Consider the following 144,179-nt stretch of genomic DNA (forward strand, 5'->3'; position numbering starts at 1 on the left):
GGACTGTCCCTGCCAAATCAGGATAGTATGAGAGTGTGTGTGATAGTTTGTGAATGTGTGTATATAGACAGAGGGATACAATGAGGCTGCCAGCCATGAATCTCACTAGGTGATGTTGGGCCAGTCCCCATCTGTCACCTCAGCCTCATACCATATAAGAATGAAATGGGGCATGGATCAAGTACAAATCTTCAGGTCCTTGGGGAAGGCTTGATAAAAAATGTCAGAAAAATAATTATTTGAAAACTTTCCCCTATACTTACCCATTGATACCCCCAAGGTCCTGCTCTGGGTGTCTTTGGCAAATTAGGTGATGCAGGTGATTACAATATACAGAGACTTTTCAGTGATGGTCTCATGACTGTGGAATCTCTCTCCAAATAAATTCATCTTACTTGATAGTCTTTGTAATGCCCTTTTATTATTCCGATAATTTTAAGTACTTTTTTTTTTTTGCATTTTTCTATCCTCCTGGTGAAGTAATGTTTAATTTCATCTTGGTTTTCTATTCTGTTTCTTTAATCAGTGTTGTATTGTATAATAGCTGTATTTTATATTTTTAACAGACTGTACATCCACCAATGGCACTACCTTTCTGCTGCAGTGGGATTGGGTGCTTCTGTGAGTCAAGAGGCTATACTGACAGCAGCACTACAATTAGTAGGGCCTCCCATGTCAGACAGGCTTTTGCTGAGGAGCCAGACTAAATCTGCCAAACAGCTACTGGGTAGAGGCAATAGTGGAGGGTGACACTGGCAGAGGATCTCTCAGAGACAATGGCAATGGCATCATAGCTGACGCTTGTTAGTACTGTGCTGTAACACAACATTTTATTCTCCTGTTGCATAATCTGTACTCAGGACAAGAGGCTACTATTAGGACAGAATATGGAGAAATAGAACGGCTTCCAATTTGCAAAGGGGTCAGGCAAGGCTGCATTTAATCACCCTCTGTGACAGCATGTATGATGAACATATCATACGTAAAGCATGATTAGACTCGGAGGAAGGCAATGTGAAAATTGGAGGAAGGAACATCAACAATTTGAGATATTTAGATGACACCATACACCCAGCAGAAAATAGCAACGACTTGCTACAATTATTAAAGAAGGTCAGGGAAGAAAGGGAAAAGTCAGGTTTACAGCTGAACAAGAAGAAAACAGAAATGACAGCAAATGGTTTATATAACTTTAAAGCAGTTGATGAAGATACTGAACTAGTTCAAGATGTCTTTATTCAGCACCTAGTTGAGTACAAAGTGGGTGAAGCAAGATTTGAAAGATACTCTGTTAAGTAACAGTGATTATTCTTAAAAACAATTCCTTTATTTTTTAAAAAGACTTTTTAAATAAGAGACCACATATAAAATGACACCACATGGTTGTTCTCTTAAATGATTGCCCTCAAAATAAAATTCCTATCATTTCTCTATAGAAGTCCAGCTATCCTGCACAGAAAGGAAATTACCATCAGAACAGTGAGACAGTTGCTGGCCCTTATCACACAATATATTGTTGCCAAAGTGAAATGTAACCACCACACTACTTTGAATATCCCTCCCCTTGTCTGACTTTGAAAACTAAAAAGGGTTAGACCTGGTTAGCTCTTAGATGGGAGACCACAAGCCAAAACCAGGGGTGTCCAGGTAGAGCTATAAAGGAATTCGGCATGGAAACTTGCTCTCATTCTCAGAGTTGAAAAAATTGGACTATATAGACAATGATCTAACGCAATGTAAGGGAGTTTCATAAACTGTTAACTGTCCTCAAGTCAACCCCAACTCATGGCAACCCTGTAGATGAAATATTTCCAAGACGCCCTGTCCTCCCCTGCCTTGCTTACATCCTGTAAATTTATACTTGTGACCTTCCTAATTGAATCATAGGCCATTATCACACTTGAAACTGGAACTCCAATCCAGAGCCAATCTGAATTGAAGGGGAAGCAAAGTCAATTCGAATCCAAGGCAATTCACATGATGAATTATCACACGTGAAGAACGAAATTGTGGTCATTCCTGAGTCAAAGCGGAGCGAGTGCACATTAAATTATCACACTGGTACATACCATGCCAATTCAACAATTCTAATTGGCACCCATGCGCATGTTGGCATCCCTTCACTGGCTCCCCCTCCCTTTCCGCATTCAGTATAAACTCCTGCTGTCGGACGTTTAAAGCCCTCCATGGGCTAGCCCCTCCTTACTTATCAGACCTTATTTCTCCTCACCTTCCCACTAGGGCCCTCCGTTCTGGTAGTCAAGGTCTGCTGTCCCAGCCCAGGATTTCCTCTGCCCCATCTCGGATTCACCCCTTTTCACTCGCTGCCCCTCATTCCTGGAACCTTCTTCCCCCGTGGGCAAGAGCCATCACTTCTTTAACCAGCTTCAAAACGGAGTTGAAGACCATCTTGTTCAGGGCAGTGTTCCCAGGCATTGCATAATTGTCACTTGCTATTTGATGTTCTTTTGTTGTCTGTTTTATTGAATCATTTCCTGTATTGCTATGTATTTTATATGTATTATCCTACTAGAGAGGCCCCTTCCCCACCACCACTCCCTTCTCCTTTTGTGTTGTGTCTTTTTAGATTGTAAGCCTGAGGGCAGGGAACCACACAATTAAAAAGATTGTATGTACAGCGCTGTGTAAATTTACAGCACTTTATAAATAAAGGTTAATAATAATAATAATGATCAGTGGGGCTCTGAACACATCGAGACCTTTTATGCTTTTGGGGTGAAGAAGGGAGCCACTTCCTAGTTCCTGTTTCATGTGAATGCAACCTTCACGTGAATTGTTCCTGTCACCTCTCCTTCCAGCCCCAGATCGCCCCCTCCATTGCTCCCATCTCTCCCTCCAGTCTCCGTTGTCAGCTACATCCAGACATGCCCTCCATTCTTGAAGGAGCATCGAAAGCAAATGGAGCAAAATTGCAGCATCATGGGAAATTTGCCACCTTGGAGGTTTGGGGTGTATGTACCAGGACAGAAGCAAAGTTGCATTCCACACCAGACCAATTCGGATTGAAATCGAAGTGAGCATGGAAACAATTTTTGTAAATTCGCTTGTTACCAAATTCACAAAAATGAAGAGTCACTTTGGATTGACTGTGGATCCGCCTCGGAACGACCCCCCATAGAAAGCAATCATGTGTGATAATACATCGCATTTTAATGTGAATTTGCTGGTTGGACCAGCAGTGACTCCGGATCTGAGCTGCAAACCCCCTCGTGTGATAAGGGCAATAGAATCATAAACTTGGAAGAAACCACAAGGGCCATCTAGTCCAACCCCCTGCCAAGCAGGAACATCAATCAAAGTAACCCTGACAGATGGCCATCCAGCCTCTCTTTAAAAACCTCCAAAGGAGATTTTGCCTTGCTGTGAGGCAGCATATTCCATTGTTGAACAGCTCTGACTATCAGAAAGTTCCTCCTGTGGTTTAGATGGAATCTCTTTTCCTGTAGTTTGAATCCAACTCTTGATCCATGGAAAACAAGACTGTTTCCTCTTCGATATGACATCCCGTCAAATATTTAAACATGACTATCATATCACTCTTAATCTTCTTTTCATGAGGCTAAATCTTCCCAGCTCCCTAAGGTCTCTTCATAGGGCATGGGTTCCAGACCTTTCACCATTTTGGTTGCTTTTCTCTAGACACGTTCCAGCTTCTCAACATCCTTCTTGAATTCAAGTGCCAAGAACTGGACACAGTATTCCAGGTGAGGCCTGACCAAAGCAGAACAGAGTGGCACTATTACTTCCTTTGATCTAGACACTATACCCTTGTTGCTGCAACCAAAAACCAAGAATTGTTTTTTTTTGGCTACCACATCACACTGCTGACCTATGTTCAGCTTGTGGTCTACTTGGGGCCGGTATAGACCCACACAATATGGCAGCTTCACCGCAAGGTGGGGGCACGGCGTTCAGAAGGTGCACGCCCCCATGCTGCTGGGAAGCTGCATGGCTGACTGAACATGTGTTGGCTCCATGGCGCTGCGACATGGCATTTAGATGCCGCGTGACGCTGAAGCACCGTGAAGCCCCAGTGGGGCAGGAAAAGCTGCTTCAAAAAGGAGAAGCAATTTGACACTTCTTTTTTTGTGACGGCAAAATGCCGGAGTGAAAGCGCAACATGTGGTTGCAGTTCTTTCAAGGGCAGCATCACACTGCCCCTTTGGGGTGGTCTGTTTTACCTCTTAGACTCCTAGATCCCTTTCATATGAACTATTGTCTAGCCAGATGTTTCCCATTCTATATCTGTGCATTTCATTTTTTCTGCCCAAGTGTACTACATTACATTTCTCCCTGTTGAAATTCATCTTGTTAGCTTTAGCCCAGGCCTCTAATCTGTCAACATCATTCTGAATTTTAATTTTCTCCTCTGGGGAATTAGCAACTCCTCCCAGTTTGGTATCATCTGCATATTTAATCAGAATGCTCTCTATTCCTTCATCCTAGTCATTGATAAAGATGTTGAATAGCACAGGGCCCAGTACAGATCCCTGTGGCACTCCACTAGTCATCTCTCTCCAGGATGAAGATAAGTCATTGGTGAAACACCTATCTGATTAAGGTTTGATCCAAGGTGAAGGAATTCTTTAACTATTTTGATTTCCTCATTGTCTAGGTTTAGGTCCTCAGTGGTAGGTCTTCTGTGGTCATTATTGTTGTTTTCCTTGTGTTCACCATTCTTTTCTACAAAATAAATATTCCTTGTGATCATAATACTCAGTAGAGGGGTCATCTGAAGATTGAGATAAATGCAGTCAAACTGGAAATTCAGATAAATCTATTGCCCTTTAGTCTGCATTGATTTCCTCCCTTGCCCCCCAGGAGTCTGCTGTCATATATTTAATTAGGAATGACCCAATCACTGGGAAGTGTGAGAGGGTTGCCTTAGGCAACACACTTTGGGCATGATGTGGGTCCTCCCTCCTCAACTGTCATCTCGGCCTCAGAGGGAGCCATCAGGCAGACCCAGCAACATTAAGGACTGCCTGAAGGAAGAGGCCCCTCCCTCCTCAACTGTCATCTCGGCCTCAGAGGGAGCCATCAGGCAGACCCAGCAACATCAAGGACTGCCTGAAGGACGAGACTTCTCCCTCCTTTAACTGTCACCTTTTGTCACAATTTTTACTGTACACCGCTATGATCATTGCGGAATAGCGGTCTATAAATAAAACGTATTATTATTATTATTATTATTATTATGAGAGGGCAGGAAACTATTGGTCATTAGTTTATTTATTAATATAGTTTTAACAGCTAATGTAGGAGAGAGTTGCTTATTGGATGTCTCTACTTAAGATTCAACCAAATAACTTGACTCTGTACTACAAACTTTAGTTGGTGTGGGATGGGGACACCATTTAATTCAGAGAGCAAAATGTTTTATGCCAACACTTTGTACAAGCTACCTGAGATTCAGTTGCCTCAGTGAATTGGAACAGCAAAAAGTCAGTGAAAATTGGTTGTTTCTAAGGTCTGTATCCAGTGTTGGATTGTCATTGGTGCAATAGCAAAATGCAGCATAAATGGGTGGGAACAGATGCATGATGCTTTCTTTCAGCTACAAACCCCCTGAGCACCAGTAAAACTTGTTTAAGAGGATTGTGAAGCTCTCAGGAACCAGTTTTGGGACTGCTGTGGGAAGCGTAAGGGACAGAAGATCCATGACATGTACGAATGTCATATCGTATTTAGGCAACAGAAGTTATTTACTTAAGGGAAAAAAATAATAGTGAAAGAAGTTAGGGTAAGTTGACACGAACATTTGAAACAGACAGTCACTTTATGTGGCTGATCATTTAACATATTGCCCAGTTTGTCTGAGGAATATATTTATTCAGAGAGGGAAACCTTTACATGAATCACTTTCAGTTGTGCCGGAAAAAACATAAAGCAATCAGTTTAATTCTAACCTTTATGTGTTGCATAAAATTAAAGCACTTGATCTGTACATGCTGGATAGCTTTTCATTAAAACACATTTTGTCCAGATGGATGACTGTAAGCAGTTAAACATGGCAGTGGCAATCTGAGAAGTTTATATGCTGCCAAATTCCCAAATAAACCTCTACAATTCACACTGGATTGACTTGTTGAGATGTCATGACATTTGGTTTCCACACACCCTTGTCTCTTAGAAGTCCAGCTAACCAAAAACACAAACTAGAGAGAGAGACTGGGCTGCACTTTATTAGTAACTGAAAGTGCATTCCCAATACAAATATATTGTGGCTTTTTGTATCCCTCTATAGTAAGCTAAACATTTAGTGACTATTTCTGTAACTGCAGTACATTCTCCCCAGGAGCTGAAATGGGAATTAAATTTAAGGTTGCCATGAGTCAGAAAGGACTTGTAGGAACACAAGGACAACTCCACTGCTGCCACATTCTCTCAGCCTCAGAGGATGCCAATGGCAAACCCCTCTGAACAAAGCTTGCCATGATAGGGGCTGCCTTAGGGTCGCCATAAGTTGGAAACCGTCTTGAATGAACACAAGGGCAGCAACATAAAGAATAATAATAACAAAACAAAGAATAGTAATAACAACATCATCCCTCAGGGGAAGGAGTCACACTCTCTCAGCCTCAGAGGAAGGCCATGGCAAAAAAAACCCTCTCTGAAGAAGCCTGCCCAGAAAACCCCATGAACAGGGAGGCCTTGAAGGCACATAAGGACAGCCACAACAACCATAGAGACTGAGTGGCAGCCCACTTCCGGTCCTGAGGCGGTGACCCCGGAAGCGGAAATGGGTTTCTGGCGCTACTTCCGGTGGCGGTCCCTTTGTGCAGGGAAGCCTGGGCTGCTTCTCCTTTCCTTTCTCCCTCCCTCCCTCCTCTCTCCCTCGATGCTCCCTTCGCCGCCATCATGATGCCCGTTTTCAAGAGCAGCCGGCGGGACTTCACCTTCGGGCCCTGGAAGCTGACGGCCGCCCGGACCCACATCATCAAGTCCTCCGAGGCCGAGAGGTGAGAGGAGAGGGCAGGCCCTTTCTTTGTCTGCACTTCAGCTCCCAGAAGCCTCAGCCATGTCTGCCAATGGAGTGGGATTCTGGGAGCGGTTTGGGGGCCACTGTCCTGGAGGATAACCCCAGTGATCTTTTAAGACCACTTTAGCAAATAACAAGATAAAAACCGTAGCCTAAGCTTTCATAGACCTGGGTCCAAAGCAGACTGCAGAAATACTCCAGTTTGAGACTGCTTTAAGAGCCCTGGCTGAATGCTAGGGGATTCTGGGAACTGTAGTTTTGAGAGAGGTTTAGCCTTCTCTGTCAGAGAGAGCTCTGGTGCCACAATAAACTACAATTCCCAGGATTCTCTAGCACTGAGCCAGGGCAGTTAAAGCAGTCTCAAACTGGATTATTTCTCCAGTGTGGATGCAGCCAAAGCCTCTTTGACGTTGCATCTACACTGCAGAATTAATGCAGATTGGCATTGGTTAACTGCCATGGATCAGGGCTAGGGAATGCTGGGATGTATAGTTCATCGTGGCACTATTGCTTTCTGACAAAGAAGGCTGAAGATCATGCAAAACTACAGATCCAAGAAGATCTCTCTTCAAGGCTGCATCTGCACTGCAGAATTATTGCAGCATGACACTGCTTTAACTGTCATGGATCCTTCCTGTGGAATCCTGGGATTTATAGTTTGTTGCGGCACCAGAGAGCTCTGACAGAGAAGGCTAAATATCTCACACAACTACAAATCCCAGAATCCCACAGCATAGAACTATGGCCGCTAAAGCAGTGTCAGACTGCATTAATTCTGCCATGTAGATACAGCACATTAGTGGCAGCCAAGGCCTTTGGTTCCCCAGAGGTCTAATCCAACATTTAAATTACTACACCATTCTGATGTCCCTAAGTTTGAAACATTGATTTTGTGGCATGGCAGATAATTTGCCAAGTTAGAGGTGGAATAAAAATGCCAAATTTGAGTTGTCTCTTATCTGTATGATACTCTAAACTTTTGTACTTTACAATGATAACCTGTTTTCAGGGTTTTCCCCACAAAACATTGGTTTTCCTGTAGAGGAGGATGGTAGTTTGGGGTAGCTTACTCCTCTTGAAGTATAGCTTCACATGCTACTAGATTTGCAGTAGAGACTTTCAAGAAATCCTAATATACAACATACCATGCATTGAAAAAATGAAAATGTGGATCTTCATATTGTGGTCTAAATAAATAAAAGTTTTCATTATAGACATTTTGTAATCTACATGCCAGCCTTGAAAGGTGAGAGGAATGCATGAGTGAGAGGAGTACATAGCATCCCTTTTCTCAACTTCATATCGAATAGAACTAATGTCCTGTTAACATATTATATGTTAGATATAACACATTAGAGTGCTTTGTAGAACAAAAAGTAACATGTTTTATTTTGTTCTGCGATAAGTGAGAAATGGTTTCAAAATGAAGCACCCTCTTTGTTTCCATTCAGGATAGCCGAAGAACTGCACATGCCATGTGTTCCAGAAATGATGTTTGGAGACAACGTCTTAAGGATTCAGCATGAATCTCTTTTTGGAATAGAGTTCAATGCGACTGATGCTTTAAGATGTGTAAACAATTCTCAAGGAATGGTTAAAGTAGCCTGTGCAGATGAGTGGCAAGAAAGCAGGTAAGAATATACATTCATCTACCTAAATTTATCTAAAGTCAAAGGACTGAGTCCAGAACAGCTGAGGAGTGCTTTGACCTATAATTTGTGTTACTTATTTGGTATGTAATTTTGACAATTAACACTCCCCCTGTCCTTTCTCACTACATTAAATAAATTACAGTTGTACACTCCCTAAAGATACATGGTTTTTGAGATCACAGTACAAGTCTAAGTACGAAGTACTTGAACAGTTTTATACCAAATTCATTGTCTGAATGCACTGACTGCATAATTGTCTGCATAAGCAGAAGAATCAAATAATGTTTATGATAAAACAAAACTTATTCTATTCAGTCATACATCTGTTAGCTCTCTATACATCGTTTTGAAGAGCTACAGCCTGGACCTATCACTTCTGAATCCAACTAGTTTAAATTGGATTTACACTGAGGTCAATATGTGTAGAATTATAGGCTGAGATCCTGCCCCAGGATGTTGGCAATATGATTTCATTTGACCTTCAAAACCACCTCAAGATTCAGGCAGCAGCACTGAAGGATAGAATACTGTGGTACTGGTGAGCATGGCATTGAAGTATGACGCATCTGGTCTCCTCCCACCAGTGAGTGATGGTGCAACAAGGAGTTGAGAGAGAGCCCCGCAGAGGTCCCTGCGTCTGCTTGTCACACTGCTGCTGGCTATTGGGAAGAGGCTGAATTCCAAACACTGAGAAGGTCATAAACCTAGCATTAGCATAAAGTATCCAACAGGATGCCAGCCATAATCTTAGCCATAATTGAATAGCTCATGGAAAGTTAATACTCAGATTATATAAGTAAGATGTTTGAGTGTACAGTTGGTCCTTTGCATCTGCGGGTTTCGAATCCGCGAATACAAGATCTTGTACACTGATACGTTTGTGTCAGACTTAAGAATCTTTAGGTGTTTACAGATAACATGGGTATCACAGAGGCAACATTTCTTCAGCTTCTACATCAAAGTCTATCTGTTTGTGCATCTGACATGATATACAGTTTTCTTTGTTTTCTTGAGGTCTGAGCCTGAGCATACAAAGGAAGTTATTAAACCATATGATTGGACCTATACAACAGACTACAAAGGAACTCTACTAGGTGATACATTAAAGTTAAAGGTATATTTTTAACTTGGTGGTGGTGTACCTTGTAAATATGGATCTTAAATTGTTGCTGAAGAGCATTTTTATTAGAAAACATGACTTTTAAACTTCTCTCTTTTGTCTTCCTTAGCTTTCCCCCACAACAGAACATATAGATACAGAAAAACTGAAAGCCAGAGAACAGATTATGTTTTTTGAAGAAGTGTTATTATTTGAAGATGAACTTCATGATCATGGTGTTTCAAGCCTGAGTGTAAAAATAGTGAGTTCATTCATTTTGTATGTGTGGTATCCTAGGGTAAAAAAAGTTTTTTGTGTTTTAAAAATGCGGCTAATATACTCACCTTTTTTCAGTCAGCATAATTGAGTTCAACGGCAGAAATTTTTTTGATTTCTTTCAGGAATTCCATTAGCTGTATCCTAATTAGTTCCCTTTTGTGTTCCCTTTTTGTATTACACAGAAGCCTAGGATAAACACAAGATTATGTTGAAGCTGTGGAGACCTCTGTGTTTGTCATATGGCTTCAAGAGTTTGTTTACTTTGTTTAAGATACTGATGTAGAAAGGGTCTAATTTAAGGATTCTTTTGAATAATGAAAAATAATGAAAAATGTTAATTTTAGAAATTCTAATATTCTGTGAGATATAGAACCTGGCAGTGTTAATTTGTAGCCTGGGGCACTATTGTTGTTCTTGTACAGATCAAAATTTGACCTAGTGAGCATCATTGCATTGAAAAGAATGTGTGTTCGCTCACAAAACTTTTGTATCATGATTACTAAATGCTTTTTAAAATTGTACACAAAGTCAGTACAGTGCAGACTTGTTTGCTGTCAAGTTGACTTCTGTTTGGAGCGATCCTATGAATAAGAGACCTCCGGATCACCCTATCGTCAACAGCTCTGTTCAGATCTTGCAGACTCTGTGACTCCCTTGATTGAGTCTATCCATCTGGGATGTGGTTTTCCTCTTTTCCTACTGCTTTACCAAGCGTTATTGTCTTTTCTAGTGAGTCATGTCTTCTCATAATATGGCCAAAGTAGAACAGTCTCAATTTAATCATCTTGGCTTCTAGAGCGAGTTCAGGCTTGATTTGCTCTAGGACCCATTTATTTGTCTTTTTAGCAATTCACTATATCTGTAGAACTCTTTTCCAGTTACTTTTGTCTAAAATGTCTCATGTAGAGGCTTGTAAGACATTGGCCATGTTTCTAGTCTAAATAAAGTTTTTTAAATTAAAATTTGCAGTTAATGTGAAAATCTAAATTATTTTCTTTTTGACAGAGGGTAATGCCTTCAAGCTTCTTCGTACTATTGAGGTTTTTCCTTCGAGTGGATGGTGTGCTTATCAGAATGAATGATACAAGGCTTTATCATGAGGTAAGTAAATTCCATATGTATATTTTATTGTGTTTGCCATAAAAATGGGCTTTTTACTGGTTGAATGTGAAGTGCCATATGCTAATACTTATTTTTATGGATCATAGCATATTAATATCCTGATAGATGTAAATGGTTAGCTGTATTGTTGTAACACTCTAGTTAGTTTGCATAGCCTTCAGACAGTGCTAGGGGGACCATCTTTTTTTTTGTCAGAACGCTTTTGTCCCTATATCTCTATGAGGAGATGTATAGTGATCAGTATTCTAACTGCTACAGAGGTTTTGAGTAGAAGTTACTTTCAATTTCCACCCATACTATGTTAGAAAAATGTTTAAACTAGGTCTTAGTCTCAACTAAAGTAGATCCATTGGATCAATAGAGCTTGTATAACTATTGATTTACCAAGTTTCCATTGATTTAATGGGTCTATCCCATGTTGGACTAACAATTTCATTTAGGTCATAGTCTTTTAAACCAGGCAAAATAATTCTGTTTATCCATGAGCTGTAAGGAAACATTGTCTAAGTATTTCTATATTTGTCTCACAGGGTTGCATTTCTGTTATATGTTTTGCTTAATATTCAACACTTGTTTCTGTTAGAAGTAATACAGCTGACTTGTTATTTTTTAATATTTGTAGAGTTGTTGCAGTAGCTCAAACATCTTCACCAGAAATCATAGCAAGGTTTTTGAAAATGCCTGATGCAACAGATAACTGTTCAGAATAATTTCAATTTGAAGAATAGGGGAACTCTTCTCAAGTCTGGTCCTCTGCATTGAGCTGACAATTGTTATAATCTCTATTGTACATCCATGTGATTACATTCATATAATGAAATCTATACAAATACCAGTGAAAGGGCTCAAGCTTGACTCAGGCTTGCATTCTTCCGAAGTTGCTAAAATGAGTACCCAGATTGTTGGGGTCAATTAGCTTACAGTTGTAAACCGCTTAGACACTGTTAGTTCAGTGTGAAGCGGTATATAAATGAAGCGGTTTGTTTTTTGTTTGTTGTATAGCTGCATGTAGAATCTTGCATTATCCTATGAAATTATATTTTGGTTGTTCTCTTTCTTATTAGGCCAATAAATCCTACATGTTGCGGGAATATACATCTAGGGAAAGCAAAATATCAAGTTTAAAGGTATTAACACTTTAAGCATGGTTGATTTTTTTTTCTCCTATGAACTTTGTAACCACACAGCATAAATCACTTTGTAATCAGGCACTGTAAAGCGTTGCCTTTACTGAGAATGTACTGATTTATTTCAAAAGACAAACTTAGCAATTCTATAACTTTCCAGTAATGTAATGTCTACCCCAAAAAAAGCTTTTTAGTTACCTGTATTCTAAAATATCCAAGATAAAGTGTTGTTAAGCAAGTAAGAAACTACAAAAAATGTCTAGCTTACCAGTCCCCTCTTTATTACTGTAATACCTTGCACCTAAATAAAAGAGCACGTACATGCTATAAAAATAGATTTTTCCTTGTAACAGGGTGGAATAGGCTGGAATGTGTCTGCATTCTGTCTGATGACTTCAAACTGGGATTTGCTGCTTCACTGTTCAAATATTTAAATGACTATGGATTGCACTGCATGTCCCATTAGAATTCTTCCTTTCAGAAGCTAATAGAGCATATGGTATCTCATATAATAATACTTAGAATAATAATAGCAACAACTAAAGCTTGCTGAATTAAGGACAAATTCATTCTCCCATATATTGGCGCATATACTGGAAATACTCAATATACATTCCAGTCCCCAAGAAAGGAGACATCAGGGATTTCAGTAACCACAGGATCATTGCATTAATTTCCCATGTAGGCAAAGGGGTCAGGCAAGGTTGCATTTTATCAAATTATCTGTTTAACCTGCATGCTAAAGTAAGATTAAACTTGGAGGAAGAAATGTGAAAATCGGAGGAATTAATATCAACCATTTAAGATATGCAATTGACACCATACTACTAGAAAAAGTAGCAAAGGCTTGGAACAATTAATGAAGAATGTCAAAGAAGAAAGTGTAAAGCCAGGTTTACCGTTGAACATTAAGAAAACAAAAATGATCACAGATGATTTATATAACTAATGAAGCCATTGAAATAGTTCAAGATTCCCCATACAGTGTGATGTGGCAGCTAAAAAGGCCAATGCAATTTTAGGCTGCATCAATAAAAGTATAGTGTCTAGATCAAGAGAAGTAATAGTGCCACTGTATTCTGCTTTGGTCAGGCCCCACCTGGAATACTGTGTCCAGTTCTGGGCACCACAATTCAGAAAGGACATTGAGAAACTGGAGCGTGTCCAAAGGAGGGCGACAAAAATGGTGAAGGGTCTGGAAACCATGTCCTATGAGGAACGACTTAGGGAGCTGGGGATGTTTAGCCTGGAGAAAAGAAGGTTAAGAGGTGATATGATAGCGCTGTTTAAATATTTGAAGGGATGTCATATTGAGGAGGGAACAAGCTTGTATTCTGCTGCTCCAGAGAACAGAACCCGGAACAATGGATGCAAGCTGCAGGAAGAGAGATTCCACCTCAACATTAGGAGGAACTTCCTGACAGTAAGGGCTGTTCGACAGTGGAATGCACTCCCTCGGAGGGTGATAGAGTCTCCTTCTTTGGAGGTCTTTAAACAGAGGCTGGATGGCCATCTGTCAGGGATGCTTTGATTTGGATTTCCTGCATGGCAGGGGGTTGGACTGGATGGCCCTAGTGGTCTCTTCCAACTCTACGATTCTATGATACCTTGGCTCAGTCATTAATCAAAATGGAGACTGCTGTCAAGAAATCAGAAGATTAGGACTTGGAAGGGCAGCTATGAAGAAACTAGACAAGACTGTCGTACTTTGAACATCTCATGAGAAGACTCATTAGAAAAGACAATAATGCTTGGAAAGGTAAAAGACAGTAGGAAAAGGGGAAGATTGCATTACAGATAGATAGATTCCCTGAGTCTGCAGGGCTGTTGATGACAGGGTGACTTGTAAGCCTCTTTCATAGGGTTGCTATAAGTCAACGTTGGCAGCAGTTAAAAAAAAATGCAGTTACTCAGTTGCTTATGTCCTCACGCATGCATGACCTGAGCTAGTTAAATTCTTTAATAGAATACCTCATCTGCATTTGAAAACATTGCAGATAATGGCTGCAATCCAACATCCTCTCAGCATAATACATTTCTGCAAGTGGAGATACTGTTGCATCAGTAATATGTTGCAACCCCCATACAGTAAATAAAAATATAAATATAAATACAGAACAGCAGCATATGTTAATGATGGAGTGCAGTTGCAGTACATAACTGCAGTCCATAGCCACAGTACCCAGCATTGCTGTGTGCACAACTCCACTTTTGTTGTGGTCTGCAGACAATGTCTGTTACACATGGCAAATAATTTGTCATGCATGCATGGTGCAGTTTACTCCTGCATATCTCATTAACAGCCTAAATTCAATTTTTTGTCCCCAACTAAAGTAGACTCATTGAATCAAGTGTAGAAGCATTGAACTTCTATTCAGCAATTGATTCAGTGAGTCTGCACTGGTTGAGACTAGTAACTGGATTTAGGCCTTTGCCTTTCCACCTTTCAGTTGTCTTTGAACATCTTTCATGTTCCTCAACTTGCTTAGTTATGTGGAGGACAAGGAGGGGATCACTTAGAAGTAGAAATTATATCCAGCTATAATACATAATGAAAATATAAACATGATAATATAAGCTTAGAGAGCCAGCATGATGTAGTGGTATGAGTACTTATGGCTCAGGAGACCAGGATTCCATTCCCATGTCAGTCATGAAACCCACTGGGTGACCTTGGGCAAGTCACATGCTCTCATCCTTAGGGGAGGGCAATGACAAATCTCTGAACAAATCTTGCCAAGAAAACTCTATGATAGGGTTGCCTTAGGGTTGCCAAAAGCTGGAAACGACTTGAAGGTATACAGCGACAACAATGTAAGTCTAACTGTTTTTAATGATTAAATTAAGAATTACTCCCCAGTTCTGTTTTGCTTCATCTCCTCTCTTTTGATTTTAAGCATGTTCCTCCACCGCTGTTCACGGATCCTAATGAGATTGCTCAGTATTTGCCTGTCAAGGAGAGTATTTGTGAGAAGCTGGCGTTTCCAGAAGAAGTGTGTCTTGAATCTACAGCAGCTTCAGAAGGCACTTAAGTGGAATTTACATAATTGAATGGACTTGAAATACACTTTTTATCTGGAGTCTATATATTATATACCATTTGGCCATTACACTACTTGCTGGATACAGATCCATGTGGCTGTCTGTGTAATATTTCTCGAGCCTTGGTTGAGTTGAGTGGAGCTAATTTCAAAGTTCTGCCTATGTTTTGTTTGTCTCTGTATTTCAAAATTACTTGGGTCTAATGGCAAATGGGTTAATAATTGGAATTACTGGTAAAAAATAACCCCCCACTAAGCATCAGTACTTGAGGTGTGCAGCATTTCAATAACTTTTGGAAGATTTTGTAAAAAAAATAAGACATGTTTGAACTCAAACACTTCTTATGGAGTTTGTTTTAGCATTGTTTTTTGTTACAGAAGAACTCGGTTTCATATGATGGATGTCGACATCAAATCTGCTTACCTTGATCGCTTATACTTGATAAGATCACAAATCTCTAACATATCCTAGATGTTTTATCAATGCTGTGTTATCTTTGAGAAACATGTGACGTGCTGTTTGTTTTCTTTAAAAAGTGAAGAAATGCTCAAATCAAAACAATCAAGAGATGAATTATAAGTTTAGCGAAGAATGGATAACACAGTAGGATGCTATTCTGCCATTTGAAATGGTTCTAAAGTGGGATAGTTTGTAACAAGGGACTGCTCATTGAAATAATTTGCATAGTATCACAGTAATCTGAGAAAATTACCTCTAAAAACACTGATTGTCAGAACAGATAGATTTATGTGAAATTTTCTGTAGATATATTGTGATAGTGACTGAACCTGCTAAACTTTAAATTGGGTCACTGCAGGAATGTTACCCATCTGATTTTAAATTATTGCTGTTCTAACAAAATTGTCACATGTATACCTGCATACCTGTTTTCTGACAGCCTCAATCAATCTCCCTTGCCCTCCTAGTGAGTGATATACTCTGTAATATGAAAAAAATGTGTTTCATCTAGTTTGGCCCCATTCTTTATTTCTGATATGACATAAACCATAGTGTGGCAGTAGAGGGGAGCTTTTAAACTGAATTTTCCAACAGTCATTCTGAGATTGTACTATTCCTTTTATCTTCCTTTTCCTGCCCTGAAGTGAAAGCGATTTTAGGTTATGGTAATATTAAGAAAGCAGTAAAACATATCTTGCTTCAGTTTATTCTGACAGTGGGATCTTAGAATGGTTTTCTTTCTAGTAATAGCATGTATGTTTAAGCTGGGATGATTTTGTCTGAGGAACTAAGAGGAAAAAGTGAGAAGTAGTAACAGAGGTCCCATACAGACAGGCCAAAGTAAAGCTGTTTCAGGTCACTTTGGAGGTATGCTGTTTAAATGATGCATGCATCTTAAGAGGCCAAAAGCTGTGCCAAAGCCATGCTTCCATCCTAAGGACTGGAGCATAGCTTTGGTGCAGCTTCCGGACCTCATTTAAACAGTATACCTCCAAAGTGACCCAAAGCAGCTTTATTTTGGCCTGTCCGTATGGGCCCAGAGTTGCTTTTTCTGTGCCCTTCATTAATTTTGTAGTAGTGAGCAGATAATTTCATTTTGTGCCTTTGTTTTCATGCTTTGAAAAAAGGCCAAATCTCATAGAGAATTTTGATATACAATCCATTCTTATGTTCAATTACTATTTAGAAGTGACTTCCATAAAACACTGTTGGAATATGTCCTGAGTAAACATGCACAGGGCTGGGCTGCTAAGTGTTAAAACAGGGGTAGGCAACCTTTTTGAGCCGGGGGCCAGGTTGCTGTCCCTCAGACAACTCGGGGGGCCGAAGCTGGGGGGTGGAGCTTCCACCCTCCGGGGGCGGAGCCGCATGCCAGGGTGGAGCTTACACCCTCCGGGGGCGGAGCCTCCACCGAAGCCCTGCAAGGAGGAGGAGGCGTGTGCCCGCCCTCTCCTCCTCGGTCCCTTTCTGGCCAAACACCCCCAACCTGCATTCCAAAACACACACAACAGCACATTTGTGCATTTCACATGGCTTTACTTAACATGGCCTCTTGCATATTTCAAAGGCTTATTCCATAACCAAACCCCTTGGGTTTAACACTTAGCATGGTTTAACATGGCTATGCATATTGAACACGTCAAGGTGGTTTCACCGTTCTTGCACCAAGTGTACTTCTCAGAAGTGTGTACTTGGTCAAAGGACTTTGGTTTTTCTTCACTGCGCATGAGTTTGTAAAAATCACAGCAATTTACATTGGCCTTGCCTCAGAGGCTTTCTGATATCAATATCACCATTAAAGAACCAAAAACACACAGAAAAGGCACTTTGGAAAGTCACACTCTCTTGGCTTCTGAAACAGTGCGTCCATGCCTCTCAAGCTGACTCATATATTCATCATCACCACCACCACACTATCACTGTTAAAACAAGGGAGACTTGTTAGCGTTAAAAGTACCCAAAACACACTTTGGAAGGTGACACTCTTGGCTTAAGAAACAGTGCCTGCGTGCCTCAAGCTGACTCTCATCATCACCATCATCATCATCATCATCATCATCATCACACTATCATTGTCAAAGCAAGGGAGACTTGTTAGCATTAAAAGCACCCAAAACATACTTTGGAAGGTGACACTCTCTCGGCTTAAGAAACAGTGCCTGCATGCCTCTCAAGCTGACTCATCATCATCACCACACTATCACTGTTAAAACAAGGGAGACTTGTTAGCATTAAAAGCACCCAAAATAAAAATGTAAAAAACCTTGAGGCCTCTGGCCACTCACCCCTCTTCCTTCCTCCTCTTCCTCCTCCTTCTGCTCCCCCTCCTCCTCCTCTTCCATCTCCTCTTCCTCCTCTTCCTTCTTCTCTTCTCCCCTCCTTCTCTTCCTCCTTTTTCTCCTCCCCCTCCTCCTCTTCCTCCTCCTCTTCTTCTTCTCCTCCCCCCTCTTCTATCTCCTCTTCCTCCTTCTCTTCCTCCTCCTCCTCCTTTTTCTCCTCCCCCTCCTCCTCTCCCTCCTCCTCCTCTTCTTCTCCTCTTCCTCCTCTTCCTTCTTCTCTTCCCTACTCTTCCTCCTCCTCCTCCCCCTCCTCCATGCGCCGCGCGGCCTGGGGGCGGGTGGAGGAGGCAGAGGAGAAGGAGGTGGGCGGCGCAGGCCTGCGCAGGGAGGGCAGCGCGGGCCCGCGCAGGGAGGCAGGGAGGGTGGCGCGGACCCGTGCGGGGGGCAGGGAGGGCAGCACGTGGGCTTCCCCCTTTGCCTCCTCTGCCCCAGGCTGCGCAGCCCTCCTCTTCCTCCTCCGCGCGGTGGAGGAGGAGGTGGGCCGTGCAGCCTGGGGCAGAGGAGGAGGAGGCGGCAGCGGTGGCAGCGGCGGCAGGACCGGGCTCGGGCCAGTCCTGCTGCCTCTGCAGGCCGCATCCGGCCCGCAGGCCAGGGGTTGCCGACCCGTGTTAAAGTATAATAAGGTTAACCCCAAAGGAACAATGCTAAGGCAGTCAGTAGTCAACATACTTGTATAAGGAAGAGTGTGACTTTATGAAATCAATGATTATTTGAGTGATTCAACTGTACATGAAAATGATTCTTCTAAAGAATGAGTGTATTTATTAAATAGCTTATGTGCTGACACCAGAGATTTTTGAGGACGAATTTAGCTAAACTATCGGTGGAGAGCTTGTATATTTTTAATATAGCATGAATATATGCCTGCATAATTACACTAGATTCCACATTTGTTCTGCATGTGCCAAGGCATTAGCTCATTCCTTGTTCTTCACTGATGAACTTGAGAGAGAGAGAGAGAGAGAGAGAGAGAGAGAGAAGACTGTGTGTGCACTTGTAGAATGACATATACTTGACTAGCCTTTCTGAAAATGTTAACTGTTTGTGCAACTATTATGCTAGTATACTGCTTCTACACCATCCACTGTAGTTTTAGGAATTATTAATTTGTTCATTACTATATTCGGTATTGCTTGTGTTTTGTTGTTTTGATGCTTACTACTCATAAGTCAAACCAGAACAATGCTGATGGTAGTTCTTGAGACTGGAAGGAAAGAAACTAGGATGAAATAGGTGAAGTTCATTTTCAGAGTATTCAGTAAAAAAGAAAAACCCTGAAAGACATTTCCAGAGTATTCAGTAAAAAAAGAAAGACCCTGAAACTAGGAGCAAGCAGCTCTCTCTCTGTATAGTTTAATGCTTGTTTAATTTTTAAGTAGTGAACAAGTGATAAGATATTAGAACTGGTTTTTCCATACTGCCCTCTGCTAACTTACAAGTGTACCCAAGTCCATGAGTAGTGATATTTTCTATTCACGTGAGTAGATAGATATAGCTACCAGAGCCTACCAGAGATATGCTGGATTACTGTGCATTTTGTCCCCCTGATAGCTTGTAGCTGGTCAATATACAGTTGGCCTTCTGTATCCACAGATTCAACTACCCATGACTTAAAATATTCCAAAAAATATAAATTCCAAAAAGCAAAGCTTGAGTTTGCCATTTTATATAAGGAACATCATTTTAATACACCATTGTATTTAATGGGATTTGAGCACCAACATATTTTAGTCTCCAGCAGGACCAAAAGCCCACTGAATGATGAAGTGTAATGAGTCCAAGAAAGGTTATTATGCTAGAAATTTATTTGTCCCTGTTAGTCTCAAAGATTCTTTTGGATTCCTTTGTGTCTCTTATATCTCTTAAAATACATGTCAGATGAGAAAGTTACGTAGGTCTAATGGCAATCTGTCCATTTCACTGATCGTGTTGGATATCATACAACACACATAGCATGAGTGAGTGGGAGGGACAACTCTCTTCCTGTAAGAAGTGGCCACTAGCTCCTTATTGAATGTAATCGTGGGTACTGTATTTTACACAAGAGACTGTTTTTTTTAAGTTGGTCAAATGCATCATTGTTTATACTTATAAGCACTTCTTGTTAAATAAAATGGAACATCATCTTTTCCCTCTTATGAAACCTTGATCTTTACTTTCAAAGAGATGAACACTTTAGACAAAATAGCAACAGATTGCTTTAGGGCTTTGTTGCTTTCCCTCTGCACTCCCCGGCCTGAATCTTCTGTATGAGAAATAAATATAATCAACCCTCCATATCCATGGATTAAACCATCCATGGCTTGAAAATATTTTAAAAATATATAAATTCCAAAAGGGGAACCTTGATTTTTCCATTTTATATAAGCGGCACAATTTTATTATACCATAGTATTTCATGCGACTGGAGCATCCATGGATTTTGGTATCCCTGGGATGTGTGTGTGTGTCCTGGAACCAAAACCCACCAGATACCAGCACCCCCCCTGTACCTACATCTGTGGGACTGCCTTTGGCTATAAGGTGTAGAAGTTAGATTGTGAGCCATAATTAGCTCAAGTGCCCTTTTATATACTACGTATATACAAACTTGTAGTTTATTACAGTGGATGATGAAAACACTGAAACAGTTACCGTACCTTGGTTCAGTCATAAAGGAGAGACTTTATTTAAGACATCAGAAGATTAGGACTTTGAATGGCAGCTATAAATGAATTAGATAAAATACTCAACAGAAAGCTATATGATTAAATACCAAAAGATTGTCCATACCATAGTATTTCCAATTTGTAAGGCTGTGAAAGCTGGACAGTGAAGAAAGTTGATGGGAAGTTCAACTCAGTTGAAATGTGCTGGAGGAAAGTTCTATGGACAGCCAAAACAAATACATTGCTCCTAGAGGAAATCAAGCCTGAAGTCTCCCTAGAAGCCAAAATGACTAACTTGAGGGCATTGTACTTTGAACACATGATGAGATTGCATGTCTTATTAGAAAATACAATAATGCTTAGTTGAGAACCAGAGTACAGTTGTCCCTCCGTAATCGCTAGGGTTAGGGGAACAAGACCCCCATGAATATAGAAAAACTGCAAATAACAAAAACACCATGTTTTTACCTGAAGGACACCTCTCTAGGAATCTCTAGGTCCTCCAGTGCAACTCTGGTCAATGTCCAACATACACTGACCATAGAATGGCACTGGAGTAGCTACAAATGGTCTTTCAGTGCAACTTTTAAAATTGACCACAGAGTTGCACTGGAGGACCTAGACAGTCATAGAGAGAACATATTAATGAAATCTGTGAATAATCAAATCCTCAAATATCAAAGCCGCAAATATGGAGGGATGACTGTAATATAGTGGTTTCAGTGTTAGACTATAACTCTAGAGACCAGGTTTGATTCTCTGCTCAAGCATAAAAACTCACTGGGCGCCCTTGGGCAAGTCACAATTAATCAGCCTCAGAGGATGGCAATGGCAAACCCCCTCTGAAGAAAATTGCCCAGAAAACCCTATGATTGTCTTAGGATCCCCATAACTAAAAGATGTCTTGGAGGCACACAACAACGACAAAGACTGCATTCCAGAGGGATAGACTCAAAAGAGAAAGCCATGGTAAATCACGTGTAAGACCTTAACAGGGTATCTTGGAGGACCTTCATTTATGAGGTCCCCATAAGTCAAAGCTGACTTGACAGAAGTTAACAATAACAAATATTGTCACAGGACTCTGTGTGTAAATACACTTGAGGACACATGCACACACTGGTGCTCATGTAGGAGTATATTGGCATAAAGATGGGTCCCATTCACATAGGGTTGCCATAAGTGAGGACCTCCAAACCGGGACAAATGTAGGACAAATGCAGGACAACATTTTCAAATGTAGGACACATTTTTTAAAAAAATGGAGGACACGCAAAAAAATTGAGGCTTTTTTAGAAATGTTAATATAAATCCATGTTTCTTAGGCATGATCAAAATGAAGGACATTTTGACATTATTCGTAGACAGATCACGGAAATGTACTTCCCTTTCTGGCCACCCCCCTCTCCCCATTCCAAACAGCACATTTGAGCATTGAACATGGCTTTATTTTAACATTGCCTCTTGCATATTTCAGAGGCTTATTCCACAACCAAACCCTTTGGTCAAGAGACTTTGGTTTTTCTTCATTTTGACTTGTTTTGTCTGTATTCCTCCCCACTAAATAAAGGAGACATGAAATGGAGTTAATGGGTACAAGTTGTTCAACAAAAAAGTCTTGTGAGACTCTGTAGGCAAGAGGTGCACCATGTTAAGAACTGCATTAAGCATACTTAGGCTGCTGCCACACTGCTTTCACTCTCATCACTCCATCCTATGGAATCCTGGGATTTGTAGTTTGTTGTGGTGCCAAGGCTGGGCTTTGAAATCTCAGGCATAAGAGAGGCAAAAGGCTTGGGCTGCATCTACACTGGAGAAATAATCTGGTTTGAGACCACATTAACTGTCTTGGCTGAATGCTATGGAATTCTGAGAATGGTGGTTTGTTCCAGCACCACAGCAGAATGGCAGTTAACCCCTGGAAAGCTCTCTGACCAAGGTGACCAATGCCCTCACCCCAAAATGTAGGGCACCCAAGCAAAAAAATGTAGGACATGGCCAAAAATAAAAGCTAAAAACACCCATGTACTTATAAATCCATGCTTCTTAGCCATGATCCAAATGGAGGACCTTTTGAAATTTGACAGAAGAGGACATGTCCTGGAAAAGGAGGAGGATGCCTGGTCACCTTGTCTCTGGTCCAAAACACACTGCAGAAATAAAACAATGCTGGACTGAAATGCCCAGAGTTCCTCACCAAAGCTGCATCCACACTGAGGAAATAATCCAGTTTGAGAGTGACTTAACTGTCCTGGGTTAGTGCTGGGGAATGCTGGGAATTGTAGTACACTGTGGCCCCAGAGCTATCTCTGACAGGGAGTCCCATAACCCTCCAAATGTAGTTGAACTGCAGTGCCCAGAATGCCTCCCCAGGTGCATCCACACTGAGGAAATGGTCCAGTTTGAGACTGCTCAGTGCTGGGGAATCCTGGGAATTGTAGTCTATTGTGGCCTCAGAGCCATGACTGACAGAGAAGTCTCAATGTCTCCCAAACACTCGCATTCCCAGGATTCCCTAGCACTGAGTTAAAACAGTCTCAAAGTGGGTTATTATTATTCCTGCAGTGTGTGTGAGAGATATAAAAGCTAGGGACTGGATTCATTTGGAGGATCTCTGTGTCCAAAACACACTGCTTGGACTGCCAGGGCTCAGTGCTATGGAATCCTGGGAATTGTAGTTTATTGTGGCACCAGAGCTCTCTGACAGAGAAGGCCAAATGCCTCACAGACCCCACAATTCCAGAGCATTGAGCTTTGGCAGTTAAAGGGGTCTCAAAGTGCAGAGGGGGGGGGGGGAGAGAGAAAAGCCAGGGAGTGTGAATGAGCTCTGAGAGGAGGAGGAGGAGGAGGAGGAGGAGGAGGAGGAGGAGGAGGGAGGGAGCCAAGGGAAGTGGCCAGGACCACCAGAGGAGCCCCTGCTTTTCCTCATCATCGCAGCCTTCTCACTGCTGGCAAGAGGCTCTGCCCCCAGCCAGGCAACGCCTCCATTCAGTCTCCTTTTGTCAAAAGAGCTCTGCTGCCACAAGAAACTACAATTCCCAGAATCCCATAGCACTGAGCCATGGATGTTTAAGGGGGGGGGGGGGTCAAACTATTTCTGCAGCCTTTTGCAACCCCAAAGCCTTCTATTATTTACCAGCAACTTGCAAGGCAAAATCTCTTCCTTCCAAGCCATTGAAAACCAACCCAAGGGGAGGGGGGCTGATTGCTTCTTTCCCATTGGTCAGCTTCGGGAGAAATTTGCATATTACAAGTAAAGGTGTTTAGGGCCTCAAAAACAATCCTGTGATAAAGAATTACAACAATACTGAGTGGTAGACATTTAAAAGATGAGGCATTTAGACTCCCAGGGAAACAGGAACGATTGATGGCCTTTTTTTCTTTGCTCACTGTAACCTGAAAGTAATGCCTCTTGCAGGGTATATATACCAAGTGGGCTGGCAATAGCTCTGAGTGGCAGATGTCTTTAAGACCTGCTCTCTAGGCTAAGTCAGGCAGGGAGGTGGGGAGGGTGGCACACAGCCATGGGGAGGGCTGGAGCTGCCTCCAGGGCCTTGCTGGGGGGGAGGTCCTGGGGGAGGGGCCAAACTGGGGCAGGACTGTGTGGCCCCGCCCCAAACCGGGAAAGTCCCGCCCCCAGGCGGGATATGGCAAGCCTACATTCACACTACATTATAGCACTATTTTAAGTGCCACAATTCCATCTTGTGTAATCCTTAGGCCTGTAGTTTGGTGAGGCAGCTCCAAAACATGCTGCAGAAATATTCCAGTCTGAAACCCTGGCTTAGTGCTAGGGAATCCTGTGAATTGTAGCTTATTGTGGCACCATAGCTTTCTGACAGAAAAGGCTCAAAGTCTCACAAATGTACAGTTCCCAGAATTCTCTATCATTGAGCCAGGGCAGTGAAAGTGGTCTCAAACTGTATTATTTCTGCAGTGTGTTTTGGATCCCAGTAGAGTTACCTGGCTGGGAATGCTAAATGCTCCTTAACTAAACTACAGATCTCAGGATTTCTACAGGATGTGGCCATAGAAATTAAAGTTGAATCATAGAGCTATAATTATGGAGTGTAAATTGTTCCCTGGTTGAAGGGCCAACTAAGTACCCTCAGTGGTTTGAATCTTGGACTATGGCTGGAGAGCAGGATTCAGATCCCTGCTTGGCTATGAAACCCACAGGGTGACCTTAGGCATGTCACATTTTCTCAGCCTCAGAGAATGGCAACGGCAAAGGCAAACCCGCTCTGAAGAAACCTACCAAGAAACCCCTGTGATAGGTTCACCTTAAGTCAGAAACTACTTGAAAGCACACAACACACGCATGAAGGACCAACAACAACAAGGATATGGATCATACAGTTACTGCTAAACTGGAATGGAACTGCCTCCATTTTAAAAACCTGTCACCCAGCCTGCATACTGTATTATGTTCTGCCTCTGTACTTCTGAAAGAGAACAGAAGATGGCTGCATCTATAATGTAAGGAAGAGGATGGACTGCTTGTGTGAATTCTCATCCCATAAAAGGAAACTAGGAGGCTGAGCAGATGGACAGGAAAAACCAGGCTGATATCGGATTTATTTATTTACTTACTTACTTACTTACTTACTGTGGTTCTTCTTTCCCTCTGAGGCTTGGACCTTGGCAGATGGACTGTAGGGAGGGCTCTTCTTCTTACTTTAGGCCAGGTCTGATGGTGCTGGCTGGCCTTTCTCTCCCTCTGAGGCCAGAAGATGTCAGATCGCAGAGGGGCATCACATGGCATCAAGCTGCACCACTCTTGTTATTCCCCCCCCCCCCCACCATTCATGTGCAACATCGCATGAATACATTGCCTGTGACTGCTAATTATCTCCCTCCTCTCACCCAGCTGCCATCCCACTGGACACTGTGTGACCTAACACACAGTCACATGTGCAATACCCTGCCTGTTCAGTGCATTGGTGTGCCTAGTGACACACTGCCAAAGCACAATTCACCCTTTTTCACCCCATGCTCTGCTGTTGGACTGTCTGGTTTGTGACCTGCCCTATTTATCTTACTTCAGCTTTTTGCTTTCCCACATTCCTGAACTTTCATTACTCTGTTTATATGCTGGTATAATGATGCACAATTTCTGAGTTGAGGCGGAGTATCAGAGATTCTTTTTGCTCTGGTTTTTATACCTGGAGTGTGGCTATGTGTTGGTTTCCCCCCAGTTTTGCATCATACATTGTCTAAAGAACCTATTTTGTCAGTAGATAAAGTATAACAACAACAACAACAACAACAACCACTTGGTGTGATAAGATGTGCTTTTGTATGTAACATACTACTATAAAAAAAAATCCAAATAATCAGTGACTGCAAGGAAAGGAGAATAATCCTCCTACTTGCCAGGATTGTGTGGGAGGTGGAAGAAATAATTCCTCTGAAAATGTGATTTCTTCCCGCTTCATATTGGAACAAAAGCACCTGTTCGAAATAAAATGGCGCATTTCAGATAATGAAGTATTGGTCAAAAACCCTAAGAGTTTGTGTGCTAGAACTACAGAAATCTTTATTTTAGCTTCGTGCCGGAGACTCCTCACCACACCAAAACATACAATCTCACACTTCAGTCAACACGATTTGCTGATAAAGAGCTGAGAAATCCCATAAGGAAAACCTATTGCTATAATGTAAACAGAAATAATTTTATTGTGAGCATTAGTTTCTGTCTCCCCAACTGTCTGATAGCAACTGAACTAATAAACATAAAATAAACTGAACTAATAAACATAAAATAAAATAAAATAAAAGCAACCTATTGCTGTTGCCTCAAGAAATGCATCATAACAATCCTTTTAAATCAAAAGTGCCACAGAAATGGTAAACAGTAGGCTGGACGTTGCATCCCAATTTAATTGCCTTTTTATTAACCACAATATTGTTTTAATAGTGCTTTGTGGGTTTTTCGGGTTATGAGGCCATGTTCTAGAAGAGTTTATTCCTGACGTTTCACCAACAGCTGTGGCTGGCATCTTCAAAGAATGCTGGCACGGAAGTGAGTGGGGTATATATACTGTTGGTTGAGAGGAAGCCATTTGCATGTTAATCTGTGTACTGTTCTATTGTTGAATGGCAAACCCTAGAGTGTCTACTGCATATATTCATATATAAATCTAGAAATTTTAGTAAAAAAATTGACCCCAAAAACCTGTGTCAACTTATCCATGGGTCAATATAAGTACTATACTTTAATAAGTATTAAAGGAACCATGCCCTGACGAAAGGAAAGACCATAATCTATCCTGAATGCACTGACTCCCCTCTCTTATCTCCTTCATACAGCCTTTAGTATGAGCACAAACAGTTAATGTCTGCTGGAATTTTGTATGTTCTTTGACACTGTTTTCCTTTGCATCATCCCTTACATCCTTTGTTACATGCCTCCAACTTTTACCCTTGACTAGGGTTGCCATGATTCTCTACTAAAAACCAGGACAAAATGTAGGACAAAAATTTAGAACAAAATGTAGGACAATTGTAGGATAAATTTTAGCCCAAAATGTAGGACACTTAAGGTCCTCCATTTTCCTTAAATGTCCTACATTTTGGGCTAAATTTTATCCTACAATTGTCCTACATTTTGGTCTAAATTTTGTCCTACATTTTGTCCCAGTTTTTAGTAGAGAATCGTGGCAACCTTACACCTCAACATATCCAGGGGTCATATCAAAATCCCTAATTTTGATCACAAAACCTGCCCTCGAGTTATAGATGAGGTCAACTTATAGTTGAGTATATATAGTATTTAATTAATGATCCATTGCCTGCTGGGAATAATCCCCCTCACCCTGCGTGGTTTTTGCACTTTTTTCAGTATAGTATCTAAATCAAGGGGAGTAATAGTGCCACTCTATTTTGCTTTGGTCAGGGCTCACTTGGAATACTGCGTCCAGTTCTGGGCACCACAACTCAAAAAGGATGTTGACAAATTGGAGTGTGGTCCAAAGGAAGGCCACCAAAATGGTGAAGGGCCTGGAAACCATGCCTTATGAGGAAAGACTTAGGGAGCTGGGGATGTTTAGCCTGGAGAAAAGAAGGTTAAGAGATGATATGATAGCCCTGTTTAAATATTTGAAGGGATGTCATATTGAGGAGGGAGCAAGCTTGTTTTCTGCTGCTGCAGAGAACAGGATCTGGAACAATGGATGCAGGAAAAGAGATTCCACCTCAAGGAGGAATGACAGTAAGGGCTTTTTGATAGTGGAACATGTTCCTAGTGGAGTCTCTCCCTTTGGAGGTCTTTAAACAGAGGCTGGATGGCCATCTCTGGAGGGTGCTTTGATTGAGAGTTCCTGCATGGCAGAATGGGGTTGGAGTGGATGGCCCTTGCGATCTCTTCCAACTCTGTGATTCTATAGAGTTCTATAGCTATATATATACTCATCCCTCCATATTTGTGGCTTTGATACTTGTGGATTTGATTATTCACAGATTTGATGTTCTCTCTAGGAATATCTAGGTCCTCCAGTGCAACTCTATGGTCAATTTTAACTAGAGTTGCACTGAAAGCCCTAGAGATCCCTAGAGAGGACACTCCACTAGGCCTTTGTAGCTCCTCCAGTGCAGTTCTATAGTCAGTGTCTGTTGGATGTTGCCCTGGAGGACCTAGAGATCCCAGAGAGGTGTCCTCTCAGGGGAAAACATGGCGTTTTGGTTATTTGCGGCGGAGGGACAAGTGTATATCTTTGAATTTTCTCCCGCAGGTGCGTGTGTTTGTGTGAGGTAAAGCCTACACTTCCCAGCATGCCTTGCGTTTGAGAGGCGGGGCGTGGGGCGTTTAATGGACGCCTGATGCATGCTGGGAGTTGTGGTCTTGGGAAGGCGGAGGAGGGGCTGGCTGTTTTGTGGCTGTGATTGAGGCCAGGGAGCTGGGCCAGAGGAGGAGGAGGAGGAGGAGGAGGGCGACAGGTGCCTGAGATGGACAAGCTGAAGCGGGTTTTGAGCGGGCGGGACGCCGAGGACCCGGGCCCCTTGGCCGAGGTAAATGCGGGGAAGGGGAAGGGCAACAACGAGGCCCCTCTGCCTGGGGCCAGGCTGGACTTTCCCCTTGGCCTCGCCTCGGGCTCCTCGGCCTTCTTCCACACAAACTGCTCAGGAGGCGTCGGCGTCGGCGTCCCTGTGTGTCCCTTCAACTCGTTTCCTTTAAGTCCAAGGCTTCGTGAGGCTTTCTTCTTGGCATGTTTCTTCAGAGGGTTCTTTATTTAATAATAATAATAATAATAACAACAATCCATGGCCGTCCTCTGAGGCTGAGAGAGTGTGACTCGCCCAAGGTCTAACCAGTGAGTTTCCATGGCTGAACTGGGACTCGAACCCTGGTCTCCATAAATATATACATATGTTTACAGAGAAACCTTTCTAAAGATTAAGGGGATGGAATTAAAAGGTTAGGATTTAAATCTCCCCATTGCCTCCCTCTGAGGCTGAGAGAGTGTGACTCGCCCAAGGTCACCTGCTGGGTCTGTATGGCTGAACCCAGATTCAAACCTTGGTCTCCCAGAGTCCTAATCCAACACTCAAACCACTACACCACACTGGCCTCTCTATGAGGGTTCTCAACTGGGGATTATTGTTGTTGTTGTTGTTGTTGTTATTATTATTATTTTGGACCGTAGTTGGCAGAATCCCTGACAGGCGGAGAGTGGCTTTTGGGAGTTGAAGTCCAACAACATCAGGACCCTGCCCTCGATTTGAAAGCCACTGTTGGACTACCAAACACATCATCCACCCCTCAGGCTTCCTGTGCCACATTATAGAGCTGAAGGTTTGTTTGTACATAGAAATAATGTACTTTGACACCGCTTCAAGTGTCAGGGCTCCCTCCTACAGAATCCTGGGAGTTGTATTTTTGTGAGGCACCAGCACTCTTTGGCAGGGAAGGCTGAAGACCTTGTAAAACTACACATCCCAGGATTCCATAGGATGGAGCAAGAGCACTTAACTGCATGCACTGTTTCCTTTGACCATACCAGTATTTTAGTCCCAGAGATCATAGGCGGAGAGAAGGGCAGAATACTGTAGTTGTTAGAAAGCTTTTTCTGGTAATGAGCCTGAGAAAACTACTGGTTCAATTGTGGGGTTTAGGGGTGATGAAAAGGAGCACAAATGGAAGAACAAGTCTTGTTCTCGTTAGCTGTTTTATGTGATTAACTGTGACTCCGTATTACTTTGTCTATGCTATATTGAAAGATGAGCAAAGAACAGCAAAACGCCTCAAAGGACGAAAGCAGAAGAGAAAGCGTAAAAGTTGTTTACTACCAAAATCCTCCTGGGAAGAACTACCAAAGCATAGAGAAGGAGACAGAAAGCAAAATACCACTGTCTTAAAGGTGTACACTTGAGATAATTTAGTACTTTAGTTAAGCTTTGGCTGCAAGCCTTAATTGAATTAATATGTACACTGCTCCACTAATGCTCTGGTTAATCTGTTACTAGGGCCAATGTTAATTGGAGAAATCCATAAGTCAAGGCTATTTTATTTCTCATTATTACTTGGGAGCTCAAAAAGAAACCACTTCAAGCAATCTTTCCTTCTAATGAAGGGCAATATCTAAAACAAAACCAGTGCAGAGATGCAGCATCTGTCTTTGCACAGCAAAAATGTTAAATTGAATTTGTGGTGTTGTGCCTTCAGGTCATTTCCTACGTATGGCAACCCTAAGGTGAACCAACCAATCATGGGATTTTCATGGCAAGATTTGTTCAAAAGAGGTTTGCCCTTGCTTCTCCCTGAGGCTGAGACAGTGTGACTTAAAGGCTGTGCCCTAGGTTTCCAAGGATTTGAACATTGGTCTCTAGGGCTGTAGATCAGCATTCAGAAACCACTATACCACACTCATGATGTAATTTTAGCTATGGCTATATCCCATGGTGGCTTTGTGCTGGCAGAAAGCAACTGGGCCAGTGCATCTGATTTTCACTGATTTCCTTTTCCTGTTCAGTATTGCTCAACATATCTAACACTCTTTCAGAAGGGGGGGGGGATAATGTTGCCAGGTTTTCAAAGCAGCTCATAAGCAACAGCTGATGCAGGGTTGACAGTCAGGAAGTAGCTGTTAGCATAATTGCATTCTGTCTACATACTAAAGAATGTCTACATACTAAACCATGTATTTCTCTGTAAAATTAGCATATTTACATTAATAAATTACATGATGCACACATTTCTGTCCTTATTAAGGATCCACACCCAGAAATGAAGGATTCCCCCCCCTCATTCAGTCTGTATAAAAGGGAAAGCCTTCTGACCCTCAAATAGGGGACATAACATAATCAGGGTCACCTGCCAGCCCTATAAAGGACAGGGTTTTTTTGACCTCAAATAAGAGTTGTCCCTTATAAGAAGGGAGACATGTGTGAAAAGATTTGTCTTGCATGAATAGAATTGGTTTCTGTTAGCTTTCTGTAAACAGAATGGGTTCCAGTTAGGACCAGGCTACTGTTGAACACTTGGGTGCAACCCATTGACATTTACTGATTCCCCAAGCAATATAACCCTAATCAAATTATATATATATAGGTTTTGTTTTGTTGTTTTCGGAATGTTGGGATGGGAAATGAGAAAAGGCATAGATGGTCTATGGATTTCATCCGCACCATTATATATGCTAATCCAGTTTTGCACCAGTGGTGTGATATTCCATCCCCACAGAAAGAGTATGGATGCCGCTCTGTGTAAATAGTCATTTGTGTTCCAAGTGCATTGATTTTGTTTTGCAAACAGAACTAAAGGAATGTTGTTGGTTTTAAACTATGATGAAACACATTAACAGTAAGGGAAACCTCATTTAAATTTTAGAATACCTTAAAAAGGCTTTCTAAACATTGTAAAAGAGAGATACCTATATTGTGTGTGTTCATTTTTTAAAAACGCATAAGAGAAGTAACTGTAACATAAAGTTAGTAAAATGAGGTGGTCATGATTATTATTGCAGAGGGGATTGTCAGATCCCTACAGATATGTGATGCAACCAGAATGCTGTTGAGCATTTGTAATAGCAATAAATGCCTTGTTTGAAGGAGGAATTGCAAATGTGTGCTGGGAAAACTTCATATCCCTGCAGCACAAACTACCACCTTGAGTGAATATGTCGGGAAAGGCTGAGTTATTAACTTGGTATGCTTATGTGGCTGAGTCAGAGCTACTAAACCGATAAGCCATTGCCATGAAATCACAGGTGGCCATAGACAAACCTCAGCCCCTCCACCTGCAGTATGAATCATAACCATACTTTATAGAGCTGTTTGTAAGGATTGCAAGTGCTAAATCTGCAGTGCAGAAAAAATGCAGTTTGACGCTGCTTTAATTGCCATGGCTTCATGCTATGGAATCCTGGGATTAGTAGGTTGTTTTGGCACTAGAGCATTCTGACAGAGAAGGCTAAATATCACAAAACTACAAATCCCAGAATTGCATAGCTTGGAGCCATGGCAATAAGCAGTGTCAAAACTGCATTATTTCTGCAGTATCGATTCAGCCTAGATATATGAACTACCTTAATGACATGGAAGTGTTATACAAAGATATTAAGTATTATTATGAACTTTATAATAAAACAAGCATCAGAATATTACAGAATTTTGGTAGTTTAATTTTGTTATCTGGGTTTACACCTACAAGTTAATGGTATTGTAGAACAAAAATTGTAAGACATAACTAAATTGATGTAAGAAACACCAGTTTAAAACATATATAACATTCTTGTCAGATTGTATAATTTAGGAACTTTTATGTTGTTTTATTTTGTAATTCAAAATGATTTTTAGGTTATCCTTAGGATAAAACTCTCTCAAGGGTGTGTGCAAGATAGAAAATAAACAAAATATTTGCAAGGAATAGCATTCCAGAAATTGTACTTTTCCCATTATCTTGTGTTTTGAATCTTTAGTATAAATGAACTAATCTTGGCCATGAAGCAGATAGCTTTGCATGCGTTTTTCAATGCTCCTAACAGCCCCAACATAGTGGTAGAAATCAAAGACAGCTGTGTTAGTCTTGTAAAATTAACAGCACTGTTTTGTATTAAGATATGCCGATATACAAGTAATTTTGTTTCTCTGAAGAGTCAGACAGCCTGATAGGAATGCTAAAAAAATTTGGATGTGCCCTGCCTTCTTTTTTAAAGTCCCCACTCCCGCAATTTCCAAGTTATCATTGTTGAAATTTCAAATACAAAAACGATAGAAGTTTGTGCTAATCTTTAATTTTATAACATTGGCTAAACTGATACAAATCAGTTTTTATTAATTGATTATGATTTTTGAACTAAGTATTTGCACGAGAAGCTCACAAAGCTGTTTTCAAATGGAAATGGAAAATTCTCTTCTGTTCTGATTTGGTGTAATGGAGAACAGCTAATGGATTAGGAAACCTAACTGCTTTCTGTGAACATCTGAGTAGTGCATACTCAAGCATTGCTTTTATTGATGATCAGTAGAAAGTTTTTTGTTTTTAGAAAAGTGCAAAGTTTTGTTTTAATTTAACAGAGGCAGAGATGGTGGAAATAATTTCAAAGTGGTATTACAAGCATTGATTCAGAAAATATGTATGAGAAGCAAATCATTAATACTTTTAACTGTTTGTTAGTGATTTCAATTAGAAATCCAGTTATTCTTGTAATGATATTTTCAGATGTAGAGAACTCAGTGTTTTGTACATCACTTTCCTCTCACCAATTTCCTCTAACAGTTAGGTGACTCTAAAAGAAAGGACAAAAATCTTGAAAATTAAATTTTAATAAGTCTCTTTTAAAACATTTCCAGGTGGTGGATGCATCTTCCTTAAGCTGGAGCACAAGACTGAAAGGCTTCATTGCTTGTTTTGCTCTTGGAGTCCTGTGTTCTATCCTGGTAAGATGCTTCCCTCTTTTCTACCTCATCAAACTTCTGTAAAATAAAGTTTGGGTTTCTTCTATAATATGTCCCATGGTGCAAAACAACCTATTTGTAGTCATCTCATTCATTTTTCAAACTATTATATGTTTTATCTAGGAATATGCTAACCAAAGCAGTACATAAAATTTGAGTCCATATAGAAAAAAGATTTTGTCTCATCTATTCCTGTTACATTTTTACACCAGTTCAAACAAATGTAGATTAGAGGGTCTCTATTCCCACCTGTACCCATATGTTTGCAACCTTAGTTTAATTTTAATGCAAAATTATCCAATGGTGGGTTTCCCTTAGGTAAAAGTACTTCCACTGGTTTAAGTTTGTGTACACAGTATCTACTGATCTCTTCCTCTTCCACCTATTGCTGCTGTTCTGTTGCAGAGTGGCACTCAGAAGCAGTTTTTTTGGAGGGACAGGAGGCAGGGGGGAAGAAGTGGGTGGCTCCACTCATCCCTCCATATTTGTGGCTTTGATATTTGCGGATTTGATTATTCACGGATTTGATTAATATGTTCTCTCTAGGAATATCTATGTCCTCCTGTGCAATTCTATGGTCAACTTTAACTAAAGGTTGCACTGAAAGACCTAGAGATTCTTAGAGAGAATACTCTACTAGGCATTTGTAGCTCCTCCAGTGCAGTTCTATGGTCAGTGTCTATCGGACGTTGACCCCAGAGTTGCACTGGAGGACTTAAAGATTCCTAGAGAGGTGTCCTCTCAGGTAAAAACATGTTTTTGTTATTTGTGGTTTTTCCATATTCACGGGGGTCTTGTGCCCCTAAACCTAGCAAATATAGAGGGACAAATGTACTTTCTCTTAAGACAATGTCACGGACCCAACAACCTCTCAGATATTAGTGGACCCAGTACTCCTGTCATCCCTCACCATTAGCAGGGCTAGCTGAAATCAATGGCATTTAAAATCCAATCACATCTAGAGGGCCACAGCTTCCCAGCTTTTGCTAAGGCATGGCCCACTAATGGATGCAACACATTGTTTGTAAATTATGAGAAATCTTTAGTGTTCGAATTCAGTAAAAAAATGCAATGAAAGAGGACTTATCAGACTATAATAAACCTGAATGCTGAAGAACTAAGAATAACCATGTTTAGAGAAAGAGACACATATGCACCCTGATTCTGACCAAAGACCTGATTATACAGTGGGCCCTTGGTATTCCCTGGGCTTTGGTTCTAGGACCATCCTGTGGATATCAAAATCTGTAGATGTTCAAGATATTAAATACAGTGGCATAGCAAAATGGTGTCTCTTATATAAAATAGCATGAAGGCTTGCCTTTTGGAATTTATATTTTTTGAATATTTTCAATAAGTTGAATCCATGGATAAAGAATTTGTGGATTCAGAGGGCCAACTGTACTAGTATTCTTGTCACACAGTGACCACCAAACTAGAAATGAGTATAACTATACCCTCTGTCTCATGTTCCCCAGCAATGGAGACATAATGCCTGTGATAGTAGTGGGAGCCATCTTGACTAGTGATAGCTCCAGTATCCATGGATTTATCTAATTTCCTTCTAAAACCATCACAAAAGTTCTTATAGCAATTTCCATAGTTGAACTATGTGGTGTTAAGCATCATTTACTTTTATCTGCCATGAATGTTCTTGAGACAGAGGAAAAAAATCTCCATGTTATGCATAATTTATACAGCACCATGTTTCCCCTTACTCTTTCCCCCCCTTCTGAGCAGCCCCAAACACTGTAAATATGTTGCACAAGATTGCAGCCTCAGAGTGGCTGCAAAGATAGCTTTCAGATTCTTGAAGGAAATCACATTTATTAATTATGTTGTAGTAGTTGTAAGAAGTAGTTCTTGTACTGGAACAAAGTGTTGCAGCATGGAGCACTTTGCTTAAGATTTTAGTCATTCCATTCTCTCCACCTACCAAGAGTTTGATAGAATTATTTGTTTCCTGGGCATGGCCAGATCTCATTGGGTAGTTTCTTGAGGTGCAGGTTGGCCATATCTTATTGTTGTTCTCATATGCATAAACAAATTGTGACATTTCCCTGACCTACTGATATTTTCCTCTTGTTCATTGGTAGCTCTGTTTTATTTATCAACCAACATACGCAGAATTGAGTTTGTTTACAGTACCTATGATGTTTTGCCTCCCTCTTCTTTTAAACTGAAATTGTTCGGAAAATTAGCATTTTCACAGAATGTTCTAAATATGAAAGTATTATTTTTATTATTTTAAAAAAATAAATTGTTTGAAGGCCTAATGTTTCATTAGGGAGGTAAAACAAACTTCTTGTATAAGAATAAATTAGAGAATCTGGAATGTATTATTGTTAGCCTCTGTTGTTATTTCTATACCATTTACATAACATTTTTAATAGATTATTTAGTTTTGTTTGCTTCCCTTTTCAGGGTACTGGCTTGCTATGGGTTCCCAGAAAAGGACTACTCTTGTTTGCAGTATTTTACACATTGGGAAATATCTCATCCATTGGAAGGTAGTCCTTTTAAAGAAAATTTATAGATCATAGCAGATTGTGAGATGCACAATGTTTCTACATATTTTCCCTAACCAAGTCAAAATGTTTTGACTGATAAAATAATTGACAGGAGGATGAGGTCTTATGGTTGTCAATTTTATTTCATTTGGAGTGTGGGAAGCAATTTAACTATTCAAAGGTATAGCTGTTTTAGGCTGAAAAATCATACCAGTTTAACTATGGTCCAAAACACACTGCATAAGTAATCAAGACTGAAACCATTTTAACTGCCTAGCTCAGTGCTAGGGAATCCTGGAAATTGTAGTTTATTGTGGCACCAGAGCTCTCTGACAGAGAAGGCTATTTCTCACAAAACTACAGTTCCCAGAATTCCTTAGCACTGAGCCAGAGCAGTTAAAATGGTTTCAGTCTTGATTACTTATGCAGTGTGTTTTGGATCTTAGTTGGTCTATCTTCATGTCTCATAACTCATTTTCAGTAATTTTGTATTTTCTTCTTCAAGGACTAATGTTGTCTTACTTTATGAGAAATATCTTTGAGACAATATATGATATACCAATGACTTTTACAGTACAGCTGTGTTTCTGCTTTAAGCTTGTGAATGTCTTAAAAAGTGTGGGCTACTGCCTGCAGATATATTTAAGATTTTTAAATTTTATTTTGTAGCACAGTCTTTCTTATGGGGCCTATGAGGCAACTGAAAAGAATGCTTGAACCTACTCGTTTGATAGCTACTATTGTTATGCTCGTAAGTAATGAAGTTACTATATTTTTATGTATTGGCTAGTTGTGAGGAGATAGATAAGATGCTTTTTTTTAGTATTTTGGTCATTTGAATTAGGACTATAGAGGAGGACATAGACCAGGCATAAAGCTAGAAGCTTTTGTGATGTGTGACTCTAAGGTGTGTTTAGTTAATGTACTGGAATAGCAAGAGTGCTATCATGAATGACTGCAAATTCCTAAATGTGCAAGTTACTATTATTGACTACTCATAAGTTAGCAACTTCAGTACATTTTATTTGCATTAATGCTGGTATATTGCATGCACCATATGAACAGTTCAGTCTTAAATGAATTTTCTTGTTATAAGAGTTATCTTGTTAGACTAGCCAGCATTCTGTTTTCAACAATGGTTTATATACGGATGTCCTGTTCCAGCTGTGGCCATTATGTTCTGACTATTTGTAATATTTTTCTATTCTCTTTTAGTTGTGCCTCATATTAACTCTATGTGCAGCTTTCTGGGTAAGTGCTTGAATTTCAGTAATTTGTATGTAATTATACATTGACAAATAGTTTTATTTGCTTGATTTGTGATCCCTCCCCTTTTTTTTCCCAGTGGCACAATAAGGGACTTGCCCTGATCTTCTGTGTTCTGCAATTCTTTGCCTTAGCATGGTAGGTAACATCCCTGTTTCTGCATAGCCCTTAACATAAATAGGTAGCATTTTCTTGAGCCTTGTGCCCATTTATAATGGAAAGGCTTATTTTTACAGAAAATTATGGAGCTGAACATCCACAAATAGTTTCCTATGAAATTTTATCTAGATTGCTATTCCACCATTTGATGTATTGCCCCCCTGCATTGTCTTACTTTGCCTTTCATATATCTTTGATTCCTTGAATCTCTCTCACATAAATTCTAAGTCAATTTTATTGCTTTGTTTCTCTAGCTCCCTTCAACTACGGTCATTGAGGCTCAGATTAATTGTTGCAACTCTTGTCCATCTTGCGCATTTGTCTTTTTCCTTTTTGCTGAAATGGTCTACATGTATAGTGTCAGTCTAGAAAGCTGTCATTCACAGCCACCAATGAGTAATGAGCGTATGGTTTATGTTTGACATTTCTCCTCTAAATAAACAGTGCCTCTGAAAAAGTAGCACAAGCTTGCTCTGATTTTCTTGGACAGTTTGGAAATTAAATGTGGGGAAATTAACCTTAATTTTACAAACACCAATAGTTGTAGCCCAAAAGCCAGGTATGCCATTTGTCTATTGTTTGGCAGGCCACAATGTATGATAGATTGACTGTGGCTTGGACCACTTTTTACTGTGTGGGGAAAAGTACTGCTATCTGTCCTTGCTAACTATTGTATTTGTATTATCTATGCCTTAGGTACAGTATTTCCTACATTCCATTTGCAAGGTAATCTTGAATTCCTCATTTTCTTCAGAAAGCACTATTTATTTATTTATTTATTTATTTATTTATTTATTTATTTAACGTCTGTGCTGCATTTCTACCAAAAAGAGCCCCAAGGTGGCTCACAAGATACTTAGGCATGTTACAGACTGCCGGATTGCGGTGGTCTGCTGCCACCGCCGCTTGCAACGTCCGGGAGCCGCAGCGGCCAAACCGCAGGGCTCCCGGACGCTCCTAGGAAGGAACGCGGAAATCGCGCTCCTTCCTGGGCCCCGGAAGTGGCGCCGCAAAGCGCAAGGCGCGCTTTCGCGGCATCACTTCTGCTGCGACACGTCTGGATGCTATGCATCCAAGACAGCAAAATGGCGGAGGCCATGTGGAACGGCCGCCGCCATTTGTTATGGACAGAGTCCGTAACAGGAGTAGGGCGTCTAGAAGAGACGCCCCTTTTTTAAACTGGGACGTCCTGAGGACGTCCCAAATGGCGGTCTGTAACCCACCTTAGTTTATTAGACAGACACATTGCTTTGTGACTTATATGTTGATGATGAAATATCACTTAGTGTGCCTCAGAGCCAGAAGTTACTACAAAACTATGTAGTTAAAAGCTGACAGAGAGACTGAACTAATTCCCTTGCAGGATTGGAATGGCAATACATAATTGATAATGGACAACCCAGTGTGTTCTATTATTTCTGAGTTTCGATAATGTATATAGTGCTATCAATTTGCAAGTTGCTTTATAAAATAGAAGAGGACAGGTCCCTGTCTTGATAGCTAACAGTCTGTATTTAAACATACAGCAGAAGAAAGGAGGGATGTAAAGGCAGGAGTAATTAAGGAAAGACTGTGTGATTATTTCTAATATGCATAGTTAGGTTTTGCTACATTGGGGCTTGGGTATTTGGCTTTATACCAAGACTTCATGAAAGAAGTTGGTTCTGAGGAGGGATTTATAGAGGGAGATGGCACAATACAGATTGGTTGGTGGTACATCTACTCTCAGATGTTTCCTTTTCCCATTATCTGTACAGCTGGCAGACACTAATGTTAGGAGGGAGAATTCCAGCCCACATGCCTTATTGAGACAAGCCCCACCTCTGGAAATTAATATGAAGAAAATCCCTACTGTCTTGGATCACTGCTTAGAGTTTTTCCATTACTGGCTTTGCTTTTCCACTCTCACATGCCAGGAAGTGGAAGAAAGAACAAAGCTGGCAATATTGTCAGCTGGTATTTGCAACACCCATCTGATAGCACTTAACACCTTATCCCACTAGGAGAAGTGAAGTCATGTCGTAATTGAAGTACTCATGGAAAAGGTCCACACGTCAGCCCACAGAGGGCTTACAGGGGGAGGATCTAATCTTTATGTTAGCTAGATGACTTAGCAGTGGCCCACATCCTGTGGAATCATAGAATAAGAGTTGGTAGAGACCTCAAAGGCCATTCAGCCAACTGCCTGCTGTGCAGGAATACTGTGAAAATATTCTTGATAGTTGGCCATCCAGCCTCTGTTAAAAAAAAACCTCCAAAGAAGGAGAGTCCACCGCTTTCAGAGGCATGTTCCACTGTCAAACAGCTCTTACTGTCTGAAAGTTCTTCCTAAGGTTTAATTCTAAGAAATACATGGTTGGACATCTGTTTTTTTCCCTAATTAACTTTTTATGAAGTTTTTACAATAAAACACATGAAGTCTGTAGAACAACAACAACAATTAAGTACAAGGGCATGTATCTGATAAACAGTTATTCTGCAGCAGAATCAGAAAGTTAGTTCTCAGCAAGAGCCAGAGGGTCTGGCTTGTCGAGTTGTAGAGTGTCTGTCCAAAGATGCATCTGTGAGACATCTGTTGTTTTGAGAGGGTTTCTAAAAAGAGTTGTCTTCTTTAGATTTTAATGGAAATTTTTTTATTATATATGCTACTTTTTATTATATATGTAGTGATATGATAAGTCTTAAAGGGTGGCTATCCAATGCATGAATAAAATATGCAAAATATCAAAGTCCTTGGCTAATTTAAATGTTTAAGGAGGCAGTATCTTTGCTTCATTAATGTTTCTCTTTTTCCACAGGGATGCTGTGAAGAAATGTTTCACAGTATGTCTTACATAACAGGCAAATAAACAGCTTGGTAAGTGTTTGAATGTGTAATCATACTATGATAATATGGTTATATCCCCAACTCTTACTCAGCAATGTCCATCTAGGTTTACTGTAAAAAATATTTTACGTCTTTGTGGTATGAATCTAGCAATGTCGCTGGAAGGTCAGTTGCACTAGTAGACATTCATTGCCAGAATTGGCACAAGGGAGGGATCCAGGTCATATCATATTTTGCAATTGACTGATCATTATTTATTTATTTATTTATTTATTTATTTATTTAGCTCTGTAGATTTGCACTATCAAGAGATAGTATATGTGTGCTATCTCTTGTGCTACTCCTAGTGCACTGGTTAAATCTAGTACTAGTTGACTCTTTTGCTTAGATGGCGTAATAATTGGTCTAGGCCAGTGTGTTGCTTTCTGAGGAAGTGGTAAAGTAACAAAACAACTTCCAAATAATAATACTAAAATATTATCCAGAGGGATGCTCCATGGTATGCTGTGGATATTTAAATTGATCAGACATGCATACAAATCCAATGGTAAATTTCTAGGATAGCGTAAAGTAGGTAGAGAGCAAACATGGGGTAGTGGTTTCAATGCTGACTAGGCGTCTGGGAGACCAGGGTTCAACCTACTGGCTGATCTTGGGCAAGTCACACACACTCAACATCAGGGGAAGGCATTAGCAGCCCACCACTGAAAAATCTTGCCCCCTAAAGCCCCTAATAGGTTTGCCTTGAAGATGCCCTAAATCACAAATGACTTGAAGTCACACACCAATAACAACAACAACAGCAACAACAAATAAAGTGGGTAAAACTATAGTTGTAGTATATTTGGGGTTTCTTTTTAAGTGTATATGTTGTTGATTGTATGAAAGCCCAGGAATTTACTTGTATCTGTTTTTCTTCTTAAAGAGGTACAAGTTTTTACTATCTGTAAGCTTCAGCCTGAATCAAGATGTGTAGCTTGACTCTAAACTAAAGAGTAGCATTTGGGGGAGGTGATTTATCAAAAAAAAAATTAAGGATTAAGGGTTTTTGTGTGTGTGCATGCATGTGCGTGCGTGCACAGTGGCCTCCTTCTGCAACCAGTACCTTCTAAATACTTAAGTGTTTTCAGGTTCCTGATTTGAAACAAGAAACCATTCTGGCTAGTAGGAGTGACTGATTAAATTTAAGTTTTGCTTTTGAAAAGGAAAAGCATGTAAAGCATGAAAAGCATGAATATAAAATCAGCGGTAGTGACTTTAGTAATATAAAAAAGAATTTTGCTACTTTTCTATAGGCCAGCAAGATAAATTTCATCTCCTTACACTGAGGACTGGAAGACCTGCACAACCCTATGACCTTTGCGTCTGTACACACCTGGCTTGGAGCAAACTTATTAAGTTTGCTAATTAAATCTGTGAACTGGAGAATACCAAATATTGTTCTACCAAGGATAACAAATTTTGTGATGAACCCCAAAATCAACTACATATTTTTTTTTTGCTTGCTTGGTCAAGCTATTGTGTTGTCTGACACAAAGATGTATTTTTCAGATTATGCACTTTTGTTAATGTAAAATATATTATGACAATCCCAAATACACGGGAGTTGAAGTTCTTGCTTCAGTTTACATGTTTTTGATTTATGGGGTCCAAATGACAATTTAAAGGCTGGCTGCTGCTTTTAGCTAAGAACATGGTAGGTTTACTGGGGTTTTACAATTTGTATCTCTTTTTTGGTGAGATTTAAATGTTGGAGCCTGAAAACCTTTGTCTCCTACAACATATGTAGCTACAATCATTGAAAGGAAGTAAGTTAATATCTTGTAACAAAAACAGCAAGTTCAGTTTTTATTGTAAAATTACTGACTTTGATGTTGAATAATTGTCCAGCAAGCAACAGAAGCAGCAACAAGCAGATACACATGAGGAATCATAAAAGCAAACAAGTGCTCTTCCATTTCTAAAACTGGTATACTGTATTACATTTGTGGTCTCTTAAAATGCAGCCTCAGTTTGAAATAATGTTGGCAGCTCTGCCTTAATGCTATGTGTTGCCTTTTGAATTATTTCTTGCTGCTCCTGTTTCATTACATCCCTCACCACACCCCTCATTCCTCTTAATAGTTAGTGAAATATGACTTCACACAGCCTATAAACAGAATATGGTCCAAGTATGAAATGTAATTAAAGGAGATGTTTCCCTCCATTTTCTCCTCTTACCACCATGTACTTTTAATATGTGATTTCTGTTCTCATGGACAGCACAGCTTATTGTTGTTCTGATGCCTATGTCTTGTGCTTAATATTCTGCTTTCCCAATAGGACAATATCATGTAATGATTTGAATGGGTACCCCGAAGTTGCAAATTCCTTTTCTCTGTTGCAAATTTTGTCATAGTAATTTTTTCTCTGTAATAAGGATTGAAATAAGTGATGTGTATATACATGCAGACATACTAAGAAAGTGTTATTTGAGAGCTGTGTCCTAGAATAGTCTTTGGAGTATTTTGATAAATGTATACTTTGCAGGGTTTTTTTTAAAAGCTAAAAAATCCTAATCACATTCCCAGTACTAGTGGCTTGTAGTACATACTGTCTCTATTAATTATCCCTCCCACTCTGTTCTCTCCCATTATTTGAAAGGGACTAGTAGAGTGTATCTGAGCATGGAAATTTCCCTGAATAACTCAGGAGTACCAGGATTAAACCTAATTAAGTGCACACTGGCCTCAGTGTTTCTAGCTGCATAATTACCTAATTGCATCTTTTATTGGCTACTATCAGCTATTTTTAACCTGATGGTTTGGGAAGCTTAATTGTAATGCTCATTTTGCCATGCCAGCAAATCTAAAGATCAGAAAATTAGACATTTATGAATTATTTTTTTAAAGGTCAGGATTCAAGTTCTCCTGCCCTGATGTCAATAAGATACCATAATTAAAGTTTGTGAGGTTTCAGTTTGGTTTCAGTTCTCAGTGATTTTACAATAAGCAGTTAGAAAACTGAAGCCTTGACTTTATAATTATAAATTAATTGGTACACCAATTAAACTTAGGTGTACCGTTTCTGATCACTAATAGCATCCTGAAGACCAGTCTGTGAATACTCCGTGTATGGTTACTTCTCACATGGTGTGATCTTCAGGATCATTACTGTTATTGGTAGTTATGTGTTCGGCAGTGAAGATATGTATACAATAGTTTTAGAAATGGAGCGCACGTGTGTCTTTGAGAGTGTAAAAAATAGGATGCTGTTAGTGATCAGAAATGGTACAGTAGCCACCCTATGTCTTCAAGATGAGTTTTTAAAATCTAAAAAGATGAAGGCAAAAGTATAAATATTAATCAAAGAGCTATTGTGAATACTTATTAAAGTTGCTAACCAGGCCTTAAGAAGGTGATTATAGCAGAGAAAGTGTAATTTTGTCTGTCTGGTTTTCTTATCCTGCTGCTGTAGTGATGAAATAAGCTAGGTGGAGGCTGCTCAAAGGTACAGGTTTTTTTCAGGACCTGAGCCTGGTAAGCTAATTTCTATTGCAAAAATATTTAATGTATGAATTATTGCTGTAGGGAGAGTAAACTCTGTACACTTCTCAGAACTGTTGGAAGTTTCTGGGACACTAAATTATGAGAGGTAAAGTGTAAACTGTGGAAGTGGAGAGGGACCACAGGGGGTTTCTTCTGAAAATTGAAGTACTGAAATCATTCTGGGTCTCTAAAACACCAGCCTTAACCTTTCATACCAGCTTGCCTTTTACATCTGAGAAAATAGTTTCTTCAGAGAGTTTAAAGTAGTTTGAAAGAGGGGTAGTTGCTTGTGTTGTATACACTGCATATCCCATTTTCACTTCTGGCAAAATTATAACTTCTGTATGTTTTAAAAACTTGCATGTGTGTTTGGTTGGTAGAATAGAAAGAGTACAGTATAATATGCATGCTAATAATGAGAAGCAATGTCTATCTCAAATTGCTTTTAGCTCTCTTAAACTGTTGCCTGTCTTCACTGTTACTTGTTGAAGCTGCAGAACATTGAAGGTTAACAAACAACAACTACTGCAACAAAAGGCTTGGAATGCCATGCTAGTTTATTGATGAAACTTAAAGGTTTTTTTGGAAAAAGAACTGAAGCATCCTTGCCTAACTTTTTATCTAGGTCCTTACTTTAAGAGGAGCAAGATGCAGTTATTCCTTTTCACAAAGCCAGTTTTTAGGTTTGGGATAATCAGTGTACTCATTTACAGAATGTGAAGCTATAGGATCAGTAGTTAACTTTTGTACATTTAACACATTAAGGCACAGAAGGTAACAAATCTGTGTCTCTTCTAAAAGAGTGATTCTTCACTATATGCACTGCAAATACACCAATGCTTTCTAGTTGCTATTTTTCTATTCGAGATATGTCTCCAACTTGGATAGCTTTCAGATTTTGACACTGCTACATTATGGTAAGGTATAGTTTTTTCTTCAAAAATCATATTTTTGCTAAAGGCGTTGAATATTTGAAAAGTATTTTAAAAATGTTTTTGAATTATGACTTTATGATTATTTTTTGAGAAGTAGACTGCATTAAGGGAGCAAAGCAGAGAGAGGATCAGCATCTTAATACAGTTATATGACCAAGTTTTCCAAAGACCTTAATAATTTATTATCTGAATCTTAACACTAAACATTTGGTCAGCCTTGGTGTTCTGGGTTAAAACATTTTTGTATATTATAAAAAGGGCTTGTTTCCGATTCTCCGACTTTCTTGCCCTTTTGTCACTTTGTGACAATTAATCACACTATTTTTGCTACATTCTGTCACATAACACTGTTTCATTGAACTCACTGTTTGTCTTAACTTCATGTACTCTACTGTCATAACTTAAGAATTTTCAGCTGCTGAATATAAGGCAGTCTCTTTGAGATGTCCTTTTTTGAAGGGGAACACAAAAAGTGCCTAACTATGCTATGTAACAGTCACATTGACAGGGATTTTCATAGTACAGTTTTGTATTTTCAGACTGAATGAAGCTAAATTTTGTATGTATTTCTTTTGCCTATTGTATCTTTTTGTACATGCTTGTATCACCTGTTTTAAGTAAAACAGCTCTTTGAATAAACCTTTACAGCACTATCTGTTCTGTAATAAAGCTAATTTCTCAACATATGTGTATCTCATTGCTTTCAATAAAGTCAGCATTGCAGAAAAGTTCAAGAAATGGTGCCACTCAGTACTGAGGCTACAAAGTAATATTAGTACAAGGCTTTAATGATTTCACTTTATACCATAATGAGGGTTTTAATGTTTAACTCTTTAAATTTGTACTCATGCTCCTTTTCTAATAAAAATAAATAAAAAGGGATCTTTTCCGGCAAGGGTTCCCGAATTGACTTCCAATTTTTCCACTTACCTAATTGTTCCCATTGGATTGAATGATCTTGATTGATTTTATTGGCCATCGGTTGTTTTATTGTTTTATAGGGTGGGAGGGAGTTTGGGAAATTGAAATGTAATACGTCTTTTAACTATTGTTTCCATGGTTTTTTTTACTTGATTTTATTGTCTTTGATATCTTGTTACCCACCTCAATCCAAGACAGGGAGCGGCGGGATATTAATAATAATAATAATAATAATAATAATAATAATAATGTAACTTGGACTTGAGAATAGCTATCTTTCTTGGGGTGATAAGAGAGAATTCTAATTTTTGAGCAACTTGAAATTCTGCAGCGTATATTATGGAATAAAAAAAAATGCTTACCATGAGCACAAATTGCAAACAGGTCCAAAAAACCCAATTGACATCTTGGTAAACTCCAAATATTTTCATGCGTTGTGCCAAAAAGACATAGGCACATATAATGCCTTGAAATCTAAGGTAGACAATCATTTGGGAGCTTATTCCGCACTCTTCTTTTGGAGATCAGGGATTAGGGCCTGGAAAACCCACCCTCTACCCTTTTTGGGGTTCTGGGAGTCAGGGTAAACTTTTACAGCATTGTGCCAAAACACAGTGCAGAAATAATCCAGTTTGACACCATTTAAATTGTCCTGGCTCAATGCTATGGAATTTTGGGAATTGTAGTTTTGTGAGATATTTAGCTTTCTCTGTGGGAGAGCTCTGGCACCACAACAAACTACAATTCCCAGCATTCCTTAGATCTGAGCCAGGTCAGTTAAAGCAGTGTCAAACTGGATTATTTCTGCACTGTGTTTTGGATCATACTCTGCTTTGAACTAGCTGCTCCCCTTCATACACACATGGCTTATACCTATGGAACTCGGAGAGGGGCATTTGTGAATTTCATCCCTGTAAGATGTCTTTAGCCTCTGTACTCCTTTGAGAGAGAGAGAAAGAGAATATATGCTCTCCAATTACCTGATTAATTCTTTATTCCACTTTTTCAGCTGCATTAAAATGTCCCAGTTTCTTCTCGTCCACTTTTTCTCCTTAGCTTGCTTCAGTTGCTCCAAACTTCAGTTGTTCCTTAGCTTGCTTTAGTTAGTCAAAGTGTAAATGTGGTCAGCACTCATTTAAGGAGGAGAGGATGGAATCTTGTCCTTCCCGGTAGTCTTTGGCAAAATCAAACTGATGCAGCCTCTCTTCGCTTGTGTGCTCTTCATCATTAATAACTTTTGCCATCTTAGCCACATATATCTTGGTTTTCATGCATGAAATGCTGGAGGGTATGTAAATATAAATGAACGTTTGGAATCTACTGGGTCCTGACTTTGCAGTCTTAATTATGTTCATACTGATGCTCTTTATACTGGTCAAAGACCGAATAAATTTTATTACATTACTGATGCTCTTTTTCAAGGCACAGTCACCAACAGAGAGTTAAAAATGATACATTTATTATTCAGAAAAGAAAAATGCACAAATGTAATTTAGCCAGGTTCCTGAAAGTCTGGTACACAAACACATACTTCGTGGAGCATCAGTATAGCGGTACAATTGTGGAAGACATTTGTGTACAATAGGAGTCCCAAATGGAAATAAAGGCAATATTCAGATCACATAACTAGATATTCTGAACTTTTTAGACTGAGATTTTAGCCACTTCATCTTCCTGAAGTGAAGAGTGTATTGTTTTGTACTATATTTTAATGGTGTAATTATTTTAAATTTACATTTAAATATTATAATTTATTGTGCTTTTCAGTGAAACCTTTAAAATTTGGTTGCAATCTGCCTTGCATCTTCCTCCTGGGAGAGATATAGGATATAAATCAAGCTGAGTGGGTGTTGGCTCCATATTGCTGCTTCCCTACATTAGACTCTGAGCTATAGCAGCTCTGTATCCTCCATCTCACACTCTCCTGGCAATGGGCACCGGAAATTCACTTTTGTTTTACCATTTCCTCTGAAATCTTGTTGGTCCCTGTTCCTTTTCCTGGCTCAGCTCTGAGCAAAGATTTTGGCTAGCTGGCCATGATATTACCCTCTTATTTATATGTTGATTGTTTTAATATGTGTATATCTTATTTCACCTTTTAAATTGAGGTGCGTTTTAACTGATGTTGTTTGTCTGTTTATTATTATTGTTCCCCACTTTGATCCATGGGGAGAAATGGGTAGGCAATAATAATGATAACGATAATAATTACCATTTACACCAAAGCACCACTCTTATGCTCTTTCCGCCTTTTTTCTCTTCTCATCTGCACTGTTCTGTAGGGAAAAGATACATACCTGGAGACATAGCATCAATATTGGTGCATATTTATATATGTAATTCTTGGACCAGGAATGTTTCTGTGTTCCAGGCTTGAAGTGAAGGTTGTTGAGAATCACTAGTTAGAGTTGGCTTGCCACACTTTCTTTCATCCTTGGAAAAATAACCCAAAGTGTTAAGTCAAAAAACATGAAAAGAATAGGGATAGGTACATGTGAAATGAAAACAGCTTGCACAAGTAAACAAAAATATTCTGTGCTTGCTAGAGATCAGTTGAAAAGGTCTTCCATAATGTATTCAGAGATTATTTTTTTCTTTCACTGACTTCTTCTTTTTTCTTCTTCTTTCTATTTTGCTGTCCAAATCTATTGATCTATTCTTTTCAAATATCCTGTGGGTAGCAGGTGAGACAGGCTACTCTGTTTCTTCCCCTGTGCTTTGTTCTTCACATGTAGTTGGTAAGGGATTGTGGAGGCAGCTACTGTTTGTTGTAAGCAGGCACATGCAGCTACAATAGGATTGGGTACAGCAGATTCCTCTTCCTTCTAGCAAAATGTTCATTGCCTTGCTTTCTTCAGACAGACTGCTGCAACCCAGCACTGATGGTTGTTTTGCTACATCATCCTCCCACTGACAATACACTACTACTAAAAACTTCCAGCTAAGCAGAGCAACGGTGGGAGGGTGGGATTGTAGGTGGGCAGGCAGGAAAAGACTGTAAAAAAAAAGAGCTTCTTTGTTAGAGACTTCGTTAACTGAAGTATGCCTGTACAACTATTTTATCTATAGCTTCTTAATGGAAAACTTGTAGAAATAAAAGAGATGGATGAAGCAGTGGAAAAACATGGAAGCCTGACTAGTAGAAGATGCCTGTAGCCCCCTTGCCTCAGTAAAAATTGGGTGGATGAAGCAAGTCAAGTGCATTAAAAAACAATCAGAGACTGGAAAATTCACGACTGATCATGCTGTCAGGACTCCTTGGAGCTGTAGTCCAAACATGTGTTCCAAGTTCTGGAAAGCCTTGCCTAGAAGCACCCACAGATAAGATCAGTTCTTTAAAACCCTCTGAAATAGTTAACAGAGTAAATTCAGTCGTCTACTTCAGTCCTCAAGCCTTTCAGCCATGGGTTATTTACAAAACGTAAATATGCACTGCCCATAAGCAACAGCTGAAAGATGGGAATCCTTAATCTTAATTTCAGTAAAGGAAAGGCTAGTAACTGAATGGTATAGCAGTGGCCTTGCATACAGAAAGCCTCAGCTCTGGTTCCCAGTGGTATGAGGAAATCTCCAGTCTGAAATCCCAGAGAACCACTACCAGCTATTGTAAATAACTGCTAAATGGTTCACTGTTTTGACTCAGTGGCTTACTATGTTCCATGGATTGTTACAATAGGGTAAATGAATTCATATGTATAATATGGGGCTAAATCTACTTTAGAAATATATATGGGAATGAGAAATGCTATAATCTGAAATGTATCTCCAATTAGGCCTAAATCATAGAACCATAGAGTTGGAAGAGACCACAAGGGCCATCCAATCCAACCCCCTGCCATGCAGGAAACCTCAAAGCATTCCTGACAGATGGCCATCCGGTTTGGTTAGTAAATTGAATTGCTATAATGCAACTACTTCATTCACTATCCTATTTTTAATACATATGCTGCCATAATTCTAGCAATACAATTAAATTAAGAGAGTACAGTTAAAATAATACCATCAAATGCAATCAAAATAATACAGTTAAATATGTTTGAAATGCTGCTATTAAATCCAATTAAAAACAATAAGCTGAAACATACTTTTGATATCATACAATTGAAATAATAGGCTAAGACAATTTGATATGAAGGAGCTTTATGAATAGAGTACAAGCGGAGATCATGATTCTGTTAAATGTGTTATAGATTAACATGTCCTTGCTCACGTTTATCAGTTAGCATGCTTGTCTAGAAGTGGTTTAGATCATTTCTTGGTTGAATAGCTAAAAAAATACCAACCCCTCAGTCTAAACTCTCAGGCCAACAGGTGTTCACACAGAACAAGAAAAATGGAAAGGTCTTTTCCCTCTTTACCTGATATCTGATAGTTGTCCCCCCGACACACAGACGTTTCTAATGACTTTTTTTTTTTAAAAAAAGAGGAAATTCTTGATCAAATGAAATCCATGAGACACAAACTCATTCTTTCCATTTCCCTTGCATCCCATGTGAATGCACTCTCTTCCCTGTACGTTCAGTTCCAGAAGCTCAGAGAAACCAAATATCCGTCTAGCATGACATCCAATGCCAAGTCATAATTAGGAAGGACAAAAAGACAGCTGCTTTGCTTATTTTTTTTAATCAGGGTTTGACACCATCAGTGATTACTGGACTTTAAACGATTTAGCAAAGATTAGGCTTTTCATTACTTTTGCAGGGATCAGTGCAGATAAAGGGCCAATTACTTACATTTCTAAAGGCTGAGGCAGGCATAGTGCAGGATTTATGCACTGCCATGAGTAATAGCTAAGAAGATCATTGGTAACAGCACAAGAAGAGAGTTCAGTTTTCATGAACTTCAGTGAAGCCAAGAGACATATGGATCAACAGTTGAATGTCTTTTCTGAAGCATGGAAGCATGTGGTTTTGCTTTGATTAAATGGCTTGTTCTCTTCCATTTAGCTGATAGGAGGTACCTGTTACATTGGACTATGGAAACCAGTGGTTATGAGGTGTGGGTATGGATACATTCTCTCACTCCTGTACTATCCATTTCTTAATTATGAAAATTGGAACAAATGGAGTAATGCAGAACAATATTTAGAAATATACCAATAATTGTTAGTTAAATCAAATGAATGACACAATCAATACTGATGCTAAATAACTCATATTTATCCTCCATAAAGATTATGAAGCTTATGAATTCTATTATTATTATGAATCTCCAGCATTCTATATCAACTTACATACAAGGATTGTTGTGGAAAAATGGAGTCCCACTTATATAAACCAGCAAAATCAAGATTTCCTTTTTGTAGTGTGTGTGTGTGTGAATATTTTCGAACTGTGGTTGGTTGAATCCATGGATGCAGAATCCATGGATACAGAGGACTGACTGTAAAATAGTCATAGAATCATAGAATCATAGAGTTGGAAGAGACCGCACGGGCCATCCAGTCCAACCCCCTGCCATGCAGGAAATCCAAATCAAAGCATCCCCAGCAGATGGCCATCTAGCCTCTGCTTAAAGGCCTCCACTTTAGTCACTTTAATTCATTTACAATACACATACCAGAATGCTTAAATCTGTTGTTCTATAATGCAAACACACAGTACTAGCACTCAACCCCTTTAACCATAAAATTGACTAAAACCAATTACCTTTATGTGGCAAAAGATATGATGCTATCCTTTACTATATTACAGTGTTAATGAATTATGCCTTAGTTATAGGCATAATTGTAGAATGTCTTGCCAATAGTCCAGACCTGGCTGTTCTTTCTGCCTCTTGTTACTGTTTGTCACTTTCATCACTGTACAGTTCACAGATAGTTTACAATAAAGAGCCATGCACAATTGCAGTTTGTGGTTGCAACAAACATAAAAATTGTAAGAAAAGCCTTTCTAAGGGTTCATCAGTATTCTGTTTGCTACAGAATACTTATGTATTAAACCTTTTCCTAAAGTTGTTGCTTAGAAGCTGACATTCAAAGTACAGTACATGTATGTACTACATAGATATAGGTGTTTGCTACCACCTTTATTGCTTTGGTTCCATTATGTGAAATATGGAATATTGAAATGTGCAGTTTTGTGAGGCGCTTGGCATTCTCTGTTGTTGTTGTTGTTGTTGTTGTTGTTGTTGTTGTTGTTGTTGTGTGCCTTTAAGTCATTTCTGACTTATGGACCCTAAAGCAAAGCTATCATGGGGGTTTCTAGGCAGATTTGAGAGAGCTCTGTATATGTAATTCTAGCAGAGCATCTGGAATATCTCAATCCAGAACATCTCATTTTGGCAGCCAAAATAGTACCATACTGTTGTAAATGTGTATTGCAGATACATTCTCACTGACAGATTTCTTCTGAACCATGGAGACTCATTGTGTTGTGGAACTGGCTGAATTAGGTTACCATTGATAGATCTCTTCTGCATAAAATGCTTCTAAAGCCAGAATCTGGAGAGAGAGAGAGAGAGAGAGAGAGAGAGAGAGAGAGAGAACACCTTTCCTCCATTCTTGGCCATACATAATTCTATAAAATCTCAACCATGTACCCTCTTCTTAATTTTTCTACTCTCCACAAAGTGGATTGTATTGGATTGTAAAAAAAAAAATCGGTATACATGTAAATATTTTCTCAAAAGATTCAAACAATCTGTTGCCAGACTGAGCTTTGGGTTCATGATGAATTTTTCAAACAACCCTTCTGTGGTCTCCAAGTGTATTTTGGAGCAAGCAATGATGGCCAGGATGGATGTGTAAACAAGTCCTTAAACAAACAAGCTTCATTTATATACCGCTTCATAGTGCCTAAGCAGTGTCTAAGCCAGGGGTAGGCAACCTTTTTGAGCCGGGGGCCGGGTTGCTGTCCCTCAGACAACTGGGGGGCCGAAGCCAAAAAATAAATAATTAAATAATTTTTTAAAAAATTAAATATATAAATAAACCAGGACAAATGTAGGACAACATTTTCAAATAGAAGACACTTTTTTTAAAAAAATGGAGGACACGTGAAAAAATTTGCTGATTTTTAAAAAGATGTTAATATAAATGCATGTTTCTGAGGCTTCTATAGACAATTGCCCCCCAAAGGCCCCGGTGGCAATTGGCGGCGGGACCAGGCTGGAGCCGGTCCCAAGGCCTTGCCGGGCCGCATCCGGCCCACGGGCCGCAGGTTGCCTACCCCTGGTCTAAGCGGTTTACAATTGTAAGCTAATTTGCCCCCAACAATCTGGGTACTCATTTTAGCGACCTCGGAAGGATGCAAGCCTGAGTCGAGCTTGAGCTCTTTTGCTGGTCTTGAACTCGCAACCTTATGGTTTTTGAGTGAGTGGCTGCAGTATAGGCATTTAACCACAGCACCACCAGGTTCTGAGTGTAAGGTAAACAGAAAGTATTGGAACAGATTTAAGAAAACAAGATCACATAGAAGTTTTCTTTTCTTTGCCCTCTCAGAACTAGTTAATTAGGTTCAAACACTTGAAACTTTCACAAATTGTTTTCTGTTGTTACACAGTCACAAAAGTAGGGTTTGACGATGACGACGTTGAGACTTATACAGCAAAACCTAAGTAAATGGGAAAATGTGTTCTTGCATCCGGAAAGACCCATATATCCCCACAAATGGCTTTTGCATGTGCTTCTCTCTCTGCCTTTCAGGAGGAATTTGCATTTGGACAGACCAGCTTTCCAGCCATTGTTTCAGTGGAGACATTAAACCATTTTCATTAATGGAGATATAGTTCTTGAGCGGAATAATTAGACCCTCCTCAAAAAGATAAAAGCGTAGTGATTTGAATGGAAGATTCGTCTCCTGAGATAACCAATTGCCTAATCAGGCTGCCTCCCACCTGACAGTCAGTAATTAGGAAATGGTTGTGTGTATATGTTAAAACCTTGACACACAGGTGTCATCATCTTATTGGGACAGAGCAGAGGAAAGAACAAGTCTGTGGCAAAAGGCTGTGAGGAGCACGTTGGCTCCATTGTAACTAATTAATTGGTTTAGGTTTAGACCTGTGTGAGTTGTTGTTGCTTTCTTTTTTCTAAAAGTCACCTGAGAAGTTCCTGACATTAAAGCCACCATGACCGATTTGAGCTGCAAGAAACATAGTGACTGCAGTGTCTCCCGGCTGCTCAACGTGGTGGAGAATGAGCTCCAGGCTGGGCGAGACAAAGGAGACCCCACTGAGAAACAGCTCCAGGTGGTCTTGGAGGATGCTGCTCTCTGGCAGAGGTTCAGAGAAGTTACTAATGAGATGATTGTCACAAAGAATGGCCGGTAAGTATGACCTTCTCATTCCAGGAAGCAAGGGATGAAGAGAACTGTGCGTGGGACAGTTAAGTAGAACTGCATTTAAGTTAGTCAGTAATCCATGCGAGATATTTGCCTGCTCAAGCACCATTGAAGTGAATGGGGGATGCACATAGAGGTGTTGCACTACTCCCAGCCATTTGAGCGGAGCATGTGCAAGATGCCTTCTCAGGAGATTGTGCCCATATACTTTGTTTCTGTGTGCATGTGCAAATAGTTTTATCCTTTCCAATATTAAGAATTTCTGTAGGCTTAGGAAGAAATAAAATATCTGAGTGATGTCTATGCAGTTGTGGATATGAATGCGGTACATGTGCTCAAAAAGTAAATAGCTAAAGCAAGACAATATTTTTCCTTTTGGCCAATGTTTGCTGATAAGAATGCACAGGTTTGACACATGCATAGAGCTTTTTCTGAAAGAGTCTTAGGAGGGCTTAACTGAGGATGATGAATTTTCTTAACATTATCTCTGCATACTCTATGGGTTAACTTGATGAATGTACAGAGATCACTTAACTTTTTATTTCAATTTGTATTCTGCTTTCCAGATCAAAACAGACCCCACCTTGAGACACTTACTGCGTAATTAACATCAAAATACAAATTACCAAGCCTAATAGTGCGAATAAAATAAAATAAAAAGTACTTAATATGACATAGCTTGGTGTATTCCAGTCATTTTGTGAGCAACCCTGATCAGTGATAGGTTCTTAAGGTATTATACAGGGATGGGTGTTCTTTTATCACACATGTCAGGATATGCACATCACATCATGTACAGACATATATCAATTTGCAAATATTTTGAGTAAAGTGCACAACTCTTCCATTTTGAATGTCAAGATATTTGTACAAACACTTTCAACCTGTATTGGATAGATTTGGGATAACCTAGGTTAGTTCTGCCATATGCAATGTATGAATATATTGCCTGTTTTCTCTCAGTACAGTGAGACACAGCACCATGTCTATAGCTTATAACGTCAGTCATTAGTTTCATATCGTTTATTATTACATGACAAATGGGGCAAAGGGAGGGTGAATGTTAATTGTGTGAATTTAAAGTGTGTGTTCTTTATTATATAAATAGCTGAGCCTAGGAAAGTTTCTTTTGGGGACTACATTTCCTAGAATCTTCCAGTGAAAGTGGCCTACTTTTGGGAGTTATAATTTCCCAAAAAAGTAACATTCCCATGCTTTGCATTCAGCTATGTGTTTGATATATGACCTTCTGCTTTGATAAACATTTGCCATAGGGATCTCTGAGCCACCTTAGGAATTGTGGTATAGGTTTTTTTTTGGGGGGGGGGGCATATTAACTCTCTTTCTCCTTGCTACAACCTGGACAGAAAACAACTTCTCCAAATTTATTTGCCTTCCAAGGGAAGTCTCCACAAGCACCAATGAGGACTTTACTTGAAATGCAGGTTTCTGGGGACTAGAGAGGAAAAACTCCCTGCTTCCCGCCATTCCCAAGTCTAGAGGGTACTTAGGTTTCCATTGAGAGAACAGAAAGATGTGCTTTCGGTTGAAAACTAATTATACTACCCACCCCTGACATCAAAGTTCAAGGAATTGTGGTTTGTTTAGTCAATGATTTTAAGACAAGGTAAAGTTCCAAATGGAGAGCCAGTGTTGTGTAGTTGTTTAAGTGTTGGACTCTGGAAATCAGGGTTCGAATTCTCACTGAAATCTTGCAAAAACAAAAACAAACCACAAACAAACCCTGTGATGAGTTCATTTTAGAGTTGACATATGTTGGAAATTACCTGAAAGCACACCACAACAAGGTTCAAACCAGGATTGGACATCATGTGGCCCAGGTGGTACATGCACACCAGGACTTTCTTTGTACCACTCATCACTCAGTTTTTTTTAAATTGGAAGAATCACATCCTAGAAATGTCAGAGGAACATAGTTCTCTACTAGAACAAGGTGTGCAGGTATCCCCCTTTCACGTCTAGTTTTAGCAAAAGAAGATCTCTTTTAATATAAGTGTTATTTAAAATAAAAGTAAAAGTAACATTCTGGTCACTTTCATCCTCATTAGGAGAGGCTGGTTTGGTCTGCAGTAGGTATAGGATGTGTGGAAAATGCTCCCTGGATCCTCCAGAGTTGTAGATCCTTAAGTACCTATGCATACCCTGTGATGTATTTTGGGGTCCTCATATTTTCATATGTCATGTCTGGGTATAGCATGTTTTTGAGAGATTGGTGACCTTTCAGCAACACTAGGCCAGGTTCGCAGGAAAAAAAGGATTGTTTCCCAAGACATACATACATCCTGGTAAACAAAACCATCAGATCTAAAGTGCTCCTCCCCCCCATGTAATTTGCATTTCCTCTCAAAACTTTAAACAAAGGATCTGTTCACACATAAAGCAGTAAGCCAGTCTCCCTCTCCTATCCCATGTTGCGTCCCCAGCCAAACTTCTGCATCCATCCATGTCAGGGATATCTTGATCACTGTTTTTGTTACAGTAAAGTTAAAGAGATCAACCAATCTGGAATCCCATTGTTGATTCCTGGAACAAGTCATTCAATTTTTGTTACCTGGCTAGATAGCCCATCACCTAGGGCTAGTTTTAAGATATAAATATGGCTTCAAAACCTAACCTCTGTGCACACAGCCCAACTTCACACACCAGCACTCTGCATGTTCTGTGTTGCCCTTGGACCTCCCAGTTTTAGGCACTTGAGCTTCTTCTGAGCCACAGTCTTCTCATTGGATAGGTAATATAACTCCACTGCCATTCTGAAAACTCTGCTATTCCCTTTCCATATTTACATTTTAGTTAGCTCTGAGTGCTGTATTTGTGAGAATTGCTATTTTGTGTGTGTGATTGCACTCTGCATATTTTCTAAATAAATAAAACCATCTTACTTCACTCCAAAACTGGAGTCCTCCCACGTAGCTTTATATTGTGTGTGTGTGTGTGTGTGTATGCTGTCCAAAGGATATCCAAGCCTCGTGCAAAGCTAATTTCTCCAACATTTGAAGTATCGCTGACAATTGGTGGGAGTACCCTGTCCCACCCCATAAATATCCATAAGTTGGAAATGACCTGAAGGTACACAACAACAACAACAACAACAACAACAACTGTTCTTTGGGTAACACTGCCACCATTTAAACAAACCACAGTTGTTTGTGCTCAGATATCACAGAGCAGTGTTGTCTGATCCATTTTGATTACTTATTTCTTTGGTGAAGACATGGAGAAGATGAACGAAATATACTTCAGCTTGTTCTTGTAGCTGAAAACCTTGTTTCCCATAATTTCCAAACCAGGGCTGGGATTTTTTCTCACCTTCATCAGCTACTGATATGGAGCAAGGATGGGAAAATGCATACAATGATGATGTCATATGGTTGGAGTACTAAAACAGAATGGGAAGAGGGTTAAACCAGAGTGTGGAAAGGTTACTTTTTTGGGCTACAGTTCTCAGAATACAGTCTGTGAATTCTGGAAGTTCTAACCAAGCAAACCCTGTCAGAACTCACAATATGGTGGACATATTTCATAGAATCTCTGTGACAACATTTTCTTTTGCTTTCATTTGTTCTCTCAGTTGACAAAGCTCTAGAGGATGTGGTATCTGTATATGGATGTTTGTTGTTTTTGTGTACCTTCAAGTAATTTCCAACTTATACCTGGAACAATGGATGCAAGCTCCAGGAAAAGAGATTCCACCTCAACATTAGGACGAACTTCTTGACAGTAAGGGCTGTTCGACAGTGGAACACACTCCCTCAGAGTGTGGTGGAGTCTCCTTCCTTGGAGGTCTTTAAGCAGAGGCTGGATGGCCATCTGTCGGGGATGCTTTGATTGAGATTTCCTGCATGGCAGGGGGTTGGACTGGATGGCCCTTGCGGTTTCCTCCAACTCTATGATTCTATGATTATGGCTACCCTAAGGCAGTATCATGGTTTTTAAATTTTTGGCAAGATTTATTCAGAGGGGTTTTTGTCTTTATCTTCTTCTGAGGCAGAGTGTGTGACTTGCCCAGGGTCACCCAATGGATTTCCATGGCCAATGTAAACTCTGATCTCCAGCAAAAATACTATGCTGAAAAAAATGTTGATTTGTATGCAATTAATGGTCACTGAGCTCTTTAAAAAATGAAAGAGCCTCTTCCAAATGCATCTGAGGAAGTCTACGAAAGCTCATGATGCCAACTTCTTTCTTTAGTTAGTCTCAAAGGTGCTACAAGATTTCTCTACATACTGATTCTATACACTAACATGGCTATATCTTTGAACTCTTTCAAAAAGTAGTCTGTAACTCCTGTTCCATGTACCACTGTCCATTCTTTGAATGCCTCAAAGTGAAACAGGACTATGCCTACCCATTTAACCCCTTGACTTCTATGGACTAATTCAGAATCAGTCTGCTAAGCATGAAGACTAAAACCCAAGTTAAGATTAAAAAATCTAACTATTCATGCTTCCCACCTTTTATTGGAAACACACACATTTCCCCAAATTTGGGGGAAAACATAGTTTGGGATTTTTAGTCTGAATGGAATGGAATTTCAGACATAATAGTGCCTTTTTTAAAAAATGGTGTCTACCAAAAATACATGTTTGTGATATATGCTTATAAAGAAATTCAGCCAGAAATTCAATTATTACTTTTTATTTCTTGGTGGAATTGGATACCATTTCCTCATATAGCTGCTCATTCTAAGCCTGTCAAGTTTGAGATGAAAAGATGAAGGGAACTTTACTGTGTAGGATCAGTCTTTTACAGTATAGAGTATTCTGTGTTTTTTTTTTTAACCCCAAATTTAGTTGTCCCCCAGGTTCCCAATACACCATTGTTCTGAACATGACAAATGTCATAGTAGTGTCTCTAAGTAATAAACACACCAAGTTACAACAGGATAGCATAGGTGTTATGTAAGAAAATTTTGTGAGCCAGTGTGGCATAGTGGTTTGAGTGCTAGATTGCAACTCTGGAGATCAAGGTTTGATACCTCAGTCAGCCATGAAACTTACTGTGTGACCTTTGGCAAGTATCATGCTCTCAGACTGACTCTGCAACCTCTGATGTTTCCATTCACCCTTGACTGGTCTCTTTCATCCTGTAATTCTTTGACTTTATGTATTTGTTCTGTTTATATCCCACCTTTCTTCCAACAAACTCAAGGAAACATACATGACTTTGGTCCTTCCCTTCCCCTGTCATCTAAACAACAATCATGGAAATAAGATTAGCTTGAAAGAGACAGACAGTGTGTGTGTGTGTGTTTGGGGCTTTCTTTTGTACTTGTCTTAGTGTTCTTTTATTAATTTGTCAGCTGTTTCAGTGCTCTACTTTATTGGAAAGTTGGGGTTAAATTTACACAAACAAACAAACAAACAAACAAGTTTTAAAACAAATTCCAAAATGTTGACATTTTGTGTCAGTATTTTATTTTGCTGAAAAAACTTGAAAACATCTCTTGGGGCTCATTTACATTATACAAATATACTAGCACAAATTTAGTGCTCCATCCCACTTTAACTACCATGCCAACTGCCTATGGAAACCTGAAGTATGTAGTCTGGTGAGGCTCAGTCTTTGACTGAGAATTCAAAATCTCCTTCCTTGAAAGGCAAATCCCAGGATTCCATAAGATGTTGCTAGTTATTGTGGAATCATAGTGCTATAATTGTATGAATAGGCCCTTTAAAGTTTCTCTGCCTCATTGAAATTAGGAAGACAGGCCCTGCAATCATTCCATGGGAATGAGTGGCAATAATGCTGTGGCATAACACTTCCTATTGAAATCTTGAAATCTATCTATTTCAATCCTCAGACTGTACCAGTCTGGGGAAATCTAGCTTGAAATCAGGCTTGAAATCTGTCTATTTAGACCTCCATCCCACTTTAACTACCATGATTTAATTACCATGGCAATTGCCTATGGAAACCTGGAATATGTAGTCTGATGAGGCTCAGACTTAGATTTCAAGCCAGATTTCCCCAAACTGGTGCAGTCTGAGGACTGTAGACTCCGGTTCTCATCTGCCGTGGAGAGTCGATGGTCATCAGATGCATGATATAATCACATAAAAGTTGGAATCCTATTGGTTAGTCCCAACTAGAATAGACCATTGAATCAACTGTTGAATAGTGAGCCAACAGATTGATAAATTCCATTGATTTATGGGTGTATGCTAGTTGCTAGGTGTAGAAATACTATGCTAGGTGTAAATATAGGTTTTAGGCCAAAGTCTCTTGAACAAAGGCCCCATACAGACATGCCAAAATAAAGCTGCTTCGGGTCACTTTAGAGTTATGCTGTTTAAATGATGCATGCGTCCTAAGAGTCCAGAAGCCGTGTCAAAGCCACAATCCAGTCCTAAGGACAGGAGTGCAGCTTTGGCACAGCTTCCAGACTCTTAGGATGCATGCAACATTTAAACAGCATACCTCCAAAGTGACCCAAAGCAGTTTTATTTTGGCAGTCTATATGGGGCCAAAGTCTCTTGAACATACACACCTATTGAACAGCACTAAGCAAAACTATCCATTACATTAAGAGCAGAAAGTATACTTTGATAGCAAGGCATGCTAGGTTCATTACATAATCAGTGCAAAATAGAGAAGTACATCTCCCAGTATTTTCTAGGCAGCATGGCTGTTAGTCAGGCTGACTGGGGGATTCTGTGAGCTGTATTTGAAAAGTAACTCTCCTAACTCTGCTTGATTTATGGAGTGATGCTATTGAATTATTGAATGAATGAATGAATGATTTATTGAATTAGTCTACAGACCATTTCAAACCCTATTGAATTGATATATTCAAATTAATAATGTCTAGTTTTAGAATGATTCCATTCTCAGTCAGTTTCTCATGTCTTGTTTCTCTTTCAGACGGATGTTTCCTGTTTTAAAGATCAGTGTCTCAGGTTTAGACCCTAATGCCATGTATTCCTTTCTTCTGGATTTTGCTCCAACTGACAGCCACCGCTGGAAGTATGTGAATGGAGAATGGGTACCAGCTGGAAAGCCAGAGCCATCAAATCACAGTTGTGTCTATATCCATCCTGACTCTCCCAACTTTGGGGCCCATTGGATGAAGGCTGTGGTGTCTTTTAGCAAGGTGAAGCTCACCAACAAGTTGAATGGCAATGGGCAGGTATGGTGCCATCATGCTTCGTACATCCTTCTTGGCTTGAATCACTGGCTTGTACCAATCAAGGAATATCAAGGGTGCATTTATGTAATTAGATGGGCCCTTAGAGACCTCTTCACCCACAGATGCCAATTATTCCATGGAGTCCAAATGTAAACAGGAATAAACAGGTCTTAATTGGAGCTTTCAGATTTTAATGGACTCCTTGATGTTAAGGGAGACAGAGTGTGCTGTGGTTCAACCATCAGGGATTTCTTCCCCCCCACCTCATAGTTTGCCTTGTGTGTTGAGGTTTTTACACAGGACTTCAGAGCAGGGGAAAATGATTGTGATATTAAGGTTTTGTTTTCTCCCCCATGCCGTTTGGTGCGTAAGTGGAATGTTGGCAATAGTCAAGCACTCGAATAAAAGGCTTCTCCTAAATGAAATAATTACCGTGCTTGCTTCTGCTTCATGATAATTATCAATATTCTATTGAATCATCTTTGGCCTTTGGAATAATAATAAAAAGCATCTACCTGTACCAGAAAATAAGTGGCATTCTCTCCGAGACCCTTAAAAATGCAAAGAGGAAAGTTGGCTTTGTTGGGTTGTTTGTTTAATATCCATCTAAGGAACAACAATGTTACACGCTGCCTTTGACTTGCTTTTTTAAAAATGAAAAACTCATACATTGTAACAACCTGTCAGCAAACCCATTAGCAAGTAAAGAACAAACTTTTCAATCGTCTGTTTAATTTACATCAACACTGGTCTGTTGGTCGCCATTTCTGTGCTGTCCTGGCCACATGAATATAGACTTCTAAGCATTTTGTGAAGGAGGAGATGATTGTCAGCATTACATTAAATAGAGAAATGTAGGGCATTCTGTGCTGCTGGTTCAGATGTAAAGTGAAGATATGCCAACATTGTTCAGACATGCAAAACAGCTTGGAGATCTTGAGCTAAGACCCTGTGATGGCATAGATGGTATAAACAGGAGGGAAAAGGCAACAAATGCAGTGTTGCAGAAAGAAGGAAGGAAGAAATGAAGGAAGAAGAAGACAATGTCATCATTGCCATCATCATTGGGAGTGGTGTACTATTGGCTCTGAGTAGTCTATTTCTTTTTCCAAGTAGCCTCAGAGTCAAGTAGGAAGGCTTGGCTTGGACAATGGATTAGCTTGTGGCACAGGCAGTTTTCCCTGCCAGCCTTCCCAAAGCACCACTCAAACAAAACCTGCCTTACAGGATTGTTATGGTGATTAACAGGGAGAGAGAAGCCATGTGAATTTCACATCTATATTTGTATTTCAGTACAAATAAGAAGCATGTACAAACACTGCTAGTCATATCAGAGTCCTTTTGTTGGCTATCAGTCCTTCAATAATGGCAAAAAGCTACAGAGCCATGAAAATACCACAGTAAACTCATGAGAGTGACAGAATCTGATTTATTGAGCAAGATTCAGAGGAAAGTAGGAAAAAGTAGCAGTAATTGAATGGATGTACATGGAGGGGATGGAACATTGTCTAACCTCCTACAGAGATATAGAATAAATATTTTATTATAAACGGAAAACAGTCTACTGATTTTCATCGATTTGACTGTTCATCAAAATGTATGGTACATGAGAAGCACCTCAATGCTAGGATTGTTAATTCCAGTTAAGGTACAGATAAATGTTTGTACATTATATACGTATTTCCATTCCCTCTCACCCACTATTGCATCCTTCCACCTCAAACAAGTATATCATTATCTGTTAACTGAGGCAACTTTCCATGCATCTGTTCAAGTGGGCTGCAGTTTGCAAAGGCTTATGCTAAATAAAATAGCCAACAACTACAGCATTATTTTTGCTCATTTTTTCAAGTTGGTGAACAAACTGTTGCTGCTTGAGGAAGCCTAAATTTGTCTTGCCTCTGATTTGTCTTTCTCATGTACTGGACTCATGTTCTAAAAGTGAAGCATTTTTCATCTGTCCCAATCACTTTAGCTTTGCCTAAATTTAAACAGGTTGGTCTCTCCTTTAAGGTCCCATTAACTAGATTTAGTCACAATGCTTTTTTGTTGAACCCAGATAATTATCTCTGCCTGTCTCTCTCCTCTTTTCTCACTGCAGATTATGCTGAATTCACTACATAAATATGAGCCACAAGTTCATATTGTTCGTGTCGGAGGCCCACACAGGATGGTAATGAATTGTTCCTTTCCTGAGACTCAGTTCATTGCTGTGACTGCTTACCAAAATGAAGAGGTATGTGGGAATAAAAATCACTTTGTGGAGCACCTAAAAACAGTGGTTTGTCTTCCTACTTTAACACCAATATTAGTATTAAACATATGCATTTCTAATTGGTTGATTGTTTATTTTAATCCAACTACTAAGTCACCTTGGGTTTTTTTTTAATATAAATGTAGAATATATACTGTATCTTGATAAATAAACAGATAAGAAAAATCTCATTGGCTGCTGAGAAAGAGACTTTTAGTGGGAGATTTTCCCAGATTTAATTTTTTTTTAAAAAACTGCTTTTAATATGAGACTCCATTTAATAATATACACTGTTGTATTTTTAGCTTTACTTATGTTTTAACAATGCTAATAGCTGTCTTGGATCCCAGTACTAGGAGAATGGTAGGATATAAATAACATATCCCCTCCAACTATTCCAGTTTGGCAAGGACAGTCCTGATACTCCTCCTTCTTCCTATTAATTCATCTACTTTTAAAACGCCTCCATTTTCTTTTCCTCCTCCCACTTTCCTCTTTTGTTCTGAGAGTGCACAATTGCTACAGAATTGAAAGTACAAACATAGTTTGCACCCAACTCAGCAGGTGGGAAAGGAGAGGAGCGGGTGGAAGCTTGCCCTTCTTCCCTGCCAACTCAGGCAATGGCAAACTGCTTGCAGTCAACCCCAGCTTGTGTGTTCTTTCTCATTAATAATTCTTGCCCTTTTAACCAGAGTCTGATGTTGCTTGGAAACATGTGCCTCAGTTTTAATTTGTGAAATGTTGAAAGGTCTGATGAATAAAATAGAATAGAAAGAATAGAATAGAGCAGTCATTAAAATGAGGACATAAAGTTCATGTTTTTCCTGCTTCCATAATTGGATGGTCCATTATCTGAAAATCCAGCCTTTCATGGGACATTTTTAAATCCAATCCTGTATTTTCAATATATAGTATAGTTGTAGTTTTTTCTCATCCATAATGAAAAATGATGTCCAATGTACAGATATATCTCATCAAGAAAATGATCAACAACCCCCAAATTTTTCACACTTTCAGATTTTTTTGTGTGCAAAAAAGGCATTTGTAAATTCATTTTTTTGCACACACAAAAATATTGAACTACAAAATTGTGTGACGTGTCCTTTTTTTTTTTGGAAAAGGCACAAAACCTCCAATAATGTCATCCAGTGGGGAGAAATGGTTTGAAATGATCCATTTTTGCATGCAAGAACAAAGTAAGCAAAGAATGGCATTCCTAACATATATGTAGACAGATGCAGATACTGCAGTGGCTTATAGAAATAATACAGTGGCTTATAAGAAGGATTTTTTCCCAATTTACACATTAGTGATTAAACTGTCCTGTTTTAAGTGTCAGTTGGTTTAACATAGAATCATAGAATCATACAGTTGGAAGAAACCACAAGGGCTATTCCGTCCAATCCCATTCTGCCATGCAGGAACTCCCATATTTTTAGGTATTGAATTATTTTATTGCTTTTAATTGTTTTAAACTGTTCCAGTTGATTTTATTCTATGCTGCCCTGAGAGTCTCAAATATATATATGTTCAGTTATAAATATTTAAATAAGTAAATAAAATATTACTCACTGATGGTATAACATTGCTATGCAATTGAGAGAATCCTAGATTCTAATCAGGCAACTGTGATCTTTTATTTACAGTACTTTGTTTTTCTCATCTGCTACCATGTTTACTTGTCTGTAGGCATTCTGGATGCCTTTAAATATCTCTATGGTTCAACAATGTACAGAAGAAAATTTTATTTTACTAGCCAAGCTGAGACATAAAATCTGTACATACAGAATTTTTCCTCTGAGCAGCAAAATAAAAGCTGTTGCCTTTAGAACAGGATAGGGCCTAAGTACTCTAAAGGCACCAGATCCTACCTGATCCTGGGAGCTAAGCAGGGTCAGTGCTGGTTAGTACTTGGATAGGAGACTGCCAGTTAATACCAGGTGCTGTATGCTATATTTCAGAGGAAGGAATTGGCAAAATCACCTCTGAATATTTCTTGCCTAAGAAAACTAGGAAACAGTTGAGACTGACATAAACCAACAGGTGATTTGAAGGCATGCACTCAGAGAGAGAGAGAGAGAGAGAGAGAGAGAGAGAGATCTGGGCATCCCTTCAGTGTGGTAAACCCTAGAACTGTAAGATTACAAAAGATGCTACAAATCCGATGCACTAAACCAAAAGGCGTATCTGGTCCAGCATTCTGTTCCCACAGTGGCCAATCACATTCTCTTGGGAAATCCACAAGAACTAGGACATTAGTTCAATAATTCATCTGTGTTCCACTCAGAGCTCCATAAAGGACCATCTAAGTTGGTCTGAGGGCCATTTTGCTTCTTCAAGGACCTGCTGCAGACCACACCAGTCCCCTTAAATAAAACTGGAAGTGGTCAGAAGTCCAGTTCCAGTTTCGTAAAGTAAAAACCAACAAGAACCTTTAAGAGAATTGGAGACAAAACAAGGCATATGATTTGGGAGACACATGATTTCCTCCCTGATTTAGAAGCATATCACCTCAGATTCTGGAGGTACTGTATAGCCATCATGAGAAATGGTTGAGAGCCTTATCCTGCACAAAATGCTCTTATCACATCTTCAGCCATCCATGTTGATGGGCATTACCAAATCTTGTTATAGAAAATGCCATGACTTACCTATGCACTGAGTGAAGAAGTACTTTCTTTCATCTATCCTGCCTTTCCCATTAAGATTTATTGGAGTCTACTATTAAAAAAAGCCAGCCTGGTGTAGCAGTTTCAGTGATAGACTAGGATTGTAAGAGACCAGGGTTCAAACAGAACTAAAATTTACCTGTTCTAGAAAATGTTGCTCTTCATATGATTGTGTTAATAGCATCTTTTTCCTTTTCCTCCTCCTCCTCCTCTTCCTCCTCCTTTTCTTCTTTTGTAAAACTCAAGATAACAGCTCTGAAAATCAAATACAATCCATTTGCCAAAGCCTTTCTGGATGCAAAAGAAAGGTGAGTTGGTTGTTTAATAAGTCTCATGTTATCTTCTACATTTATGATGCTGGGCTGAAAGTAAGGAGACACATACTCTTCATCTCCCATTCTTGTTGTCTGAAGTATTAAGCATTAGTAAACATTAGGAATGAGTAAAAATTACCTTGGTTAATTTTTAATAAGCATTTTCTACAATTAATACTCTGGCTCATTTTTTATAAAAACCAACCAAAATGTACAAATTTGTTCACAAATTTCAAGTCATTGAGGTTAATTTTTTTAAACGTGTGAGACAGCTAAAACTGCTGTCTCCTTCAAAAAGCTTGGGACACGTTTTCATGGTTTTCTCCTGTTTTATTTTCACAACAACCTTGTAAAGTAGGATAGGCTGAGAAAGTGTGACTATTGCAAGACTATTTGTTGAACTTAAAGCCAAATGGGAAGTATCTTGTGTGAGTATAGTTTCACAAGACTCAAAGAAATATCACTGTCTTACAGAAACCACCCCAGGGATGTTTCAGATATTGTTTCTGAGGGTCAACACATGACATATTCTCACTGTAAGTAGTAGCATTAATAATAATAATAATAATAATAATAATAATTCTTATGGCGTTTGATTACTTTGAAGTGATAGTGTTGGATGGATCATCTATGAAAAGACTAACAACCCATCTGCCACAGCTTCTTGTCAGGCAGCTGTTCAGAGATAATACAAAGTGTCACACTTCTAAGATAACTGACCTTCTATATTCAACAGTTTCCAATGGCTACCATTTTGACTTGTAGTCTAAATTCTGATTTCGCTGTTACATCATTTCTCCCTTGCTGGTTCTGCATGGTACGCTGAGTAGAATCTACTTGTTGGTGGATAGCATAAAACAAAAGCAAATAAAGGCTGACTTCCTGTCCTACTACAGAGTTTATATGCTTCTACTTTTTCCATTTTGCACGAAACAATTCTAAAAGACAATGAGTGATAGCTTGATAAATCCTTTGTGTTTGATGTGATAACTGCAGTTCATTAATTCATATTCTTTTTTAATGTTACAACTATTCCTTATTCATTAACTTTCCCCATTTCTTTTTTGGAGACAAAAATTACTTTTGGAAGGCATTTTGAGGGGATTCCCCCTCCCCCCAAATCACAGGGCATTTTCTTATTTTCAAGATCTACCCTACATTTAAAACAACAACAACAACAGCAACAACAACCAAAAACAAAAACAAACCAACAAGTGACATAATGACTTTTTCAAAGGAATATATTTTTGCAAATTATTTGCACGAGGAGCTGCTCATAACAAATTACAGTATTTTTTAAAAATAGTTTTAAAAAGTAACTATAACAATATGACATTGTACTCCTTCAGACGGGACAAATCACTCAGGAGATTGTGACATTTGTTGCTGTAGTTCAGGGGAAGGGGATTATATCCAAATTATGACCTGGATTATTTGTGGCTTTTTTTGAACCAGGTGCAACATTTTAAAACCAGGAGATTATCATATGGGGATGGGACTGGGTCGAGATTGCTCTCTCATCCTTATCTGTCTGTGACTGCAATTGCACAAAAGCTTTTCATACATGTTGTGCTGATCCTGTCATTATCCTGTCATTGAAGTGGAATTGTATTAACATGAACTCACATTAATACAAAATGCTAGGACAATTCCACTTCAATGACGAGCTAATGACAGGATCAGTGCGATGCTATATGAAAGTCTTTTGTGCGATTGCTATCACTTGTGCTTCCTGGATGGGACAATGTCCGGATATGCATGATGTCGTGTGAAAGTCCTTCCTGTGATCATGTGGAAAGGACGGGACAAGGATGAAACAACAATGTCTTTTCTGATAATGTCATCTGATAATCTCCCCACTCTCAAGTAGCGTTCTTTTTCATTCTTTTTCTGCTATGGCTCCTAAAGCTTGGAATGACCTGCCGGAAGAGATTCGCCAATTATCCTCATTGGAGGTTTTAAAAAAGCAACAAAAACCTTTCTCTTCCAGCAGGCCTTCCCTGAGTGATAACCACCCAGAACCAATTCTATTCATCCTTCCTACTATATCTCCTCATCATTCGCGGATTGTAGAATAATCATGTAATGTTGTATTGTATTGTTATATATTTTAATCATGTTTTATGTTAATTTTATAGTTTGGGAGGGAGGGTTGGGTCAGGGTTTTATGGGTTTTATTGTTTTTATATTGTGTATAAACTCTGTTGTTACCCTCCTTGATCCCCAAACTAAAGAGGCGGGATATAAATAAATAAATAATAATAATAATTATGATTATGATTATTATTAATTCTAAGACATAATAGTGGAGGGGGGAGGATAATTCATCTCTCTCTCTCTCTCTCTCTCTCTCTCTCACACACACACACACACTCACACACTTTCTTTTAGAGTTTTAGTGACTTATTGGATCAGTGAAAATACACTTTTGCACTACTGCACTGTAAGTTTTAATTTTAAAAAATGAGAGGAGATACTGCCCTTGAAACTATCACAGCAAACTACCGCCCAGATTTAAAAAACAACAACAACTGGTTTTTTGGCTCTCCCTGGTGGAGATTCATGAAATCACTATAAAACTGTCTCTAAAAAAGAATGGAATGAGTAGGCCCTGGTGCAAGAACAACTGGCAAATCCTGACAAAACTCAAAGAGCTATTTCATAAGAATATTTTTTCTCTCTCAATGTCTCTGTAGTGGGTGGCTGGTTGATTTCCAATCCAGATGCAGTGTGTGCAGCTGGAGGTTCCAGCTATCAGTACAGTGGGACGTTTTCTCTGCCTTCTTCCCATTCTCATCATGGTTATGAACACTATTCAGCCCTTCAAGGACACAGAGCTGTTCCCTATCCTCCTTCATATATGCAGAGAGTTCCATCTCCATCAGGCAAGTTCATGCCATTTCCCCCCTCACTTCTTTATGGATCAAGAACATAGGCTAAAAAAAAGCAAAATACAAAATCTTCCATCTCCAAAACCAGGGGTGTTCTTTGTCCCTCAAATGGCAGCCTGTGCTGCATGGGGTTAGGTTGTTCCTGAAGATACAAGTCTGAGTGTACTCTGGATTCAAATGTGAAATTGGGATGCCAAATTTCAGTAGTGGCCAGTTTGTACAGTTAAACTGTGGTCTGTTCCTGGTGATGTCTGATCTTGTCATGAGGTACATACCTTAGTTATATCCTTCTTGAGTTAATGTAACACGTTCTGCATACAGGTTTCCTCTGAAGGATGTTTAGAAACTTCAGATGGTTTAAGTTGCTGTGGCAAGACTATTAATAGGGGCTGGCTACAGAGAATATATCACTGTCTTGTGGCAACAGTTTCATTGGTTGATGGTCTGTTTCTAGGCATACAGGTAATTGAAAGTGCTGGCTATGACCAATAAATGCCTTTAAGTCCAGATTGTCCGAAGAGCTACACTGTGATTCTCCCATATAAGCCTGCATAGGCTTTGAGATTGTCTAGGGAGGTCCTTCTTTTGGTACATTTGGTAAGGATATGAAAAAAAATCTTCTTGCTGGTTGCTCCCAAGAAGAGAGTTGTGAAAATCTTGGGAGCAGCCACTAAGAAGATAGGTATTTACACTGTAATGACCAAAGATTTGCACAGAGATGCCAGGGATTCAACCTAAAATATTTTGCTTGCCGAACATATGCTCTGCTACTAACCTAAATTTCTTCCCTCTTGAGGGATAATTAGACTTTTTAAAAATTACTTTTTGAACTACAGCTCCCAGAATTTCTTAGCCAATTGGCTACAGTGGCTGTGCTGGTGGATTTGAGAATGCTCTAGTGAATAATACGTTATCTGAAATCAGGATGGACGGGTAGCTGTTTTAGCAGGCACCTTAGAATAAGGCAGTCTCAGCATTCTTCCTTTTAAGACACACACCGCTCTTTTTTCAAGCTATCCTGTAATGGAAGTCTTATTCATAAAATGTGCATAGACAATGGATCAGCATTATTTTTGATATATATAAAGAGAGCAAGGAATTTGTGACCTGTGAATGGTCTCAGAGAAGATTATCACATATCGCCTCTAAACGTGTGTGTGTGTGTGTGTGTGTGTGTGTGTGTGTGAAAGCCTGGCATGCTTCCTCAATGTCAAGGAATTGGTGGCTCCCCTCCAGCGTCACTGAATTGTTCAGGGAGAGGGAATTTCCTCTGAACGGAAACTTTGCATTCAGAGGAAATTCCCTCTCCCCGAACAATTCGGCTGACAATTTCCTGACGTTGAGGAAACGTGTCAGGCTTTCACACACATGCGCTTCCTCAATGTTTTAGAGGTGATTTACCATGCTTACCCCACAGTAAGCTCTCGTGTGATAATTTTTAGAGAATGAGCAAGACTGAGACATTAAAGAAAAGCTGCCCTTTTAGTCTTAGACAGCATGTTTTGGATGACAGCTGCCATATTTACCATTTGTCAGGATGGTGATGGCTTCTGAGACTCCACACCCAAATAGCTGGAGCGTCAAAAGCGCCCATCTGTGGTCTAAGGCTTATCTCTTCCTAGTTTCTAATTATTTTAAATTTCATACACAAACTGATTTGTTAGAAACACGTTATCATTGCAAAACTCTCTCTCTTTTTCCTCTGAAAGTGAATTTAATTGACAGCACCAACAGTGATCTTCAGGTATCCTCAGGCCATGAAGGATGGACTTCATTGCCCTCCAGTCACCATGCCAACTTGGTCCCTGTGCCACACAATAGTGGTACTAACTCCCCAGGCCCTAGGTAAGCAAAAATTTGTTTTGCATATTAGCAGCAGCCCCCTCCAGCAATCTTAACATCTAGGAGGGACCACATTACTCCGGTTTTGAGGTCCCTCCACTGGCTGCCTATCAGCTTCCGGGCCCAGTACAAGGTGTTGGTTATTACCTTTAAAGCCCTAAATGGCTTGGGTCCAAGCTATCTCAGGGACCGCCTCCTCCCGCACAATCCTCCCCGTGCTCTCCGGTCCTCTGGGAGGCACTTACTGCAGCCTTTAAAATCTAGGCTTGCAGCGACCTCCCAGAGGGCGTTCTCTGCTGTCGCCCCCAAACTCTGGAACGACCTGCCAGATGAGATCCGTCAGATAACATCATTAGACAGCTTTAAAAAAGCGGTCAAGACGGATCTCTTCCGGCAGGCCTTTCCAGACTAACCATCCCGGCCCAGGTTCCCTGATTCCCTCATTCCTCCCATGGCCCCATCTTAGTGATGGTCGAGGATCAACAGAGGGATATCAGGGTTTTTAGTTTTAATTGCTGTTTTTATGCTGATATTGTGTTTTTAATATGTTATACTGTTTAATATTGTCTTAAGGGGGGGAGGGATAAAGTGTTTTTAATTGTTATATTTTATATTTTACTGTTGTTAACCGCCTGGATTGGTTTTCCACAGGGCGGTATATAAATAAATATTATTATTATTATTAAAAAACTGAAGTGCAACAGCTTCCTTTCAGAATCATTCATTTGGCTTGGGGATCCTAAAGAATAACTCTGCAACATTTATCACCAGAAAACAACAAAAGTCAATTTGTTTTTTAAGTGACTCATTTCTACCACTGTGTCTGCAGGGGAGCAATGATCTGGGGCCCTTTCATGCCATATAGTTATAGCACTTTAATTCCACTCTAGTGCCATGGCTGCATCACATGGAATTCTGGGATTTGTTGGACTTTCTGACAGAGAATTCTAAATGTCCCTCCCTAAACTGCACATCCCATAATTCCATAGAATGCAGCCATGGTACTTAAAGTGCAATCAAAGTACTATAACTGCGCAGTGTGAAAGGGCCCCTGGTCTACACATAGAGCGGAAAGCTGAGGTAATATACTGAGATGGTAGAGTGGGTTGTAGGGAACCAGCATGGTGTAGTGGTTTGTGTTGAACTAGTACTCTGAGAGGCTCTAGGAATGGATATGCACTGGATCTTTGGGCGAGTTACATTCTCTCAACCTAAGAAGAAGCCATTTAAAAACATCCTCTGAATAAAGCTTGTTAAGGAAATCCTATCACGACTGAGAGTTGATTTGAAAGTATAAAACAACAAGAAGAATAGGGTGTAGCTGAAAGATAGAGAATATTATTTATTTTTTAAAATAAAACACAGCCCTTCCATGTGAATCTTGAATTTGCTTTCTGTCTATAGAAGGATTCCTTTCATCCATTTGGGACTAAAATAGTTGGATTTAGACTTAAACATTTTGAGAATTTCACTTGGCCTATGCAAAAAATTCTTCAACTCCTCTCATTATGTATCTGTCCTTGTCTGTGGTGTGACAAACCAAACATTTCTTTTTTTCCCCAGTGAGACACATTTTATTTAATCAACACATATACACACACATACATACATACATACATGTGTGTGTGTGTGTGTGTGTGAGTGCGCGCGCGCACACACACACAAAACTAGAGAAACGGAGAGCTTAGATTGAGATACATCAGAGATACTTCAACTGAAGGATTGAAGTCTTGGTTGCTAAGGGTCCTGGGGAATGAGGGACTCAGACAGTTCCCCTCCCATGGAGAAGGTTGGGGAACTGCTGAGGAGCATGGTCAGACTGGCAACATTTCTGCCTCTTGCAAGTCTAAGCTAATGAACAAAGGAAAGTCCAGGGTTTAAATACATGTTTTGTGCCCTTGGGCAAAAGACCAAAGCACTGATGTGCCCAAATGGCCCTATACCTTTTGATGTGTATCTCTGTACTTTGAAGTCGGTTTTCCAAGGAAAGGAAGGGAGGGTGTGAAGTAGGCCTATTTCTGAAACAAGATGGCAAGATGGATGGGGTTGTTTACTTCTTCCCATGCCAGATTCCATTCCCTTTGTAATATAACTTTCTTGTTTAACACCTCCTTTACATGCACCTGCATGATTTGTGACTGTATTGCCATAAGTTCTAAAACCCACTGTTGATGTGTTCTACACTGACAGGTCTTTTGTACCCCAAAGGTCTCTTGATGTTTTCTGTTACATTTTAAGTTGTAAACATTAACATCACTGTAATTGTTCATATTGTAAAGGACATTTATTGCTCAAAAACAAGGACAGTCTCACCCTTACTGAACGGAAGATCTCATGGACTATTCCACATATCCACATCTGATATTTATATTGCCATGGTTATTTTGTCTACCCAAATTTATGATGTTATAGTGCTTCTATTGTGTGAATGTATGTGTATGATAGCTCCATTATAAGTTTTTTCCCATGTTAAGAAGTTGAAAAGGCTTTCTCAGGGAAAACTAAAAACAGTAATCTAGATTCTTGCTCCAATTTCTATTTGGCTCTAAGTTATTAGGCAAAAATAATTTGGAATCCCTCTAAATTCTCACTTCATTTGGACATTATTGGTCTTTCAAATTAAACTGTTACTGCCATTGCAGGCTTGAAGCTACCTCTCCTCTTTGATATCAATTATTATGGGTATCCCTGTATGACCCTTCTATGTGGAAGCCCATCCATAGCCTCAAGTGGGCAAGTTACATACACATGGCCAGCATTCCTGGAGTCGCCAACCAGGAGATGGCCCCCACAGACAAACCAAACATTTCAATCCACTGTTACTTTTCATGCAGTATCTGTAGCACTACAACTTGTGTTTTTCATTGTTTTGTTACAGTCACTACCCATGCTTGTGGACAGTCAGCAGCAATGCGATTAATGTTGCCAACCTTGCCAATGATGTAAGTAGTAGCCCACCTGGAACATTTCTGAGAAGCAGCATCACTTTGCCTGCCACTTCCTCATCACCTTCAGTTCCTTTGCCAGGAACCATTCCCAACAGTGTGGAAACCACTCTGGACTCTGCTTTTCCAAGATTAACAGAGTCTGCCTGGGCGCCTGTAGCCTCCCATTCATTTTAAAAGAGAAAAGACAAGAACATCCTGTAGCATCCCAAATGGAACTAAAGGATGTGTCTGCATTCAAGCTTGGAACTGTGAATCGATCTAGGACCAACAGAGGAAAGAGAAACAATAGCACCTAAATAAGGAAGCATAGTGGCAGAAGACTTCTGGGTTGCTGTGGTATCTAGTTCTACAGGCACAGAAACAAAATGATTATGTAAAAAGGAAAGATGATTATTTGTCATGTCAAGGAGGACAGGGGAAAAGGCTCTCAGTAAAACACACACATGGCTACTCACTATTTTAGCTTGATTTCACTATATTGTTGGCTGTAGTCATACTTGATAGGCAGTATGATGTAGTGGTTTGGGTATTAGACTAGGATTCTGGAGACCACTCAACCATGGAAACCTACTGGGTGATCTTGGGCAAGTCACACTCTCTCAGCCTCAGAGGAAGGCAAAGGCACCCTCCCCCTGAAAAATCTTGCCATGAAAATCCCATTATAGGTTCATTTTAGGGTTATCATAAGTCAGAAATGACTTGAAGTCTCACAAGAATAACAAATGTACTTGATCAGAGACATTAGTTATTAGAAAATGCAGAGGCTGGATATAATAAGTTAGAAGCAACACAGGGACCTATAACAAGTTAACTTTTTAAAGATAGATAGATAGATGATAGATAGATAGATAGATAGATAGATAGATAGATAGATAGATAACAGAATGCCATGTGCTAATATTCCAAAAATCACACAATGAGTACAAATGAAGTTATTTTATTGACACAGTAATGTTTCCTAGTTACTTTAAATGGGCATATCAAAGCATTTTATAGACATTATATATATTCTATTCCTTTATGAGTCCTAAGATTTTTTAAAGTTAACAAAGAATTAATAAGCAGTGCAACAAACAGAGGAACAAGCTAGTTTTAAACACTGCAAATTACAATGACTTACTTTCTAAACACCGTAATGAGTAAAATCAGAACAAATTATTTTTACAGTATAAATTTGCAAGCTCTGAGAAGACTTTATATCTTCATACTCTTCTTCAATACTATTATGAAAGAAAATTACATAAATTTGTTTAGAATTCTGAAACTGAACAATATGAGAGACCTGAAGACCTTTTACGCTATAAAATTATAGTGCTGTGATCCTGCTTGAACTGTCATGGCTGCATTCTATGGAATCCTGGGGTTTGTATTTTGGTGAGTTTCTCACTGAAAATTATAAATGCCCCTTCCTAAACTTCAAATCTAGGATTGAATAGGATGGAACTATGGCAGTTAAAGCAGAATCATTGCACTGTAACAGTGTAATATGAATGGGTCCCCAGTAAATCAATATAGCATTGCCTACACACTGGACTTTCTCCTGTTAGTGAAAAAGTAAAACTGCCCTGTCCATCTTGACTTTTTTTTTGTTTTCAATTCTTGCCTTTTCTGTTTTCCATTGTAGATTGTCACTTGTAAAACACTCTCTTTTTTCTTCTCCAGTGTTAACACCTTGTGTGCCCCCTGGGACTAGGAAAACATTCAGGAGGATGGGGAGAGATATTGAGCAAGGATGGTTCATGGGGATTCATGATGAAGTCAAGTCAGAAAGCATTGCCTATCTCTTCTAGCTTTCCTTCCTTGGCTGGTTTTTTAAAATTAAAAAAGTTGGAACAGCAGTGAGTGAAATAATAGCCAAACTGAAGTCATTATTATCATCTGAACCCTTGTAAAATTCTGTATAGAAAGTGGAGTAATTACATGATAACAGTCTCATCTTGAAATAAAAATTAACTTGATGTATTGTATTAGATGGAGTTTTTCAGTACATTTATTATTTCTAAAAACCTTAATTTTATAAATGCTTTGTAAATGCTTTGTAAATGCTTTATGCTGCTCTCCAGTAGGAAAAAATTTGTTCTGTATCCTCTATGAATTAATTTTTCCTTTTTGTCCCTTGGACACCTGATCATTTTGACAAATTTAATTTACTGATCATGGATTTACAGCTGACATTTAGGGGACAAAGTCAAGTAGAGAAAATAAAGGGAAGTGATGGTTGAAATTAGCAGTAGCTGTATCTGCTCTCATCTAGTTTGCACATTTAGCTTGTTAATGTGATTTAATGAATTGGGAAGGTTTCCGTTCACATTCAAAGAACTGTATTATATGACTGAATTTGGTTAATAATTCCTCTCCAACTTTATGTGTATTGTGGTGGTCTATGTTACTTCCTCTTTTACAATTTCAGTGCAGTGTAGAATGCCATCCATCATATTTCAACTTTGAACTCCATACAGTGCAGAGTTCAATTCAGTGGCAGAGGTAATAATTCTCCATCATGTGCTTTTATGCACTTATGAATTATCATATTTTGACTTGATGTAATTAGTTCTGGTGTATACAAATCTTGAATTTCTGCCTGATTCCAGTACAAATAAAGAGAAATCAATGGTGCTCTGTCATTTTGATATGCCACTGCTTTGGGGTACATTGAATCTGAATTTTCTTAATATTCTGGTGAAAAAGTGTAATATACTAAACTAACCTTGGCAAGAAAACCCTGTGATAGGATTGTTTTAGGAAATGACTTGAAGGCACACAACAACATAATACTGATAACAATGTCAAATACCATATAGGGAGAAGGGCTTGGGAAAAATAGCTATTTATCAGGCAGAACACCTTGGAGAAAAGCCTATTACAGTTCATGTAACAATATAGCACTAACAAATGTTTTGCTCTAATCTCTGTTCAGCCTTTGCAATAAGTTCCCCAGATGTTAGATTCATAGAGTTGGAAGAGATCACAAGAGCCATCCAGTCTAACCCCCTGCCATGCAGGGACTCACAATCAAAGCACGCCTGACAGATGTCCATCCAGCCTCTCTTTAAAAATCTCCAAAGAAGGAGACGCCACCACTCTGTTTAATGTTGTCAGATTGCCAATCTCATCAGCCCTAGATGGCATAGGTATTGATGGGGGACATGAAGTACAGTCTGACAGTATCTGGAGCAGAGTTGGAATCAAAACTTCTTGAATTTCAACTCCCTAAAGCAGTGGACAATTGGAGAGGGGGACCAACTTTCACCTGTGCCATTGGTGGGCTAAACTGAGGCACTCAGCACAAATAGAAGTGATGCCACAATCACTTCCAGTTTGGGGAGGTATTTGGGGGCATGGGGTCAGTTGTCTTTGAGTGAAAAACTCACTTCAATTTTTTTAAAATTTGGAGAGGTCATCTGGGGCTTAGGAGATTTCAGGGGAATTTCAAGGGCTTCAGTTTAGGGTTCCAAGGCTGCATGCAATCTATGGAGTACACTTTCCCCATGCCTGTCCTGATGTGACCTGCTTCGTGTAATTTGCAGTGTAATTTCATCAGTGAAATGATTCAGCTGCCAGCTCAGTTCACTTTTATAAATAGAATTGTGATAGTGGTAACTTTCTTGTCTTGGGCAGAAAAGGCCTTTAAAAAACAGAAAAGTAAACATCATTCCTGCCCGTGCATAGGAACTAGGACTTGTAGTTCTTAGGAGTGTGTTTCATAGTGACAGGAAATGACATTGCCTCAATTGCTGTCACCATTTTAATTGGGGCTACAGAGGAAAACAAAGGTATTTGGCATTAGTACAGGATTCTGGGTGCTTGTGGGGAAGAGATACATTCATGCATTTTGGGAGAACTTCTTGACAGCGAGAGTGGTTTGGCAATGGAACCAACTGTTTAGAGAGATGCTGATGTCTTCTTCTATGGAGAGCTAGACAACTCCCTGCTGGGGATGCTTTGGCTGGAAATCTTGCACAGAGCAGGGGGTTAGACTTCATGGCCCATAAGACCCCTTCCAGCTCTATCATTCTATGATTCCACTCTAAGGAGTTTATCACATGGGAGGCAAAGGGCCCAAATCCTGTGGATAAACAGGGTTTAAATCCCGTGAATATCCCGCAAGAGTGGGACTGTTTGCAGACACGTCGGACACTTTGGCATTAACCTGACATTAACCCGTGCAGAAAGCCACAAAATCCTGCCACTTTTTAACTTTGGGATGCAGTGGCTTAGTGGTTAAGATGTCATGTCTGATGATTGGAAGATCAGAAGGTTGGCAGTTTGAGGCCCAAGTGCTGCATGATGGGGTGAGCTCCCATAATTAATCCCAGCTTTTGCCAACTTAGCAGTTTGAAAGCATGCAAATGCAAGTAGATAGATAGGTACCACTTCTCAGTGGGAAGGTAACAGCATTCGGTGCAGTCATGCTGGCCACATGACCACCAGAGCAGTCCTCGGACAATGCTGACTCTTCAGCTTAGAAACAGAGATGAGCACTGCCACCTACAGTTGGTTACAACTAGACATTCATGTCAAGGGACTACCTTTGCCTTTTACATCAGAATATTAGGGTGACAACTTGCAGAATTTGCTATAGCTGCCAGGCACATTTCGTTGAGTCAAGTTAGCAGGATGTGAGTGGAAAGATGGAAAACAGACACAAATTGTGCCCCTGACACAGTGGGAGGATTGAGGGGTTTTTCAACTGTTTTAACAAGCATGTATTTGCCAGTCTTTTAGCTGCTTTGATTCCTTTTTGAACCTTTGCTGCAAACATGTGTCATGTGAAGACAACACAGAGACAACAAAACAAATGAGTATAAACATTTAGCCCTACAATGCAAGATTAAGAGATTAAAACAAATATTTTAAGGGTATGATGTGTGCTTACTAATTTTTTTTTTAAATGGACTGAACCTGGAAATTTCTCTGAAGGTGCCAGCCACATATGCTGGTGAAACATCAGGAAGAAACTCTTCTAGAACATGGCCACAAAGCCTGAAAACTCCACAAAAAACTATGAACCTGGAAAGTTTGGGCCCTCCATACAAAATATGTCCTTCACCACAGCTCTTTACAGGCCATGTTTTTGATGTGCATGAGGAGCAGAGAGGAGACAGTGCTTCAGTTTTGCAGAAAATGTTCTTCATATGATCAGAGAGTCAAGCTCCATCTGTGATTCACTGATTATTTTTGTAGCCAAACACTTATTGCTGTACTTGCTATGGGTCAGGGTTCTTTAATGTGAAATAACCATATCATTCCTTATGAATTTTTAGCATCATTTCTTATCAAACTTTAACTTGAAAGTGAGTAAACAGTGTAGATATTGATAAAGGTTGGGGGGCGATGGCAAGAACAGTAGACAGTTGCAGATCAATGACAAAGGATGTAAGATGAAATTCCATTTCTTAGGAACAAGCTTTTCCAATCCAACTGTTTCTAGTTATGGTGAATGTCCTCCATCTCAAAGCAACCGTTGTATTCCATCTGGGAGAAGACAATTTGAAAATAGAAAGGGGCACTTTTGAAGGAGCCAGTAACAAAATTGTGCTGTCTGGGGATCACTGGTGACAACCTCCACACCGATCTTTGTAAATTCTGTAATTTGAGTTTAAAATTAATGGTTCAGGTAATGAATTGGCCAACACTAACCCAACTAATGAAACAATTGCAGTTCTTAGCATTAATACATATGGTAATCAACAACAAATTAACTTCCTAATTTCTAATTTTAACAAACAAACCAATTAATGTTCAAATCTAATATTCCATTTTCTACCCTCATACAGCTGCCAATAGATATGAAAGGTGTAAGTTAGCCAAGAAGAAAGAAACTTACACTTCTTTTAGCCAAGAACCACAGACAAATTAATTGACTGGAATAAGAACAAAAGAAAACTCTAACTCTTTATGGAAAATGTTGCTGGGGTTACTCTCATATCACCTGTTAAAACCTTATATGCAGAGCCTGGGAACAGTCTTTAAAAAGCAACATCTTAATATTTGCCATTAATTTTTTTAAGAGGAACGTATTACCTGTAAATAAGTAACACAACATTTTAATGCACTGCCTGTGTTAAGTTAAAAAAAAAATAGGGTAAAAAACCCCCAAATCACTAAAAATAGTTACTACCACTAAATCCATCCAAAAGTAATGTTTTTGCCAAAACAGACAAACATTATTTTTAATGCAAAATTATCACTAGGACATTATTGGCTCCTGCTTATTCAACTGTTAATCTAAAAAGTAGCTTTTTACTTTGAACTTATTTACAGTGTTTCTAAGCTTTACTCATTCAAATATCTGCAAACAACTCTGCCCCCACTTTAGTTTAAGAAGCCACACTGCAGAATTAAAACAGTTTGACACCACTTTAATTGTCATGACTGTACCCTTCAGAATCCTGGGAGTTGTATTTTGGTGAGATATTCAGCCTGGTCTGTCAGAGAGCTCTGGTACCTCAACAAATGACAAAGCCCAGGATTCTGTAGGATAGAGTCATGGCAGTTAAAGTGATGGCAAACTGTTTTAATTCTGCAATGTGGCTATGAGACTATGTAGTAATGAAAATGACTTCTACAAGTCATTTTTTCTCTCTTTCCTCCCCTACCACATCTAATAAAAATGTTTAGTATGAAACATTTTGCTCATAAAGAGATTTTGAAATCTTGTATACATTTTGGTACCCTTTTGGTTGACCTAGGCCTCATTCCCACTTATCAAAAAAAGCAGTTTGCAATCCAAATTAATGGATCGATTCAACAACGGAGCATGGCTCCCACTACATTTTCCCCAATCACATTTTTTTTCTGTAAAATAACCCACTTGTGGTTCACATTCACAAATGAATCGATTCAAAATGAACCCACTCCAGCAGGCCAAAGGGCAAATTTAAATCAATTCTGATCTGCATCTGGTTCACACTTGTGCAGAATTGATTTATCCAAAAAGATGCAGAAAACTTCAGCGTCCAAAAGACACTAGCCTGTGGCCTCTCTCTCTGAATCACTTCAGTGAAGTGATTCAAGTGGGAACCAGGGTCATTTGAACCGGTTCAAACTGATTTGCAATCCAGTTTAAAAGCTGGTGGGACATAAAGAATTTCCTAATATACTAATACGGATTTTGGAATCCCATCCCACAAGACGGTGGTTGTACAGGATTTGTGTTCAACATTTACTACACTGAGTGAGTCACTAGGTGGCAACCTTGCTCTAAAAAAGTCCTCCCAAGAAGCCTCTCTCACCTATACAATTCTTGGTCTGTTTATAGAATTGCTAGACTGACAGTTTCTCTATGGCCAAGAAGTGACTTGGCATCATTGGCTTGAATTCTTTTGGTATGTTCAGCTAGAGCAGACCACTGAATCAATTGTTTGAATGGTGAACCAATATATAGGAAAATTCTATTGATTCAATGACCCTGCTCTGATTACGGATTGCCAATAAGATTCATACCACTAGGACCAATCCACATACCAGACAGATAGAATATTTTACTTGTCTGAACTCTCATAATCTTGCTAACCTTTGGACAGGTTCCTACAACTACCCTTTAGCACCATTTCCCCTGAGGCTGGAGAATGTTTAGCTCCACACCGTGACTTCATCTGTTCTTTTCGGTATATGGCTGGTAAAAGAGACATGATGTATGAACTCAGGCCAGTTCCACTAAACCCTTGGACTGCTATGGGAACAGAATAGTCAGTTGCTGAGTACTGTGGCTTTTGTACCAACTAGTCTCTGATTAAATAAAAGGATTTTTCCAACTGGAGCACTTTGTTGGTTTAATTTAAAATGAACTTATTTCTGGGTAACCATATTTGGGAATCTTTATCTAGGGCAGGGGTCGGCAACCTCCGGCCCGCAGGCCATATGCAGCCCACGGAGGCCTTTCAGCCGGCCCCTGCGCAATCCTGCAGCCGCCGATTGCGGCTTTTTGCCTCTCTGGGCGCCAAAATGGCAGTGCCCTAGAGGCGAAGTCTCGCGCGACCATGGGAAAGGTCACGTGAGACTTCGCCGCCATTGGCGGCGGCCTCTAGGAGGCCTGCTGTGGACGCTGGAGCCCTCAAACAGGGATCCGGCGGCGGCGGGCCTCTGGGAGGCCCGTTGCAGTGGCTGGGGCCCTGCTACAGGGCTCTGGCTGTGGCAGTGGGCCTCTGGGAGGCCCGTTGCGGTGGCCGGGGCCCTCCAACAGTGCTCCAGTGGCGGAGGCCCGTTGCCGTCGCTGGGGCCCTCCAACAGGGTTCCGGCAGCAGCAGCAGGCCTCTAGGAGGCCCGTTGCCGTCGCTGGGGCCCTCCAACAGGGCTCCGGTGGCGGCAGCAGGCCTCTAGGACTTTTTTGCTGGCCTCTGATGGGGACTGGGGTCCCGTCAGGGGCTGGCAAAGAGGAGGAGGCCTCCAGCACTGGCGGCCCCTGCCAGCTTTTTTGCCGGCCTCTGACGGGGCCTGGGGCCCCGTCAGTGGCCAGCAAAGAGGAGGAGGCCTCCAGTGCTGGCAGCTCCCACCGGCTTTTTTGCCGGAGGAGGCCTCCAGCACTGGCAGCCCCCACCAGTTTTTTTGCCGGCCTCTGACGGGGCCTGGGGCCCCGTCAGGGGCTGGCAAAGAGGGGGAGGCCTCCAGCGCTGGTGGCCCCCACTGGCTCTTTCCCGTCCTCTGACAGGGCCTGGGGCCCTGTCAGGGGCCGGCAAAGAGGAGGAGGCCTGGCCCCCGGAGGGTGGAAGCTCCGCTCCCGGCATGCGGCTCCGCCCCTGGAGGGTGGAAGCTCCACCCCTGGCACGTGGCCCCGCCCCTGGAGGGTGGAAGCTCCACCCCCAGCTTCTGCCCCCCAGTTGTCTGAGGGACAGCAACCCGGCCCCCCGGCTCAAAAAGGTTGCCTACCCCTGATCTAGAGGGTGGGTATTGTGGAAATTCATGGCAAATTGAGCACCATATTTAGAATTCATTTAGATTATGTCCATGGACAGAAATGAGCACATCCCTTTTTGTGCATGCAGAAAACGAGACAATGGCTTCAAAATGTTTGGAATTACTAGGCACTGACTAAATGGAAAACATACATACTGGAACAAACCTACTGCTGTGGTCTTGCTTGAGGTTTCTTCTATGCAGGTTTCTCTTCAGTTCAGAAGCTATTTCCTTTTGTCTAAATGATCCAATGGAAATGTGACAGTTTATTAGGCAGTAGGATGTGATCATTAACCACTGGCTGGAAAAGTGAATAATGAGTGGGGAACTTTGTTGGTGAGGGAAGACTTTGAAAGATGATGGAAGGTGGGAGGAAAGGAAATAGCAGTAACCTTTGGTGAACAGGAGTGGTGTCAAACACATAAAAAGTAATAAAAATGTCTCTAACCTTTATTTGGAGAGGAAAAAATAGACTGCTGCACAAGCCAGGCCTCTGTATTGATGACCTTTATAGCTTTAGCAGAGTTGTTTCCTGCCATACCGTATGTTTTCAGATATTCCTTCATGTGTATATTCAGCGTGTTTTGATACCTGTGCCAAATCAAACCCAGGATGTGTTTAATGACTAATTTTCTTGCAATTTCCTCCTATCTGGGAGCACATTGTTCTGGAATATTTACTTTCATTTGATCTATCTATATACACTTTGTAAGTCATACCTTTGCCTTTTTAATAAATGGTAACTTTGCACTGGAAGATTTATTGTAGCTAGGCAACTTGTTGCTTCCAGATGTTAATGAACTACTATACCCATGAACCATGCACTTGTAAGCATATTTACTCAAAAATAAGTCTTTCTGATTTCAATGGGATTTACTTTTTGTTTAAGATTACTTAATCTGTAAATTAGCTACATTACATGCCTGGAGTGTGAGTGTTTTGTCCTCTTCTTGTATGGAAATTCTCCAAGTTAAGGCCAAACTATAATAGAGCAAGAAATCAGACTCCTGGTTCAGCCATAGAAACCCACTGTGTGACTTTGGGAAAGTCACTCTCTCAGCCTCAGAGGAAGGAAATGGCAAATTGGCTTTGAACAAATCTTACCATGAAAACCCCATGATAGCTTTTCCATAAGTAAAAAATGACTTGGGCCCTTATCGGACAACGGGTTTTGCAGCTCCAATCCGAAGTCATTCCTGGTCCAACCATGTGAATTCACGTTAAAATGTGATGTATTATCACACGTGATTGCTATCTATGGGGAGTACTTCCGAGCCAGATCCAAAGTCAATCCAAAGTGACTCCTGATTTTTGTGAATTCGGTAACAAGTGAATTCACAAAAATTGTTTCCAAGCTCACTTCGATTTCAATCCGAATTGGTCTGGTGTGGAATGCAACTTTGCCTCTGTCCTGGTACATCCCCCCAAACCTCCAAGGTGGCAAATTTCTCATGATTCAGTGCTGCAATTTTGCTCCATTTGCTTCCGGTACTCCTTCAAGAATGGAGGCTGCATAATATTTCTATAATAATAATAACAACAACAACAACAACAACAACAACAACGACTTTCCTGCCCCTCCTCAAGGTTGGAGGCAGGGTACCCAAAGGAGAACAAGGCACCCCGCCTCCAGACTTGAGGAGAGGCAGGAAAGACTTTTTTATTATTATCAATAATAATAATAATAATAATAATAATTCTTTAATAATAATAATAATAATTTCTTTCCTGCCTCTCCTCAGGGCTGGAGGCTGGAGGCAGGGTACAAGGCACCCTGCCTCCAGCCTCGAGGAGAACAAGGCACCCTGCCTCCAGCCTCGAGGAAAGGCAGGAAATATTATTATTATTAATAACAATAATAATAATATTTCTTTCATAATAATAATAATTTCTTTCCTGCATCTCCTCAAGGCTGGAGGCAGGGTACCCAAATGAGAATAAGGCACTGCAAAATAATAATAATAATAATAATAATAATAATAATAATAATAATTTATTAGTTTGCTGAGGCACCAGAGCTCTCTGGCAGGGATGACACTACTGTTCCCAGAATTTCATAGCACTGAGCCAGGACAGTTACAGTGGAGACAAACCGGATTATTTCTTCGGTGCAGATGCAACCTAAGAGAAGGCAACTGTTACAAAAGGAAGGAGAGTGGACTGGATTCAGGGAGGTGGTACTTTAGGGAGCATGGAAAGTAAGGGAAACCGGATCATTTCTGCACACTTCCAAAATGGGTCTCCTTCAGAGCCAAAGGATTTACTTCCAAGTAAAGCTGCAGCTTCTACACTGATTATTTTGCAGTGAAAGAATTTTTTTAATTATTAATAATAATATTTCCATAATAATAATAATAATAATAATAATAATTGGATGAGGGCTCTGACATGAAGGATATATGTAGATGTGGCTGAAATGGATGTGAGCTCTGACACGGAGGATAGATGTAGATGTGGCTGACATGGATGTGAGCTCTGACATGGAGGATAGATGTAGATGTAGCTGAAATGGATGTGGGCTCTGACACGGAGAATAGATGTAGATGTGGCTGAAATGAATGTGGGCTCTGATACAGAGGATAGATGTAGATGTGGCTGAAATGGATGTGGGCTCTGATACAGAGGATAGATGTAGATGTGGCTGAAATGGATGAGGATAATGACAGGAGGATAGATGTAGATGTGGCTGAAATGGATGAGGAGAATGACAGGAGGATAGATGTAGATGTAGCTGAAATGGATGGATGGAATGACATGGAGGACCTGTTTGGATTTGGCTGCCAGGGATGGGAAAATAGAAGGGAGGAAGAAATGTGAAGTAATCATTCACATGAGGTTAGCATTCACGTGAAACAGGAACCAGGAAGTGGCCCCCTTCTTCACCCCAGAAGTGCAAAGGTTCACGTTGCATTCAGAGCCCCATTGAGCATGTGCAAGGGTGCCAATTTGAATTGGTGACTCTGCATGCTATGTACTGGTATGATAATTTATTTTGCACTCGCTTCGCTTTGTCTCAGGAATGACCATAATTCTGCTCTTCACGTGAGATAATTCATCACATGAATTGCCTTGGATTCGAATTGACTCTGCTTCCCCTTCACTTTGAATTTGCTTTGGAGGCACACAACAAATTCCCTAAGGAGGCAATTGTGTAAATTTTTCTGCTGCTTTTCTCCATTCCCCTTTGCATAGCTCTTTCCCCTTTGCATGGGAAACAATACACTCATGCCTTCCATGAGATGAAAACTGGGACATGTATGGCCAAGCAACACCAGACTATGGTCAAGATGGCAAAAGTCATTAATGAGGAAGAACAGACAAGCTAGGGCCTGGTACAGACTGATGCAAAGCGCGGCCTTGGGCCAAAATTAGGGTTCAGGAGAGTGGACCGACCACACCCCCCCAAACCGTAGTACGTACCAGTAGCACCATCATACCTGCCTCCCGTCCACATGGGGGCCGCCATGATGATGCAAGTGCAGCACAGCCCCCAAACATCACTGTGTCATACTTGTGTCATTGATGCATGACAGTGCTCCAGTGATGCAATCATGGCACCCACTGCGCACAGCAAAAAGAACCCACTTTCAGCGGGTTGTTTTTGCTGCAGATGGAGGCCACACCGTTGGGCTGCTGCAGCCTCCATCAGGAGCAAAAACGGGCGGCTCCAGCCTGCCCTTTCGGGGTGGTCTGTCAAATTCCTAGAAGAGGTTCACCTAGAAAAAGATGAGCTGACTGTGAAGGCCAAGATTCTGCCCCTTCTTCTCCATTCCTCCCTGCTCAGTTAACTGAGTGCAAACTATTTGCACTTTGAATTCATTTTGCAGCAACTGAAGTAAGCTGAAGACAATGGAGGAAACTGGGAGAAGAGAGAAACCAGGACATCTCAAAAGCATCTGAAAAAGTGGGATAACAGAGGATGAATTGGGACTGTCCCTGCCACACTGGGACACCTGGAGAGTATGGACACTGATGGCATGACAGAAAGCTCAGAGAATAAGGGGGAGAGCTGCAGCAGCTGATGACCTGAGTGGGAGGAGAGCACCTCATCCTGAAACTGTGAGAGGCAGGCACCCGCACACTGTGACATGAACTTCCCATGAAAAGGAGAAGGCAAAGGCAGCCCTGGCGACTTTCACTCATGCTTTGCTATTGAGCATAATACTATGTGCAGATTCTCTAATTTGGGAACAAAGATGGGTTCTTCTTGCACTCATCTTTTTCTAGTACTGCCATGTCTGGAAAGACAAGGGGGTTCAGGGGAAATCTTGCTTCTTTAACTGCCTTCTGAGAAGCAGATGAGAGAAATAATCCTGGGTCTTGATATACCATCAATGTTCCCAAGAAAACATGGTCTAAAAATCTGTTGTTGCAAATTTGCTGAGAGAATAATGGCTGCTGCTTTGCTTGCGCAGTCTCTGCACTGCTGACGTATGACTCATCCCTGCCCAGAGAGACTCCTGCCGCAAACAAATGGAGCTGCCTTGAACTGCAACCCAGTTCTCTAAGAAGGCTCAGTGTAATGTAGCTCTTTCCTCTTTGGAGTTTTTAGGAAAAAAGAGGAGGAGGAAATAATATGGGGTATTTATTTGTCTTTGAATAGATCTTCTGACAAGCAAGGGCTCTGGTGCAAAAGATAAGTGAGGGGCAAATATGATTTACAGCAAAACCAAACTGGTCTTGAAATTGAGGAGTCTAACAAAGAAGTGCTGTCAAATTCAGTGCCTCATTGTAATTGTGGTGCATGATTACACAAAATTTGGAGAAAAATTACTATTTCAGAAGACAGAATTCTATAGCTACCATGTATTATAAGTTCCATAATTCTCTGCTAGCACAGCCATGGAGTTGTAGTCTATGTTAGTTGGGAGGAGGGCAGAAACAAACTTCTGATCATGTTCTACATGGTGAAAAATCTACCACCAATAGTCCTCTTTTGAACACTCATGGCAAAATCTAACAAAGAAAAACTGCAATGAATTGTGCTCTCCTTCCCTCCTCCCACTTTTCAATAAATGTCAACTGGTGCATGAATCATCATATATCCTAGGAATTATCTCTGTTCTCCAAGTGCCAGTCCAGGCCTAGCTGTAAAGGTGCCACAATCAGATAAAAAGAAGACACCTGTAGGCTCAGAATTGTTAGAAGTGGAGACCCTAAGGTGGGCAAACGTTTCATAAAACAGTCCCATGATGAATCTTAACTGAAAAACCCTCTGTGTGCACCATTCCTAGGAGACAGATTTCCCAAGCATTGCAATAAAAGGAGTGGTCATCTTTTGTTTTGTTTTATTTGAAGGGATGTCATACTGAGGCTGGAGCAAGCTTGTTTTTTTGCTGCTGCAGAGAACAGGACCTAGAGCAGTGGATGCAAACTACAGGAACAGAGATTCCATCTTAACATTAGGAAGAACTTCTGGACAGTAAGAGCTATCTGACAGTTGAACACATTCCCTCGGAGAGTGGTGGAGTCTCCATCTTTGGAGGTTTTTAAAGAGAGGCTGAATGGCCGTCTGTTGGGGTGCATGGCAGGAGGTTGGACTGGATGGTCCTTGAGGTCTCTTCTAACTCTATGATTCCATTTCAGGCCCATTGTTTTGAAATGTGAACCTTGTAGAGCCAGCTAAACCCATAACTTAAATTAGCTTTCCTCCAAAGATGTACCCCTTCAGAAATATTAGGCTACAATATTAGACTAGATTGAGGGTCCCCTCCTTTTCTTCCAAAGAAGAAAAATCTTGTGCTGTCCTTGCTTCCTAAAATTTCTTAAGCATTTCAGCGCTTTGCTGTTTTTTTGTCCTCCCTGCCCCCCTCTTGCTTTACGCTCCACCAGATGGTGTCAGGTGGCAGTTTAATGACTCACACAGGCGGGCTGAGGAGGAAAAGGGATCATTTTGGCAACTGAACTGGAAGACATTCATGCAAAGCCTGTTAGTTTGGCAAAGTATGTATGAAATCCAGAAGCTGCTATAGCCAGTTGCTTTAATTGTTATGTTAATCTAACACATCTATTTAAATGGAGGCTTATATTAACAACCTTAGGTTTAAAGTATGAAACCAGAGCTAGACTGGACAGCAAAAGAGTTTCATGAAATCAAAAACCACGAAGTGCAGGCAATGCCAGTGATGATTTATGCAGACTCCAAAGCCAGTTCTTAACATACAAAAATAATACGAACTACTTAGCATTCAGTGGAGGTTTCAGTTCGTGATATTTTTTTTAAAGTTCTAGCTTCAGCAAGAAATTCTAGCTTGTCCTCATTTACTACTTCTGAGTGATATTTATTATTGGTAGTTTACTTGTCACTTTTATATCCCATCTTTCAAAGTGGTACACACAGCATTTCTCCTCTCTGCCTTATCTTCATAACCACACTATGGGATTCGCTTAAACTGTGAGTCAGGCAGAAAATTTTGTAGCCTGCTTTAAAGTTATGGTTAGAGATCCAGCATGGTATAGTGGTTTAAGTGTTAGATTATGACTTTAGAGATTAGGTTCAATTCCCTGCTCAGCCATGAAACCCACTGGGTAACCTTGGGCAAGTTACATTTGTTTGAACAAATCTTGCTAAGAAAACTCTATGGCAGGTTTTGTTGGAGTAATTGTGCATGAAACAGTAGAAAAATATTTTGTTTGACTAGTGACATATATTCCATGGGACAACCTCAGACTGTTGAGTTAGGAGCACATGCCATAAAGCAATGTTACAGCAAGGTTGCATCATGCTATGTGGCACAGAGTAATGACTCAGAGCCAACCTTCTATATAAGTGGACCAAGAGACCAGTCACATGTGGGTTAGTTGGGTTAATTTGGAGAGTTGTTTGGAGTAGACATCAGAGTAGTTGGTTGGAAGCTGACATAGAGGTGTGTGTGTATTGTATTATATTGTACACATTGCAACTGAAGATAAAGCCACCAGAACTTTGGATGAACCATTACATCAGTGAGTGTTTCTTTTGAGTGTGAAAACTGGTCAGTACATTGCCAATACCAATAGCTGTGTGTTTTTGTTTTTGAACTGCGATATTGTTTTGGCTGCATCAGGGTACACTTGTTCCCAGACTGTGTTTGTAGTTGGCTTTCCCCTTGCTAACAGGTTTGCCTTAGGATCATCATAAGTCCAAAATGACTTGAAGGCACACAACAACAAAACCTCTGTGGCTATTATTTTTCTTTTCTTCATGTTCAACTGAAACCTGCCTTTGCACTTTCTTTCTTGATTTGCTCCAGTAGTCATTCCAAGACTTTGCTATTTTCTGTTAGTAGTATGGTGTCACTTGCATATCTTAAACTGTTGATGTTTCTTATTCCAGTTTTCACCACTTCTTCCAAGTCTATTCTAACTTTGTCTATGATATATTCAGCATGCAAGTTAAACAAGCAGAGTGATAAAATGCATCCTTGCCTGACCTCCTTGCCAACTGGAAACCATTCTGTTTCTCCATATTCTGTTGATACAGTGGTCTCTTGTCTTGAGTATTGCATCATAGAACAATCAAATATTGTGGCACACCTATTTCTCTTAGAGCAATCTATAGTTTTTAATGATCTACACAATCAAAGGCTTTGCTATAATTTCTAAAATACAGCATAATTTTGTATTGTAATTCTTTGGTCTGCTCCATTATCCAACATATAGTTTTTTGTGGGTTTTTCGGGCTATGTGGTCATGTTCTAGAAGAGTTTATTCCTGACATTTTGCCAGCATCTGAAGATGCCAGCCACAGATGCTGGTGAAACATCAGGAACAAACTCTTCTAGAATATGGCCACATAGCCCAAAAAACCCACAAAAAACTATGGATGCCGGCCATGAAAGCCTTCGAATTCACATATCCAACATATGTTTGATGGCTAGTACCTCTTCCTCTTCTGAACCTAGGTTGGATATCTGGCATTTCCTGCCCCATATGTGGTCAAAATCTTTTTTGAACAATGCTGAGCATCACTTGGCTTGCATGAGAGGTTAATGCAGTGGTTTTGTAGTTACTGCAATCCCTGGTATTTCCTTTCTTGGGGACTGGAAAGTATTTCAGGCATTTCAAATTGTATGTTATTAGTTTATTCTCTATATTTGCTGACATATTTTAGTAAGAATTTGAGTGGATCCTGTTTCTCATGTTTGAAACAGCTCTATTGGTATGCCATTTGGGAAAATAATTTAGTACTGAATGAATATCTGTAAATATATTTGAAACATTAAGACAAAATGAATACAAACCATACTGCTGATATAAAGGAAGCCACCATGGACACAACTACATCATTACAGTGGGCCCTTTCTATTCTCTGGAGTTTGATTCCAGGACTCCCCATGGATATCAAAATCTGTGGATGCTCAAGTCCCATTAAATATAATGGCCTAAATCTGTGGATGCTCAAATCCCATTAAATATAATGGTAAAGTAGTGTCCTTTACATAAAATGACAAAATCAAGGTTTACTTTTTAGATTTTTAAAAAATATTTTCAAGTCATGGGTGGCTGAATCCATGGATAAGGATAGTTGACTGCATTATTCATATTACATTGCCACCATCTGGATCAATTCATCCAGCTTTTTCTAAAAATGGAGCTGTAGTGTCCAGTGTACCTGAAATATCCATTTTTGCCAAACCAATTTCAACTTGAAATCTAGCAAAACAATACATACAGAAACTAATATACCTCTCCACTGATTATGCAGTATGGAACATTCCACCTGTCTCCCTCCCCAAAGTCTTGAACATCAGACTTTCTACCATTAAAATATTTGAACACATTCATTGTTGGCTTTGATTATTTATTTATTTATTTATATAGCGCTGTAGATTTGCACAGCGTTTTACATAAAAACAATAAATATAAAAGAGTAAACCTGCCTATGTCTCAAAAGCCCATACAGGGAATGCTTAAAGCTAATATTCTATAAACAGATATTCTAATATATGGCAATTTGCATATAACACTATAACTTGTATATGTGTGCATCAGTTGTATAGTTCCTCCCTGCCATGAAATCTGAAGTGCATATTCTCAGAATCCACAATTCATGCTACTTTGAAGTTTGTGAGAACTAATCTTCTATTTCTATAGGAAAATTGGTGTTGGATAGTTCTAACTTTTGGATGAAGGATGGGCTAAAAGAGGATGACTGAAAGGAAGAAGAGAAAAGGTCATTTCTTTTTTTAACAATATTAAAAAATATTGCAGTATTGAAACAAGATTCACACCTTCTCTTCATGAAAAAAAATTCTCAGAAATATACCACAAATGTATTTTCTGAGAAATATCTGCTCAGCAATACAGCTACTGAAGAAAAGAATCAGGGCTGGACAGCTCCTGTGCTGTTGATCTCTTTCTACCTCAATTTCATAGAGTATGACTGCAATGAGAGAGACTTCTAGATAAATGTATGGGTACAGAAAAGTCCTACACTTTAAACCTCTGTCAGTTTCATAAAGAGGTGTGTGTGTGTGTGTGTGTGTGTGTGTGTTTGTGTAGTTTTTCTCAGCTTTTGTATGGCTGTCCAGTCTCAAAAACACCAAAGACAGAAGGGAAGCTTCCAGGACTCAAAACTACACAGTAAATACTACAGAATAGTGTCTCTCTCCCTTAGCCACAATGATAGATAGGAAATAGTGGCATCATAGGGCATTTGTCTTCTTCCAGCTGACACACTCTCTCCTACCATTCTTCCATTCAGCTTGCTGTGCTACTTTTCCTCAGAGCTTGAAAAAGTTATTTTTTGAACTACAACTCTCAGAATTATCCACCCAGGATGGCCATGCTGGTCAGGGGGATTCTAGAAGTTGTATTCCAAAAAAGAAACAGTACCAGGCTCTATTCAGATATAGCCATGTTAGTCTATAGAATCAGTACGTAGAGAGATTGTGAACACTTTTGAGATTAATTGAAAGAAAGAAATTGGCAGCATGAGCTTTTGTAGATTTCAGTCTACTTCTGCAGATGCATTTGAGGAAGTAGACTGAAGTCCACAAAATTTCACATTGCCCATTTCTTTCTTTCAGTTAGTCTCAAAGGTGCTACAAGATCTCTCTAATTACCAGGCTCTAGTTTTCATTAACCAAAACTGTCACAGGTCTCTTGTGCAACATCTGAGCTGGCCTTAAGTAATCCTCCTTTTTAGGATAATCTTTCCCCTTTCCCACTAAGTATAGCAGCAAGAATGCAGTGAAAGACAGCAAGCGACATTATCTTAGGCCATCCTTCCAATGTTGTCATCATTAAACTCCATGGCATCTTGAGAACTATAAATGTCAATTTCACAGAAATAACACCAAAAACATTTTCATTTCTGTTTTTGAAATGAATTTGAAGGGCAGAATCCATTTAAAAATATAAATTGGTGGATTTGGCTCCTAGTATTAAGAATGAGTCAGTTTTTCAATCTATATTGAAGCAAAGCCCAACAAAATATCGTATGTTCACTTGCCCCATTACATTTGCAGTATTAAGAAAAAAATGATATGAGCCAAGTGGATACAGGAGAACAAATATCTTGAATTGTTATCTCTTTGGTTATCAGAGGAAGTGCAGAGCAATGGTAAGATCAAGATAAGCAAAACTGAGACAGCAAAGCCTTTTCTAAATCCTATGAACAGAGAAATCTTCCTTCAGCTGGGCTGGTTCTATCATAAGGTAGAGTGATGAGTCTGCTTCAGGTAGCAAACGTTGGGAATCATGGCAGGGCAGTATACTGCTTATTATTTACTGTTTTTAATTATAATTACGGTCAGATAAGGGAAGAGGTATTTGTGGGATCTTGCCAACAAATACCAGGTTCTGTAGGCCATATTTCAGAGGAAGGAACTGGCAAACCACCTCTGAGTATTCCTTTCCTAAGAAAACCCTGTGAAATTCATGAGATTGCCATAAGTCAGCAGGCAAAATGAAGGCACATATACACAAAATATTAAAGCAACTATGACTTTAGTATTAAATACCTTCCCTTTGGTGTGTAAGTAGCACCAGCTGCTGCTTCACCTCTGAAAGTGAAATATTTTGGTATAGGCATTTCTTGTTCTCAGGGTGGGAAATCAATGGGATATTCATAGGTTGAGGCCAAAGTTCATTTTGATCCAGATATTCCACATTACATTGCCAGACAACTCCCAAACAACAACAACCCAGACATAATGTCTTTTATTGGTGAAGGTACAAAATCACCAGTTCCTTCTTTTTGACCTTTTCCTCCTCTTCTTTTAAGACTGTTACTTATAAGAATATCATAGAAGCTTAGAGGCTATACTGCTTATGGATAGTGGAAAGTTTGAATTACTAATTCAAACTTTCCACTAAATAAATAAAATTAGCTTACTTGCTGTTCACCGCTATGATCTTTGGAATAGCGGTATATAAATAAAACAAATTATTATTATTATTATTATTATTATTATTATTATTATTATTAACATCCATCCATCCATCCATCCATCCATCCATCCATCCCTTTATTTATTTCTCACCTTTCTCCCACACTGGGATGTAAGAGACTAGCAGAAAATAGCAGATTTTGATCAATTATTGAGTAAAATTCTGTAAGAAAGTCATGCTATCTTGACCCATTTCTAACCCAAGTTGGTTCCTGGATGGGCACAGGAATGGGTGGGTGTTTACACATCCACTAGTTGCTGTGCCACAGAGCTGCTACTTAGCTCTCTCTGCAATTACCACTACTGAGAAGATCTCCGTGGCTATGTCTGATGTGGAAATGGGTCACCTGGCTGCACCCACATGGCCAAGTGCCCTGTTTCTATGCCATACATAGTGATGAGGGTCTGCTCAGTAGCAGCAATGGTGGAGGGAGAGAAGAGTCTGCCAGGGGTTGCCACGTAGTTTCAGAGAAACTGTGTGTCAAATGGCAGGTCATTTTGACCCATGCCTAAGAACCTTATCGCACTCACAGTTTTCCTGTTCCGTTCCTGTTGACAAGGCGGACAGATCAGGAAACGGGCTGACGACGAACGCTGTCACATTAAGTCTTCTTAGCGTTATGTGAACGCGAAAAGAACGATCGCTATCGCACACCGCTAATGGAGAAAATGACCTGTTGTCGTTTTTGGACCTCGCTGTGAACGGATATCACCGCACAGCCAGGTCCCATCCCAATGAGGCCCCGACCATCCCCTGTCTTTGCACATGCACAGTTTACAAAGAAAACTTTTACTTTTGTCCTACATTTGTCCTACAGTTTGGTCTAAAATTTGTCCTACATTTTCTCAATGGTAAAAGAGGACTCAAGCTTAATCCAGAAAAAACGGAGGTACTAGTGATAGGTTCCCCTGGACCAGGAATGACGGTGGTTCCACCTGTTCTGAATGGGGTCACGCTCCCCGTGAAGGACTCCGTGCGCAGTCTGGGGGTGCTTCTTGACTCTTCCCTTCGCCTGACTGCTCAGGTGAATGCGACGGTCAAGAGTACCTGTTATCAGCTTCGGCTGATTCGCCAGCTGTGCCCATACCTGGCTCAGAGGGTCCTTGAAACTGTTGTACATGCTCTGGTAACTTCGAGACTGGATTTCTGTAATGTACTCTACATGGGGCAACCTTTATACCAAACTCGGAAGCTGCAACTGGTGCAGAACATGGCAGCGCGGCTGGTCACTGGTGCTCCCAGGACCAGCCATATAACACCCGTGCTTAAAGATCTCCATTGGCTGCCCATTCGCTTCCGAGCGCAATATAAGGCGTTGGTTATCACCTATAAAGCCCTAAATGGCTTGGGCCCAGGATTCCTGAAGGACCGCCTCTCCCCGTACATTCCGCCTCGCACCCTCAGAACATCTGGGCAGCAACTCCTGAAGGTGCCTGGGGCTAGGTTGGCTGCTACTGCTAGAAGATCCTTTTCCACAGCTGCCCCAGCCCTCTGGAATATGTTGCCCACGGAGCTCCGCTCATCTACCACCCTGGCCCAATTTAGGAAGGGCCTAAAAACCTTCCTATTTAATCAGGCATTCCCCGACTAAACATCCTGTGGGCCTCCCTCCTCTCTCGTGGCCGTGAGGTTGGGCTAAGGGGTTTTCAGTGTTTTTAAGGATTGTTATTGTTATTGTATGTTTTTAATCTTGTATTTTGTTTGCGCTTCGGTGCATTTTGTTAGCCGCCCTGATCACCCGGAAGGGCGGGGTACAAATAAAAATTTTATTATTATTATTACAATTATTCCAAACCTACCATACCTACCAGAAACAGGCCTATATGTGCTGGTTGTGTGTAAGAATATCAATTGAAATTCAAAATTTTGTGGGTATTGAGGTGGCAAATTCAGTTTTAACAATGGTTGTTGGGGGACAAAGGCAGGAGGAAGGATGTTGACTAAAGCCAAGGAGAGTGGATAAACATATGAATTAATATTGGAATGTAGTGTGGGAACCAGAGAGGAGGTGTGATGAACTGGGCAAGGGTGCCACCATGGGAATGGGGCGGGTGTGTGTGTTAGATAGTCTTGAAATATGTGTAGTGTGCCAGGAAATCATTGTCTTTGTTCAGCCCATTGCTGATGGACTGTAGTCTACGGATATATTCCGATTCTGTTATTTCTCTTTCTAATCTTCCTTTGTAGCTCTTTTGTTCAAGGACCACTGTTCTGAGCTGGAAAAGCAATTTAGTTCAGCTCCCTGCCATTTAGGAAATCTGCTAAAAGATCTCAGATAGGTGATAACCATTCCTGCCTATGCTTTAAAATACCCCAAGACATCAAAGTAATCTTTTCCATTGTCAGACATCTTCCTACCATTAGGAAGTTTAGTCAAAATAGCTGTTTTTGTAATTTGAACGTGTTAGTTTCAGGTCTGTCCTCAGGAGCTGCAAGAAGCAAATTTGCTTCATCATCATTGTGACAGCCTTTTAAATATTAGAAGATGGTTATCATAGTGCTCTCTTCTCCAGGTTCATGCCACTTCTTAATTGTGAATTAAGCAAGACAAAAAAAACAATACTTTCTAATGTCTTTTGCACCTGACTGTTCCCTGCTACTCACTCTGATGACCGAGTGGGAAAGGTCATAGATTATGTAATAATTCCATTTATGCACATTACCAAGTGGTGTGGGATAGCTTCCACAACATTCCATACCTGCAAAGGAAGTGAAAACAGAATGCAGATCTGCATCTGGATTTTACCTTCTCACTTGGATCTTGCAGTGTTTGAAAGCAATAATTAGTTTTTGATGCATCTCTGTGGCAAATGATGGATGGAGTAAAAAGTTAATAAGTGAATACATCTTATATGACACTTCAGGCCATAATTTATGCAATGCTAAGAAATGTGCTTTATAGCAATGACAGCTCTTTAGTGACAAGATAATATATTCCATTTTGTAGACATGTTCTTGATCAACCACTAAGAATAGCATTCGCATATATTAAAATGTACAGGGTGCTGGATGAAGGGGAATGAAAAAAAAAGCTCTTCAGATAGCAAATTCACACACCATGCAGTCCTTTACTATGCCTTCTTTTGCTATAGTTGTTTCTCATAAAGAACAGATGTGTTAGGATCTCAGTGTTTACTTTTCTTCCTAACTTATGCTTAATTTCTGAGGTTGATGGAGAGCCATTAACACTGTACCTGTCAATGTTTTCTGGATGAACATTAATACATGATTTGCATGAGTTCACAAATTTCAAATAACTGAATCACTTTTTTTTTTGGTAAACTCATCCTCCCCCTTATTTTTTTAATAAAAAGGTGACAGAAATGAAAACTTGAGAAGAATTATAGGCTGTGGATGGGATGGGTTAGGCTGCTCTTTCTTGCAGACTGTACATTTCATGTACAAATGATGTCAACCTAATTAATGTTCTCTTGAAAATGGACTCATAAATACACATTCTAGAACAGTGCTTTCCAACCTTTTCAATGCCCCACTCCCCTAGGAAATGTTTGATTCATGTCCATACCCCCTACAAAAGTAACATCCCATTTGAAGATAAGAGACTTCTAATTTTTGAATCACAAATTGAACCACATGCAATACTGTGGGAGAACAAATCGAATTTAAAAAAGGCTTTTTTTGCTACCAGTTCCCTTTGCATACTTCAAGCCTTGGTATTTATGTTCATCTGAGATGATGTACCCCAGTGTCCACAGTGTCTCTGTGTGCATGTGTGTTTGGCATCAGATCCAAAGAAACAGGGTATTCTATCATACCCATGCCATTTGGACTACATGGCTATGACCTCATAAATACTTTGAAGATGGATGCTTGATGTCCTTTTTCTTTATGCACATGACAATATTGATGCCAAGGAAATCTGGACCCAACAGATTCTGCTCAGTGCCCCATAGGGAGCAGAAGAATGAATGCCAGAACATAATTTCAGAGGAGTCTGGAAATGCAGAAATCCCAGAGGCGTGAGCCTCTGATGCCATTGCTAATTGTATTATGTTCAAAACCTCACAGCTCCATAGCGCTGATGTCAACATGTTAATTTTTTCTGTTTCTTGTTCTTTTTCTTTTCAGGAGAGGATGCTAATTTGTATTTACGAGTGCTGTGGATCAAGAGCTATTCTCACAAAGCCTTGTAGTGACGCTAGCAATATCGCACACGCCACAGCCCTGAGACACTGATGCGGTCCCAGCTTGAACAAAAAAATAATAATTAAAAAATGAGAAAAGACAAGAATCTTAGTAAGAATATGCATTTTGCAGGAACCCTCCATTTGCCTGGCACACTTCAAATGCAAACAGTTTGGGAAGACTTTCTATGCTTGCATTATCTACACAGCTCACAGCTTCGTAGGACCTTTGTGCACACGAAATTGATCAACAGCGGGAGGAAAATAGCTGTTGCCTCAGCAACCAGCTGGTGACTCATCCTTAGCAAGTGGCAGAAATGGAAAGGCTGAAGTAATTTTCCAGATGCTTAATTCAATGAGATCTCTCTCTCTCTTTCTCTCAATCTCTCCCTTCACTCTTTCTTAGGCTGCATCCACACTGCAGAAATAATCTGGTTTGACACCATTTTTATTGCCATAGCCCAGTGCTATGGAATTCTGGAAAATGTAGTTTGCCATGGTACCAGAATGGATTTTCAACCAAAATCACCTGTCTTGAATGTGAAGGAATCACACCCATATCTCAGGAATGGCTTTCTTTTTCTACAAAGTCACAAAGGTGGCATTAGCTAAGCAACAAGTCTGCAGTTTCATTTTTAGAAACAGCCAAGATTTCAAGTGGCATCATAGCAGCTTACATGAGAGATGTATAAAGAATTGCATTATTGTTACAGACAAGTCTTCTCTCCACAGTCGTTTGGTACTTCAGCTGCTGACAGAACTGAACCATCATTCATCATGGCCACTAGTGAAGGTGACATTCTTCAGAGTTGGCTGCTTTTGCAGCTGAGCAAGAGAAGAAGCTGGCAAAGCATTTTGGGGATTACAATGAATTTGGGGCTTTATCTCAACAGGCTCTTCTCCTGCTGCAATTGCATTGTTTCAAAAAACTCTATGCAACCAAGTCTCCCTTTTTCCTATCACAGATGGAACCTTTCCAGGATTACAACCTTCATTTGTGAGCTTATAACACACAGGATTTAGGATTTCCCTCCCAGTACCTCATCCAAGACATTATCCCCACTCCCTTTCCTAGTTTAGCATGCATGGACATACACACACAGATGCTCCCCCAAAATATAAATAAAAATTGTCTTACATTTAAAAAGGCCATTCCTCCCCGTCCCCTCTGTGTCTACCTTTCTGATTTGGGGTAGATCAGACTAAAGTATTTGGTGGCTTTCATCTGCCAGTGATTAATAAAGTCTGTAGGTCTTAGAACAAGAACTGGCAGAACAGGGTTAATGAAATAAATGCTTTTTAAAACTGTAAGGACTCCCACTTACATTTCCAGGTGTGTGTGTGTTTGTGTGTGTGAATGAGTGTGGGAGACAGACTCTAAAATGGCTGGAAAAGGAGACAAGGGGCAGTGAACAAACTTTTGCATCCTTAGCTTCTCTGACAAGCCCCAGTTGGGAGAATGTGTAATCTTTTGCCAATGGATTTTTTTTTCCTATCGTGAATAACATGTTTAAATGTTTCTCAGTTACTTTGCCAATTGAAAGGAAATCAAATTGAAATTTTCACTCCATTTAACATGATCATAGGGCACTAAGTCAAACCCAAAGCATGCCTGCTGACCACCACCTGACCCCCCTTCTCCCATTGGCATAAAGTACAATTGAGCTTTCACACTGGAAATTGTAGCAGAGCAGAAGCAGGAAAATAGTTAAAGAATGGATTTTTGTGTTAATAAAAAAGAAACCCTTTCAAAATGGTCTTCCACTGGGAAAATAACAGAACAGGAACAATGTCATGTGATGAAGTCCAGCTGAAGATGTTATTATCCTGCTGTAATTGTGATTTACCAGCCTTGTGTAATAAAGTCCTTAGTTTTTATATGTCCTTGATATCATGTCGTTCTGAGTTCCTTTGCACTAGTGCATTTCTTTCATAAAACTGGAGATTTTTAATTAAGCACAATGTATTAATATGTGTGAGACATGGTGGTTCAGCAGTTAAGATACTGACTCTGATGACTGGGGGATGGGGGACACCTGGCTGAATGAAACTACATGTGAAAGGGATCTGGGAGTCCAAGTAGACCACAAGTTGAACATGAGTCAATAGTGTGATGCGGCAGCAAAAAAAGCCAATGCAATTTTAGGCTGCATCAATAAAAGTATAGTGTCTAGATCAAGAGAAGTAATAGTGCCACTATATTCTGATTTGATCAGCCCCCACCTGGAATATTGTGTCCAGTTCTGGGCACCACAATTCAAAAAGGACATTGAGACACTGGAGCGTGTCCAAAGGAGGGCGACTAAAATGGTGAAGGATCTGGAAACCATGCCCTATGAGGAAAGACTCAGGGTGCTGGGTATGTTTAGCCTGGAGAAGAGAAGGTTAAGAGGTGATATGATAGCCCTGTTTAATTATTTGAAGGGATGTCATATTGAGGAGGGAGAACAGGACCTGGAGCAGTGGGTGCAAGCTCCAGGAAAAGGGATTCCACCTCAACATTAGGAGAAACTTCCTGACAGTAAGGGCTGTTCGACAGTGGAACACACTCCCTCAGAGTGTAATGGAGTCTCCTTCCTTGGAGGTCTTTAAACAGGAGCTGGATGGTCATCTGTTGGGGATGCTTTGATTGAGAGTTCCTGCATGGCAGGGGGTTGGACTGGTTGGCCCTTGTGGTCTCTTCCAATTCTATGATTCTATGATTGCAAGATCAGCAGGTCAGCAGTTTGAGACCCAAGCGCTGCATGATGGGGTGAGCTCCTATCAGCACTCCCAGCTTATGCCAACCAAGCAGTTCAAAAGTATGTAAAAGTGCAAGTAGATAAATAGGTACCATGTTGGTGGGAAGGTAACAACATTCTGTACAGTCATGCTGGTCACATGATCACAGAGTCATCTTTGACAACACTGGTCCTTCGGCTTACTAACAGAGATGAGCACTACCCCCTATAGTTGGATATAGACAATCTTGTCAAGGGAAAAATCTTTGCCTTTTTAATTTATATGTGTGTGTGACTTGAGAACTAACTTATTCCCTAGAACAGATATCTGACATTCCAGTTTAACTTCTATCAACATGCTTGTATCCTAACATTTTTTCTTTCATGAAGCAGATCTAATTGTATTTTAACAGGACCAAAATAAAGCCCATATTTCTTGTGATGTATTTCTTGAGCCCATTGAATTGCAGTGTCCCCTTGAGGAAAGGAATGTCAATTTCTCCTGTATGTGACTAAGAAAAATATACATCACTTCTATTTTAGTGCATTATGATTTGTTGAAAAATGGCATGGGTCATTTTTTGGTGTGTGTGTGTGTCCTAGAGTTTCATAATGCCCAGAGAAAAAAGGTTCTCCAATGACAAAAGTCATTCTTGGGGCCTTTTTTGGTTCAGTACATTGGTTCTTTTTAGGAAAAAAATTGTGGTAAGTAACTGACATTTGGAGACTCTATGTACCACAGAATGTCTACATTATAGAGCAAGTTTTGTGTGGATTCAGCAAAAAATGACTTTGGGGCAAAGCCTGGAGTAAAAGTATAAATTACTCATTCCATTTCTTGCTATAGTGCTTAAAAAAGAGCCTGCTGCTGTTATAATGATGAAAACCAGTAACTTTTTACATTTCATGCTGTGCTGCTCATTACTTTAGCATTACTTTCTGCTACTTTTTTGAGGGGGAAAAATCCCTCATGGTAACAGAATGGCATGAGTCTTGAAAACTTCCTCTAAAAATGCCTTACAAATTGCCTTTAAAAGTAACTTTTGAAAGCAACTGAAAGCTGTCATTATCCAAATAAGTGATTTTGTTCTACCACAACAACTTACTTGTGAAATGTGGCTCTATCACTCCTTGTTACTTCTTCCAGTAACTAGTTACACATAACTATGTTATTTGTAACTCATTACTTCCAAGTTCTGATTGGGGATTAAAATTAGTATATGTAGGTTAATATGGTTTTGAGGGGAACAGACTGATAGGACCAAGTCTAAGGGTGGGCTGCCCTACTGAGAGAAGGACTACTTCCTTCAGCAGAGCTTGGTCTGACAGCTAACGTCTCCATTGAGCTCAGCCAGAGACAAGGCTAGATAGAGGCCAGAATCTTATTTTAAGTTTGTGTCTAGGTCCCAATGGATTATGGATAGGTGAGAATTTAATTTTGCTTATTTTTTAAAAATTGGAATGTCCTAAAATTTGTATGTGTCTTCAGAGGAATGGGATAAAAAACTTGAACTTTTGTGGAAACCAGTTATGGAAGAAATTTGTCCACCCCAATGTGGACAAACACATATTTTCTTACTTATATTTGTCCTTTCATGTGTTCATTGGCCTTTCTCCCCAATATTACAAGATAAAAGATTACTCTGGAAAGTCACCATGGCCAAGCACTAGAAGTCAGTATATTGACTTTATCCCTGCTGTGTGATGCTTAGCTTCTAATGGCTTGTGTTTTAAACAAACAAACAAACAAACAAACAAACAAACAAATCCTAGAATGAATTCTAATTCTAATGAACCAGCATGGCATAGTGGTTTCAGTGTTGGACTATGACTGGAGACCAAAGTTTGAATTCTGTCTTGGTCATGGAAACTTACTGGGTGACCTTGGAGAAGTCACATACTCTCAGCCTCAGAGGATAGCAATGGCAACCCCCCTCTGAAGAAATTTGCCAAGAAAACCCCATGATAGGTTCACCTTAGGGTCGCCATAAGTTAGAGAGGACTTCAAGACACACAACAACAACAGAACTTAAATACAGCAACATTCAAGTAATAGTGGGCCAGACCTTCCACTTCAGGTGTACCAAATATACAAAGTCTGTTTGGTAAATGACTTGGAATCTTCCTTGTTGTATTGTTGTGTCCGTTTCCTCAAATCAAAGATGGGAAAAACCATACATTGTTCTAATTTCATTGGGAATCAAGAAATTTCTTGTTTGAAATGTACAATACTTTTATAACTCTTACTGACAGTGGCATCACTAGAGGGTGGGAGGAGTGCGCACTGCACTGGGTGACACCCATCCAAGGGGGTACCACCCATCAAAGTGGGTGGAAGTGGTTGTTGTGGATAGTGATGCCAGCAATGGGGCTGGCAGTGAATGCTTCTGTGCTTCTGTACTGACCTCCACTACTTTTAATCTTGCTGGCTCCCACCACAGTTACTCTTGCTCACTCTCAGCCTCGGAGGATGGCAATGGAAACCCCCCTCTTAAGAAACTTGCCAATAAAAACCCATGATAGGTTTGCCTTAGGAACACTATAAGTCAGAAATGACTTGAAGGCACACAAGAAGAATGAATTGTAGAAAGAGACCTACACTTGCATACAAGTGATGCACTGTTTGGCAGTTTAAACAGTCGTGAAGGCAACATTACAATTTTTAATTTGATCAGTGGAATTGGTTGCTAGTGTTCAAAGGTCAGTGAAGACCCAAGTGAGACAAGCAGTGGGAGATAAAGGGAAGAATAATAAATGAAACCAAACAAATATAATTCTTATAGGGTTGTAAAGGTGAGGTAAAAGCATTTGCTCCATCCAAATTTATACAAAGAAATTTTGCCAGAATTTTCAACATGCTTCAGGTAAAATCTTTTCCTCCATTATTTCTTCTTGGGTGGATTGATACCACAAGGAATCTTGAAGTCATATTGTAGATGATGGCTAGAGCTGATGGAATAGTTTGTACTTTCAGCATCTACGCAAAATGTCTTTTAGCCACATCTTCTCATGACAGACTCAGATTGGTTCAAATCCTTTTAAATACCTGTCCTCTTTATCATTGTTTTGTTAATGGTCTGCCATTTATCACTCAATGCAATCCCACTGTTCAGCCTCCCCTAACATGAGGCCCCCTGGATGTGTTATCTTATAGCTTCCATCATTCTTCACCAAGACAGTAAGAACTGTGCTGGCTGGGGGTGATGGGACCTGTGGTCTGACATATCTGGAGTGCAGGTGAGGAAAGCTGCCATAGCTTTACAGCTGCAATTTCATGCAGGTCAAGAGGTTTTTTAAAATCCCCACATCTATTTCGGCAGCAACAAAAATGTGTATTAATCTTAGAAAGGTTGGCATTTGCTTCTTTACAAACTATTGAGATATGCTTTGCAGATAAAATAGACCATCTATTCATTCCCCAGGGAACAAAGTGTTCAAGGGCAACACATGATAAGCGAGCTCCAGGCCAGAGTTTGGCAAGAAAGTCTGTTCATCAGTCAGTCATAAAGCACCCACGTTTATGATTACCAAGATACAATGGTTGTGGTAACACTTTATCCCCAAGATGAAGCTCATAAAAAGAGACTTTAGCATCTGGAAAGGTTATTTTAAGATTATATTTTTTCTTCAAAAACCTTGATCACCAAAAACCTTTAAAAAGTAGAACGGAATAATTTGCCCAGAATTTCAGAAAGCCCCCGATGTAATAGAAATTAATTAGAATTGCCACCACTGGCAGAAAACAAGGGGGAATCATAAAAATATTTTTCATATTTTATATTCTTTTTTCCCTTTTGTCGATGTCTAGAAACAAAAGGCAGAGACTTAAGCACCTTCTGCATCAAGCAAGTTTGCATAAAGACTGATAACTGTTGTGTGCACCTTCAATTTGTTTCTGACTTAAGGAGACCCTACGGTGAACCTGTCACTAGATTTTCTTGGCATGATTTTTTTCAGAGAGGAGTTGACTTTGTATTTCTCTGAAGCTTAGAGAATATGACTTGCCCAAGGTCACCCAGAAGTGGGAACTGGACCCTGGTCTCCAGAGTTGTAGTCCAATGCTGAAACCATGCTGGTTGATAACTGCAGCTTTCACAAATAGATTAAGACCAAATTCCTACCTCATGGGTGCAGAAAGAAATTTATACCTACAGAGTGTCACACTGGTGGCACTTGACTATGCCGTCCTTATTGTGAATTCTGACATTGTGCAACCAACATATGTCTTCCAATGTACTTACTTATTTGTCCCATGCACAATGGCAGTCAAATAATAACCTCACTCTGATTCAGGCTTTCTCTTCAATCCCAGTGAATCAAGGGATTAATGAAAGGTACTGACAAATAGTTAAGCTCTGACTAAGAATGCACAACTGCATATAAAACAGTTATGCTTGTGGAACACCACTTTCACAACTGTTAACTGAATGTGACCATTGTGCAACACCCAAAAAAGTGGATCAGTATGCAAAGGGATCCTGTAGCACCTGTAAGACTAAGGGTTCCTGTAGCACCTGTAAGACTAAGGCAGAAAGCGCCATCGTTGGGCCAAAATTAGGTTTCGGGAGTACATAGCAGCCGCACGCTCCTGAACCCTAGCACATGGTAGCGGCGCCATCATGGCGGCCTCCCATCCACCCAGGGGGCACCATGATGGCTCAAGTGCTGCACCGTATCCAGATGCTGCTGGCAGAAAGTGGTGTTATGGTGGCACCATTTCCTGTTTGCAGTGCTGCAAAAAGAAGCCACTCTAGGCAGCTTCTTTTTGGCAGTGCGTACCTGCTGCAGCATGTGGTGCTGCAGCACCGACTCAGGGCAAAGATAGGTGGCGTGGAGCTGCCTGTCTGTCGAGCCTCTAACTGAAAGAAAAAAGTTGGTAGCATAAGCTTTCATTCAATGAAGTAGTCTGAGGACTTTATCACATGACTTCCCATTCTTGCTGCAATCATGTTAGTGAAAGTAAATATATATGTACAGGTTTGAGAGCAGTCCCTATCATATGTCTCTTCAGTAGCATGATCAGGCTGTTGCTTGTTCCACACGCTCTTTTCTGCCCTCATCCTTAACCCACCCACCCTCTCTGCCCTGTACCCTACACAGTGTGCCTCTCATTTGTGTGTGTGTGTGTGTGTGTGTGTGTTTAATGCAATTCCAGAGTTATGGGAATACAGTTTAACAATAAATAAATTAATAAATAAAGTAAAAAGCAAACTGTCTCTTCTGGAATAGTGAAGGGGCTGTAGGAGAGGAGGAGACACTGATACCAAGTGATTTCTGAATCCCAGAACTGCCACAGGAACAACTTACTGCATCTGAAGACTAATGCTATATCATAGAATCATAGAGCTGGAAGAGACCACAAGGGCCATCCAGTCCAACCCCATTCTGCCATGCAAGAACTCACAATCAAAGCATCCCCGACAGATGGCCATCCAGCCTCTGCTTAAAAACCTCCTAGAAAGGAGACTCCACTATACTCCGAGGGAGTGTGTATACCAGTGTGATTGGAGTTTATTTTTTCCCATCAGTGTCAAGGTGTGGGCTAACCATGCTTGGAAGATGAGGCAGTGATGATACAGAGATGGCGCTGTACAGTAGGTATCATCAAAGTCACTATTATCCAACTTTTATGGCAGTTTAAAAGCCGCATGTGGTAAAGTCCTTAGTCTAAAAAAGCTTATTCTTTTTCTCAGTCTCAAAGGTACCTCGAGACCCGTTTGCACATACCTTAACTAATCTTTACAATAATTGAGATTGAATTTATTTTGCATTTCCATTATAATTCACATTTCCTCGCTCTCATTTGTATCTGTCCACAGAGGCTTCACTCCCTATATTTGATGAAGCAGAATCACAAAAGCTTAGGCTAGAAATTTCTTTTTGTCAGTCTCAAAAGTACTACAGGATTTCATATCTTTTGAAATGTATATTTATCTCAACTCTGTCAATTCTTTCCTTCTTTCTTTCTCTTCTCCTTTTTCGATCCACAGTGGGTCCTCCACATTTGCTGGGGTAGAGGCACAGGTCCCCTGTAAAAGTGGAAAAACCACCAATTAAAAAACAAAAACAAAACCATTTTGTTTACCTGAGAGGACATCTCTTTAGGAATCTCCAGGTCCTCCAGTCAACATCTACCAGTGGGTGACCATAGAATTGTGCCAGAGAATGTACTTCTTAATCAATACTTTTTATTGAGTTTATACATTAAAAACATAAACCAAAGATATAAACTGGGACAACATTAACCAACAAAACACAAGCATGTTGCTCCCCCCAAGCTTATATACATGACTTCCTGCACCCCATAACCAAAGACATAAATATGTATCTTTTGTTTATGTCTTGATCAGTTTTCTCTAAATTTACTCCTTCCCATATATTTACAAGGTTAAACTGTTTTTTCATTGTTCAAAACTCAAAAGCTGCTCATATTGTCATCCCACTAGAGTTGGTAGAAATTGAAAAATTATCCATTATGATTAGACAAAAATTACCAGACAAATTTTTTGAAAGATTGGGATCCATTTATTCTGTTACTTAAAAAGAGGGGTGTCTTTTAAAGAAACTGAATAAATGGATCTCAATCTTTCAAAAATTTATCTGGTAATTTTTGTCTAATCATAATAGAACTTTTTTCAATTTCTGCCAACTCTAATGTTTTTAATATCCATTCTTCTTTAAATGGTATATCTGGATATTTCCCAGAGGACCTACAAATGCCTAGAAAAGTGTGCTCTCTAGGAATTTCTAGGTCATCCAGCATGACTTCTGCTGGATGTTGATCATAGAGTCAGACTGGAAGAACTAAAGAGTAAATCCACGAATAATCAAATCTACAGAAGTCCAAGCTGCAGATGTGGAGGGCTGACTGCATTCCTGTCAGCAAATACGTTTTCACCTTCAATTGTATTATTGTTATTATTATTATTTCTTCTTCTTCTTCTTCTTCTTCTTCTTCTTCTTCTTGGTGGTTTGGGTGACTAGTACAGGAACAGGACAAGATGTACATTATTGCCACTCCTAGGTGCCTAAATTTCACTTGGGGCCTGGCATGGTAAATTGCAAAGATGTGCTTGTGACATCGCACAACATTATTACTGATCACATGGCACATTAGATTTAGCTTTTAATTTCTTGGCTTTATGGAGCTTGAGTCAGTATGAGATAGCCTTAACTTGGTGCCGTAAACCAGAAGCTTTTGTGATCATGCAATTATAATATGTAATTAACAGCAGAGCTCAAGATGCATAAACAAAGACAGTAAATTACAGAAGGAACTAATTTAATTAAATATTCAAATCTCTCAAGCATAAATTCCAGTCCCCCAAACCAGTTCACATAGGTCAATTATGTAGCACTCAAAGGCAGTTAAGCTGTTTTTGGCTCTTGAGGCAGAATATCCTACCAGTGCATCTCTATCCATGTTGTTGGTTGTTGTTTTGTACCTTCAAGTAATTTCCGACATGGTGACACTAAGGAGCTTGTCGTTTGGGCAAATAAGCCAATTTACCTCTTCTGGCTTCAATTCTGGATCTGGGATGCCCCTGGATGCTATCATACCTAACTAGTCACCCAGGTCGATGCATCCACAAAGCCAGAAAACTCCCCGACTTCAAAAAAGTGCTGGCTGAGTGAGGCTCCATCCGGGAAGCATCCAGATGGTGGCATCCCAGCTAGATTGGTGATGATTTAGGTATGATAACATCTGGGGGCATCCTGCATCCAGAATTGAAGCCAGAAAAGGCAAGCTGGCTTATTTGCCCAAGTGATAAGCTCCTAAAGTGGCTCTATCAAGGAGTTTTCTTGGCAAGATTTGCTTAGAGGAGGTTTGCCATTGCCTTCCTCTAATGCTGAGAGTATGTGACTTGGCCAAGGCCACCCATGGATTTCATGATCAAGCAGGGAATCAGTCCCTGGTCTCCAGAGTTGAAGGCCAATACTCAAACCACTATGCCACACTGTCTCTCCTCTCTCTCTCCAAATGCCTTAATAAGAAATGGAATAACCAACCATCGACTGTTTTCTTATGCCACTCAAAATCAGTTGCCTCAGGCTGCTGCCTCACTCTACTTAACTGTAATGCCAGTCCTGGAGCATTCTGTACTATGAGTTCTAGGTGAAAGGAAATGTGATCATCACTAACTAATCTGGCAGGAAGCAAATATACCTTCTATTTACACCAACTGTTCTAAAGGTGTTTATTTTTCTTTGGCTGACTGCCGACTATAGCAATACTGCAGCAAGTGGGCTGATCAATGATCTGAGAAACAGAAATGTCAAGTTCAGAAGAAAATAAATTCATTAAACTGTGGTGATGAAGAAGAGTGCTAAGGATACTGTGGACAGCCAAAAAGACAAACAAATGGGTCCTTGAACAGACCAAGTCTGAACTCTCCCTGGAAGCCAAGATGACTTAAATTGAGGCTGTCATACTTTGGACACATCATGAGAAGGTACGACTCACTGAAAAAGTCAATAATGCTAGGAAAGATAGAGGGAAGTAGAAAGAGGGCAAGATCCCAAATGGATGGACTCAAGTACCAATCTAGAGGACCTAAGCAGAGTAGCAGAGGATGGGGGCTTGGAGAAGTCTCAGCCATAGGATCACCATGAGTTGGGGTTAATAGACAAATTTCAGTCAATGAATCAATCAATCACTTTATTTATGTCCCAACTTCTCCCCAAGACTGGGACTGAGGACAGCTTCCTGATAAAAAGAAACACAACCCCCTCGTGTGCAGCTAGAAAAGCCATACACACCCTCGATTATAATAGTACAGTCAGTCCTCCATATCTGAGGTAATTACGTTCCCCCCATAGGAAAAATTGCAGGACCTGAAGCCCCATTATAGTCAATGGACATGCGATGTGTGTGGAACTGTGTTGGTGCAGCTGTGTGCCATGATGCCATTGACAATTATGGAGTGAAGCCATCGCAGATGCTCCAGTCCATGAATGGCTTGCTCGCCAATACCGAGGGCCGACTGCATTGAACTGTCTGCAAAACTGAAGCAATCTAATACAGTTTCAGTCTGGATGCAAGCATTACTATGCAGTGGTCACAGAGCAGACAATGGAAGAGTTATGTTTTTGGACTCTAATTCCCAGAATCCCATAGCCAGCATGGCCACGATCATGCTGGCTGGGGAATCATGGGAACTATAATCCAACTGGTAAATTTCCCAAGCTCTGCCAAAGTGAGCAACAGGGCTGCCAGATCTGAGGCCTGACCTCATTATCCAGTTTTTCTGAGCCATCTCTAGGCAGGAGATGAGACAAGGGTGCAAATTCTCCAGTTTTGGTATAGTCAGCTTTGAACAAGAGGAATGGTTTATGTGCAGTCTCCAGCTCAGTTAGCAGAGCAGCAGCTTGCTACAATTTTCAAAGCTTAATTTATTCATTTCTGCAACTTGCAAAGACTTTCCAGGGAATTATGCCTGCATTTCACCTTGACCTGGGAAGAGACCCTAAGACTTCTGTCTTAATTTCCAGACAGGAAATGCAATGTGTGTGTGTTTGAATGATAAGGTGTGAGCAACCATGGCTGATAATTGATGCATAATGATTAATGACTTCACCAGGGAGCATCCCAAGGTCTCAGATTCTGGACCAGAAATCTCAGCTTCTGTGACAATCCTGAGCTTGCAACCCTAGCCAGGCAGCATGCATTCTGTCACTGGATATCTTCTTTCTTTTATTCCAATTCTGGGTGTTATTCTCACTGTTTAAAATCCTGATGAAGCAGCATTTGCTAGTGCTGTTGTACCATTGCTACAACAAAAAGGTTTCATAGCACGTGAATAGAGAAACAGGGAATTTTCTGATTTAGGGACTGAGAAATACAGTAGATGGGGCTGCTGGAAACAACTGAGCCCAACTCTATCAAACCCTTCCTATTATGCTTATTAAATCATATTGATTTATATTTTTGAATTGATAGTTTCTTTCTTTAAACAAGGCATTAGTCCTGATTATACCTATTAAGCAAAATCCAGAAAGCAAACAATAAAATTACCAGTTAAAAATAATTCAGCTACAAAGTACACCAAAAATTAAAGTCAATAAGGATGTGCTTGCATATATATATGATTCTGAACAGAGCCCAACTAGATGAAACACAGGTTAGTGTTAAAGAACTTAAATACAATCTCTGGAAGAATATAAAACAATGATTTTGCTGTAAATCACAGTAGGTTTCTACTGAGGATAAGTGTCATCCAGTAACAGAACATTTCCAGACTTAAGACCATAGTTTCTTTAGTGTCAATGGAATAGAAAGCCATTCAGTAGCAGTTGTTAAATTATGTACTAATTTAAATATGTCTCTAACAGTCTTCCTGAACCTGTGACCTTCCAGATTTGTTGTTGGACTATAATTCCCATCACACCCGCCTACAATGACTATGGATCAGGCATCATATTACAAAGCCTTCACTGTAAGAATGACTATGATGGGAATATGAAGTCAAAGGCTTTCATGGCCAGCATCCATAATTTTTTGTGGCATCTCCATGATGTATCCACAGCTGCTGCCAAAACACCAGGAATAAACTGTTCTAGAACATGGCCTCATAGCCAAAAAACTCACAAAAAACTAATGATGGGAATACTTCTATAGAACTTATTTCTGTTGGCTAAAAAAGATTAACATACGTATTAATGGATTTCTCAAGCAGCAGGAAATTGATGTATGGATTTGCTTGTTAAAGAATACTTTGCTGGTTGGCAGACAGCCCTTGAACAGAGGTTGAGGCAATTTCATAGTTGCCATGCCTTGTGCATGCACAAACACTCTGAATAATTTAGTACTGTTTAAAAATGTCCCAAATAGGTATTAGCCACTAGTTGTCATAACATTATATCTTGGTACAATGAAGCCCTGGATGTCTTGTTACACAAGTGGAGGAAAAAGTCATACTACTTGCACTATGGTAGAATTTTGGCCCAGTTTCCATTACTATCAGTGCCAGGCAGCATGATCAGGCATCATAAGAATGGCCATGTACAACACTTGGCAGGCCAAAGGCTTGTCATCCTGGCATTAGTGTACTGTCCTGGAAAAAGAGCTAAAAGGAAGTTACTCTATACTGCCCCAGATCTATCTATCTATCTATCTATCTATCTATCTATCTATCTATCTATCTATCACAACAAGAAGAAGCATGGCAACAAGTATGTCATTGTGATGTTTTAAAAAATAATTTGCTTTACTTTCTCATTACTTTCTCATTGTTTTAGCATTTAAAAAAACCCTTAAGAATTGATAATCCCTTAGAACAGATCTTCATTGTGAGATCAGGTTGACCCTTTTGCTGCTCTCTTTGCCAGCAGCTGAAGACATTTTTATTTAGGCAAGCTTTTGGTGGGCAAATTTTACATATGTAGTTGTGTTGCACTAATTTAATGCTTTAATGATTTTTTACTTTTAAAAATGGTTTTAACTATTATTTTTAATGTATGTTTTAATATTAGTATCATTTAATATTTTTAAAACTTTTATAATTGATGTTTTAATTTTATCTTTTTAAATTGTTGTAAGCTGCCTTCAATCCCATTTTGGGAGAAAGGAGGGAAAGAAATCCCTAAAATAAAATAAAAGCTGAAAGAAAAATCTGTAATAAGCCTCTTAAAATGTCCAGAAATGCATTCCTAAAGCCATTTTAATAATAACTAGAAAGGATACTTATTTACCCTATAAATTCATTTCCGTTTGTGTTACTTCTGGAATGTAACCTGTTAGTCCCCAAATTAACTTATTTCAGGCAACTATTTTGCTTGTAACTCACAACTTTCAATTGCTGAAAAACAGAAGATGTCTTAGGATAATGAGAAAAACAGTGAGGCTGTTAAGTATGTAGCACAGGCATCCTCAAGGCCCATGACTGCCAACTTTCATGTGGCTCTTTACCCTTAAACTAGATAGCCATTCAAACAGAGGCTACTTTCAAACAGACGTCTCTTCTCTGTTTGGTAGGGCACATGGTGGTTGTAGAAGGTTTAAAACAAAAAAGTGAGGGTCCATGATATCATTGAGAAACTGAAGGTGTTCTTGTACAGTCACCTTTGGTATCTTTCTCTCGTCAACATTTACTTTAGCTTTTCTCCATTAAGCTATTGATATGACTCCAAATGGATAGAGATTTTTGGATGCTCATTTGTCAAGTTGACTTCCTTTCATGCTAAGTTCTTTTCCTTATCTACCAAAACACTGGCTGTGGATGGTTCTGTCCATCTGATCAGAGGGTAGATGTTTTACATGAAGGCAAGAGAGGAAAAGACTGAGAGGTAGAGAAACAGCCATGTAATGGAAAAAAAGTGGTGTCTACCTCAAGGCAATTGGAGAAAGTAATCAATAAACCAAAGAGGAACTCTCAAGGCAAGAAAGAAACACTCTTTTAAAAACGGAAGTCCACTTAGAAAATGAGGTTGTTTTGTGGCTATGAAAGCAGATGCTATCTTGTATCATGATGATCGGCTTTCCATCCACACAGGAAAGATCACAAGACACCCTCCCCACATTTGTTGTGTATGAACAAAAAGGTAAAGGTATTTGAGGAAACCACAAAAGAAAGAAGACGGCTGACACAGATGTTGTTTCTGAGTCATTCTATTTTAATGGAGACTTTAATATATTGGCCAAAATTAAACTCTTGTACTAATTTGCTTCTATATAAGATAAGATATAATAATATCATGATATGCGCATATTCTGCACCACATAACAAATATTGTCCTACACAGATTAACACAGAAAACAAACATGGTAAGTACCAGTGGCTGCAAACAGCTTCAGGTCTTTAGTCATTCACCTTTTAACTAAGAAGCTCAACCAAAGTAATATGCATAACAGAGTCAACTCAAGACTGATAGTGGCAAAGATCGTGCCCCTCTTTGTTACATGTATAGGAGATTATTGGACTGGCATATGGATCTTTCTTCAATGCTGATGATGGAGCAATGCTTCCACAAGTCCTACAGGTAGGTAGTGTGAAAGGGCTGCAGATCTTACAACACTGAGAGCAAGAGTAAAGGCATTGAAGAGATCTAAATGATGTTTGGCCAACTCTCCTATGATGTCATACATTTTCCTTCATCCTCTCCCTACCCTGTCATATTTTATAGGGACTAAAAAAGCTGAGAGCCAGCATGATGTAGTGGTTTGAACATTGGAATAGGACACTGGAAGACTAGGGTTTGAATGCCACTCAGCCATGGAAACCTACTGGGTGACCTTAGGCAAATTACACTGTCTCATCCCCAAAGGATGGCAAAGGCAAACCCTCTCAGAAGTAACTTGCCAAGAAAACCCCATGGTAGTGTTGCTTTAGGGTTGCCACAATTCAGAAATGACTTGAAGGCACACAACAAGCTGGAGAGGCTGTGAGTGGATGCAGAACAGCCCAAGGAGGCTTCAACTGGCAATAAGCAAAGAGCTCTGTTACAAGATTTCTAGCTTCTTTGCACCAGTCTGGAATAGCTCTAAGGGTGCATCTACACTATAGAAATAATGCAATTTGACACCACTTTAATTGCTGTAGCTCTATCCTATTGAATCCTGGAATTTGTAGTTTTACAAGGTCTTTAGCCTTCTCTACCAAAGAGTGATGGTGGCACAGAAAACTACAAATCCAAGGATTCTATAGGATATAGTTATGGAAGAGTGGTGTCAAGCTGCCTTATTTCTAAAAGATAGATGCACCCTTAGTCAGCTCTTCTTGTCCCCAAATGGCTGCTTGCTAGATGTTCTGCATTTCATCTTCCAGTTTTCCTTCCTGTTGGCTGTACTAGCTGGGGTTAGATAAGACTGAAGGCCAAAACATCTAGAAATCACCAGGTTAGGGAAGACTGAACTTGGCAGCTTAAAAGATAAGAGAGATAATGGTTGTAATGTTAGAAACACGCATCAAGCTTAGATTGAAGTTTGCATCCAAGGCAGTCATTCAGGATGAATATAATCTTCCTAATGTGTGCAGACTGTGCAAAGCAAGGTATTTCTGTGGTATCTGAGCTATATTATCAGAAAGCCCAAAGCCACACTTGATATAAAATAAACAAAAAGAGTCTGAAATGAGCTGGAAACAAAAGGAAGGAAGGAAGGAAAGGAAATGTAAAACATGAAACTGTGAGTCATGCTAACACAGTGTACCTTCTCAATGGTTGTAATAACAAAAGCAAACATAAGTAAATGAAGAAGACAAGACGGATTCTAGGAAGACTCTCTATTTGTGGAGAGGCTTCTTGGTATTCTAAAACCATTATGTTGAAGGGACCACAGAAACTATCTTATCTGATCCTACAGTTGTTGCAGAAACTCTATTACTACAGTATCCCTGTACATGACCATCCAGGCTCTGCTTTAAAACCTCTAGGGGAGGTGACTCCTCCATCCTCTGAGGCAGTCTGTCCTACTGTTGAGCATCTCAAAAATATGTACAAAAAGCCAATGAATAATGAGATGGTAACAAAAACCTGATAAAACAGCAGTATACAAAAAGGTGTTGGTATCTACTTTTCAGAAAAGCCATTATATGCTGATAAAGTCCACGAGAATAGGGCACATATACGCCTAGCACTGAAAAGAAATGAAAGAAATTAAAATATATGCTGGCGGGCAAATTTGTATGCAATGCTCTCTGTATACACACATAGCACAACACATATGCATAAAGGATCTTTCACTATACACCACTATACACCAAGACGATTCCTTAGCATTAGGCTAAATATGAGTTCAGATGTCCTGTTTCTTAAAAATTGAAACATAAGGAAAAAAAAGGTAGGCAGTTTATTTTACAAGCATTTCAATGAGAATACACATCCAAATACAAACAAGGAGGTTTCACTAGCTTTGGCAAGGAACTTTCTTATCTTGTTTACTAGTTTCCTTTCCTGTAGATCTTAACCTAATGTCTTTGGTAATGACTTGCTTGCTTTTCTTTTTTTCAGCAGTACTCTTCAAAACCTCCTTCTGTTTTTTCTACAAGTGCCTTCATTTTTCCTGATGCCTATGAGACAATTGATTTCTCTGCTGTCATCATTGTTCTTTGCTTTTATCTTCCATTTTCTGTACAATATGTAAAGCCATTCTGTTGAGAGCTGTTATAGCAAAAGGCAATGTCCTAGGATCAAATGCTGGAAATACATCAGGTAAGGCTGGCAGCCTTTACACTGCAGGATCATTTTCTTCTGAAGGACTTTAAACGCCTCTTCCAGTATCATTTTAAACTTCCAGAACTACCAGAGTTGAGCCACTTCTTTAAACCATGTCTCTAAAGCAGCCCAGCAATTCTTTCAATAGTGTATCTAAATTCCTCTTTCCTAATTTTGATTAACTAAATCACAAAGACTGTGATGAGAAATAATTTTCTTTCATTGACATCCATATGTTCCCAAATCAGCATAAATTTTTATCAATCATTGCTCAATTTATATTTCATTATTTTTTGTTGTTCTTACTGTTGTTATGTATCTTCAGCTCCAATGTATGACAAATGTGTCAAAGTCTTTTCTTGGCGGGACTTATTTAGAGGAAATTTGCTATTGCCTTCCTCTAAAGTGGAAAGTCTTTAGCCTAATGGTTTCCATAGCAGAGCAGGGATTCAAACCTTGGTTTCTCAGAGTACAAATTCAATCCTCAAAGCACTACACCATGCTGGCTAGCTGAATTTCTCTATAGTTTGCTTTCTATAGTGGTTTGGGAGAGAGGGAGAAGTAAAAGAAGCAAGCATTACACAAACATGTCTAGTCCACAATATTGTTTCATAATCACATGATATCACTGTTAGTTATTCCAAGAACAGCAGTTTAACTGTTTGAGGGAAGCAAAGGCCACAATTTTGCATCCTTCAAAATGCCACAGACCTAGGACTTCATCACACCAGTCTGCTGTCCCATCACAATTGTACTAGTTTAACAATGGAAGCATACTGGTCTGGCGTCCTTTCTTATCACACTTTTCTGTATGACAGCAGTTTGGTGGTCTATGATTGTGCATTGGCCCATTCCCCTACCCAAGCGCAGGGTTGCTGTGTACACATTCAGACAGCGGCCCTGCACATCTGGGGGGGGAGCAATCATTGCTGACAACTACCTCCTGAAGCCAGTTGCTGTGTGAATGTGCATCTGGCTTTGAGAACATGTTGGTGGCCATGATCATTGCTAAGGGGAGGGGAAGAGGTGGAGAGGAGCAGAATCTCACCCATGCACATCATATAACTGTGTGAGAAGTGGAACTGCAGTGGAAGGGACCTATCACAGGAAGGCATAATGGAATATCAGTGAGATTGAGAGCCTATTGATGGGATTTGCCCATCAATGAAAAGGTGCATCACAGCAACTAAGGAGATTATCTCATGGTCATTTTTGCCCTGGCCATGCACAGGACGGGAGTCGGGCAAAATGGATGTTATCATACAATTAATTGCTGTTGTGCCACCACCCGACCATCAGCAGTCCCCCAGGGGTGCTCTGCTGGCTGATTTTGGTGGTACAGAAGCCTTCCGTACCACCAAAATTGCCAGGAAGAGTGCACCTGGAGGAATGGTTGGGTGGCAGCACAACAGTAATTTATGGTGCAATAACACCTATTTTTCCCAGGTCTGCCCCAATTCCATCTCGTGCATGGTCAGGGCAAAAATGGCTGTGCAATAATCTCTTAATAGAATGCAAATCAGCAGCAGGATAGACACAGAGTTGTGTGGTAAGTACTGGCCAATGACACTTTTATCCCATTAGAATTCCACTTTTCTAGCCAGTGTGATAGTAGCATTCTAGTATCATTCTGAGGCATGGTGGGGGAATAAAATGGAAACCCCCGCAGAAACAAAACAACTGAAGAAACTTTCTTGAAAATTCTCCAAAGTAATATTTTTTTCAAGGTGGGTAGGAAAAAGAAAACTCAGAATTTTTCTTAAAAAAAGTATTTTTTGATAAGATCTTCAACTGTACTGTTGGCAAGCGTCATGTATGGGGGGTGCACTCTGCCAGTGTACCAAAACTGGAAGTGACATTGCCATTGGGGCACAGTCGGCTTGGAGGATGGAGGGGTGTGAAGAGAAGCAAAACCACTGAATTCAGCAGCAGATTAGGTACCTTTCTCATCCTGGACACACGCATACACAAACACTGACTAGAAAACCTGGGGGGGGGGGGGGAGTCTAAGGACTTGCAAGTGTGTCCTGGAAGTTACCCAAGGGCTCACAAAAAGAGGTTGGAGCCAGACAGTCTATGGGCTATATTTTTCACACTTCTGCTTTTCTTAATTGAAAATGTGAAGATTCCCTCCCCTCTGCAGTAGAAGGATAATTTATTTTAATATGGAAGTCTTGTGACTCAGGAATATCGCTCCAACAATTTCACATTTATCAAATCCTCCAGGCTATTGTTCAGCCTTTGCAGGAACGTGTTTCAAGTTCTTAATTGCTACCTCAGCTGCACAGTCAGTCTAAGACATTCTGCTACTTCAGAACAGAGAAAAATCTCACGTTTCCCTCAGTGTCAGTGTTCATAGTATCCTTGGCCAGTAAAACTGTCTGGGGACAGGAGACAAAAATTTCACAAGCAACTTACAGGTAGTAAAAATACAGTCATATTAAATGTAACAATTATCAATTAGTTGCTTTTTCATAACACCCAAAATCTGCTGCTTCATTCTACCTAATGGTAGGGCTGGCCCTGTTCTATCACGCTTCTGGAAGAGATGAAATCAAAGGAGAGAGAAACCTCTTTTTGAGGACCACATTGCTGAAACCAGGAACCAGGCTGTTGGTATATATTTTTGTCCTCAATAAAGGAGCAATAGGAGGCAGCAGACTGCAGATTGACAGTCTCATCATTGTGGCTATGCACGAACAAGCTGAGGATAGGACATAAATTGTATACACCATAAAAATGCAGAGCCGGTGGAACGAGTCGTGATTATAAGCTTCCTTTTCAAATTCTGCACTCAGTGGTTTACACTTACATAAGTCTCTTTCATTAAAAGATCCCAAAGATGATTTTGTCTTCAGGGGAAAAAACCCAGCCAATCCTGGGAGGGATCTGGTTGTATCTAGTAAGGAGCACGCCATTAAGCAACAACCCTATGATAAATAAATTTAATATAAAGGGATGGATGAAACTGTCAGCTTTGTTTCCCGCTTTCCATTCAATGCATGATAAAATATACAAGTTGTTGTTGTTGTTGTTGTTACTATTATGTCTTACCTGCCTCTCCCCATGGATCAAGACAAGGAACGACAAAAATTAACAGACAAAAAACATCAGTTAAAAAGTCATAACTTAAAATACACATCAATTTAAAAGGGCAAATAAGATGTACACATATTAAAACAATCCATATTTAAAATTAACCATTTAAAATTTGCTATTTAAAAATAATCTGGATAAGGCTTCCAGAAGAGACTGGTCTTTAATGCTCCTTTAAATTTGGACAGCATATTCAGCTGTCAAATCCTTTCCAGCAGGTCATTCCATGGTCTAGGGGCAGCTGAAGAAAAAGTCCTCTGTTTGACAGCTTTTGGTAAGTTCTTTTCAAAAACCTACCCCAAATATATTGCCTCTCAGCCGTCAAGGGCTCCTGAGAAGATGCACAATAAAGGAGCTATAGGAGGCAGCAGACTGCAGACTGACAGTCTCATCATCATGGCTACGCATGAACAACCTGAGGACAGGACATAAAAGTAATTAAAGCAGTACAAAGATTGAATTTTTAAAAAACATTAAAATACTCTTTGAAAATAACCTACGTAAATCAACCCCAAAATATAATTTTATAATAAACAAAAACAGAACAGTTTCAAACATTAAATATCATGCAAAACAGAATTATTTTAGCTCCCTGCCAGAAAATAGATGGAAACAGCCTAACTTCCTTTGGCAGGGATTTTTGTAATCAAGGTGCTGCTATAGAGATAGCCCTGTTATGTGTATTTATCACCCTAACCTCACAAAATGTTGGAATATGCAACACAATTTTGTCTTAAGATCTCAGATTTTGGGTAGGCTCATATGGGAGGAGGGGGTCTTTCAAATAACCTGGCCCCAAGCAGTTTAGGGGTGTTGTTTTTTAAATTTGGCCAAAACAAAAATAAAAACCTGACCTTTCTATAACAGCCAACCAACACTGACATGTTGCTATTAAAGATAAGGAACCTGTCAGAAGAAAAGAAAAGTGGCAGCCCTAAGCAGCATTGGAAACTTGGTTGGATGTTAATATCCAGACTTTTATGAGCTGAGCACTCAAATATCTCTCTCTGGATAGACAGCTGTCAGCTTTGTACTCTTCTATGTTCAATTTTTTAAAATCTCAGGTTCTATAAAGTTTTTTATTAGTATTATATCTGTGAGAAATTTGCAAACTTTGCTTCAATACTTATAAATTTTTTCTCAAACTGAATGCAATTCTCATGCATCTTTATTTATCTGTCATGTGATATTGGGGCCAAAAATTGCTAGTGTCCAATCTCTTCCTTGAATTCACTGCTTACAAATTTCAGACTGTAAACTCTTTGGCGCAGGGACCTGTCTTTCTTTGTTAATTTAATTTTACTTTTGTATGTTGCTGTTCTGGGCAAAATCACCTAATGCAGGTGACATCAAAACCACAAAACCAGTAGAAATCACCAACAACTTAATAAGAGTAAGAGCATCTGAAATAAATGCAACTTACTTCTAAGAGAGAGAGAGAGAGAGAGAGAGAGAGAGAGAGAGAGAGAGAGAGAGGGAATCTCACTATAATAGAGAGACAGGAAAAATATACACTGTGTGTGGCCTTGGCCTCCAGTTTTTTGATCCCTCAGATGTCCTTGGTGTCCCCAAATCCCCCCATTGCCCCAAGTAAAAACAAAAAGCAAAGTTGAGTTTTGTGTGAATTTTGACTGGTTTTCATCCCAGTCAAAAACCAATGAAAATGGCACAAATATGGCAATAAATGCATTGATTTGGGTCACCATGTATAATTCCTCTTACACCACTAGCTGAGGCCACAGCTCAGTTGAGGTAAGAGTAGGTAAAGATAAAGGTATTCACTTGACATGAATGTCTAGTCATAACCAACTGTAGGGAGTGGTGCTCATCTATGTTACTAAGCTGGAGAGCCAGGGTTGTCCAAAGACTTGGGTGGTCATGTGGTCAGCATGACTGACCCAAACACTGTTATCTTCCCACCAAAGTGGTACCTATTTCTCTACTTGTATTTGCATGCTTTCAAACTACTAGATTGGCAGAAGCTGGAACTAGTGACAGGAGCTCACCCCATCACGAAGCACCTGGGCCTTGAACTGCCAACTTTCCAATATTCCGATCATCAGAATTGGATCTTTAACCACTAATCCACTGCATCCCAGAGGTAAGAGTAACAGTTACATAAGAAAGGATTCAAGTTGTGTCATTGTTATAATTTTAATATAATATAGTTATATTTTTGTTATTCAGAAAAGAAATTAATTATAAGTCACTAGATATTGGCAACAAAATACTTCCAAATTTTGAAGGCACTATGTTCATTCATGACAGCCAGTGTGGTGTAGTGCTTTGAGTGTTGGAGATTGTCCACTTGGCCATGATACTGGGTGACCTTGGGTGAGTCACATGCTCTCAGCCACAGAGGAAGGTAATGGCAAAACTCCTCTGAACAAATCTTGCCAGTAAAAACCTATGATAGACCGTATATGAATGAGTGGTGACTCCTGAATACTGACTTATGGTAGTCATCCTTAGGGCTGCCATAAGTCAGATATGATTTGCTAATTATAACAATATTTTCCAATTCTTATTTCCATCATCATTCCAACAAACCCACAAGGCAGTGTATTATTGTATCTCTTTATACACAAGAACAATATAACCAAGAAATATAGCTTATGAAGGTATAGTAAATATCAGGAAGCCTATGAAGTGAGTAGCTGTCTGCAAAAGGCTTGCATTGCCACCCTGTAGGTGAAGCTTCTGTTGGTGAAATCCAGGTATCCCAATCCAGGTATTGTAGCTATTGACTACGAACTAATTTGTTTTATAGTCTCACAGCCTGGATACATGAAGTAGCACAAGCTTTTATTATGTGTATTGAACTCAACTACAAGGGAAGGTCAAAGTATTGCTCAACTCACAGCAATCTCTCTACAACTCTGTGTGTGTGTGAGTGTGTGTGCGCAGGGAAGCTGAAGCACGAGCATCCAAGAGACACCACTCATTCTTTTTTTCTCACTTCCTCACATGCAACTATTCAGTATCCAGGTCCAGGGACATGTGTTCTAGCCAGTTTTCATTATTCGGCATGTTTCCTGAGATACCTTTTGCAAGCCACTTTCCAGCTGGCCTAGCAAACAAGACATAAACTAGACTCAGTTCCACACAGATCAAAGAGAAAGGCTCACCTCATGACCAGCAGCAGTGGACATGATGCTCCAAGCTGTTCCTCGCTGAACAGGGTCAGCTCTACTATTAGGCAGAGTGAGGCTATCATGCCAGGCAGCAAATCCTGGGGGATGGAGAGTGTCTTTGACCTGTGAACTCTCTCAGTATTCTCCTCCATGGGAGAGTAGAACAACCTGTCCTAGGTCCTTTTTACAGAGGGCACTTGGTATCTGCTGGGGTTTGGTTCCAGTAGCCCCCATAGATACCAAAATCTGTGGATGCTCAAGTACCACTAAATACAGTGGCATAGCAAAATGTTGACCCGTAAATAAAATGGCAAGATCAAATTTTGCTTTTTGGAATTTATTTTTAAAATATTTTCAAGCCATGGATGCTTGAATTCATGAATAAGGAATCTTTAGATATGAAGGGCCGACTGTACTAGCAGGTTGTATGATGGATTTATGTATACTAAGCATCTATACATCAGGAAAGAGGAGCCACCTGATCCTTTTTCTCAGACAGGAAAATGTGTTAGCTTATAGCCCACTGTAGGTATCTCCCCCTCTTGTTCTAGGCAAGTTCTCATGCTCCTATGGTCTCTATCACAGCAGCTTATGCAAGCATAGGCAAGCGTGGGGACTGAGCCCTGAGGGACACTGTGCCTGCTGTTTTTCTGTCTGCAATTCAATATAAGTACAAGAGCACAGCTGGGAAGAATGACTGGTAACCTTGAAGATATATCTTTTTTTTAAAAAAATGTTCAGACTCTTTGCATCCCTGAAATGATTCAATTTCAGTAAAGAATTTTGTTTTGCCACACATGTTGATTCTATCTTGCACAAGGAAATCTTGGTAGAGGAGAAGACAAAACATAGAGGCTTGCTGGGATAGTATCCAGCAGAGCTGACCTATCAAGCAAAATAATGATGATGGGTGACTAAAGAAGGGTGGAGATAAATAGACAATGGAAAGAAGGCTTCTTAACCTGTTCCCTTTGTGAGCATGTTTCATATCCTATAGAGGGAAAAGCAGAAGGTTTTGGGTATATTATTTTCAGTAGCAAAATGAGGCCAGAGGGGAATGAGCTAAGACACCTTTCTCCCTCTGCAGAGGAGAGTACGGACTGTGCAGATACATGTTGTACTGGAAGAATATGTTGTGATGAAGCATCATGTGCAGTTTTGCCTTGAGGATCAGTTTGTAAAGAAATATGAAACATGGGAAAACATGTGCTCCTCAGTTGCATGAAAAGATGAGAAATTATTTAGTATGTCAGGAAGCAGTAATTAATGGCATGACGCTGTGCAAAGGAAAACAGGATGAGTCATCTGAGAAGAACCTTTCTGGGAGTCTGATCTGTCCAGTTAATGTTTTTGCTCATGTTCATCTCTGCTTTGTCAGCACAGCATCAGAGAACTTTAATAAGGTTAAATTGTGTAATTCCTGATTATCCCTCCCTTCAGTTACTTCAACAGAGCTGATGTCGGATTGGTGCTTGGTGGATTAGGCCCATTGTCTCCCAAGCTACAGAGTTCTGTCTAGAGTTCATTACTTTCTTGATTCTCATATTTTATGGGTAAACTGGAATCTCGTGGCAAATGGAAGATCCTTTAATACCCCTATTAAGTAATCAGATCACATTCCAGATCTCTTGATGACTGCTTCCAGCAACTTCATATAGATATCAAATTATATTGGGGCTAAAATGGTACTCTGGTACACCCCATAGATTAAGGCCAGGATCTTGCATTGGCAGATGTAGTTATGATGATGAAGTTCCATTGTTATAGCTACTTCTGCTGCTGCCAACTACCACAAAAAGCTAGCTCTTAAGCTAGGCAGCACTCTAACCAAAGGGTTTCTGAGGTGCTGGGAAATGATGGCTGTCTTCTCCTAGCCATGGGGCACACTGAGACAGGCAGATGGAGAGACTCCTCAGGGGCCTGCTACAGCTGCTTGCCTCAATGTGATCTATGAACAGGAAACACTGCAGTTGTCATTTCCCAGTGCCCCAATCTACAGCACCTTTGCTTGAGGTGCTGCCTGGCCCAAGAGGTGGGTTTTGGGAGCCATATTCAGTCATTGACAATGCCTCGATCCGTAGGGAGAGGCAGGATATAAATCATCATCATCATCATCATCATGAATCTCAATAGTTAACAAGATCACAAGTCCAGTTTACGATCTCATAAATATTGAACAGGATACAGGTTTAATTTTTCAACCTGTCAAGTCTTTTCTAATGCATTAATCCCCACCTCAAATTGTTCATCATATATGAAACAATGAGCTGCACATGGTCTGTGTGCTGTTTTTGAAATGATGCACTAAATTTGTCTTGTGTAAAAAGGGCTGGTCCTATGAGAATATGACTGCTGTGCCCTTGATAGATACCAGATGGCATCCTCATAACATTGTAACTGCAACACTCGTCCTTTCTGATCCACCCACAAACTACCATGCTGTAGAATGGGAAAAAGAAAAGGAAAAACACACAGGTTTGATTGTAATCTAAATGATGCTGACTCAGTGCCAACAAAGCATCCACCAAAACCCTTATACCTGTGAATAATAAGGATGTAGTGGCCCTGGGCTTATTTGAAATTTGGGAAGAGCTCCCTGGAAATGGGACTTAGAAGAGGAAACATGCACCAATATCAGACTTTGGTTTTTGCATCCCAAAGCAGCCTCCGTATGGCCTTTCCCAATTTATTATAGTCTATTTAAAATAATGGAACATCCAGGAAATGTAATTATTGAGTTGGGGAATTTGTGTGAAAACAAATTCTTCTTCTTCCTCTTTTTAAAAGAACACCCAATTTCCTCTACTTGAAGGCTATTCCTAATCCCAATTGAATTTCACAGTTTCTGTTAGACCATGTAGGCATCTAGAGGATTTATACTAATAAATATCTACTTCTACTGTTAGTTAGTATGGTTTTGAGAAATATTAGTGCAGGCAGTGACAGAAGAATAATGGAAGTTACTTTGTTGATGATATGGATTTGCTATCTTTTCCTGCCTTTGTTCCTTGTCCCCACATGGGCAAAAAGGGGACTGGCCTCTGCTTTGATATCCTTCTGATCATCTTAACTGATAACAAAATAACTTCTGAGACAAAATGGAGGCCTATGACTTTAACACAGTCTGATGAAGAAGTCAGTGAAGGTTTGAAAACGTGTATAGTTGGCCCTTCTTATACATGGATTTTTTTATACACGGATTCAAGCATTCACGGTTTGAAAATGTTCCAAAAAGGTATAAATTTCAAATATCAAACCTTGATTTTCCATTTTTTTATAAGGGACACCATTTTGCTATGTCATTATATTTAATGGGACTTGAGCACCCACAAATTTTGTTATATACGGGGGATCTTGGAACCAAACCCCAGCGTATAACAAGGGTCCACTGTATGTACATTTTAGTGGAGCCCAATAAAAGTATCACTGCTTTGTGGATTTTGTTGAGTCTTTCTTAAAAAAGCTTTCAAGTTGTTCTGTATCCTTGTCAGTGCTGTAATACTCTACAACAGGATACTGAGTTATACAAACTCAATAAATGCAATTTATTAGGTTTTGGATTAAGCATTATTCACATTTCCTGTTTTGCTTTTATCTGATTGACACACCAGGAGGTTGTGAAAGCTGTTCATGCTAGCATGTGGTTTTTGTTTATATCAGAGGCTCAACCAAATGTACTTCCTGAAGAAACACCTGTGTGCTTCCCAGAGCTCAGTCATAGCCTCTTCTCTTATCGCTTTCTAAGAAGCAACAGATGATAAATACCACAAAGTATTTTTAAATAGAATTTTGGGCATCTGAAAAGTTTAAGAAATTGTAGTGTTGAAAACCAAATACAATTGCAATATGTAAATTTAAAGAATATTATTTAATATGCCCTTAGTTCCTTCCAAATACTTTCCCTTTCAATCTGAAATGAAAGCATCTATATCTATAAGCATGAAAGTATCTTTCAGATTTATTCTAACTTTAGGTTGCATTGTCTCAGCTTTGCTGTTCATTTTCTTTTTTAAAAAAAGCTTCTCAATAAATGAAGTTATAAAATTAATGGGCAATATCACTGGCTCTTCTTTGTGGGGTTGCAAAACCTTACATATTTTGTAGTTGGTTTGGAAGAAATTGAATAATTTAATTTGATCTTCATGGAATAAAATTATATTGTAGTTTCTTGTATTTGTCTCCTTCCAACAATTCTTGGCTCACAGTAGTTTGTTTCTACAAAGTCAACTCCCCACCTCCAAAACATTTTGATCACTATAGAATGTTGATAGGGAACGTGTGATGCTGTCTTATCAGGACTTGGAAGCAGAGGTCCAGGGCCTCCCACTCAGTAGAATATGTACAGGTTGAGTTTCCTTTATCTGGAATTCCAAAATTCAAAATATTCCAAAATCCAAAATTGTCCAGATGGATGGCTGAGATAATAACACCTTTACTTTGTGATGGTTCAATGTACATAAATGGGTCCTAGAACAAATCAAGCCTGAACTCTTTCTAGAAACAAAAATGACTAAACTGAGATAGTTGCACGTTTGCCATATCATGAGAAGACATTATTATTTACGTTATTTATACCCCGCCCTTCAGCCCTAATGGCATGACTCACTAAAAAAGACAATAGTACTTGATGGCAGCAGGAAAAGAGGAAGACAGCATTCCAGATGGATAGACTCAATCAAGGAAGCCACAGCTCTGAGTCTGCAAGGCCTGAGCAAGGTTGTTGAGGATAGGGTAACTTGGGGATCTCTTATTTATACGTTGTCTATAGGTTGCAGTTGACTTGATGGCAGTTAACAACAACAGCAACTACTACTGAAGAGTATGGTATTTTGCTTCTGACAGGACTTCTTCAGAACTGCACGATAGGTATCCCTTCACTTCTCTTTGTTTGTAAATCCCATGGTGTTTCTACCTATGATGCAGCTATTAAAGGTACAGAAGGTCTGTCAGGGTATAACAAAATGGCAGCCTTATTGGCCAAACACCAGCCACATTTTCTTAGATTTCCTGTAGTTCTCTTGATTTCTTCATTGGGATAGCCATATTTATGTTGCAAGGCCATTTGAATTGCCTATCTTGCAGCTGACAGTGAATTCAAGCCACCAATTATTGATTCTGAGTTTGGTTCAAGTTTCCCAAGAACATTACATTGATTCTATTACAATTTACTTAAGTCAAATGAAGCACAAGATTTCTGGCATATAAAACACAACTGTTTATTTGCCCAAGTAATAGGTGACAATGTTAAACCTAATAATCTTCTTGATGCCTTCTTTTTTTAACCATCATAATTTACTTGAATGTTCTTGCTAAGTGAGCATGCTGCCTAATGGAAGGAATATATAGCAGTGTGCCTTCCCATCTCAGCTATTATGTTTCATGGCAATTACAGAACATTAAAACAATTATAGAACCTTAAAAGGCCAGCCACTAATTGGAAAAGTCCAGCAGATTTAACAGATTGGTTGAAATGAGTCTGTCATAACAGGATCAGGATTACACCCAGTTATGGGTTGCTTGCTTATTCAAGATTACTCCCTGTTGTGAGCTATTATGTATAGGAGCTAATTTTGGGTGCTGTCTCTGTGTGAATACATACATAGAAAGCAATGTACAAAATAGAGGGGGGTGTTTGAAATGTGAAGGGAAATTGAAAAACAACTCCACCTCATCCCCACTTGTAAAAAAAGAAATGAGGAAAGGGAAAAAATCCCAAGCATGTTAAAAAATGACAAGTCAAATCTATTTTGTTCCATCTTGTACTATGATACAAAATCAGAATAACCTGTGGGTGATCAAATTTAGACAGAAGGCATGTTGCTACATGGGTAGCTCTTGTATTCATTTTCAAATGATAATTGCATATTAGCCACTGTTTTCAAAGGCTATGTTTTGAAATCAGTTCCCAGTGAATTCAAGTCGTCTGTCACATATGACTGAGAGTGTGTCTGTGCCCAGAAAGTGCTATCTTCTATCTTGGCCAGTTGCTCTGGGAGTGCCATAAGTCACTCTGTGGCAGTGGAGTTTTTTTGCGGTGATCTGGCAGTGTCCCTTGAGAAGGGGGGACAGTTCATACCACCCTTCTCTCCCACTGGGTTTTCATCCTACCTCATGGGAAAGCCAGCCCTATGCACATGTGCTGTTAATACAGCTTTCCTCTCTCCACTGTCATCTTACATGTGATTGTCAAGAAACTTGTGAGTACATTAAATCCATTCAGGATCCTTGTTGCGCTGGAGCAGCAGCATCCTGAAACTGGATGTCATCAGTTCCTCCAAGAATGCATGTTGTCCATGATGCACTTGCGTAGGAACAGTAGGTTAATCTATATCTTCAGCTTGGTGATATCAAGGGACTTCCCCACTGACTTTGGAAATGTGTTTCTAGCACTGTTTCTTTGTTTGCATCCTCCTTTGCCCTGGGCATCCTCATGTGATTTCTATGCTCTACAGTAATTGTTTGAACAGGGTTCTGTCATCTCTGCTTGTCATGACATCAGTAGCTGTCTCATCCTTCCTGAAAAGTATAAAATATGCATTCATATGTTGTCCTTGCAGTGAGCAGATGGAGGGATAGTTTCTCATCAGAAAGAAAAAAACCTTCATCAATTTTCAGACACAAAACATGACATGGATTCCCTCCCCCATCTTTATACCTTACATTGTGTGGGACAAAAAGCACCCAGTGATAACATTCAATAGTTTTAATTTGGATAATTTTTGTTCTAGCTGTTTTTGTTGGTGGTAAGATAACAACAATAGTTGTATGGAGATTTTCAGCTGGGGGATAAAGTATACTCCCGACATAATTGCACAATTGCACTGAATATTTTCAGATGACATTGTGCTCATCCAGGACTTATCCAGCAAAGATCCAGGAATAGTTTGTTGCTGGAGCATTCCTGGAACATCATTGGATAAGTCCTGGAGGAGCATGATGTGTCTGAAAATGTTCAGCTCAATCATGTGATTATGCCAGGAATATGCCTTTTACTCCCAGCTTTTTGCCCCCCATCTGAAAATCTCCTTTGTGGCATTGACAGGCACTGAAACTCATTGGGATGATAAGGTTGTAAAATCCTTACCTTTCAGATTTAATTTGATTTGAATTCTACAAAAAAATGTGAGCATGGGTTGCTAAAATATTTCATCTAATAGTATGAGGGTTAAGCATCCTAAAGAGGTCCCACAGCCACCATGTCACTTATGTCACAGTGTTCCTGACAAACCATGGGTGAAGAAGTGTCTAGGAGGGTTTAATCAGCATGCGTCAGATGAATGAAATTTAAAACATTACTAGTGTTGAAGGCCATCATATAACACAATTTTTAAAAAAGGTTAGAAATGCTTCTATTCAGAAAATACACTCTTATTCTTTTAATGTCAGCAGTTCCATTACAAACAGAATTTTTTTTCAGATTTCTTAGATAGAGCAAACTAATGGTCTTGGTTGGGAAGTATACAACCTGCCCCTGCCTATTACTGTGCTTCTAAGGCAGGCAGCCTCTTTCCCAGTGCTTTGATTTTTATTTTATTTTAAAAAGCCTGCTTTGAAAAACAAGCCACCTTTTTTTTGGGGGGGGGGGAATAGCCTTGAGTGGCTCCTTAGGGAGCAAACTTGGCTGCCAGACATACCATACTCCTGTCATAAGAAAGGCCACAGCAAAATATTTCAGTGCTTTTAGGTAACAGCAATGGTAGCTAAAATTCTACCTGTTTTGACATGATCATACTTTTTCATTGAGTTTTTTCAAGGAGGTTCTACTATGTATTCCAAAGTTAAGCAGGGGACATGGGATCTTCTCAGATGTCAAAGACTGTCAAAACCCTTCCCCAGTGAGACCTGTCTCTGGCTCTTACTCTGTTGGCTTTTTGCATTTATTGAAGACTGTTCCTTTTGGCTGTGTCTTCATCAACATTAATTTAACTCCTCCCTTGTTCTCCACAGTCTGTGGACAACACAATCTCTATGTTGGTTTCAGACTCAATCATAATTGATTTGAATATGTTTACTTTAAGTATGGTGAGAGTCAGCATGATGTAGTGGTTTAAACACTAGACTATAATTTTGGTGATCAGTGTGTCCTGTCTTCTTGGAGGCCAGCAAGGGGCCAAGTACCAAACAACATTTGTCAGAGATGAGACAAGAGCAGCCCCAATAGAGTACATCAGTTTCCCAGCCAGTTACAATTCTCATAGTTCAGGCAGTCCAATGCAGTAGGGTACAGCAAGAAAGCCAAGGTGTCAATCCAAGGGAATGTCCGGCAGTGTGGTCAATTTGCAATGCAGTCACCAAGTTCTTTCAGAAACATGAGTCGGGAATCAAGAGATAAGAGTGTTGCTTCCTCCCAAACAACTTCCTGAGGGGGTTTCTGGAATATTTATGGGCTGGCAGCTTCTTCCAGATGTTGCCTGTTTAATGAGTGTTTCCTGTATAAATACTCTGAATGACACAATTGCTCCCTCTCTCCTCCACAGTCAGTTGAAGTAGGTACTATCAAGTCTACGTCTGTGTGCTGTGGCTGTGAAGAAGTGTCATTGTCCATCTCAAGCAGTAGCATGTCCCCCTCTCCTCCTGTTTCTTTATCTGTGTTGCAGTCTGCACAAGGCACATCCTTCTATCCTTCTGCTTCCTTGTCTGTCCCAAGAGTCTGAACTTAGGTTCTGTGAACAAGAAATGACACAGGTTTCAATTCCCTGCTTGATCATGGAAATCCACTGGAAGACGTTGGGCAAGTCATACATTCTCAGCCCCAGAACACCCCATCATAGCAACCTTAGGATTGCTGTAAGTCAGAAATGAATGAAGGCAGACAACAACAACAAACTTTAAGTATGACTATCTGTATTCAAATCTGGATTTGGGTTTGGTGAGATTCATTAGCTGATAATTTTTCTTCTGCTGCTTTTTTGCACAATTTAAGATGATATAACCTCTGTTAATTTGCTTTATTTTATTTTTGTATTGTAGTCCACTACGTGGGTTAATTTTTTGAGGAAGAAAATTGACCTATACATTTTAATATAAGTAAACTGTTACATGGCCTCTCTGTTTAATTATTCAGTGCTTTTCAGTCTGGCAAGCAAATTGACATGAGCTCCCTCTGCTGTTGGAGAGCATCCTGTGTTAAGCAATATTAATTACAATATTTTCTGTCAAGGGCTGCATCTACACTGCAGAATTAATGCAGTGTGACACCACCATGGCTCAAAGCTATGGAATTCTGGACTTTATAGTTTGTGGGATATTTAACCTTCTCTGTCAGAGACCGTTGGTGCCACAACAAACTAGAAATTCCAAGATTCCATCAAAATGTTGCTAAACTGCATTAATTCTGCAGTGTAGAACAGCCAGGATGGTCGAAGAATGAGCTTCAATTGCTTATGTTCTAATAGAAACAGGAAAAGAACATATGGCTAAACCATACGCAGAAGACCTTTGGATAATTTTCAGTAGCTCTGAAACTGGTAGTCTCATGGATTATTTTTAAGCAAAACTGCAAGAATTTTTGACTCCCAATTGCTTAACAGTAGCACCAACATCACCAGCAGCAAAAAAGTCACTCCCATCCATGTCTCAGAAAATAAATGATACTCTTGAAGTGAAGAAAGCTTGAACCAGCCAAGTGTGGATTTTGTGCACAACTGTTCTAGCTTTAACAATAATAAATAAATTGTCAGTGTATGTATGTACACCACTGGTATTAAGAATTTCACAGGACAAAATATGGCAGCTGGTTAAAGAAGCTGGATGATGCAACATTTGGTAAGGTTGCACCATGGTGGCAGACATGGAGTGTTATTGTCATATCACTTGGACGCCCTGAAAGAGGCTGATGCAAGGAACAATTGCAGGCATCTGTGTGAAAAGATCATGCCATGGACAATGTGTATAAATATGGGCATGACACTATGGACACTGTGGGTTATTGCTGATTAGTGGATAGTTGGTTGGAGAATCGTTCTCATGTATATAGTGTGGTATATACTAAGTAGTAAATTTCTGGAAATAGAACTTGAAACTCTGAGTATTTCTTTGGCACCTTATACAGTTGTAGGTGCATACAGCACTGCAGAGCCCAGCAGAGAAAGGACCATGAGGAGTGCATGGCTCTGACATAAATAAATCCCCAGGTCAAGCATTCTTTAATTCAAAGCAAGCATCTTTCCTTTTCATCATGCTCTGCTTGGTGGATCTCAAAATTAAAGCTACACACAGAGACACAGATACACAATTCCATGATCCTGAAGATGGTTCTCCCATGTGGAAAGCTATATAGCAACAGGAAAATTTGACTTCTTTTTTAAACTATGTACGTGAGCCATTTAAATTCTGTATTACTTTCCATATAATAACTTTTTGCCATTATACCAAAGACATTGGAGGTTTGCCCATCCCAACCTAATATTACATTAAAGCTGTACATGTGAAGCTGATCTTTTGTGTTTATTTCTTACTGAGGGTCATTGTTCATTTTTGTAGCAGATTGCTTGCACAGCAAGGTGCTCTGTCAGCTTTGTTCCAAATGTCAAATAATATGTATCTCTCATTGCTTCAAGTGATAGCTAAATACTTCATGTAGACATTTGGTTAAAAAAGAAAGCGTTTGCTAAGCTTGCAGTTAAAAATAATAAGACTCGAATCTTCAGTAGACAAGTTCTTAACATGTCAACCTATTCTAGCCTGCCTTTGATTCTCTATGTGCAGATTACCATATACGTTCAACTATAAGTCGATTTCATGTATAAGTGGAGGGCAGGTTTGAGGGCCAAAATTATGAATTTTGATATGACCTGTGGATAAGTCGAGGGAAAAATTAGGGGCCTGTAACAAAAGATGTAAAGGATCAAGCAAAGGGAAACAATGCCAAAGAACTTACAAAATTCCAGAAGGCATAACTGTTTGTACTCACCCTAAAGGCTGGATGGATCAGAGAACAGAGGAAGGTTAGAGCTTCCAGGATAGATTATGCTCTTACCTTTTACCAGAGGATGGTTCCTTTTTAAAAAAATAAGAGTTAAAGTACAATATTTATATTGATCCATGGATAAGTTGACTCAGGTTTTTGGGGACAATATTTTGACTAAAATGTCTGGACTTATACATGAGTATATACAGTAGTTGTGGTCACCCTATGGATAAGCAATAGCACAAACCTCTTTTTTTTGGATGACAGCTCTCAGAATCTCTCAATCAGTCTACATATTTTAAAGAAGGAGAGTTGCCTTCCAAAGGACCCAGGTAAAACTGATCTTCAGTGTCTTGTTCATGCTGATTTTAGCTCCTATCTGATAAGAATCTGAGGCATATCACACAGATGCAAGGAAACTGAATTGAGAGCCCAGGGGGTTCTACACACAATCCATCCTGCATGTAATGAACAGCTTCGCAGAAAGGGTATTTGTGGGAGTCTACTGTATATGAAGTGGGCTTCTCATTGGCCACAGTCCCTCCTTGCATTTAATAGGCATCTACATTTTTACACAGAGAAATATTTTTAAACCTGGAATGGACCATTTTGTGGGGAATGATGATAAGGTGTGAAGCAACAGCAGTGGATGTGACAAGACTATGTAGCCACAGTCAACACATAGAAGGACTGTGGGAATATGATAAGGAAATCCTTTCACACTATATAATTAAAACTCTAGTATTCCACTTTAACAGCCATGGCAGCATGCTTTGGAATCCCAAGTTTATAATTTGGAGAGGTAATGGAGGTCTTTGGCTAAGAATTCTGAATTCCCCTCTGTAAACTACACTTCCTAGAATACCATAAGCTGGAACAATTATAGTTAATGTAAAATCATAATGTTATAATTGTGTAATGTAAAAGGTCTCTAGGGGTGACTGTATCATTAGGTACAATGAGGCAGCCACCTCAAATGGCAGATGATTGGAGGAGGCACCATGATATTAGTGATTGTTGTTGTTGTGTGCCTTCAAGTTGTTTCTGACTTAATGACCTTCTGACCTTCTGTTTCTGACCTTAAGGCTAACCTGTCATTAGGTTTTCTTGGCAAGTTTCTTCAGAGGGAGTTTCCAATTGCCATCCATTTTCAAAGGTTACCACTGGGTAGGAATTTATACTATTTGCTGGCAAGGAATTAGTTGGCCAGATGGTTTATCTCACTGGCTCTGATTTTCTGCTGTGAGACTCAAGCATTATTTTGCAGTGTGTTGTTCTTCATTAAATTGCAAGTTCTATTAAATTTCCTCTAGGGAACTCTAACTATAGTTCAGGGAAGATCCTAGTGGAAAATACTTTTGCCAGCAGGCATACACATAGCTTTATGTGTAAGTTAAATTTTATTTGACACTGAATTGCCTCACTGCCAAAACACTTAAAAAACCTGTCCAGAATTCTTTCTAGGAGTCCTAGTTTATATCCCCTTTTCTGAGCCATATGCAACACAGGCTCTTTGCCAGAGCACACTTGCTATAAAAGTGGCAAGATAGGCCTGAGATGAGGGAAGATATTTTGGCTCAGAGCTATAGAAATCCTACGACACCTCAGCTGCTAATACAGTTTCAGGCACTGGAATCAGGTCTTTTACTGATTCTTCACTGGCAGTAAAGCCTGGAAGAACTTATCTTAGGGAACAGTATCCTTTTGCTTAAGATCCACAAGGTAAATTTATTACTACACAGGGGCTCTAGTTTAAATTTTTGCTTGGTAGGTCATCCTGGACTCCTTACCCACTAACTCTCAGATTGGATATACTGGGAGGATTTGGTCTTTTGTTCCTGAAAAAAATCACTCTGAACATGCTCACAACCACCCTTTGTTTTACTCTCCATTTTCCATGATACTGAAAGCTGATTTTACTGCTTAGACCAATTTCAAAATCAGTCATTCCTTGCTATTCTATATTATTTGTTGTTGTTAAGCACCCCCGAGGTGATCTCAACTCATGGCAACCCTGTGGATAAGACATTTCCAAGACTCCCTGTCATCCACTACTCTTCTTAGTTTTTGCAGATTCATACCCATGACCTCCTTAATAGAGTACGTTCATCTAGTGTGTGGTCTTCCTCGCTTTCTATTTCCCTCCACCTTTCTTAGCATTACAGTCCTCTGTTCTCACGGTCTTCAGACTCACATTCCTCGCATATGTGCAAGGGATGAACGGAGGGGGAATGAATGGGGGGTGCACCTGCGGCACATTCCTGCATCCCCCCGTGCATGCCTGCACCTATAGTCGAGCCAATGGGGCCTGAATATAAGTGAAACTCCATTTTCGTGAGGGGGTCCCTGCAAAAAAGGAGGGCGACTGTATTGTCTTTCTTAATGAGTCATTCTAATGATTTAGGAGATTATCAGATGGGGGGAAAGTTGCACAATCGTACTGAAGATTTTCAGACACATCACGCTTATCCAGTACTTAACCCATGAAGATCCAGAAATGCTCCAACAACAAACCATTAATGGGGAAGTCCTGGGAATGGTTTGTTGCTGGAGCATTCCTGGATCATTATTATTATTATTATTATTATTATTATTATTATTAACCTTTATTTATAAAGCGCTGTAAATTTACACAGCGCTGTACATACAATCTTTTTAATTGGACAGTTCCCTGCCCTAAGGCTTACAATCTAAAAAAGATACAACACAAAAGGAGAAGGGGAAGGGAATGAGGGCCAACAGTTCTTCTCTACCTCTGAGGCCTGGATCAGGGGAGATGGACTGGAGGAAGGACATAGCAATACAGGAAATGATTCAATAAAACAGGCAACAAAGGAACATCAAATAGCAAGTGACAATTATGCAATGGCTGGGAACGTTTCTCTGAACTGGATGGTCTTCAACTCTGTTTTGAAGCTGGTTAAAGAAGTGATGGCTCTTGCTCGTGGGGGAAGAAGGTTCCAGGAGTGAGGGGCAGCGAGTGAAAAGGGATGAATTTGAGATGGGGCAGAGGAAATCCTGGGCTGAGACAGCAGACCTTGACTACCAGAACAGAGGGCCCGAGTGGAAAGGTGAGGAGAAAGAAGGTCTGATAAGTAAGGAGGGGCCAGTCCATGGAGGGCTTTAAACGTCAACAGTAGGAGCTTATACTGAATGCGGAAAGGGAGGGGGAGCCAGTGAAGGGATGCCAACACAGGAGAGATGTGGTCAGAGCGGTGGGCGGATGTGATAATGCGTGCAGCTGAATGCTGGACAGAGATTAAAGGATGGAGGTGAGAAAGAGGAAGCCCAGCCAGGAGGACGTTACAGTAATCAAGTCGTGAGATCACTAGGGCATGGACCAGGATCTTGGCAGTAGAGGCGGAGAGATATGGTCGGATTTTGGTAATATTGTACAAAAAGAATCTACAAGCCTTGGCTGTGATCTGGATCTGAGGGATACACGACAGAGAAGAATCAAAGATAAAACCAAGACTACGGGCTTGCTGGACTGGTTGAATAGAAATGTTGTCCACAGAGACAGAAAAGGAGTGTTGAAGGGCGGACTTAGGAGGAAAGACAAGAAGCTCCATCTTGGACATGTTGAGCTTCAAGCGCCGATGGCGCATCCACTGCGAGACAGCTGTGAGACAAGACGAGACTTGCTGTTCAAGCCTTGGAGAAAGGTCAGGGGTGGAAAGATACAACTGGGTGTCGTCGGCATACAGATGGTAGCAAAAGCCAAAAGAGCTAATGAGTTTACCTAAGGACAGTGTGTAGAGAGAAAACAGAAGGGGACCCAGAACAGAGCCCTGAGGAACTCCTACAGATAAGGGAACAGGAGAAGAAGTCTGACCTCCTGCGACTACTGCAAAAGATCTGCCAGACAAATAAGATCTAAACCAGTCAAGAACAGAGTCTGAGAACCCAAGGTCAGAGAGTATGTCAATTAGGAGACAGTGATCAACGGTGTCAAAGGCTGCAGACAAATTGAGAAGGATGAGAACAGAGTAAAGGCCATTAGCCTTGGCCTGTAAAAGGTCATTCGAGATCTTAGTGAGAGCTGTCTCTGTGGAATGCCTTGGGCGGAAACCAGACTGAAAGGGATCGAGAATGGAGTTGGCTTCAAGAAACTCGAGACAGCGAGAATAAACAACCCGTTCCAAAACTTTAGACAGAAATGGAAGAAGAGAAATCGGACGATAGTTAGACGAAGAGGAGGGGGCAAGAGAATTTTTTTTCAGAATTGGGGAAATGAGAGCATGTTTGAAGTCCGACGGGAAGGATCTTCATGCGTTAAATCCGGATAAGCAGGACATTGTTTGAAAATGTTCAGCACAATCACACAACTTTGCCATGAGTACGCCTTTTTCTTCCCTAACACCCCCCCCCCATCTGATAATCTTCATTGCCAAAGTAAAAAAAAACACCTTAGTTTAACCATCTTGGCTTCCAGGGAAATTTTAGGTTTGATCTATTCTAGGACCCATTTATTTGTTTTCTTGGCTGTCCATGGTATTCTCAGCACTCTGCTCCAGCACCACATCTCAAATGAATTGATTTTCTGCAAATCTTTTTCTTTAATTGTCCAGCTCTCACATCCATACATGGTAATGGGGAATACAATTGCTTGTACAATCCCAACTTTCACAATTAGTTGTGTATCTTTGCTCTTTTGGACACTTTCTAATTCTTTCATAGCTGCCTTCTCCATTCTTAGTCTTCTTCTGATTTCTTGACTGCAGTTCCCATTCTGATCTCTGCTTGATCCAAGGTATAAAAACTTTTTTTTACTATTTCTATTTCCTAATTGTCTAGATTGAATTTATGAAAATCTTCCATGTTCATTATTTTTGTTTTCTTTATGTTCAGCAATAAGCCTGCTTTGCACTTTCTTCCTTGACCTTCCTCAGTAGTTGCTCTAAGTCTGTGATTTTTTTCTGCTAGTAGTATGGTGATGTCTGCTTATCTTAGACTGTTGATATTCCTTCCTATTTTCACTTCTACTTCTATGTCCGAGCCTACTTTTCATATAATATTTTCTGCATAGAAGCTGAACAGAAAGGGTGAAAAGATATAGCCTTGCCTGACCCTATTGCCTATTGCGAAACATTCTGTTTCTCCGTGTTCTGTTCTATCAGTAGCCTCTTATCCTAAGTACAGATTCTTCATCAGGACTTTGAGATGTGGTAGCACTCTCATGTCTTTAAGGGCATTCCATAGCCTTTCATGATTTATGCATTGCTGTAGTCTATAAAACACATGCTGATTTTATTTTGGAATTTTTTGGTGTGCTCCATTAGCCATAGTATGTTTCCAATGTGGTCCCTAGTGCCTCTTCATTTTCTGAACCTTGCTTGCACCTCTGGTATTTCTCTTTTCATGTATGTTTGAAGTCTATGTTCCAGAATTTTGAGCATGATTTTGCTTGTATGAAAAATTAGTGCTATGGTCCTATAGTTGCTTTGGTATGATGACTGCTTTTGATTTCCTTTTGAGTTTGACTCTTATTTTTGATATAAGTAGTTTGTGGTCTGTACCACAGTCAGCACCTGGTCTAGTCTTGGCTACCAGGATGAAAGTTCTCCATCTTTTGCTTCTGATTATGTAATCTATTTGGTTTTTGCACTGGCCATCTGGTGATGTCCATGTGCATAGTTGTCTTTCTGGTTGTATGAAAAAGGTGTTTGCAATGAACATGTTATTGGCTTCACAAAAATGTGTCACACTCACTTGCTTCATTTCTTTTGCCTAATCTGAATTTGCCTACTTTTTTTTTTTTCTTCTTTGCTTCTACTTTGGCATTCCAGTCTCCTATGATCAGCTTGGCATCCTGTTTTGGTGTGTTGTCAATTTCTTCCTGGAGCTCTTTACAGAATCTCCCAGTTTCTTCCTCCTCTGTCTCTGTGGTTGGTTTGTATACTTGAATTATGGTGATATTTACAGGTATTCCATGAAGCCTTATTGAGATGATTCAGTCTGATTTTGCATTGTACCCATGGACTGCTTTTGCCACATCTCTCCTTAGTATGCATGCCATCCTGTTTGTGTGTGTGTGTGTTTCATTTCCTGAGTAGAACACGGTGTAGTTGCCTGAGCCAAAGTGACCCATTCCAGTTCTTTTTGGTTCACTTAATGCTATTCATGCATCCCATTTCCATTTTCCCTAGCTTTCCTTGGCTCATGCTTCTCATATTCCACATGGTTATAATATATGTGGTGTTGCATCAGCAAGTATTTGTATTTTTGAACATGTCTACTACTCATTTCCCCATCTTTGGGGTTTTTCTATGCCTTGGGTCCTGTCTATGTCTCACTTGGGTTGTTTCATTTTAAGATTTTATTGCTGAGGGGGTCATGCAAGGAGGGTCACCTTAGCCTCCTTGTGCACAGTGCTAATGTGTCAGCTATGGTATAAAATATTGTTTGAAAACACTGAAATTCGGGACCATGCCAACCACTATCATGTCAGGATGCACAGGGAGGCCAGTGAAATCCACAAACACCTGGACAATATCAACAGGAGAGAGGAAACTCTTAAAGTAAACAAGGTTTGGATACCAGTCCTGAAAAATAGCAAGATAAAGACTCAACAAATGCAAATGAGAACTCTTCCAGCAGACAATGAGCACTATCAAGCAGCCACTAATCCTTTTGTGCAGACCCTCCCACCCTGAGGCCTGCCATTAGCAACAGAACAATCCACATGCAAATCAGTCCTGCCTTTCCAGGTCACACAATATATATATACCCAAGTCCTTTCCAGGCAAGCATTCTCTGAAGGTGCCAGCCACAGATGCTGGTGAAACATCAGGAAGAAACTCTTCTAGAACATGGACACATAGCCCAAAAAACCCACAAAAATCTAAGCATCCAACAGTTTTCCTGAGCTCCTATCAGCTCTACCCAGCACCACCAGAATGGTGGGAGTTGTAGTCCAAAACTTCTGAAGAAAGCACAAGGTTAGGCAAGACTGAGGTAAGGTGATCCCTGATCTTGTTTCAAAAGAAAAGGCAGATTTTTCTCCATGTCAGTCTGAGACATGTGCTTTTTAAAAAAAATGATATTCTTCAAATGCACGTTTGCTATCTAGATTCTCTTTGACTTGCCACTGGTTTTTATTATCTCCCAGGACATGCTGTCATTTCCCAATAAAAGCTTGGGACTAGCTCACTATGCAGGCTCCAAGGGCATCTGTGCATGGGTGTTCCTGTGAAAGGAAACAGGCTCATGGCAGAACTACCTGAGTATTTTCTGTATAAACATGTTTCCAAAATAATTGCTATATCATCCATAATCACTTCCCATCCTGTTTTTTGACAGTAGTAATTAAGAGCCACAATTAATGGGTTTGTTGTTGTGTGCCTTCAAGTTGTTTCTGCCTATGATGACCCTAGGATGGATGTATTATGAGGTTTTCTTTTCCATTGCCGCCCCGGCCCTTTGGAACACGCTGCCCATAGAGCTCCGCTCAGCTACCTCCCTGGCCCAATTTAGACGGGATTTAAAGACCTTCCTGTTTGGAATTGCATTCCCTGACTAAGGTCTTTTAGGCCTCCTTCCGCCGCACTGGCAACAGGATTGGCTAACCTGGGGCCTTTTGTTTTTATGTTTTATGTAATTGTTGTATGATTTTAATGTTTATTCTTGATTGTATTTTTAATTGCTGTAAACCGCCCTGATCTGATGGAAGGGCGGTATATAAATAAAAATTTTATTATTATTATTATTTATTATTTCTTGGCAAGATTAGTTCAGAGGGGGGGTTTGCTTTTTTCCTTCCTCTAAGGTTGGGGGAGTATGACTTGCCCAAGGTCACCTAGTAGGCTTCCATGGCTGAGTGGACACTCAGACTGTAGTCTCCACACTTGTAGTCAAGCCACTCTACCACACTGTCTCCCAATTCATGGGTAGGAAGCTAGAATTCCTGAGCAAATTTGTCAGGAACAAATGGGAGCTTGTTCCTGACTAAAAAAAGTTGGAGGAAAACACACAAATATTTTATCATACAGTACTAAAAACTCTTCCTTAGAAACTTCAGTCTCATTGGTATAGAAGAAATAAATACATCAAAATGGGCAATCCTTCCCCAAAGTATCACTATTTGTACATTTATTCACCTAGTGCAAGACTAGCAAAGAGGACAAAGCACCTGTTCCCTTAGCAGTTGGATAGAAGAAGAAGAATCTTGCCTACACATGCTAAATTTCCTCTTCCACCCACAGTTAAAATGTGGGACTCTTTTGTTTCTTGCAAGTGAACACCCTTATGATATGCCTCTTTTTCAACACTCTGGCCTGTTAGTCCTACCTAGTACAGAGCTACTGAAATGAATGAGATTTCAAGTGAGTTGTGATTAAATAGACCCACTCATTTTAATGGTCCTGCTCTGAGTAGTACTACAGTTGTAGACTTTACCCTCTTTGCATTACTTTTAGTTATAAACTCTTTCATTAATGTAATTATCCTAATTCTGTGAAGTCAAAGGCCTTCATGATTGGCATCCACAGTTTTTTGTGGGTTTTTCAGGCTATGTGGCTGTGTTCTAGAAGAGTTTATTCCTGATGTTTCACCAGCCTCTGTGGTTGGCATCTTCAGATTCTGACTCTGAAGCCAGCCACAGATGCTGGCAAAATGTCAGGAACAAACTCTTCCAGAACACAGCCACATAGCCTGAAAACCCCACAAAAAAACTATCCCAATTCTAATTGGTATGACACTATCACACTATACTGTTGTAATGATATTATTCCACTTTAACTGCTATGGCTGCCTCCTGTGACATTCTGGGGTTTGGAGTTTAGTGAGGCCTAGGAGCACTCTGGTTGAGCATTCTAAACGCCCCTCCCTAAACTGCAAATCCCAGAATTCCACAGGAGGCAGCCATAGCAGTTAAAGTGGAATGATATCATTACAACAGTATAGTGTGATAGTGTCATACCAATCAGAATGGTGGAATAATAGTACATACTCTACCAGTTTCATGTGATAATAGTCTCAACTTTAATAGACTCATTGGAGCAACTGCTGAATGTTTGGTTGTCCACACTTTTGTAAACCCCATTGAGCGAATGAGTGTACTGTAACTGGGAGTAGCAATTCCCTTAAACCATTGTTTAATACTCTTCCAAGCCCTTTAAAAACAGTGCTTAGGGTTGCCAGAGTAGAGAGGACTCCTTTACTTGATTGCATGACATGCAACACTTACTGAAATCTCTTCTTCTACACAGCCATTAAAGGTACATATCATAATCATAAATTTTCAGTCAGGCAACCCTGGACTACGAAAAACTGATATATTTTTCATAGTTAACTGTTTTTATTGTCTCTGGTAATATTTATGCTGAGACCCAGCATTGCGTAGTGGTTTGACTATGACTCTGGAGACCAGGGTTCAATTTCCCACTTGGCCATGGAAACCCCCTAGGTGACCGTAGGTGGTTCACACTTTCTTAGCCCCAGAAAACTCCATGATAGGTTCAGCTTAGGATCACCATACATCAGAAACGACTTGAAGGCACACAACAACAACAACAACAACAACAATATTTATGCTAGCAAATGTTATGCCCCAATTTATTGTTCGATGAGAGTGGTCTCTAATTGCATCCTATTTCATCTTACAAGCCATAGGTGGGCAACAGATAGACCAGGATTTGCTAGCCGATTGAAAGTTTGGAAAAGTTATTGTGAGGCATGGGCTGTGGGGGATTAGAAAATAATAACAGTGAAAGATAATGGTTGGCTAAAATATAAAGAAATTTTGAAAGAAGAGTATGGGGAGAAGAGGATTAAAACAAGAGAAGAATTAGAAGAAGAGGAAATAAGCCTGCAATGGTTCACATACGGCCAGTTGGTGGAAAGATATAGAATGGATAATAGCGAATCTGGAATTTGAAAACAAAAAACAGAATTAGATGAAATTATACGTAAGAATGAGAAAAAAGGAAGGATTTCGGAATTGTATAAATTATGTTTAAAATTGGACTTAGAAAAGAAATTAATTAAACCCTGTATGATCAAATGGGCAAAAAATATAGGTCACAATATAGACTTGATAAAATGGGAAAGAGCCTGGGGGAAAGATCTCAATTTCACACTGTGTATGGATATAAAAGAAAACCTGTTAAAAATGATACACAGATGGTGTTTAACACCATCAAGATTAGGTAAGATTTATAAGAACAACAAAGGGCTATGCTGGAAATGTAATGAGAATATTGGTAGTTTTTATCAAATGTGGTGGTCTTGTCCTAAGGTTAAAAAATTCTGGAAAGAGATACATATGGTAATACAGAAAATATTTCAAATTGAATTTAGTTTGGAGCTGGAATTATATCTTCTAAATATGACAGAAAACAAGATATAAGAGAAAGATTAAAACCAATATTATACTAAGTCACAATAGCTAGAATGTCGCTAGCACAATATTGGAGGAATACAGACATCCCTACTGTGGATATATGGTTGCATAAAACTCTAGATATAGTAGAAATGGACAGAATCACAATGGCTTTAAGAGATAAATCCGACGACGGTAAACAAACATGGGATCCACTACTGAAATTTTGTAAAGAGAAATGGTCAAGATAGACCCATTTGGAGATAGGAAA

General features: G+C 39.9%; 3 protein-coding genes across 3 annotated transcripts; all 3 read left to right on the top strand.

Annotated features, from left to right (window-relative positions):
• The first annotated feature begins 6,796 nt into the window (after positions 1–6,796).
• TIPRL (TOR signaling pathway regulator) lies at positions 6,797–20,265 on the top strand. Its single transcript, XM_089512427.1, has 7 exons — positions 6,797–6,983; positions 8,455–8,634; positions 9,670–9,769; positions 9,885–10,016; positions 11,039–11,134; positions 12,220–12,282; positions 15,180–20,265. Exons 1-7 carry the CDS (start codon positions 6,883–6,885, stop codon positions 15,312–15,314), a joined length of 807 nt encoding a protein of 268 aa, XP_089368553.1. The 5' UTR covers positions 6,797–6,882; the 3' UTR covers positions 15,315–20,265.
• Positions 20,266–28,659: 8,394 nt separating this feature from the next.
• On the top strand, positions 28,660–45,667 carry SFT2D2 (SFT2 domain containing 2). Its single transcript, XM_089512428.1, has 9 exons — positions 28,660–28,780; positions 33,563–33,649; positions 36,092–36,177; positions 36,847–36,928; positions 37,393–37,428; positions 37,523–37,581; positions 38,299–38,328; positions 40,401–40,459; positions 41,725–45,667. Exons 1-8 carry the CDS (start codon positions 28,718–28,720, stop codon positions 40,438–40,440), a joined length of 483 nt encoding a protein of 160 aa, XP_089368554.1. The 5' UTR covers positions 28,660–28,717; the 3' UTR covers positions 40,441–40,459; positions 41,725–45,667.
• Positions 45,668–53,882: 8,215 nt separating this feature from the next.
• TBX19 (T-box transcription factor 19) lies at positions 53,883–74,370 on the top strand. Its single transcript, XM_089508167.1, has 8 exons — positions 53,883–54,079; positions 60,980–61,244; positions 63,346–63,480; positions 66,414–66,475; positions 66,956–67,021; positions 69,245–69,366; positions 71,082–71,217; positions 74,093–74,370. The coding sequence occupies exons 1-8, from the start codon at positions 53,883–53,885 to the stop codon at positions 74,334–74,336; spliced, it is 1,227 nt and encodes a 408-aa protein (XP_089364293.1). The 3' UTR covers positions 74,337–74,370.
• The last annotated feature ends 69,809 nt before the right edge of the window (positions 74,371–144,179 follow it).

Source organism: Sceloporus occidentalis, unplaced genomic scaffold (genome assembly GCF_023333645.1).
Source record: "Sceloporus occidentalis isolate IW3139 unplaced genomic scaffold, rSceOcc1.0.p SCAF_2, whole genome shotgun sequence".
Classification (NCBI taxonomy): Eukaryota; Metazoa; Chordata; class Lepidosauria; order Squamata; family Phrynosomatidae; genus Sceloporus; species Sceloporus occidentalis.

Excerpts from the sequence above, each read along its gene's own strand:
- TBX19 (XM_089508167.1), top strand. The coding sequence starts at position 53,883 with ATGACCGATTTGAGCTGCAAGAAACATAGTGACTGCAGTGTCTCCCGG. Across the intron at positions 66,476-66,955 it reads TTTCTGGATGCAAAAGAAAG|AAACCACCCCAGGGATGTTT; the intron begins GTGAGTTGGTTG and ends ACTGTCTTACAG. Across the intron at positions 67,022-69,244 it reads ATGACATATTCTCACTGTAA|TGGGACGTTTTCTCTGCCTT; the intron begins GTAGTAGCATTA and ends CTATCAGTACAG.
- TIPRL (XM_089512427.1), top strand. The coding sequence starts at position 6,883 with ATGATGCCCGTTTTCAAGAGCAGCCGGCGGGACTTCACCTTCGGGCCC. Across the intron at positions 6,984-8,454 it reads AAGTCCTCCGAGGCCGAGAG|GATAGCCGAAGAACTGCACA; the intron begins GTGAGAGGAGAG and ends GTTTCCATTCAG. Across the intron at positions 8,635-9,669 it reads GATGAGTGGCAAGAAAGCAG|GTCTGAGCCTGAGCATACAA; the intron begins GTAAGAATATAC and ends TGTTTTCTTGAG.
- SFT2D2 (XM_089512428.1), top strand. The coding sequence starts at position 28,718 with ATGGACAAGCTGAAGCGGGTTTTGAGCGGGCGGGACGCCGAGGACCCG. Across the intron at positions 33,650-36,091 it reads GAGTCCTGTGTTCTATCCTG|GGTACTGGCTTGCTATGGGT; the intron begins GTAAGATGCTTC and ends TTCCCTTTTCAG. Across the intron at positions 36,929-37,392 it reads TAGCTACTATTGTTATGCTC|TTGTGCCTCATATTAACTCT; the intron begins GTAAGTAATGAA and ends ATTCTCTTTTAG.